At 49.5% G+C, this 143,162-nt stretch overlaps 1 protein-coding gene across 2 annotated transcripts; it reads right to left on the reverse strand.

The window, feature by feature from the left end:
- Positions 1 to 26,062: 26,062 nt before the first annotated feature.
- On the reverse strand, positions 26,063 to 103,658 carry CPLX2 (complexin 2). Of its 2 annotated transcripts, XM_006198964.4 has the most exons (5): positions 103,480 to 103,658; positions 92,545 to 92,625; positions 27,943 to 28,064; positions 27,631 to 27,806; positions 26,063 to 26,886 (listed from the first exon to the last, which is right to left on the reverse strand). In XM_006198964.4, exons 3-5 carry the CDS (start codon positions 27,971 to 27,973, stop codon positions 26,689 to 26,691), a joined length of 405 nt encoding a protein of 134 aa, XP_006199026.1. In that variant the 5' UTR covers positions 27,974 to 28,064; positions 92,545 to 92,625; positions 103,480 to 103,658; the 3' UTR covers positions 26,063 to 26,688. The 2 variants fall into 2 exon arrangements, with proteins under 2 accessions (XP_006199026.1, XP_006199025.1); XM_006198963.4 differs by lacking the exons at positions 92,545 to 92,625; positions 103,480 to 103,658 and adding an exon at positions 35,115 to 35,279.
- Positions 103,659 to 143,162: the final 39,504 nt, after the last annotated feature.

Below are 143,162 nucleotides of genomic sequence, written 5' to 3' on the forward strand. Positions count from 1 at the left end.
CTAGATCTTTCACGTTGAAGGGTATAAATTCTGAAGTTCTTATGATGGCCCCCAAGGCCCTACATCTGCTGCATCCCCCTGTACTCCCTTTCTGATCATTCTCCCCTCCCTCACTCCAGCCTCACTGGTCTTGTTATTTCTTGAACACCAGAAGTATACTCCTGCCCCAGGGCCTTTGCACTTGCTGTTTCCTTGGTCTGGAATGCTTTTCCTTTCGATATCATGATTTATCTTCATACCTTGTTTAAAATTCAGTTTCCAAGTCAACTTACTGGAGAAGCCCCTTCCATCACCAAAGACATAAGAGCCTCATTCCCCAGGACCCTTTGTTTTGTTTTCCCCTGTAACACATCTGTCTGTCTACTGTCTGTCTCCTCCACAGGCATGTCAGCTCCAAAAAGGCAGAAATGTCATCTTTTTTGTTCGTTGCTATATCTTCTAAGCCTAGAGCACATACCTTTAGGCGTTAGGAATGCTTGTTGAATGAATGAATGTGTAACATTAAGCCAAGCCACCCCAAGTCCTGTAATGATGCCTCCCTGGGCCCAGCCCTTTCCTGTTTCCAAAGCCCTCACACGGCCATTAGCTCCTTTGATCTGCACATCAGCCAGCTGGGGAGCACAGGACAGGCATGATTATCTACCTTAAAAAATGATTATCTACAGCACAAAAATATCATGATCATGTGGACAGAAACCAGAATGAAATGCCTGCGGGCTCATGAGTTCAATAAATCAATTTTTAAAATTTGATGTGCAGAAATCGTGGCAAAGAGGGAAGTGTCTGCATTTCGAGGCTGGTCTTCCTTGCATTTGACTCCCAGCTCGGCCGTGTACTTACCCTGCGACCTATCCCTTCTCTGAGGCTTGGGTACCCCTCGCACAGAGGCATTTGCATGTGGGCATTTCCTGGGCCACATCATGTCCTGTGCATCCTTTTTGGTAGCTGTGTCATATTCCACTGAGTAGAGTCCCAGGCTCTGCTTTATCAACTGACTCTTGCTGGACTGGGTGACGGTAGCTACCGGTCACTGAGCGCTGGGTCCTGCTGGGTGCCAAGCTGAGTATTGCACCTTCATGAACTCATTTAATCCTTGCAACTCAGGTCGCTGCGGTTACCTCTCCCATTCTGCAGAGGTTAAATGGCTTGCCCAAGGCCACACAGACTCTAAATTGTCAAGCCTGAGAGCTTTAAGCTAACTGGGCTCTACTGGGATCTTTGTCCCCATTTTTCAGACAGGGAAAATGAGGCTTAGGGGAGCCAACGCTTGCCCCCAGGCAACCTGGGCAGCTCTGGGATGAGGCAGAAGCCCTGTCTTCTGGTCCCTGACCTGTGTTCTCCTCCAGCCTGCTCCTTTGCACCTGGGGGCCGTGTTCACAGGTCTCATTCCTCCTGAACTGGGGACAGTAAGCAGCCAGGGAGGCAGTAGCCTTCTAGTTTCTGCCCCATAACCAGCCAAAGGCTTAAGTCCAGAGGGACTGTCACTGGTGAGCAGAGGAAACCTGTTTCTCCTCCAGAAACCACACTTCTCTCCCCTCCTCCCTTCTCCTTCCTCCAAGAACTCTGTACCAATTAATCAGCAGACATCCGAGGCTCCAGCAGGGACCAAGAGGGCTGGACTCATTAGTGCAGAATGATATTAATACCAAAAAAATTTGGAGACAAATGCAATGATTCAGGGCCGCTGCATGAGTCAGGCTGGCTCCGAAGCTGGTGGGGGCCAAGGAACCGTGGTAAGAGGCAGAAGGGAACAGTGCAGACGTGGGAGGAAAACCAGGCCAGGTCCCCTGGATGCCTGGTGGAAAGACTGGAGCAAAGCCACAGGGTCCACTCTCCGTTCTCTCATGCAGTCTGACTGGTCCTCCTCCCTGCTCAGGGGGCCCCAGTGGGCTGTGCACAAAAGCATCCAGGGAATGGAATGCCCCTTCCCTGATGGTCGTTATAACCTTGGGCTAAGTGCTTTGCGGTGACTGAGTCTCAGTCTGTCTCCTCTCATCCCTCACGGTGTGGCTTTGGGCAAACAGCTTCATCTCTTTAGGGGCTCAGTCTCTCCAGCTGGACCAGGAGGTCATAATAACTGCCTCTCAGGGCTACTGGAGGGTCATGATGTGGACTTGCTTTGTGGGATGTGACCCTTCATGCTCTTTAACTTTAGGTACGATAGGGCTCAAGCCAGCCCCTACCGAGAGCCTTAGAATAGAATTCTCTTTGTTTCCTAAGGTATTTATTTCTTCACTCACTCAAACATTCACTCCGTTCATACATTCTTCATTCACACTGAGCACCTTCCGTGCACTGGCACCGACCAGGCACTGGGGATAAAAAGGGGACCGGAACACGATTCCCACGCTAGTGGGGCTCCTAGCCTAGCAGGGATGCCCACAGAGGGGGAGATAATGGCTCTAATACAGGGTAAGGAGAGCTGTTGATTTCAGAGACTCTCTGCCTGGATTTTCTCCAGATATTCTGATTTCAAATCTACTGTCTCCTGGTCTAAGTTATCACATTGCTTATCCCTGTCACAGGATGAGGATGATTATTTTTTAATTTAGGAAATGTGGCCAACATGCCTGCAGCTCCTTGGTGCTGTGGAACGAGGATGGGTTGGATTGCGCTGCAGCAACGGGCAGCCCCAGCCCCGGGGGGGCGCAGGGGAGGGGCGGTGCTGTCTACCTGGAGCCCATGCCTGTGATCAGGAGCGCCTGACAGAGGAGAGACCCTGCATCGGTGGTCCCTGTAGTTTCAGGAGGAGTTGACAGGTGGCTTGGGGGTGGGACAGCGGGGACATCATTTATTCCAAAAAATAGTTTTTGAGGACCTACTATGTGCCAGGCACCGTTCTAAGTGTGGGGATACAGTTGTGAACAAAGCGACAAATCTCTGCTTTCAAGGAGACGATTTTCTGGTGGGAGGCGACATTGCTGTGAAGGATGGAGCCCAGCAGAGATGGTGCTTGCTACTTTGTATCGAGTGGTCAGGGCAATAGGTGCCACTTGAGCAGAGACCAGAAGAGGCAAGGGAGTCAGCCAAAAGGAGATTTAGGGGAGAGCTCTGACGGCAGAGGGAACAGTCCCAGAGGTAGAAGAATCACTTGACAGGCTGGGAAGAGCCAGGAGGGCAGAGCTGCAGGGGTGCGCGGTGGGTGATGTGGGTGGAGGGGGCGTGAGGTTGGGCCCAGATCTTCTTGGCTCTGAAATTCAAATTGAACTGTGTGTCTTGTACTTTGATTTGCTAAATGTGGCCACCTTCTTCTTTCTAAGACTTTGGGTTGACTCTGCGATGGAACCCACTGGAGGGTTTGGAGCAGAATAGGGACAAGATGTGACCAGTTTTAAAGGGATCCCCCGGGAGCTGTGTTGTGACCAGACTGCAGTGGGCAGGGGTGCAGGCCAGCGGACCCGTTGGAGGTGAGAGATGGGACAGGTGCGTCTGGACAGCAGAGCGGAAGGAAGTGGTGAGGGCGAGTCTGGATGGGTCTGGAAGACAGAGCTGGCCCACTTGCTCATGGGTTGTTGTGGGGCTAGAGAGGAAGAGAGGCATCAACAAGGACTCCAGGACTTTTGGCCTGAGCAGCTGGAAACACTGAGAGGATAGCAGGAGAAATGTGCGTGTGTGTGCAGGTGTGTGTGCACTGTGTGTGTGTGTGTTTGGACACATGGTTGAGATGCCTACTTGACAACCAAGATGAGGCATTGAGTATGTGGCTGGACACACGGGCCTGGAGTTCTGGGAGAAGATTCCATTGGTTTGTCACCAGAATAGACATCATTCAAAGCCATGCCCTTGGCCAAAAACACTTAGGCATTGAACAGATGGGAGTGGCCCTACTCCAGGCACCTGAAAAGCCCTGGAGGCCTGAGAGTTTGGGGTGTGCTCAGGGCACCGGGAGGGGTTGAGTGCAGATGGTGAGGTGAGGCCAGGCTAGGGGAAATGAGGTTGGCATGGCCTTGAGGGCCCGAAGTCAGGGAGGCTTCCAAGCAGGGGGGTGTAGGGGGCAGATCTGCTTGTTACAGGGGCCCCTCCCGGGCAGGACAGAGCGGGACAGAGGGGCGCTGGGAGCGCAGTGAGGAGACTGGGGTGCCAGCCCCGGCCAGAAGGGTGAGGCCTGACCCAGGAGAGAAGCCGGGGTGGGGGTGGGGTGGGGTGGATCAGTGCCCCAGAAGGGAGGTCGGGCTCGTGGCGATGGATGGGGCTGGGTGGCAGGCTGGATGTAGAGGGTAGGAAGGTGTATGTCCAGAGCCTTCTGGCGCTGTCGCAGGGCTGCGGGAGGTGGGGGGAGGAGTGCAGAAGCTCCCCCCTCCCCAGCGCCCCGCGGCCCCTGTGCTTGTTAGCAAGGAGCACTCCTCCGAGGGGACATATGTGCTGTTATTTTTAGGTGGTTAGCCACACGTCGTGGAGCGTTTGTTTGCCAGTCGTGGGTAAACAAAAACCATTTGTCAAAATGAGATGCTCTAGCCTCTCCTCCCCTCCGCAGGCCAGTTGCTGCTGTGAATTCCTGCTGCATCAGCGGCGAGGCTAATTATCTCCGTGGCTCCTGAGTAATAATGGCTGCATTCGCCGAGCGGGGTCTGCCTGCCAGGAGCCTGCAAAAGTGCACACCTTCAAGTCCCACAAAACTGACAGGTGCATCCTTATTGGTCCCGTTTTGGAGCTGAGGAAACTGAGGCTGGGCGTCTGCCCTCCCCAACGCCGGGAGCGGGACTCAGCAAGACCACCGGCCCCCCTGGAGCAGCTTAGGTCATCGGACTGACAAGCCTTGTCGGAGGCCCAGTCTGGCCGCTGCGAATTCCACGAAGGGGCCTGCTCTGTGTCTCCCCTTCCACACGTGCTGAGTTTTTGGGTTCCCGGTCGAGGAGGCCTGATGCTCCAGAGAAAGGAGCTTTGAGCTGGGCGGCAGTCCTGCAGCTGGTGTCTGCCACTCGGGCTCAGGGGACGACTCTGGGCTGGTGTCCGCGATGCAGCATGAAGGGGGGTGACTAGGGAATGCTGGAGATCAACATCTCTGGATGGGAGGGAACAGACACGGGACGGGCGAAAAGGATGCTGATCTGTGATGCCGTCTCGATGGAAGCGGAAACTCGGCTGGCCCTGCAGGGAGTTCTGAGGACAGGATGGCCCTTCAGGGGTCCCGAGTTGAGGCAAAAGGGCTGGGCCTTTTCACCCTATGTCTCACAATTGGTCATTGCATGTAGGCACCAGCCGCCCTCACGGGAACGGAGTGGGAGTGGCTGACAACCATCTGTCAGGGGCCACCCAGCAGGTGCGGTGGTAAGTCCTCTATCCCCGCAGAAAGCCCTGGGAGGTGCTGCACAGAACCTGCCGCAGTCCAGCCCCTGGACCGCCTCTGGGAGACGCTCCCCTGGAGGGAGTTCGAAGGGGAAGGCTGGTAGATGAACTACAGCTCCCTTGCTGAAGCTCTTGTGGTCTCGGGGCTGCAACCGACACTCCTCAGCCCCCTCCCCCACTACCCTCACTCTCGGGTGTCATCTCTGCAGGGACGGAGACCCTGGTCCCCACACCCTTTTCAGAGCAGGGTGGCTGCACTTGACAACTGACCATCGAAACGGGCAAGGAAGCACCGAGAGGCGCCCAAGGGGATCACCTAGGTGTCACCATGTTCTTCCTTGTCCCCAAGTGTGACCTCCTTCTGATGACCGGGGTCAATTGCTCTGGCTAAGCTGGTGACTCCTCTTCTTGCTCTCTGGTCCCCCTGACACAAGGAGACCAAAGCTCCAAGGAGGCAGCTGTCACTTATAGTTTAAGGGACTCCTGCCGAGTCCACAGGCAGCAGTGTCCTTCCTATGGAAACAAGGGTGTTTAAACCCACAGAACCCAGAGCTGAGGGATGGGGAGGGCAAATTCTCTAAGTGGGTCCCTGGGGCTGATGGCCGCCACCCCTTGGTTCTTAGACCCATGCATCCTCCCTGCTGGGGCTCAGTACCGTACAAGGCATTTGATTTAAAGTGATGCTGCACCCTTTAGAATGGTGCCAAAACCTGGTGAAGTCTCTGAGTTGGCTATTCAGCTGTGTCTTAGCTCCACCCCATCATGCTGCTCCACGTGGCCACAGGTTTTGGGTTGTGGGGTGTGTGAAGTTACCAGCAGAGCCCATGCCTGTGGGCCGGCCCACTCCCACACCCCTCCCCGGGTTATAACTGTAAGATGGGTTGTGTGGTGTGATGGGCTGTTAGGTGGGATCACGTGTCACTGGATCAAACCCTTCATAAACCCTTGGGGAGAGAGCCCGTGGGCAGGAAAGGCAAGTCTCTGTCTGGAAACATGTCTCTATTCCCGGTCTTTCCAGGGTGGAGGGGTCCAATGTAGTCATCTGCCATGTACCAACCCAAACCAATCTAAGGTTTTCTCCTCCTCTTCAGCTGGTGGTGCAGGATCCCTGAAGTGGCCGTTCGAGCTGAGGGTGCTGATGCGATAGTGATGGGCCTCGGGGGTCTTCTCCCTGCTGTGCAGCTTTCTGGTGAGCTCAGGTCCTGCTCTGTTCGCTTCAGGATGAGTGATGACTTTCTGACTCGGTGGGGCTGACAGACCCAGCTCACAACGTGCAGTTCTGGGTGCATGATCGCTCCACACCCCATAATTAGGCCCTCTGCTTTCTGAGAGCGCACCATGACCTGTTTTTCAAGAGGTGTGTAATGCTCTCTCCCAACGAGGGTCCTGACCGTGGGGGAGCAGACCTGCCTTGGCTGGAGTTGAACCTTCTTCAGAGCCTGGGATGAGTCTTCACTTTTCCTGCCCTTTGTTATCTTTTTCCAGATCAACTGGGTTTAACAATATCCAACCAACTGGATTGTCCTTATAGTTACTGTTTCTACCCTATTTCTCAAATGTAGCTTCCCCAGGCTGCCGTCCTAATTTATCACCCACGCCAGGGGCTATCTGTGAGAGGGGCCCCAATGCCGTCTGGGCAGCAGGTGGTTCAGCTCAAAACTCTCATCCCAGTGTCTGTTTCCTTGACCCGCTTTTGGTACTGACTGGATGTAACAGGTTGGGCTCTCGAAAAGCAGACTCTGTAACAGAATTCAGTGCGTAGGATGTTTATTAAGAATTATTCTTAGAATCAACACCTGCAGAAGGGAAGGGAAAGAAGCAGTATTGGGCAGAGAGGGAAGTCAAATTATCATACACTGCCAGTCGCAGCCTCAGCTGACCCCAGGTTGAGTTCTGTAGGTGGCATGTCCTGAGCTGGGGCAAAATGTTCTGGCCTTTATGCTCCTGTGTTGATCGGTCACTGGATGTTGGAACCTTGGGGGAGATGGCCCTCTTATAAGGCAGTCTCTGAAGGTGCTGACCGATGAGGGCTGTCTGAGGGTGGACTTTCTGCAGCTGGGGTAATAGGTCCTTTATTCCTGAAGGGGCATCTGGGAGATGTATCACCATATCCACCCCAACGAGTTCACTTCTTTATAAAATGGAGATGAAAAAGTCCTTAGCTAGTGCTTGGCTAATTGAAAAGGATTCTAGAAATGGTAGATACTACCTACTTTATATGTGGTTATTTGATGATATTTACAAATGATAAAACTTCAACTCAAAATAACTGAAGTAATGGAAGAAATTTACTTGTTCACATAATTAGGAAGCTGGTATAGACTTCAGGAATGGTTGGATCCAGGAGCTCAAAAGGGTGTCATTGAGATGGGTCTCAATCTCTCTCTCTGCACTCACTCACCTGTCTCTCCATCTGTTGAGTCCTGATTTCCTCTGCATTAGCTTCAGTCTGAGGGAGTCTGCTCTTTTGCAGCTAAAGATGGTCCCCAGCAGCTCCAGGCTCACCAGCATTGGCAGCTACCCTGCTTCGGTGATGAGTAGTTCTAGGGTAAATCACACAGATGACACTCATTGGCCAGGCCTGAGTCATATACCCATCACTAGAGCTGGGAGGATGAGGTCAGCCCCTTTTGATGGGAAGGCGGGGAGAGGAGGCTTCCCAAAGGAAAACTGACATACCATGAGCAAAATACAGGGGAGATGCTGGTAAAAAAATACCAAACACCAAAAACCCTTCAACCCCTCCCCCCGCAAAGAGGTATCCATGCCTTCTCCACCTGGGAAGACCTCTTCCATTCTATCCAGGGGATGAAGGGCATCAGACTGCTCTTGCCTATGTGAGGTCACGTGCTAAGTTCAAGAGCATGACTCCCATGTCTACATGTGAAATGTGTGTGTGGCTGCCTGACCCACCGGACATCGTTCAGGAATCAGGGACTGGGTCCAGGGACTGAGGCTGAATGTGGGTGGATTGAGAGGCCACCTCCAACTCCAATTTGTTTTTAAATCATCCTTTCTGCCAATCTTGCATCCATTCCATACACATTTTTTAACATCTGCTTTTCCCAGCCCCTGTGCTGAGCCCTGGTGGTGGTGGCTGGGGACCCTTCCCCAGTGAGGTGCCAAGGTGGCTGAGGACCCTGCCACACTGTGTTCGTGGGACAAGGCAGCACAGGGCTGGATGGCTGGGGGGTGTGTCTGGCCCCCACCATGAGCAGCCCCTGAGCCTATCTGGCCCCTGGGTATGCTCTCCTGGGCTGGCATATATTTTAAAACATTTATTTCCATTACCATTACTGCATTATTTCATCAAATGTACTATGAGACATTGCAAGGTATGCCTCCATTTTATGTACCATTAAGGAAAAAAGCTCACAAACTCTGATGTGCCAGCAATGGTAAGATGAACCCAACTTCAGTGGACTTCACATGTGAAAATATGTGCTGTGTTGATGAAACGCAGTAGTTACCAACATTTAAAAATGGGGCTATTCCACAGTGAACCCCTATATTCTGCTTTCTTCTGAATAATTGTAAATTCCAGCAACACAGGGCTCACATCTCTGCATGGCAACAGTCAGCGGGAGATGAATGGGGCTTTCCTCTTTGGCTATTTAACATTTTTAATGTGTTTATTTTAAATAGATAATGCAACCTTAGAGTTCAGAAATCAAAACAATACAGAACAGAATAGAATGAAAAGTCTAAACTCCCACATGTGGCGCCATCCACTCTGTTCTCAACCCCTCACCACAAATAAACCTCCTGTATTCGATTCTTGTGTATCCTCCTGGTTTTGTTTACAGAATACGAACGAATAAGAATAGGTATTCCTTTGACTCTCTTTCATTTATAATAGATTCTGCCCTTGCTCTGATCACTTGATGTATCTAGCACATACTTCCAAATCTGTAGAGAGACGCTGGCTGCCCAGAGGGGCCAGTTCTCTAATAACTGAAGTCTGCCTGACACCAGCTTTCCTTTTTATAAACCCATCGGGCCCCTGGGCCTCCTCAGTCTGTCCTGGGGACACTTAGTGAGTGGCAGGGCCAAGCAGGCGGGGGGAGGGGGAGCAGAGGGAGGAAGATGGCTAGGTAAATAGGAGGAGGTATTTGTAAGTTTTTCTTGGCAGTCAGCAAGTGCGTGGATGCTTCTGTCTGGTGTAAAGGTTCTCTGGTGAGTGGATAGAGATGCAGGGATGAACAAGGTCCAAGGAGTTCAGAGTCTTGTTGAGGGGTGGGGAGGGGAGAACAAAATGAAGCAAAATGGACCAGTATAAGACTAGAGTGGAGGATATGATCTTGAGTAAGTTAATTAAACTCTTTGAGTTTCTGATGTCTTGTCTGCAAAATAGAGATATTTTAGTCGCCATCTTTTAGGGTTATTGTGCAAGTTAAATGTAGCAGCATAATGCCTGGCATGTAGTAAGCACCCAAAACATATTATCTCTGTAGGGGCAGAATAGAGAGAATAAGAATGCTTGGAGGTGACACTGAGTGGGGTTTTGATGGCTAAGTAGGAGTTCAGAAGATGGAGAAGTAGAAGTACACTCTAATAAAGGAAATAGTATGTGATCTCCTGGCTTGCCTTCAGGCATTAACTCCATTTCAAAAAGGATGTAACTGAATCTCATACAGAAGATGTGGCCTGTCCAGGGTTAAGCATGCAGGAATACAGAGCTGTGACCCACACCCCATTCTGTCTGACTCTGAACCTGATGGCCAATGCTCACTTCAAAATGTGAGTGCTGTCACTCTCCAGACTCACTCATGTTGCAACTCAGAGTTTTTAAGTTTCATTGTTGTGGAATGTGGGGCAGCCTTGCCCTCTGAAGGAGGGGAGAGCTCCAGGTGCTCAAAGACTCAAACCAGTGTCTCTCGCCATGGCTCAGCTCCACACTCCTCTGTGTGAGCTGCTCTCTCAGGTGGGTGTTAAAACGTGTTTAAGTGGCTGCTGGCAGCTCAAGGCCCTTATTGGGCCAGCTCAGCTGAAGAGAGATGGAGCCTCTTTCCCAGTGGTTCCAGGAAAATTCCCAGGTAGGGTTCTTACTGGTCAGACAGGGGTCAAAGCCATTGCCAAGCCAATCATGGTGCCTGAGGAATGTGGTCCACTCACTGGTCACACCTGAGTCACATGACCATCCCTGTACCAATCAAGTGGCTAGAAGGATGTGGCCCTATCATAGGTCAGACCTGGTCACATGGCCACTCTGGAACCAATCAAATGGCTAGGGGGTGTGGCCTAGGTCACAGAGCAGACCTAGGTCACCTGATCACACCCGGAGCCAGGGTGTCCAGAACTATAGGAGCTGAGAGTGCCCGAAAGGAGTTTCCCCAAAGAGGAAGAAGGGGAGATGACTGGCTGGCAAACTTAGGGGTATTTCTCACAGAACCCCAAAGGAGCCCACAGACTGGTCTATGGGGACAGACCTGTCCATTGGTCTCCTGTGACCCAAGGCTGAGGGAAGTCGGGTGGTCAGGAAGTCCTCAAGCAGTCCTCCAGGGAAGGTCCTCTGGCCCCAGACAGCAACACACATGGGGTACCATGGCCCCTGACGGTAGAGGCGCTGTGCTAGTGTACTGGCATGGTCATGGTCAGCCTCGTGGATGGGCTGGGTAGCATCTTGTTTCCTCCCCACACTGTCCGGATTGCAGTCTGGAGTAAGGAGGTTTAAAGGAAGGATCTGGGCTTCCATGATCTATGGGCCCAACCATTGACTCCACGTGACAGGGCCCTCCAGGGATTTGCAGTGATTAAGCAAGAGGAGGAAAAGGGTTTTACGAATTAGTACCAACCCCCAGAGGGACGGAACCAGTCTATGGGAAGCCAGAGAGGGGAGCCCAGTCCCCGTGGCATCCACTGACCCTTTGTACAGACAAACCTGTGTTTCCAGGGCAACAGCCACATCCTGATTGGACACCTCACCTTGCCAAGGAGTGCAGTTTGAAACATTCTGGCATATAATTTATTGCGAACATTCTGTGCCCGAGGCTCTGTGTCAAGTGCTTTACATACATGACCTCCTTTCATCCGCCCTGTGTGAGAGGGCATCATTGTCCTGTATTTTACGTGCGAGAGAGCCAAGGCTCCAAGAAGCTGGGAAACTTCTTCCAAGTTCACACACTAGGAGGTAGAAACATCCGTTTAACGCCCAAGCCTTGGCTTTTCTAAGCTGGAACGAACCCATTTGGTGCTGGGGGCCGGAGACCCATGTGCAGCCGATGCCCCCCCAGAAAGATGGCAGTGGGCAGTGATGCCCGTCTCCTGCAGGCACTCAGCAAACATCCTGAGGCCACTCAAATATGAGGCACGGGCAAGGACTTTCTGGCCTCAGACAGTTTTCTCATCTGGCGGCCTTTCCTAGAGCCTGGAGTTTTGTTTGTCATCCAAAGCCTGGCAATTTGGGACCCAGAGGGAGGCCCCCAGTCCTGTGGGCTTCAGTGGGGAGAGTGGGAGGTCTTGGAAAGGGACAGGAGGGTTGGGGAGTAGGTGGGGATGGGCCGGGCTTAGAGCCGCAGGCCTGGGAAGAGGCAGCTTCATTAGTCTGTCCCCAGGGTACTTGGCAGCCAGTTATTAAATGCTCCCTAGGATGGTGAGCTTGGTAGGGGGAGGGAAGAAGACAATTGTGGGAGTTGTGGAAGGTGGTGTGGGGTTGGCTCTGCCTCTGTACTAGGGAACCCCTTCTCATAATATGAGGGGAAGGCTGAGGTTGGGGGTTCTCTAGGCTTTAAACCGGTCACCATGGTATCAGCACTTCCTTGGCAGCATGGAGGTGTCCTGGGCATCCTCGGATGCAGGCATGGAGATGTATCAACTCCAGAGCTGGTCCCTAGGCTCCTCCAAGGTGAACCGCCATCCCAGGGTCTCCTTGTCTGCCATGGTGGCTGGGCTGGAGGCTGTGGTGTCCGCTGGACTCTCAGTCCCTGTCCTGTTTGTCTCGAAGTGTCCTGCCAATTCTGTTTATAGTCTTGAGGCATCTTCCTGCTCGCATATTGTAGAGAAATCTGTTAAGTGACTGAGTTGCTCAGGCCCCTCTGCTTCTCCCTTCCCACCAGCTCCTTGGGCTGTCAGCTTGTGGGGCCTTGGAGCTCGCCTGTGATGACTCAAACCCCTCCCTCCAGCTCAGATTCTCTGCTGAGCAGCTGCCTCCTGGACGTCTCCTGCGGCTGCTTCCAGGTTCCACAGATCACTTGTGCTCATTACTCCCCTCAAGCCTGCTCCCCTCCCCACAGCTGTGACTTATTTCACACATCTTTCCTTCTTTCCTAAAGTCTCCACTTTGGTCTCTGAGCCACTGGTTGACCCACCTTACTAAGCATCCACATCTCTCTCCTGCTTAAAATTCTCAATGGCTCCCCATGCCTGTGGGTGAAGTCTGTACTCATCCAGGCATTCTGGGCTCTGCATGGCCTGGCCCTACTGCAGCCTCTGCTTCCATGCCATCCCCTACCCCCAACCTTTTGCATGCTCGGTTCCTACAGTGTGCCATATTCCCTCACACTCTGAGCCTTTGTTCATGCTGTTCCATCTCCCAAGAATGCCTTTCCCTGCTTTTGGTTGTTAGCTCAGCTTTTGACTCCTCCAGGAAATGCTCCCTGAACATGTCCCTTCTCCCTTCCTTTGGCAGGTTTAGGTGCCTCTACTGTGGCTCTCATATCACCTCCTGCAGTTCTGCATCACGGCACTTAGCACTGTCCATCAGAGTCCACTACAGATCTGTCCCCTGCCCTCAGCTGGCTGTGGGAGCCTGGAAGGCTGGGGTCACATGTCTGGCTGGTCTTGCTGTTCCCAGCATCCAGCTTAGAGTCAGGCATATAGTTAAATGCTCAACCAGGGCTGCAGGAAGAAATGAAACGACCAGTTTCTCTAATGCAATGTCAGAGTCCTTTGATGTGAGTGTTTAGTTTCCTCTCACTGTTGTAACAAATCACCCCAAACTTAGTGGCTTAAACAACAAACATTTATTCTCCTATAGTTCTGGAGATCAGAAGTCCAATGAGAGGACAACCTACGGAATGGGAGAAAATCTTTGCAAATGAAACCAACAAAGTCTTAATCTCCAGAATATATAAGCAGCTCATACGACTTAATAAGAAACAACCAAACAACCCAATCCAAAGATGGGCAGAAGACCTAAACAAGCAATTCTCCAAGGAAGACATACAAATTATCAATAAGCACATGAAAAAATGCTCAATATCACTAATTATCAGAGAAATGCAAATCAAAACTACAATGAGGTATCACCTCACACCAGTCAGAATGGCCATCATTCAAAATTCCACAAATGATAAATGCTGGAGAGGATGTGGAGAAAGGGGAACCCTCCTACACTGCTGGTGGGAATGCAGTTTGGTGCAGCCACTGTGGAAAACAGTGTGGAGATTCCTCAAAAGACTAGGAATAGACTTACCTTATGACCCAGGAATCCCGCTCCTGGGCCTATATCCGGAAGGAACCCTACTTCAGGATGACAGCTGCACCCCAATGTTCATAGCAGCACTATTTACAATAGCTAAGATGTGGAAACAGCGTAAATGTCCATCAATGGATGACTGGATAAAGAAGAAGTGGTATATTCATACAATGGAATACTATTCAGCCATAAAAACCGACAACATAATGCCATTTGCAGCAACATGGATGCTCCTGGAGAATGTCATTCTAAGTGAAGTAAGCCAGAAAGAGAAAGAAAAATACCATATGAGATCGCTCATATGTGGAATCTAAAAAACAAAAACAAAAAAACCAAAGCATAAATACAAAACAGAAATAGACTCATAGACATAGAATACAAACTTGTGGTTGCCAAGGGGGCAGGGGGTGGGAAGGGATAGATGGGATTTTAAAATTATAGAATAGATAAACAAGATTATACTGTATAGCACAGGGAAATATACACAAGATCTTATGGTAGCTCACAGAGAAAAAATGTGACAATGAATATATATATGTTCATGTATAACTGAAAAATTGTGCTCTATACTGGAATCTGACACAACATTGTAAAATGATTATAAATCAATAAAAAATGTTAAAAAAATAAAGAAGTCCAATGAGGCTCAGACTCACTGGGCTAACATCAAAGTGTGGACAGGACAAGCTGCCTTCCTGAGGCTCTAGGGGAGAATCCATTTCTTTGCCTTTTCCAGCTTCTGGGACCTTTTCCACTCTCCTTGGCTTATGGGTACTTTCTCCATCTTCAAAGCCAGGAACGTTGGGCTAAGTCTTTCTCATGCCGCCATCTCTCTGGTTCTCCCCTTCTGCTTCCCTCTTCTCTAAAGACCCTGGTGATTACACTGAGCCCAGCTGGATAATCTGGGATAATCTCTCATTTTAAGATCAGGTGATTAGCAAGCTTAATTTCATCTGCAGGCTTAATTCTTCTTCGCTGTATAAAGTAAAAACACATTCACAGGTTTTAGAGGTTAGGACACAGACATCTTTGTGGAGGGACATTGTTCTGCCCATCGCAGTGTGGAGGAAGCTGGAGGAACTACCACGTGCATTTAGGGACACGCTCTTTGAAACTCTAAGCGTGGGGGAGGCCGAGAGCCGAAGGTGAGTGGGAATCAGAGAGCAGGTGATTTGAAGCAGGTAGGAGAGCTTCTGGGAGAGCCAGAAGGGGACTCTTGTCTGTAGTGGTCAGGCTTGCAAGTGACAGAAAACCAACCCAAACCGGCTTAAGCACAAAGGGGATTTATTGACTCATGAAGCTTTAAAAACTCACAGGGAGAAATTTCTCTAGGGACGACAGGGTCAAGGGTCAGAGGATTTCCCAGCAAATCCATTTCCGTTCATTTCTCAGATCTCCTCTCCACCCCAGGTTGGCTTAGTCCTCAACTCTTATGAGATGACAACATGGCAGTAGCCACTCCTGTCCTGTAGTCCCCAAGTTCAAGTGCACCAGAGCAGCTGCCGGGTCTCAGCAAGTCTCACTGCCTTGCCCTGCCCGGCCTCACCTGCGTGCTGAGTCTAGTCCCCAGCTGATCACAGGACCAGGGAATACTTGGCGCTGAGTGCAGTGGATTTCGCCCAGATCCTGGGTGGAGAACAGGGTAAGAATGGGTTCCCAAAGGAACTTCTGGGTGCTGTTTTACCAGAAGGGTGACTCTCCCCATGCTCTCTTAGGAAGGCAGGACAGGGTAGCAGAGAGAGCACTGGACTAGAGGAGACCTGGGTCCCCATTCTGGCTCCCCTGCTGACTCACGGTGTGACCTTGAGCGAGTTACTTACTAACTTCTCTGGGCCTGCCTGTAAAACGAGGGGGTGAGGTGGGACGCTCTCTAAGGGACCTTCCAGCATCAACAACCTTACCACTCGGGGACCTTTCCCATATGTTTAGTCCATCTGTTTTCTTGTGCCTCTACATACTTGTAGTAAGAATCCTCAGAAAACCCGGTGGCTTTTCTGTAGGGAAAGTTTCAGAGAGGAGAGCTAAGTCTGGGATCTGCAGCAGGGCTAGAGAGGCTTAACTTCCCACATGTTGTGCTGGGTTCATGGGAGAATCTGGGGCTGTGTAAATGGCCAGGGACTACCAAGACTTAGGGCTTGTCAGTCACGGGGGTTAGACCTCACCCTGTGCCTGGTGCCAGGGCTTAGCATGTGGCCAGGGCTGGGATCATCGTGAGGCTGGGGTCACCTTGTGGCTGCGGTGAAGACTCAGTTTGGGTCCGGCTGAGGATCAGAAGCTGGTCAGCAGGAAACAGGGCAGATGCTATAAGCTGGTGTGTGGGTGACCCAGGTGTCATACAAAAGTGACTTCTTAAGCACTTATTCTCAGCTAATATGTTACGTGTTTTCCTTATTCTTTTGTTTCTCGTCTGCCTCCTTTGACTAGATTGTCAACTCCACGAGGGCAATGACTTTGCTCTTAGTGATATTTCCAGCTCCTAGAACAGTGCCTGGCACATTGTAGGGGCTCCATAAACAACCATCGAGTGACTAAGTGAATGTGGAGGTACGTGCATGCAGGTGAAGTCACTGCTGTGTGCATTAGGCTAGAGGGTGCCCAACTCTGCTGTGCATTAGAAACACCAGGAGAACTTAGAAGAACCTCAGCGCCCAGGTGTACCCCTTACCAATTGGATCAGAATGTCTGGAGGCCTGAGCCAGGCATCGGTGCTTTTTAAGGATCCCAGCTAGCTCCACTTTCTGCGAAGTCTGAGAGTCACTGTCTGCGTTGGACCACATGCAGCGCGGGTGTGTGTGTCAGGGAGTGGGGTGGGGCACAGGCTGCCTGGCCAGGACACACAGAGCTGGCCCCAACACAGGCAGGAGTGGGGAGGGGGCCTGGAGATGAGCGGCAGTGAGGCTCGGGTCCTGGGTGGCAGGATGGAGACTTTTTGTCCTAGATCTCTATCACTTTCTCCGGACACCTGCCACGGAGGTGATTACTTTGCTATCACAGAATGGATTTTGGCTGCGAGTCAAGAAGAGCTCTCACTTCCCAGCTAAACGATGGCAAATCAATTTGAAGTCTCGGCTGCAGCTACTGAATAGGGCTGGCAGCCAGGGCGCCTCGGGCTGTCAGAGCCACCTCAGGGATCAGCTAGGCCTTTGGGAGGAGGTGACAGGCAGGACCCAGGGGGCAGCCTTAGGGTCCAAGAGCCCAGTCTTCTCTTGGGGGGCAGGGGAAACCTAGATGGGGCTGCCTGCTGTCCAGATTTGAGAATGTCACCTCCATTTATTTTTAGTAATAATATTGATCATGTTAGCTGTCATTTACTGAGAGCTTGTTATGTGCTGGGCACAAAAAGATAATTATCTTTTTGTACGGAAGCCCTGAGAGGTGAAACAATGTGCTCAAGGTCAAATGGCTTCAATGTTACAAGCCAGGGTTGGAAACAGGACTGATGGGAAAAATCCAACTGTTTGCTCACGGTGCTTCCCTGTGTGTTGGTGTGCGTGTCTGGACGCTCAGGTTGAAAAGGCAGAGCCTAGCCCAGTGTTTTGCCATGGGAAGGTCCTTGGGAAGACCTTGATGAGTGGATGGGTGTATGAAGCAGTGGTTTTGACTAGGAGAGGCAGGTGGGCTGAGGTACGCATTGTGAAATAGGCAGCCTCCAGGATGCTCCCCAGCCTCCAATGACATTTCCTCCTGGTACTTGTATCCCGTGTAGCATCCTCCCACATTGAATCAGTGCTAGTGTGGGTGAGCAACAGAATACTGCAGAAGGGATGGTGGGTGACTTCTGAGGCCGGGTCATGAAGATGTTGCAATTTCCACCTTGCTTTCCTGGATCCCTCACTCTGTGGGAAGCTACCTGCCATATTGTGAGGACACTCAGAAAGCCCTCAGGAGAGGCCTTCCTGGAAAGGGAGCCTTCTGCCAGCAGCCGGCACCTGCTTGCCGGCAATGTGCCTGAGCCATCTTGGAGGTGGAGCCCCTGTCAAACCTTCCGATGAGACCACAGCCCCAGTTGCCAATTTGATTGCAACTTCACAAGAGACCTCAATCCAGAACTACCCAGTCAAGCTACTCCGGAATTCCTGACCCACAGAAACTGAGAGAAAATAAATGTTCATTGTTTTAAGCCACTAAGTTTAGGAGCAATTTGTTACGCAGTGATGAGTAACTAATACACATTGCTAAGTCTCTTTTGAGTTGAAGAGAGCTTCCTGGCTTACTCCATTCTGCCACCTTTCTCACCTGTGACCCTTGCCTCTCAGCTTGTATTGTGTTACAGTGAAAAGACATGAGACAGATTTGGTTTTAAGTCCAGGGTTCCCCATTTACTGTTTGGATGACTTGAGGCTTTTTACGGAAACTAATTCTTTTCCTTATACTTTTCACATCTTCTTCCCCTTTTGCTCTCCTCCTCTTCTTATTTGTCTCCATCAGTCTGTGACAGTGGTGTTTTGTAGCAATGGCTGTCACTTTCAAAGAACCTGCTATGTGCCAGGCACTGTGCTATGGGATTTAGAGACAATCAATTCCCTCAGAAACCCTGGTGGTGGTAGTGAGGTTAAGCATTATTATACTCATTATTTTTTTTAAATATAAGGAAACCAAGGTTCCGAGAAATTGAGTCATCTGCCTAAGATCAGACAGAGGGAAACAGGATTCAAAGCCAGGTCTTTATTCCCATTATACACCTCTATTTCTGGGCCTCAGTGTTTTCATAAGTAAAGTGGGCATAATCCTGACTTCAGAGATTCTCATCAGGATGAGCAGAGGTGGTGCCTTTAAAGCAACTGGCCCTGTGGATGGCACGTAGCAGGGGCTCCCTCCCCCTGCCTCATGTACCTTAAGATGGGCTGTCTTGACCCTCTTATAGACAGGGTCATGGCAAGTGCTACTTACTATGAGAGCACTGGGAAGTTAATGTGGCCCAGAGCTGGAGACTACTGGGCCTGCGCCAGGACGGGGTGGATGCCCTAGGCCTGGAGTCCAAGGAGATGATAATACCAGCCCTGGCCCCACCCACTCAGCCTGTACCAAGTCCTGTCCCACTCAGCTCTGTGCCCAGTGTTGGGTAGTGCCTTGCCCGAGCTCACGCAGAGAGGAAGGAAGGGCAGGAGTCTGCATTTGTAGCCAAGGCAGTACCCAGGGAGAGGCCAGTGTGTAGGGACAGCTCCAGCTGGAGGATCCCAGCTGAGAAAACATTGTCCTTGGGGGGTATCGAATCATCTCTCAGATCAGGCAAGAAGCCCCAATTAATTACAAGTGCTAAGTGAGTGGTCTGGAAGCAGGATTTTGCAGTCAATTAAAGGGATGCTGGTAGAAGCTTCATTAACCCCCTGCCTCCTGGCAGCTTTTGGTTTAGGAGAAAGAAGGGAACTGTCCAATGGTAAGAAGCTCTCCCACACCGCGGGGAAGGCAAGCAGAGGGCCCTCTACCAAAGATGGCGCAGGGGGACCCCTGAGTTGCATGGAAGGATAGATTCGACTTTAAATCCTCTTCTCATTCCAAGTTTCATGATTTCATGTACTTTGATCTCTATGGTGAAGTAAATGGTCAAGACATCACTCCACTTGAGGGCGAGCCCACTAAACAGGTGGTTTGTGCTCCTCCTGCCTTCCAGACTCCCTGCTGGATTCTCCCTAAGCACCTCAGGCCCAGAGGCCCCAAACCAAACTCATATTTGTCTCCTACCAATGTTCCAGATCTTGGAGAATGGAATCATCCAAGATGGAGACACTGGCATTGGCCTACACGCCTCCCTCCTCCATGCCCCTCACATCCAATCCTCAAGTCCTGCCAATTTGTCCTCCTCTATGGCCTTCGGATCTACCTACCCCCCCGTCACTCCTTCACCACTGCCTGAGGTCGGTTCTCACCATCTCTAAACCTGATGTTGCCTCAGTCTTCCTTGGGCTCCCAGTTCACCCTCCTCACAGCCCTAATGATCTTCCTCAGTCTGCATACTTGATCATGTCACAGCTCTGCTCAGCATCCTTCAGTGGCTCTCCATTGCCTGCAGGCAGAGCCCACGTTCCATTGCACGGCGTCCCACCCTGGTTGATGTCCCCAGGCTCTCAGCTTTTCTCATTCCCCTACTTCCTCCTCCCTCATTCCCACCACCCATGTTAAACTCTGCCAGCGCCTCTGCCTGGAGTGTCCTCTTTCTCCACCAAGCTGACTCCTCTGCATTTACGACTCATCTCAGATGTCACCTCCTCCAGGGAGCCTTCCTCAAGTGCCCAGCTTTGCCTATATCGCTGCTCATGATGCAGTGGGTCATTGGTCTGTTTTGCTGCCTGTCTCTTCTATTATCCGGCAGATTCCTGGATGGTAAGGGCTGTTGACTGGTGTTCATACACTTAGTAGAGTGCCTAGTGAGTGGTAGCAGCTCAGAAAGTACCATTTAACTGAGTGCATTAAGACTCTTAAGACATTCGGGACCAGAAGTGAGAGGATGCTGGCATTTCCCCACCAGCGATTCACTGACTTTGGGGGAGCCACTGAGTGTGAAGGAGAGGAGAGTGGGGAGAGGAGAAACATCTGAGTGCCTGGGGGTGGGCTGTTTGCTGAGAAGGGCCGTGGGCTGTGGGAGGACGGTAGCTGGCATGCTGGTGGAGCACACAGATGGTCTCCCAGGGAAGCCCAACGCCCTGTGTTCTCCTTAATTCGGAAGGTCCTTGGAGCTCAGCCTCCAGCTCTGGGAATGGCCTCAGTCTTGCAGAAGCACTTAGGGAGCCTGCTGTTGGCCCCTGACCTGCTCTGAGACACTCCCCTCCAACCTGTGACTGAAGAGGTTTGGGGTCTGGCTCCTCTGAAGCTCTGCTCAACTCCTGCTTCCTTGTAGGGAAGGGGGAATTGCCTCAGCCTCTGTGGGGGCAGACACTAAGATGTCCCCAGTGATCCCTGTCCTGGTGTTTGCACATTTGTGTCATCCTCTCCCTGTAAGTGTGGTTGGGGTCTGTGACTTCTAACTAATAGGATATGGCAAAAGTGACGGGATGTCACTTCCAGGGTCAGGTTACATAACATCGTGGCTTCTATCTTACTAGCCAGTGCTCTCTATTGCTCTCTTGGCTTACATGCTTTGATGAAGCAAGGTGCCGTGCTGTGAGCTGCCCTAGTGGAGGGACCCACAGGAATGGAGAGCAGTCTCCAGACAACAGCCAGCCAGGAGCTGAGGCCCTCAGTCCTACAGGAACCAAATCTTGCCAGCAAGCACGTGAGTTTGGCCTGCCCCTCTGAACATTCAGGTGAGACCCAGCCCTGGCCTGAGCCTTGACTGCAGCCTGGTGAGAGATCTTGAAGCAGAAAACTCAGCCCAGCTATTCCTGGACAAAACCCACGAAACTGAGGTAATAATCACGCGTTGCTTTAAGCCATTCAGTTTGTGGTCCTTTGTGATGCAGCAATAGATAACTAATCCAGCCCCCCATTGCACGGAGCTCCCCCAGCTCCAAGAGTCCAGGGGGCCTGCTGCCCATCGTGCACTAGCCAAGGCTCCTGGGGGAGAACAGGCAGGCGGGGTCAGGATTTCCTCTCCCTGCACTTCTAGTAAGAGCAGAGAGTTAAGGGAAAAGTGACTGTGGCCACCAGGTAGAGGAGATGGAGACTGATCCCTTGGCTGAGTCAGCACTAGGGCTCCTGCGCACCCTTCGTAGGCTAGATTCTGTGGTGGGTGCGGGCACTGGGGCACCAGCCAGCCCTGTCCTTACAAAGCTTGCGAGTTAATGAGACAGATGTGCAGTGGCCTCAATGAGAGAGTTTGCACAGTGCCATTCATTGGATGCCTGGTACACGGTGCTAAGAGCGTGTGGGCAGCACCTCATTCACTTCCGACGACAACTGCTGAGGTCAGAGCAATTCTTATTATCCTGACTTGCAATTCCTGACTTGCGAGCAAACACTCTCAAGGGTTAAGTGGATTCCTCAGGCTCACTCTGCTGGGTGACAGAACCCACCAGCAAAGCCAGTGCTGTCTGAGCACTCAGCCGTGATGCTCTGCGTTGTGTGAACACAGCGACAAACTCTGCTGTGGCCGTGGGGATGGGGCTGCATCAGAGGGGGCTTCACACAGGAGGAGACGTCAGAGCTAGATCTTGAGAAGTTAGGAGTTCACCAGGGAGGCAAAGGGAACCATTCATTCCAGGCAGAGGGGTCAGAATAGGCACATGTGAAACAGCACACAGCATGTGTGGGGAGCTTGGAGTGGAGTTGGGTGTGGGTCTGACCCAGCCAGCTGGGGTCATATCACAGAGACTGTTTTGGCAATTTTGATGTTGTCCTGTAGGCCATTGAAGGGTGCTGGGCAGGGGAGTGACAAGGCTAAGTTTGAGTTTTAGGTGAGTCTTTTAGGTGGGGCAGGGTGGTGGGGAGAGGATGGGTGGAAGGGAAGAGGTAGAGGCTAGGGGACCAGTGGGTGGGGGATGGGAGGTGCCTATACAAGCGGAGAGAAGGGGCCTAGCTTAAGGCAGGGAAATGGTGGGGGGGCAACTGAGTGTGGTCTGGTCCTGACTCCTCAGTAAGTCCTGGGATGTATCTGCTTCCAGGAGCAATGCTGAGCGGCACCGTCTCTGTATCCCCAACCTCCTGCACACGCCTGGCTGAGGGAGGAACTCCATCAATGTTGGTAGGATGACCAGTGACAGACTTTGCACTGCCATGTGACTTGATTCTGTGCCAAGATGCCACACCCAAGGAGACCTGGGGGAAGGGTGGCCAGAGGTAGGGTGTGGGGTGTTGCAATCAGGTTGGACCACCAGCTCTTGGGGTTGTCAGTGGGTTTAGAAGGAAGGGCAGGAGGTGAGTGGCCCTGAAACTCTGGGGCCAGTCACCACTCTAGCCTGGGTTGGTTTCTGGGGCACTGATGGTGTCCTGGCCAGAAGACAGGGTAAAACTGAGCCTCTTGAGCGCTGTGGGTTGGCCCCCGTCATTTCAGCTGGTGCCCCATGTAGCCCTGGCGGTGCCGATGGACAGAAGACGACAGACCGAGAGCTGCTGTACAAGGTCTTCTTTGTTGTCATGATTGGTTTGGTACATCTTAGCATCTGCGTCATACAAAGGGGGAGCAACAGCCATGGCTTTTGGTCAGGTTCAGGGGGGCTTGGGAGGGCGCCCCTCCCCTCCCCCCAGGCACTGACACATTTAAAGGAGGCAGAGCAACAAGGACACAGCACAGATGTGGGAAAGGGATTCCCCCGTGCGAGCAGGATGGTCGTCCTCACCTGGGTCTCGCTAGGGCCCTTACCCCAACCCGAAGGCCAGAAGGAGCACCTCCCATTCTCTCCCCAGTGAAGAGGGTGGGACATAGGAGTGGGAAGGGAGCAGGGGACATGTGTGGGGAGCTTGTCCTCGGGCCTGAGAGACATCCCGCCATCTGAGTCAGTCTGACCCCCAGCCCCCTGTGCCGTCAAGGCCCTGAGGGATCAGGATGGAGCAGTTGGATGGTGGGCCTGCACCACCCTGCCTGCTGGGTGCCAGGGGCTCTTTGGGCTAGTAGTCTGCTTCATATTACTCTAGCCATGAGCCTTTGGGGTGGCTGCTTTGCCCACCAGCTGTCCCACCTGAGAGGGGTCTGGGCTGAAGTGCTTTTGTTCTGCCTCCCTTTCCCCTTCTCTCTCTCTCACACACCCCTGGGAGGGTCTCTTGACCTCCTGTTTGCCTTTGGAAGAGACCCCTTTGTAGTTAAGGACACCTCCCAGGACCTTCTGGATCTGGAGCAGAGGATATCCAGGCATGGAAATTCTGGCCATTACCAGTGCCCAGCACAGGAGATCCAGGGAGGCCCTTCCCTTCTCTCTGGCGCTCAGCTCCCAGGCACACAGCCTGGCAGGGGCCTTCCCTGGCAAGCGGGTATTTTGTTCTGTCTTTACTCATGTGCGATGAGTGCTCCTTCCTACTTCTCTAGCTGGGGGATGTCTCTCTTGTATGTTGTACATGTGTGCGCTGAATTCTGGGACCTCTCCCTCCCTGTCCCCGCCTCCTAAGTGTGTCACATGCACACTGCCCCTCGTGTGTGACACACTTCCCCTTCCCATCCATGGGCACAGATATCTCCTGCTCCAGGTGCTTCACGTGAACATCCCTTCCCTGCTAGAGCACCCCACAAATATTTTGTGCCTGCCCCAGTGTGTTGCATGTGACATCCTCTCTGGGCTACTTAGCCTCTCTCTGCAGTGAGGTCTGTGTCAGGAATGATGGTCTTCGTGTTTCCCTGGACCCAAGAGTGATCACCTGACAGTGGTTGGAGCCAGGTATGTCCCAGACAGAAATTCTCCCCCTAACCCTACCTCCAGGAAGAACTCTATCCTGCTGCTCCAAAGCAGGCTGGAGGAGTCTGGGGGAGTCCAGGATGTGCACCAGACTAAGCCAGCCAGTCTGGAAGGCATTCTCATATGGGAAAAGCTCTGAGCCTGCTCTGGGGGTGCAGAAGAGCTGTGGAGACCTTGAGAGATGCCCTCTGAGGGTCTGGGGTTTCTCAGGTCTGCCTGGAATGTCTTGCATGGCCGGGGTCCCCTACTCATCTGAAGCTCCCCCAGCTTCATTCTCTGCTGCCCATCTGGCACTCTCTGTGCCCTGGCACCACCTTTGATGTCTGGGGGCCCCTGTCAAGATGAACTTTCTGAACACATGGGGTCCACCCCTGTGTCCAGGTGGGGCCCTCACAGGGTCTGGGGAGGTCAGGGGTCCCTGGACTAGACTCTGCCTGTCTCTGCCCTAGGACCCTGGGGCTCCTGAGAATGACCATCCTGCCCAGGATAATAGACACAAACAGACAAGCAGATGACAGGGGTGCGAGGTGGCTCCCCATCACAGGCACAGACACAGACACAGGCCCCCTGGGGGGCAGAACACAGGGGCACGGGGGAGGGGGCAGGGGATGGGGAGAAGGGCAAGTCCAGGGAGCTGGAGCTGCTGAGGCCCTGCTCCCCGGAGAAGGGACAGACCAGGGGATTTTTCTGGTTCCCTAAACATATGGATTGTTTTCTCTCGTCTTTAAAGTATTGCAGTCTAACTGATATGGCTTTAACTATTGGAAACAGACAGAGAAGACACATGTCTCTCTCTGAAATAAAAGCATAAATTCACTAAAATGGAAAACCTGCAGAATGCAAATGGGGGTCAATGGGGCAGGGGCTTTGGGGCAGGCAAGTCGCCCCCTCCCTGGCCCCTGCTTTTGGGGTAGGCCCTGGTAGGGGCCCAGCATGGCTTCTTGAGGCTCTGCCTGTGTCCATCCCAGTGGACTTCTGAGAACTTCAGGCAGGAACCCCCCAAGGGTGGGACAACTCTAGGCCAAGGACAAAGCCTCCTGTTGGATGTGGCCACTTGTCACTAAAGATTTGTGGGCCAAGAGAGGGCGTCTTACCTATGTTCCTTCTCCCCAAGCACATGTCCTGCTCACAACTGCCTTTTCAGAGCCACTCACATGCACACAACATTCTCATCATTCTCACACAACTCTCTTAAAGACACACTTCTTCAACACCTAACACATACCCATCACTCCTGACATACATGCTCTTTTTGAAAACCAGTGCAGATACAACCTAGCATATGCAAGCTCTAACACACATATGAGATGGCTAGCACACACACAAGACACAATGTCAACTCACACACACCACCTTAAACAAGCATACACACACAAGGCTACTTAACGTACATGGTCTCTAACATGGGGATGATGACTAACACACACACGCACAGTCTCAAGACGTGCAAACACTCTAGCCATAGACTTACATGTACAATGTCTGGACACACAACTGCTGATGCAGTCTCTGCCATGCACACTCATGCAGGCCTTGGACACACACTTTCCTCTCTCATTTGCTCCGTGGCTCCCCAGTTCTCATGCAACTGCCTGAGCAGGAGGCCTTGACAATTTGGGATGGGGGAAACCAGTGCCAGTCTCACACATCCCAGAGGAGAGTCTGTTCTTGGCCAATGAGACGAATGGACAGATGTCTTCTGTCAAGTGGGGACTGGCTTCTTCCCCAAAACTTGGGGCTTTGACCAGGAAGGGTCCACCTGGGGACCACACGGCCCTGGAAGCACATGAATAGGACAGGGTGGGGAAGAGAGGTGGATAGGAATGGGGGCAGCTTGGCTGCACCAATGGAGGGTTCCCGTGGCACACACCATCACTGCCCGATGGCTCCGAGTGTTTTCTGTGGGTCCTGGGCAGCCCCTTGGCTGGGTAAGTTGGGGCCAGCCTGGCAGTGGGGCCCCAGGACCTAAGTAGAGTTGGGGGAGGAAAAAGGGGCTGCCCTACCCTGGGGCCCCTCCACAGATGAGTTAAAGTCCACAGAGGATCCATTTGGAGGGACTGGCTTGGCAGGGGTTATGCCTTTGTGGGTAGGGACTGAGGGAGGGTGCTTCTGGACTGGGTGTCATCGGAGGGAGGGAAGAAGGAGAGCCCCAGCCTCCTGCCCAGACCCAGGCCTGGCCAGACCGGGATTGGCCAGCCTCAGGCTGGGCCCTCTCAGGGCAGGCTTACCCTGACTCCCTTCCTCAGAGCCAGGCCACTTGACGTCCCTGCCGTGACCTGGAGGTCCACTGGGGATTAGAGGCCAAAGGTCAGCATGCTGGGCAGGGCTGGAATGTGTCATTACTTTGGCTGGCTGGGGACAGTGGTCCTCCTGGCAGTGGGGTGCATGAAGGAATGTATGGGGATTAACACAGTAAGCATAGACCTTAGGATTCCAGAGGGGGTGGGGGGCCAGTGCCTTCTGCACTGGGGTCAGTGCCCCCTGCTGGAGAAACGATGTCCTTTCTTTTTTGAGCAACTTGGGGATGAGGTGGAGGCTGGATCCCCTGGGATGAAGGAGGTGTGAGGGAGTGCCGAGGGGGAGGAGCCCCTGGCCAAGGAAGGAGGGCAGAGGCCAGCTGAGGTTTTCCCCTTCAGAACTGAGACTTAACTGAATAAAAAGAAAAGAAAGAACCAAAAAAAAAAAAAAAAAAGGTAACAAGTGGAGTGGGGGCGGGGTGGGGGGTGGTTACTTCTTGAACATGTCCTGCAGGGGCCCGGGCAGGTATTTGAGCACCGTGTCCAGGATGCTCTCCTCCTCCTCCTCCTCCTCGTCCCCGCAGCCCGCCGGGATGGCCTTCTTGGGCCGGGTCAGGCTCCCCTCGCAGGGCTGCTCCAGGGCTGCCTTCTCCTCAGCCTCCTTCTCCTCCTTCTTCTTCAGCCCGTACTGGAGAGGGGAAGGATGGAGAGCAGCATGAGCGCAGGGCAAAGAGAGAGCTGGGTCTCAAGGTCATGCACACGTGGCCGGGGCAGCTTGTGAAAACCCCTCAGCCTTGGTCCTCTCATCTATAAAATGAGGGTAAGGACACCTTCCTCAGCGGATGCTCAGTAAGAGGAAGAGAGATGGTGCCTAGGGTTTCCTCTAAAATCAAGTCCTGCCCACCCACATAATTCCTCTATTCTTCCTAAATCCTCCAAGATCTGAAAACTGAACGTTCTCCCATACACTTGGAGCCAAATTTTGGTGACAAAACTGGACTGGAACTGATGGAAGGCTACATATAGCCTTGATTTACTGCAGTGTGAGCAGACAAGTATCGAACTGCTGGCATAGGGTGGCAGCTACAGACTCGCTGGGAGTGACAAGTAACAGTGCTCACTATGGCATTTCCCAAATATCCCCACATTCTGGGTTCCAAACTTGTTTCGTCTCCAGGATTTCGGGGACACGGTCGTGGACCTGGAGCAGCACACATTAGGGGGCACTTACCATGGGCATCATCTTATTTAATCCCCATAACGGCCCTTGAGGGAGGTGTTCCTGCGACATGCATTTTCCCAATGAGTCAGGTTCAGAGAGAGCTAGGTGTAAGGCGAGGGCTGGAATTCAGGGAAGCCCGGAGCTGAAGCCGGGGGTTGGGGGGACCCTTTAACCCCTACGCTCCGAGGTGGGCAGGAGGGCGGCGCTGACCTTGTCCCGGATCTGCTGCCGGACCTTCTCGCGCTCCGCCTCCATGCGCGCGTGCTTGGCCTTGCGCTCCTCCTCCTGCTGCCGAAGTGCCTCCTGCCGCTCCTCCTCCTTCTTCTGCGCGTCGGGGTCCTTCTCCTCCTCTCCCCCCAGCATCTTCCCCATGTCCTTGGTGGCCCCTGCGGGGAGTGGGTTGGAGAGGAAGAGGGCGGGGTCATGGGGGTAAGGATGGGAATGGGGATGGGGGCCGTGATGCGCTGTGGCCCCTCCCCCCTGGCTCTGGACTGGGTGAGGGGTGCAGGGCCGGGACCTCACCTCCGAGGGCCTGCTTCATGACGAAGTCCATGCCTACGACTGCTGCGGTTAGTGTGCCCTAGCCAGCAGCCGAATTTGCATGCAGCGCTCCAGGCAGGCCTGGCTCTGGGAGACGTGGCAACCTGCAAAAGAGGATTTGGGGGTCAGATGGGAGAGCCTTCTGCACAGGCAGGGCGGTGGAGTGAGACGAGGGCCTCACCCTGGTTCAGGCATCTGGCACCATCAGTCTGAGGCCAAGAACCAGTGCCGGGTACCGTGGGGATAGGAGATGGAAAGGGGCTATTTCCTGAGCACTTGCTATGTTCCAGGCACATATGTGCTGCCAATGGCTTCTGATCCATATTTTAAAACTTTCATCTTGACCTTATTGCTTTAATTTGGTAGAAGCCAGGAGCGTTGGAAAGAATCTGGAATTTGGATTCAGGCAGAGCTGGGTTCTAATGCCACTCTAACTCTTGTCATGTGAATTTCATGTGACTTTCATGCAGGTTATCCAACCTCCTGGAGCCCCGGTTTCCTCCTCTGAGAGATGGCAGTGCCTCCTTGCTCAGGGCTATTGTGGAGACTGGAGAGAATTCCAGCCTGGGCCACTGGATCAACCCCTAGGGGGCGTGAGCTTGCCCTCAGGGCTCCAGCAAATCAGAGGTGGATGGAAAAATGAGACCAGCTAGCTTGGCTGAACATATCCAGACTTCTGAAATTAGGTAAGTGGAGAAATAAGTTATTTTTATTGCAGCATACACGTAAGTTTTGTGTTTTATAGCTTAATATCGATTTTGATTTTGAACTACACATAGGGAGTTGGAGACATGATAATCTTCTTGGGGCTTAGGGCCTTTCAAGTACCAAGCACTGGACCTCATAAGCACTCAGCTTATGTTAGCCCCCCTTTCCCTCTCCTTAAATCACCGACTTTCAGTTTTTATTATATTTTTATTGTTTTTTTTTTAGCCTCAGAAGATTTTCTCCAAATAAAATCTTCATGGGAATCTCATTATGAAAAATACATAAAAATGCAACTATTCCAATGGTGGTGGGGGGAGGGGGAAAGGGTCTGGAGCCTCCCTCTACCCTTGGCCTCCTTCTTACCCTGTTTTTCGAACCTCCCTGAGAATTTGAACCTGGATGTTTTAACTCTTAGAGATTTCTTTCTTTTTTTCTTTTTAACTTAAAATTTTTTTTTCTGAAGAGAGGTATTTAGGTTTTTATATATATATTTTTTATTATTATTTTTATTTAATGGAGGTACTGGGAATCGAGCCTATGATCTCATGTGTGCTAAGCATGCACTCTAACACTGAGCTATTCCCTCCCCCGGAGATTTCCTTTTTGTTTTGACCATTCAGTGTCACTGGTGCTTTCACAGGCAAAGCCACCACAAACCCTTTTTCAGGTGTGGAGGGGCACATCTGTGAGCTCTCCAAGGTGTCGTGTGTCCTGATGGTCAGCTGAAGCCAGGCCTACCCCCCAAAACCTTGGGGTCTTTATGATTTGCTTGGAAGAAAAAGGGGTCCTGGGAGATGGTGGCAGGGAAGTCAGACCAAATATTGCAGCCAGGTTGAGTTCAAGGTCACCAGCTGTTTGTTGATGATGGATTTTCCTCATTTCTTTCAAGATGAGAAAACATATCACTAGACTGAGATCTTTTCATAAAATGGGCCCTGAGAGTTTATTTGAGAACTTCTGCCTGATCAGATCACCTGATAGGTTGTTTTGAGAAAGGAAAGTCATGATGGTGTAGAAAACCATCCCCAGGGACTTTGGTATCAGACACATCTAGTTTGAAATCTGGTCCCAAAACTCACTGGCTGTGGCTCCCTGGGAGAGTTTTGGCTTTTTCCCTGCAAATCCGGGGAGTATTAAGTCCCCCTTGTACTGATGTTTGAAAGGGAAGAGAAGCTACTGATCAGTTGCCTGGCGTGTAGCAGGCACTACATGCGTGATGTCAGCCACTGCTGACTGCATGTTTATGAGGACACGTCAAAAAAGAACAGGATTCCCAGGAAATGCAGGAGAACCCACCCTGACCCAGAATTCTGAGTTTAAAGGCAGCTTGGCTCAGTCAATCAAGGTGTTTTCATTTGACTCAAAACATTGTAAAGAGACTGCATTTCTAAGAACAGGAAATGAACAATTTAATAATCAAACGATTTCAGGAACCCTTGGGTTCCTCCTCAGTGTTTACATGCAGCTCAAGGAATTGCCAGGTGGTGGTGGAGGATGCAGGACTCTAATTTGAGATGTTTCAAATTGGTCCACAGGGCACCTGTGCTTTAGTTCCAGCCTCATCCTTAACTTGCTGCCTGGCAAGTCTCTCTCCTGGACCAGATGATCTTCTGGGCCCTTTTCCCAGTGCTTCTGTTGAAGCAGTTCTGCAGCAGTTGAACTGCTGGCCATCCCACTGTATCCTTAAACCCTTCTTTTCTCTTGTTTCTGTGACTCAGTTCTTTCCTCTCCCCCAACTTCACTACTCTCCCTCCCTTCCTACTGCTCTTTCTCCCCTCCCTTCCTTTGTGGCTCCTCTTCTTCCTCTTGTCTCTTCAGAAGTGTGTTCTCCAGGACTCTGACCTCAGCCCCTGTCTTTTTTTCATCTCTAACCTTTCCCCGGGGGAACTCATCCTTCCCAGGGACTTTTAATGACCGCTAACGCTGATGACACCTAGACATCTTACCTGGGCACTAGACCTCTATCTTCATTTGTCCATTAAGTGTTAGTTGAGCATCTACTATGTGTCCAGCACTGTGTTAGGCACTAGGGATGTAACAGTGAATGAGACAAAGTCCTGTCCTTGTGTAGACTACATTCTGGGGTATGTATTGTGTGTGTGCGTGTGTATGTGTGTGTGCGTATGTGTGTGTGTGTGTGTGTGAGAGAGAGAGATATGGAAATAGGCAAAAAATAAGTCAAGAAATACACTTGCCTCCCGTTTGCCCACCTCCCCTTGGATGTGCCAGGGCACCACTCAAACTCAACATGTTACCTCTCTATCACCAAACCATCTCCTTCTCCAGACTCCTCTGTTTCCTGCATTCACTCAGAAAACATCGATTACCAGCCCCACTCGCAACAAGCAAAGTACATCTACTCAAGGGCTGAGCCCTCTCTGTGCTTACATCACTGTCACTCTAGGTGACTCCCAGCGTGGTCCTTTCAGCTGTTAAGCAATTTTTTCGTCACCCTGTCGAGACTCCCCTAACCAGTTTCTCCAGGTCCAACCTACTCCCATCCATCCATCTCAGCAGGTGATTTCCTTCCCATTCCTTGTGGTGTGGTTCACTTGAAGGCTCACAAATGCTGCGGTCAGGCACATCTGACTCGGATCCCGAATCTGCTACTTTTTAGCTACGTGATAGTGAGTAATTGACTTAACCTCTCTGAGTCTCCATTTTCTTTATAGAGCGAACATTATAATACCACTTTGAAGGGTTAGAAATAATCTATGGAATGTGTTTTGTATATGATGGGGGCTCAGTCAATAGTGGCTACTATCATTACCAAAATAATGCCAGCTGGTGTGAGCTCCTGCAACCTCCCCTCGTAGCTCCTAAGGAAGAGATTCCCTCTGTCCCACTGAAGCCAGTCCATCTGTCTGAGCTCCAGTTTTTCTCTTTAGACCTCCTCCTTTATCCATTCATCACTCCCTCTTCCTCACATCTCCAGTCTTTACTCCTTAGGTGTCTTTTATCCCTGTCCTTCTCCAGCTCCTGCTGTGAACCCACCTTTCTCTGAATCTCTGCCCTCTTACTTCATGATCAAGTGGTCTCCACTTGGTGCCACCCAGTCAAACCCTACAGCTCTGTGAGATCAGAAGTCTGCAGCGCCTGCACTGCTGCCAAGAAACTGCCAGAGGCCTCTTAATCCGCAGACCCAGGGGTGTTTCCACAGCCCTCCTCTCCCTCTGTAACATCAGATGCTGATAAAGACCTCTTACCCCTCTTCCACCTGCCCTGGTTTTTTTTCAGCTTTCTTCTAGAATCTCCTGAATCCGTGACACAGCACTCCTGTGGTCATCACCCTGCTTCTCAGACGGTCTTCTCTCTGTCTTTTGCTGACTCCCCCTCCCACTGCCCTTCCATCCCCTACTCTGTCTCCCTGGGAAATCTCACCTATCCCTGTTGGTTTATGCCCTTCTTCAGCTACAGATCTCTCTCTCTCTCTCCCAGACCTGCACATTTAACTCTGTACTGAATAGTCTCAAGTTCAATCTGTCCAAAGATCAATCTCATCCTTGCCTCCCCCACCCAACTATCTTTTCCTCCAGCATGCCTTGTTCCAACTGCCTCAATAGAAAACTCCAGAGTCAGAGAATTCTTCATTCATTCATTCATTCATTCATTCACTCACACACTACTTGCACAATATTCTTTGGACATCTACTCTCTGCCAGGCAATGTCCTGGCTGCTAGGGTTATGGCAAGAAACAAGGGAGTCCGAGCATTTATTCTCCTAGCAGTCAGTCCACTAGGGAGGTAGACATTGGACAAGAAACCACACAAGGAATTGGCAAGTTATAATTGGGAGAGGGTGCTGAGGGAAAAGTCTGGAGACTATAGCTTCACAGTGTTTCCTGCATCCACACGCCCCCTCTTCTACAGCTGCTAATGCCTTGGTTCAGGGCCTTGAGGTTCTGAATTTGTGTATAACCTCTAACTGGATCCCTCCTCTTATCCATCCTCCGCAAGGCTGTCCGATTAATCTTCCTAAAGGGCAGATCTGCCCATGCAAACACACCCTGCAACGGCTCCCCATGGCCTCGTTAAACCAACTAGAGTCCTTGTGCTGACCTTCACGTCCTGCACGGTCTAGCACCTGCCTACCTCGCCATTCACTTCTCGTCCGTTGCGTGTGGCTCTCTGTCAGCTAAACCTCCGCACACATTCTTTCCAAAAACTCTGCACACATACTTTCCAAAAACTCCAAAAGCATCTGTTTATGCTATTTCCACAGTCTTGGAATCTCTTAACCTCATCTCTGCCAGTTCAAATCCTGGCTCCACTACTTACTAAGTGACCTTGAACAAATGACTTCATCTTTTCTCATCTGTAAAGTGGAGACAATAACACCTATGCCCAAGGCATGTTGTGAGCATTAAGTGAAATAATGCAAATAAAGTGCTCAGCCCAGTGTTTGGCACGTAGTAGATGCTCAGTATATATTAGCTATCACCATCATCTCCACCATTACCAGCAGCAGCAGCATTAATTTTCAAAGACCCTGTCATACATAACATAAAATTTCCCAGATCTTCTGGGTGAGATGTGATGGTATCATTCTCTTTTGAGACCCGTGGCACTTTCTAAGGGCAGCCTTACCTGTCTCCAGCTCATACACCCTGCCCAACTATGTGTCTTTCCCTTCCCAGTCACTCTGAACTCCTCCCAAGCCAGGACCTGTATCTTGCACATTTCTCCTGTCCTAGAATCTGCAGCATCTCCTGGTTCTTGGTATATCCTCAGGACATGTTTGCTGGATTGAATTTAATGTGTGCCAGCGAAGTGTGTGAGAGTGTACTCGTTCAAGGTATGATCCTGCGTGTCTGACTCTGAACTTGGGCAGCATTGTGATTCTGCGTGAGCGTGTGTGCAGGCGTGTGTGTGTGGAGATATTTTGTCATATGCCTGTAGGAGTGCTGAAGTCCAGCAGGTTGTGTGCAGTTGAGGATTTTGGCCAGACCGCCAGGAGGCGCTCCTCAGCGGGTCTGCGGGAAGCCTCGGTCTATCCCTGCGCGGGAAGGGTGACGGTGGTGGTGGTAGTGGGGATGCTAGGCTAGGGGGAGGGGAAAAGAGGAGGGGGTGGGGCAGGTTTCCGTGCCTTTAGCGCGCCCGGGATCCAGGGCGCGTCTTCAGCTTCCCCTCCCCGGCTCCTTCCCAAACCACCCCGGCCCGAAGGCAGCTGAGGCACTTCCTCAGGTTCGGCCCTCTGAGCCCCAGGCGGTTTTCGCGACTGGGCCCGCCATCTGATAAGCAGACTGGGGCACCTGCAGTGTTTGTCCTTGTGGCTGTTTTTCTGTGTGTGTGTGTGTGTGTGTGTGTGTGTGTGTTTAAATGGCTCAAGTCCGGGCCATATTCACCGCAACTGAGTTCAACACTCATTTGCTTTTTTGCGGGGGACTCTACGCTAATGGCGGTGGCAGAGACTGGGGATGTCCCTCTATCCCCTACCCCACGCCCCTAGAAGCACGGGGGGAGGGGAAGGAGCAGTGGAGGATGGGAGGCGGCAGGGAACTGGCTCCTGCAGAAAAGCGGAAGTGGCGGGGGCTTCGCATCCCCTCCGAAGAAGAGGGGACAGGAATTCTGGCGCCCCTATCGGGTCCCCCGCATAGATCGATGTAGCCAGGAGCTCTGCCCCGAGCTCACGGTTGGCCCCTGAGAGCGCCCCTCCTCCAACACTCAGGGCTCCAACCCCAAGACCCCGCCGGGTCTCAAACTTTGCTGAGGGAGGGGGCAGAGTGGGACCGGCGAAGGCGTAGAACAGACCGTCCCTAATGACCCCAGGCAGCGGACAATTGCTCTCCAAACCTCGCCTCCTCCTCCTCCCATGACAAATAATCCTCTTGGTCCCCCCACCCCCAATCGACGTTTAGGTTCTCCTCCACTCCACCTTCGGTCTGTCCGCCCCACTCCCGCCGCCCTCTGACTCACTTCGGGACCCCGAACTGAACCCCCTCGGGGGCGGCTCCCTCCTCCCAGGCGAAGGAAGACCCTGGCCGGCTCCTGGTTAACCGGAGCCTGAAGTAGCTTAGATCGACGTCCCCCACCCCTACCCCAAGAGCTCGAAGTTGTTCTCTAGGTTCACACTTGAGTCTCCCGCCGTCCTCGGGGCGGTCTTGGCTCCCCGGGAGCTGGGCAGTTTCAGGCTTCTGCCCGGGGGTCTCTGGCTCGGGGGCCCACCCCACCCTCCCAGTTTGCGCCTGTTTCCCTCCCTTCCCTCCGCCTGCTCGCTTCGCCCTCGCAGGGAGCTGTCCTTTCAGCACCACGGCGAGCGCGCCCGGGAGGGTCCCCGCTGCCGCCGCGCAGCCTCCCATCCTGGCGCCGGGGCGGACTTGGGGAGCTATTCCCCCCGAAAGCCGAACTCCGCAGCTTCCGTGGCTGCGCTGCGGCTTCGAGACCACAGCCCGGACCCTGTTGCCCACAGCCCGGCTCCGCCCTCCCGGCCTGTGGCCAGCACCGACCTGGCGGTCCCCGCAACCGTCTGAGCCGCTGCAGGGCTCCGGCCCGAACTCAGCGAGGCGGTTCCTTATGCTGTTTCAGCTCCCGCCGCCGCCTCGTGCAACTCCGCCCGGCGAGCTGGGGCCGTGGCTACTGCCGCGGGCGGCTGCCGGAGGCGCCCTCCAATCACACCCGTCAGCCCGGCCCTGACGTGCTACCGCTCCCCTTCCAGATGGGAAATTCAAATCTCTCTCTCTCTCTCTCTCCCCCCCCTTTCCCCTTTTCTCCCCTCCCTCCCCCTCGCTCTTTTTGTCCCTCTCCCCCCCCCATTCCCTTTCCCCCAGCTTTCCCTCTTCCTCCCCCCCTCCGTCTCCCTTTCCCATTCTCCCTCCTTTCCCTCCACCTCTCTTTTTAAAAATCTCCATTCGGTCCTTCCTCCTCCACTTTTCCTTCCACCTTCTCCTCCAGACACCCAGCGATCCTCCCTGCAGCCACCTATGCTGGCCACAGCTCTTAGGAACGCAAGCTTGCTGCTTCAATATTATTAGGGGGCAGTGCGGGTCAGGGGAGGGCTTTTTAAGGCAGAACTCCAAGGTCGCCTGCCCAGGAAAACCCTCCTTGATTCCTCCAGGCGGAACTGGTTACACTCTCTTCAGATCTCCCACCAGCCCTAGGCACACCCCTGTTTCAGAGGCCTCTGTTGCTCCTCTGTTTGCAAACCTCTGGCCTGTGAGCTCCTACGACAGGACCACTGTCGGGTCATCTTTGCAGCCCCTCAGCGTGCTGTCCTGCCACACGAGCACTCAGAAAACACTGATGGATCATGTGGGTAAGGCCCCCATAAAGGGTAAAGAATCTTCCCCGCGGACCCAGAGGGAGAAGACTTGCAAAATTGCAGTGGACCTTGGGCAGGTCACTTGCCAGTCCATTCTAGATCTGATATGCTGTGAAGAATTAGGAATTTTTTGCAAACTTTATCCTAGAAGGCCATTTTCTAGAATGCTCTCCTTTGCCCAGGGAAGAAAAGGCATGACCAAGAGACAGGACAACATATGTCCCCATCCCCATCCTTTCCCCCTTTCCTCACACTCAGTTTTCCTTTTATTACTCACTCCTAATGAGCCTCTCCATTCTGCTTGCCATCTTTTGGCCCTAAAATGCTTCCTTTAATCCATCTTGATGTGTAGGAAAATGGCTTCAGAGAGGAGGGGCCTTGCACCAAGCCTCTGAAAGATTTGCAGGAGTTTATGCATCAATCAGGGTTATGTCAGAGTGGAGATGACTCCTGCTTCTGTAAGGGGATGGCTTCCTTCCAAGAAGGGAGCAGCAAGAGCTGCAGAAGGACAGAATCTGGGAGAGGAAGGAGGCGTGATTTCATTCTAAAAAGGGGGGACTATTCCTTTACACATGTTCACAGCAGAGGCCTTAAAATGGGGACCCCCCCATATCAGAAGCTATTGGTGGACCCACCTTCCTCACCTGGAGAGTCATCTTCTGAAGCTTATCTCTGGTTTCCCCTTACAGGCTGTGGGGCTGCGTATAGTGAAGTCCCTTCCTTTACGGCTGAGTTTTCTGTTTCATTCTGGGTTGACCCATTAGCAGGCTCACTTTCAATTTTTCTTCCCTTTCCAGAGGCAGACACTAATGGAGGGGGCGCAGGGTTGGGGGAGGTGCTTTTGAGTAGAGTGACTTAGACCTACCCCTAATGCTGGAGGGAAGATCTGGGAAGGGAGATCTGACAGGCTGTCATTTCAAGACTCCTAGTCCTCCTGTCTCCTCCTCCCTCCTTTCCTGTTCTCCTAGAACAGAAGCTTAGTGAATGGGACCTGGCTGGCAGGACTCTCATTACCACTGGGGTTTTTCCACAATGGGCATTGCCTTTGACGTGGACTTTGACTAAGCTGGGCTAAAAATCCAACTTAGCCTTTAGAATAGTACTCAGCTTAGTTCCGGACACAGCACTCTAAGATGGGCTGTAGTAGGTTTGAGTATGGTTGGAAAAGAAGGGAGTGGTTCGGTGGTGGGGGTCTGGAAATCCAGTCAAATGAGGGAAGGTTGCAGGATTTGAGCATGTTTTACCTGGAGGAGAGAATGCTGAAGAATGATTAGCCCTTGAAAGATGGACAAGTCTTGCTCAATTTGTAATTCCAGCACTTAGCACAGTGCCTAGCAAAGCAGGGGCTAAAGAATGCTTGTTGAATGAATAAATGACCATTGCAGGGAAAGAGGAATACTATCGTTTTTGCTGGTGCTCAAGACAGAACTGGGGCAATGGGGGAAAGGTAAAGGAAGGCAGACAGAGCTCTAAGAGGAAAACATTTCTATCAACTGCAGCTGCCCAGCCATAGTATGGACTGCTCATGTGAGGGGGTTAGTTCCCCATCCCTGGAAGATGGCAATTGGGTGGCAGGTGACAGATAAAGTCCCCTTAGATCTTCAGCTCCTATGAGCCTATTAAAAACTGCATGAGCTGACATAGGTCATATCAAGCTGCAGAAAATTTTACTGGTGAATTAAAGGACAGCTCAGCCAAGTTTTGGTGGCTTCATCCTTTGAAAGATTGGGGGCAAATCATGCCACTTTAGCCACTGATGCTTCCTGTCAAAAGAAGATGGTAGAGAGAGGAGTACTTGATCCTGTTCAGTGTTACCAGCCTGGACATGGTTTCCAAATACTCTTTTATAACTGTGGAAATGCCACTAAATATTGTAAGCTTTTCTTAATGATCATAATATAACTAATCATACAACCATCGGACCCCCATTATGTTTCAGGAGCTCACTTTGGTGCTTTGCATAAATCCCATTTTCTCCTGTAATTCACATAAACCCCTATTCTCAAGATGAGGAGGGCAAGGCCCATGGAGATACAGTGAGTCTTTGGAGCCAGGATTCCAGCCCATGCCTGCCTGACACTGAGCTCCGGGGTCTTTCCACCAGGCTGGGCTGCTTCTCTTCTGACACATCCCACAGCCTATGGAAATGTAACTTTTGCTCTGCCGATATATATATATTTTACATTGACATTTATCATCTTCCCTGTTCTCCAGCTTCGCACTTTAAAAAAAAACCTGCCATGAATTCACACTCAGATTGGGGTCTTCATGTCATGTGGTTTGTCAGCATTTCCTTCATCTCCTGCATCTCTAATCCATTCTGCTGCAAGTCCCTGCCCCCCACTCCAGCCTCGGTCCTTGCAGAGCCTGCTCTGTAGACAGCTTCTAAGAGTCACCTGGAGAAATACAAATGTGGCTCAGCTTAAGGTGTCTTAGCCTGGCTGGTACTGAATTTCCACTTTTATTTATGAGCCCTGTGGGCTGGGGCAGGGGGCCAGATTTGAACAGATTTTTAAAATGATGTGTACATGCCTTGAATGCTCACTGAGAAGCCAATCAAGAGAGCTAATGTCAGTACTCTGTGTGAGGACTGAGGAACAGTGTGTGAGGGATGACAACTGTCGCAGACTATAAATGTGATCAGTGAGAATGGCGCTCGTCCAAAGGTCAGCTCATTTCTTCCCCGCCGCTGCCTCAGTCCAAAGGGCACTCTGGATGCCATGCGAGAGATGAGGAAGAGCTTGCTGGCTGGGGCTGATCTCACCTAGGAGGTAAGCTGGTTGCTGCAGGGAGACATCTGAATGCCCCTGATGCTGACTTCACAACCTGTCATTCTAACTTGAGCCTGGAGGGGCAGAGTTGGTCTTGCTTTGAGGGGCTGGCCATGTGGCAGAGGCAGAAACAGAACGATGAGGTTGGTGAACAGGGAATGGCTAATGGCTAGGGTGCCATCACTGTCAGGTTGTGAGGTCAGGATCCCAGTCTGCCTCCTTCAACACGGAGTGACGTGGTGTGAAGGTAAACCCATTGGTGTGCAAAGGTGCACTTGTGTGTGTGCCCACCTCCGGGGACCGTGCAGGTGAGAGTGGGCAGCCTCCGTGTGGAGGGATACAGATGCTAGTAGGGCAGGTGTGGGTCTGTGACTATGAGACTTTCAGAGTATGGTGGTGTATCCATCCTGATTTGAAGTGACTCTGGTGTGACAGTGTTATCAGGTGTAGAGCTAAGTAAGTGGTTTTACAGTGGAATATGTCAACAGCATAGTGTGATGGTGTGGGTGAAGGCACGGGCACCACACACAGCTATTTAGCTTGTGCAGTGCACAGCCACAGTGGTTGTGCATAGACCGTGCCAGATGCGAAGGTTCTGGGGACATGTCACCATTTCTGTGTAATGGTTTATGTCCTGAACGTTGCTGTCTGTGGGAGATGACACAGGTGATAGTGTGTCGCCATTAGTATGAGATGGTGCCACCATTGGTGGCAAGGGTGCAGGTGTAAGTGGGTCACAATGAGCTGGCACATGTGTCACTGTCATTGTGTGGGCCAGGAGGCGTTTGTATGTGCATCCAGGAGGGTGTCATCATCACTGTACAGACATATAGGCACTGTACAGACAGTCACCGAGAGTGACTGATCCTTTCTCTTCCGTTCTCCCTGCCAGCAGAGAAGCCCTTGGTAACCCAACCTGGCAGCTCCTGCCCCACCTGGGAAGCTGCAGAAACCTTTGGATCCTCCATTCTCCACTTTTGTTTCTCAGAAAGAGGGTCCCAGGTTTCCCTTCTGAATCCTGACTCACTGGTGGTGCAGGGGGTATGTGTGGGAACCCCTTGAGGAGCCCCTCTCTATTCCAGAGCCTGCCCCCAACTCAGAGCCCCTTCCCACAGCCCAGCATTTGCCCACCAGCTCCTGAGACGTCCTCTGCTCCCCTTCAGCCCATTTCCACCCTCCCAGATCCAGGCTCTCATTAGCATGTCAAGGCAGTCCTCTTTCAGCCCACACGTTGTACCCTGGGATATCCCCACACAGTCAGCTCCCTCTCATCCTGAGGTTCCCTGAAACCTCACATTTTCATGTCTGCCGCACCAGTCTGCAGCTCCCCCACCATCCGGCACAGGCACAGGGAGGATATTTTGGTGATAAATCCTTCCTCCCTTGCCACTGGTTCTTTTTCAAGTTCTCTGCCATGGCTTTTGCCTCCCCTCCTCCAACCTCAGCCCTTCCAGCACTCTGGGACATGGTTGGACCTCCCGGTTCATCAGGGATTCCTCCTGACGACCCCAGATACTTGTGTCACCATAGAGCCAGCCAGTGCACCCTGTCACGCCTCTTCATTTGAGTCCTAGCATTGGGCTTGCTCAGACACAATCAGTTCAGCATCACCGTTTGCTCTGTGCCTTCAGGAGTTCCCCCTTCCAGAACGTCCCTCCACCCTCATGACACTTGGTCCCTTTTTCCTTCCCCCATGTGAAATCCGTGCTCAGAAAGACAGTCTTTACACCTTAGAATCTCGTCCTTAGGCACACAGAAACAGAACAAGAGTTCCAGAATACTAGACTCATATGCAAAAGGTCATTTTAGAATCACATTTGGAATCACAGAATCTAGAATGACAGGCTCTCTAAACACTGTTGTCCAAGAGTGGCCCCCTCCTACTGAGATCCCCTGGGGTGAGGGGACCTGTTAAAAACACTGCAGATTCTTGGGGAACATTTCTCACGTGGGCTGAACCAAAAATCTTGGAGCTGGGAGCCCAAGGATTTGCACAGGTCACCGAGACCCCAGGTGTTTTGGGTACACCCACTAGTTGAAAAACCCTTGCCTTGGGTCAAGAGAATCTGAGAATCATATGATCCTGAGTCCTAGTCTTATAGGAAAAAAATATTGAATCATGGAACCATAGGCTATTTTAGGATTAATAGAGGCTTAGATTCAACAAAGTACACACATTCATGCACAGCTTTAAAATCTTAAATCTATGAATCTTAACGTCTAGAATTGTGGAGCTGGAAGTGATCCTGCAGTGTGATTTTGTTCCTGTTCCAGGAGGAATTTTTCCTTTTCAGCCTTGCCGCTCCTTTTCCCCCTGTCTCTTGCAGAGCTGCCTCCTCAGTCTTGCCTGTATTTGTGAAGATAAATGTTCTCTCCATCCTGGTGCAAAGGCCACTGGTGGAACCCCTTCATTTATAGAGCGAGTGAGCTGGAGATGACTTCTGCTTTCCATTTAGGACTGGCACACCCTGGCCCATAAGGCAGATTTTCCTCTTTGATAAAATGAATCTGAGGGGACATTATTGCTGTTGTAATAAAACAGGCATAGCCGAGGAACAGGGACAACATTAATAAGCTCATGGAGCTTTATGTCCAGGAGATGAATCACGCATAAAAACTCAGCACTGAAAAGGTACTTTTCTGGTCATCTGACCCAGTGTCTTCAGTTTACAGTTGGAGAAACAGAGGTCCAGAAAGGGAAGGAACTTTCTCAATGCCACACAGCAAGTTAATGAAACTCTTAATTCCTAAAGTATTGAGTCCCAGCTGTGACTCAGTATTACAGCTCTACACTTCTTAAAACCCTCCAGCAAGCGAAGCACCATTCTAGGGGTGATACAGACGTCAGCCCTTTCAGCTCATGACAACCCTATGTGGTAAGTTTTTTTTCACTCACTTATTCATTTATCAAACATGTATGGAGGCTCTGAGACTCACCAGGTACTCTCCTAGGCAATAATGTATAAGAACTTTTGGCATTTCTCTTTCCTCTCCTTATTCCACGGCGAGAGATGCAAATACTCCACAGAGAGAAAACACACGGACCAATTCACACGCTCAAGATCCTTTCAGATCAGAGCCTCTGATGTGAAGCACTCAGGAGCGAGCCCACTGACAGTCAACGATAATACAGCACGCTAAGTGCTGTCCTAGTGAAGAGGCAGCTCCGAGGAGGAGAACCAAAAACACACAGCTTTCAGGGCAGATGGGATTGGAAGCCCAACGCAGTGGGGGTGGACAGGGTGGCTGGCTCCGGGGCTGTCCGAGTCAGCTCAGAGGCACCATGGAGGACAGAGTGATGGACTCTGGTCACGTAGAGACACGAGTGAAATCTCAGCAGCTCTCGGCCCCTTCCAGATAGTGTGGCGTCTCTCTGAGACTCAGTTTCCTCCTCAGTGAAATGGGGGAATGATCCCCACCTCCGAGGGCGATTGTGAGGCAGAATTAAAACAGTGTTTGGGAAACAGCTGCACAGTTTAAGCAAGTGTTAATCCTCTTTCTTTTTGACAGCCGAGCAAGGCAGGATTTCTGGAGTTTGGGGCAATGCAACCATTAAACAAAGCCTCCTTTTATGATCTCTTGGTCAGAGAACTCTGCCTCATGAGTCCCCTGAGTTTAAGTTGGAGTGGGAAGAAAGACTTTGAAGCTTAGAGGAAAATGAGAGAGATGTTTCCTCTACTTCTTTACCTCCTCCGTTCTTTTCCAACTCATAACGACCAGGAGTATCATGTCCCTAAATGGGAATTCCCTGAATGACGTCCAGAGGGGGCTTAGAGTTCAAGCTCAAGGACAGGAGGAATTTTCCACCCGCAAATCTAAAAATGGCTGCTCTGGGCCACTCCATCTCCAGTTGTTTTTTTCTGGCAGAAGAACAGAATGAAATAAAACCACCTGTCATTTGGCAAACAAACAAGAGGTTGGAGAGGTCTTGGGAAGACGAAGCCAGCAAAAAGCTGAAAGGGTTGACAAGGAAGGAATTTTCATGTACTGAGTCTCTCACTGTGGTATGTGATTGAATCCCCACCCCAGTGCCTCTGTTACCTCAAATGTCCTCACCTTTACTTTATATTCAGATCACGATACTCATACTCAGAGAGGTTAAGCACCTTGTTCAGAGTAACACAGCTGAGAGGTGGCGGCATCAGCAGTACTGGAACTTGGTATGTCTCTCCAGGGGGCCACATTTTCAGAGGGGAACTAGGTGGCTTTCTGGCAGCCAAGCCGGGGTCTGCAGGGCAACTGGTCCAAAGTGTGAGTGACCCTGTCAGGGCACCTCTATGGGGACCTTGTCATAAGCTGGTCCTTAATGGGGCTGAGTGTTCCAAGTCTGAAGGTGATCAAAAGTGATGGGGGCTGTAGGTCAGGGCCCTGGAATTCTGCCCTAAGAATTTAAAGTTAAAAAAAAAAACAAACAAAAACCCTCTGTGGCTGTCCTTTGCTCACTTCTGCTCAGTTCAGCTCAGCCTGGCTCTTAACACCAGCCATCTAACCATTGCTCCTGCCTCTGCTCTTGCCTTCAGATTGACTTTCTAACTGGCTTCCAGATCCGTAGGAGAATCATAGCTTTCTAAAACATGGGCCTGATTGCATCATCCCCCTCCTTAAAACACATGGTGGTCACAGCTTATTTTGCCACCTAGCACCCACTCCTCCCTCGCGTGGCATCAGCTTTGGAGGAGCCAACCTGTGTATTTCACTTGGAGCCACGGATGGATCACGTGACCTGGGCTAAGCCAATCAGCGCGTAGGTCTCCCCGGCCCCTCCAGATCAGTGCAGGGATAGTCACACGACCGAAATCGGACCAGTCCGGGCCAGAGACACTCACCTCTGGGACTTCTGCTTGAGCTAAGGGAAATGGACACTCTTTTAAGCTTTACTGAGGTATGAATTGGGCTTCTCGGGAGTTAACCACATGGAGCCTCAGAATGGGGATCAGCTCAGAGCAGGTAGAGCCAAGAAAAGGAGAGGGAGAAACTCTAGCCTGGTAACATTGTTTCCACCTTGGATCAAGCTGTGCCTACAGCTCCCCCGGGTCTTGTCGTTTTTTATGAGCCAATAACCGCCCCTTCCTTTTCGTTCTCCTTAAAGCCGCTTTAAGTGGCTTTAGTTTTTTTTTTTTTTTCCTTGCAACCAAAAGATTCCTAACTGACACAAAAATCCTTTAGTGTCTTCTGGTTGCCTTCAGGAGAAGGTACAAATCCTTTAAATTGGCCCTTAAGGCCGTGCATGATCTGAACCACGCTCTCCTATTCCATTAATAGCCACCTATGCTCCCTGGATACGCTGCCACCTGGCGTGTCTGTGCCTTTGCCCACGCCGTTTGCTCCCAGAGGGGCCTTGTCTGCTCCGTTCAGTTGGCACACTTTTATTTTGACCATCATGGCTCAGCTGGAGCAGAGAGGAGCCCCCCTGGGAAGCAAGGCTGAGTCAGGGCTGTCCTGTGTACTGCCACATGGACCGCTTCATTGCAGCATCCCCGAAACGAAACTTTGCACTTGGAGTTGGTTTTCTCGTCTGACTTTCTCCCTAGATTTTGCACTCTTTGGGGAGGAGGGGGTCATTGAGCCTGAGGGATTCATTCACTCAGCAAATATGGACTGAGTGTCTACTACAGGCTGGGGCCTCCTCTAGGTCCTGGGGACACAACAGAGAGAAAAATAACTCTACAAATTCCCATCTTGTCTGATGGGGAAGCAGATGCTGCTCGAGTAAACACACACGTGGGCCCAATCATTTCAGAAGGTGGTGGGGCTGTGGTGTAGTAAGACCTGGGGAAGCTTGCTCCTGCCTCTGGGCTGAGCCTAGAGAAGGTCCAGGCTCAAGGCAGACCCTCAGGAAGTGTCTTTTCCATGAATGAACAGGGAACATCCCCAGACACCCTGGTGCCCCTCAGCCTTCCTTTGTGACTATCACTCAAAACGCTACCAGAACCTCTTTGTTAGTGATTTAGTCCCCATTTCCAACCTGCACCCCCTCCTGGGGAGGCAGAGTCACAGTTACGTAAATGATATTTGTATATGTGTGAGACGCTTACCTTTCCCGATGGAAGCTGAACAAAGCAAGACTCTCTTTGACTTCCCGGTGCGGCTCCATCCCTGTCTCGGTCCAGCCTCAAGAAGCGGTGTGCTCCTCTGCCCGACTTTGATCCAGGCTCTGCCTGGCCTTCATCTTCCCAGTCCTCACTCTTCCATCTCCCTCCCCGGGCCTGTCGCCAGCCCTTTGATCATCTCTGTGACTCTCCTCTGGGCTTTATCTGGCTCCATTAAGACGATGACACTTCTTCCTGCTTGTGTCACTCCCATGCTCAAAGGCCTTCAATGACTCACTATGGCCGACAGCGTCAAGTCCATACCTGCGAGGGCCCCCCTTGCTCTGCCTTCTGCCTCCTTTGCCAGCCTGTTTACCATGATTCGTCTCCTATGCGGTGCTCCCCGCTGTAGCGCCCTCAACATCGCTGATCTTCATTTTCTTCCTCTATTAATTTAGGCATCCTTGGCTGTCTCCTCCCACTGGGATTGTAAGCTGTTTGAGAGCAAGGACTGTGTCTTCCTCATTCCTGAATCCCCAGCATCAAACCCGAGGACTTCCTCATTGTGAACGTCCAACAACTATTTCCAGAGGTAAAATCTGTGCATGGCATTGCCCTGCCCCCTGGGGGTTGAAATGGCTTGTCCTTGGCACTTGGGCTGTCAGGGCCCCATCGCAGGTGAGGGGACTTGCAGACCTCAGCTCCTTGCTGGGCCACAGGTGACAATAATAGTGCGGGCAGTCTCATTTTAATCTTGTGCTTGCCCCCTTTTTGCATTTCTTAGTTCAAACCCCAAACCCCAAGAGTCCCTTCCACACTTCGGCCCCATCACTATGGTATTTTGTCATGGGGATGTTTTTGGTGTTGTTTGCTATGGTGACACACATTTTGGCCTGTTCGGTGTCTCTTTGGCATCTTGTTTCCCCCCAGTTCAGGCCTTATGGTCTGGGTGGGGCTGACTCCATGCCCCACTTCCATGGGTGGGTGGGCATTAGACTCCCAGCCAGCCAATCAGCACACTGTTAGCTCTGGCCGCTGTGATTGGCTGAGGGTTGGCAAGGGATACAAACTAAGCCAATGAGAGCCAGCTCTGGGACTTTAGCTGGAACCAGTGAGAAAGAGGCTTTTTATTTCTATGGGATTTGCAAGGCTGGCAGAATGTGGACCTGAGCAGCTGGACCTTTTTGCCACCACCTAGAGAGAGCCTGCCTGAGAGTGATGCCAACACAGAGGAGAGCAGAGCCAAGAGAAGGGAGGGAGGCAAATTCCTGATGACAGCGTTTGAGTGTCCAGATCCCGATGTGCCTTTAAGCATCATCGGCTCGTGTACTTTTCCATTATGTGACCAGTAAATGCTGTATTTCTATTTAAGTGGCTTTAATGAGGTTTCTGCCTTTGCCACCTGTGAGGGACCTGCTGACATCTGTGACATTGGGGCTGTATGGCTCCCCTTCAGTCAACTTCTAACCACACAGGCTCTGGGCTGAAAGGACCCTCTGCTTAATACTGTCACATTCCAAGAAGGAGCTGATCATCCTGGTCCCAGTTTTCTGTCTTGATGTCTCTTCCTGTCTCTTCTCATCTGTGCAACGTGGTCCCCGTGGTCATGTTGACTTAAGTGAGAGAAAGAGCTCACATCGTGGGTCCTTGCTCAAAGCTTTGCCAAAGCTCAAACTTCATAGCCACAGATCCCAGTTCATATATCCATACCCCCTCAAAAATGTACATATTTTTGGCCAGGAGCTCTGCAGTCTCACCCTTGAGTGGCATCCGCATTCTTGGGCCGGTGCCATTCCTTTCTGGCGATTTGTCTGCAGCTCGTTTGTCAATTGGAGTTGGAACATTTGCCCGTCAGAGCGGTGCCTCTGGCTCCCCTAATTCTAAAGAACGATTTGGGAGCAAGACTTTCCCTGCGGTCCTCCTCAGTCAAGGCTGAGGCTGAGGCTGCCTCAGACGTTCCGGGCACCTCCTTTTCATCTCTGAGCTCTCTCCCAGAGTGGTGCTCGTCGAGCGTCTTGCCGGTCCTTTGTCTGACCTCGTTGCATTTGATGGGTTTGAAAGACCTCTGGCTCTTGGCCCCACAGTGCTTCTCAAGGTGACCTTTGGGATGTCTTTGGACTGTATCATTTCAAGGCCTCACTGCCCCGAGTAAACTTCCTGATTCTAAGTCACCAGTTTTCAAGGGTTTTCTGAAAGATGATCTTTTCCTTGCAACAGCCCCCAGGACATCCCTCTTCAGCTTGCTGTTTGATTTTGTCTTGTTTTGTTTCTCATCATCATGGTCAGACCACACTGGGCTATGGTTGGAGGAGGGAGGTTCTGTGCAAGGTTGATGGGGCTCATAGAAGGCTCCACCATCTCGATGCCAACACCTCAACACGTGGCTTCCAGGATGACTGTGGCGGAAAGGGAGACCTGGAATGTCACAGAGGTCCCCATGGCCCCAGCTGGGAGGTGATCTCGTGGGCTAGCTTCTGTTTGCTTCTCCAGATCCACTCCCCCCACTCCCCACCCAGCTCTGGGCCCAGGAGGCCCATCCATATGGACCAACTGACAGGCTCTCTTTGCCCCTGGGCTTCTGGTTGGGTTTTATCATTGGGAGTTACTGGCAAGAACTGGAGGATTGGAGGCAGGTGAAGAGCAAGATGAGAGTGTCCCTCGGCTGAAAGCCACTGCTCCTGTCAAGTGGTCCTTCCCATCTATGTACCCTCTCCAGGCTTGGCGACCACTCCCTCCTTGCCCTTTGGGCTTAGAGGTGGTGGTGGCTCCCCACCAATCCTGGCCCTGGGGAGCTGCACTGTCCCTGTGGGACCTGCCTGTTCTGCCTGCGCCTTCATGAAGCTCTCCTCCAATGGCCCACAGGAAGGGTTCCATGTGTCCTGCCAGATTCTCACTGATAATCGACACGGCTGCTCACCACTCACTGGCCAGACCTAGTACACTTGGACTCACTGATTACTTGCCCTTGAGGAGAAAGGTAAGCAGGATGTGGGTGTGCTCTGGCCATCCCCCCCCTCAGGCACATGGCTCCCAGTCCTTGGCACGAGCACCCTGGGATCCTGGTAAGGTCTTTCCAAATGAGTTCCCGCACGTCTTAGGGTGTACCACCTTTCTCAGCTCTTTCAAATCTTCTCTCCCAGGGCATAGCAGAATGGAAGGAGCTGTCCTGACCGTGGACTTCGGGCAAGTCAGCCTCCCTCTCGGATCCTACGTTTCCTCATTTGTAAGGTGGGGTAGTGCCTCTTTCTGCGGACATACTGCAGAGCTGAGATAGTGCATACATGGCCCTGGCCCAGGGAGGGATGCAGGAAATGACAGCGAGAATTCACCATCACACCCCTGCCTTGGAAAGATCAGCATCTATGCACTCATTTAACACCGTTTCTTGAGCACCTGCTCAGGGCTGGGCACATCTCGGTGCTGGAATAGGGGTGGACAAACAGAAGAAGGTCCCTGCTTCGTGGGTTTCTGGTGGGAGTGGACAGGCAATTAACAAGTACATGGAAAAACAGATAATTCAGAGAGTGGTGAGTGCTCTGAAGAAACAAAACTGGGTGATGTGAGGAAAAAAAGATGGGGTGGGGGGTGTCTGGGAAAGCCTTCTGGGGATGACACTGGAGCTTGACCTGAGCGTGTAAAGATCTGGGGCAGAAGATAGAGCCCGAGATGGTGTGAAAGTGGTCTGTTCCTCGGACAGAATGGAGCCCATGTGGAGGGGAGAGTAGGGAGCGAGGGGCAGAGCAGTAGGACCCGAGGTCAGAGAGATGGGCTGTCCCAGTCTTGTGGGCCCTTGTCAGCCACACTGAGGGGCCTGGATGATACTGAACTGGGACGGCTCCACTCACTGGGAGGTTTCAAACAGCAGATCAAATCCACAGTGAGTCTTTGGTGGGTCTTTTTCTGTCCCCAGTACCAAGTTTTCTGATCTCATTAGCCCGGGCAATTTCTTTAACAAACTGAGGGCCTCTGTTAAGGATCTAAGCACATGCCTCCCTCACTCCTAGGGAAACTGAAGGCCCTGGTCCCCCAGAGGGAGGTCACCGCTGCCTGACTCCGGCCCCACGAGCCTGCTGTGCACCGGCGCGGTACGGCCTCGCGCGAGCATGATTCCCTTTCCTGGCTCCATCTCCCAGAGAGCCTGCTGTGATCATCTCTGATCTGTAGATGAGGAAACTGAGGGCCCAGCATCTCCCGCTCCCTCCTCACCTCAGGATGTCTCCCGCTCTCCTGCAACAACCCACACGACATCCTGTAAATAACTGCATGTTCCCGACACCTCTCCTCCTTCTCCTTGGAAACCTGCTCTCTCTTTGGACTCCGGTTGTTAGATTCCCAGCGTGGCTCACTGCTGAGCGTGGAGGGAGCTACAGTGTTGCCTCTGAAAGCCTGGGACGGGCCCTGGCTCCTTCCTTCACCGGCTGGGTGACCTTGGGCAGGTTGCTCCACCTCTCTGAGCCTCAGTTTCCCCACCTGAAGCTGGGGCAGGGATGGTGACTAATGTCGTGATGGAGATTAAATGAGGACCTGTAAACAAGGGCCCATCTGAGTGTGGGACACGCTCAGGGTGCTTCATGAAAGTGAGTTTCCTCTTTTCTTTCTTCTTTCATCAGTTCTCCTCCTAGATGCTTTGGGGTTGGGGTGGGGGGAGGGGCAGTGTCCATACACTGGGACGCCTGCAGGGCCAGGCAGGTGACAGACAGGGGGCGCTGCTGGGCTCCTTGGGAATGGTCTGGAAAGAAGCCGGCCTCCTGATCAAACCCACACAGAGCCTTTCCCCTGGGGGGAGCTGGTCACTGGGAGGACGTGACCTGGCTGGTCCAGGGGTCTCTAATGCCCTCTCCTAAGAGCTCCCTTCAACTCAGCTGACCACACGTCCCCTAGATTGTAGGATCTACTTACTTAGATTTCCTGCCACCCCAAATTTGCAAATTTATGTCTAATTTCACCAAGTGGAAGGGCTAAGTCAAACGTGACCTTACACTGGCTTTTGGTGGATGTTTGGAAGGAAGCAGGAAGGGACTTTACCTGTGGGAAGGGAGGAATCAACATGACCCCTGAGGTTCGGAGTCTGTGGGATGATGGTACTAACAGACACTGAATTTGCTGAGCTACTGTGTGCCAGCTGCTGTTCTGTGAGATTTATACGTATGACCTTGTTCAAGCTGCACAGCCACCTTATGGGATGTTACCGTTATGCCCATCTCACAGATGAGGAAAGAGGCAGAGAGAGGACAGGAGATTTGTCAAGGTCACACAGCAAGAAGATGCCATTAAGGATTTGCATCCAGGCTGTCTGGTCCTGGAGTCTGCACTCATCCCTCTGCTCTTTTGACACAAGGATGTCTGCACAGGAGATGGGGCTCACTCCAGGGCTGGGTGCCGGCTGAGGAGACACTTAGGGATTATTCACACGGCCAGCGTGTCACTGACTGCTGCGGCTCAGTCGCCCCGTGTCTCTGTGTAGTTGCTACGGTAGACAGAAGCTGTCTTGTTTTGTCCTGTACAGCATCCGAGTATTCCTTTGAGGACCCACCACCCTTCCATTGTTCTCTGGCAGTGTGGTTTGAGTGGAGTCCTCCAGTCTTCTTTCCCTCAAGCTCTAGGGATTGGTACGTAACCCAGGCCTGGGATTTAGGGATGGATTTGCGACTCAAGATGGTCTGGGGACACTCAGTCCTGCAGCTTGTTTTGGAAATATTAAGAAAATGCTCCTTCCGTTGGAGTTACTGGGCTGAAAAAGAGTGAGCCTGGAGCTGCAGGGTCATGCTGCAGAAAGAGCTTGCCTAAGGGGGAAGCCAAGCCAGAGAAAAACAGAACTGATAGACAGAGAGAGAGAGAGAGAGAGAGAGGGAGAGACGGAGCCTCATGACTGAGTGCCTGATTCCTAGATCAAGCCCTTCCTGAAATCTGAAATCTGCCCTTGAATTTTTCAGTTACACAAACTCATACAGCCCTTTTTGGTCCTTAAGCCATTCTGATGAATTTTTCTATCACTTGCATCTAAAATAGGATTGACTGGCCCTGTGCCAACTACTCCATGTATGTCATTGCATCTAATCCATGAGGTAGCTGACATGGTGCCCATCATGCAGATGAGGGAACCGAGGCGCAAAGAGATTTATTATATTGGCTGAGGTGTTAGCTGGTACGTGGGATTAGACCTCAGGCATTTCGACTCTAACTGCACCCTGATCCCTCTGCCGTATGGTGGAAGACTGGTTTTTCCCCCTAAATATCTCCTGTAATCTCTGCTCCCCAGATCTCATCCAACTGCTCTCCCGGCTTCTTCTCTGATTCCCTTTAATCCCCACTTCCTCCGGGAAAGAAGCCTTCCCGGCTACACCCTCAGACTAAGCTCTGTTTCCTGGTGGGCATTTTTATGGCACGATGTACTTTTTCTTCTTAGCTCCACCGAACTTCAGTAATGATTTGTTCCTGGTTTATCTCCTCCACTGGGTGGGAGTCCCACGGGGGCAGCAATGACGTCTGCTTGGCCATTGCTGCAGCGCCGATGCCTGGCACGGTGCCTGGCCCGTGGTGGGCCCCTGGTGAATGTTTGCTGAAGACATGAATCGTGCAGTTTTTCACTCCCACTGTGACCAGGGATCGCTGTGCACCTGTTTGACTCCAGTGTTGTATCACTGCGACCCTGCAAAGTTTGCTTGTGCTCTGCTCTGCTGAGGGGCACCTGTGATCTCAGATGTTTATGTACCTTTGTGTACATACTAGACAGTGATTTCCTTGAATTCTGCAGTAGGGTCTCCAACCATCATCCCTTGAATAGTAGTAATAACAACAACAACAGCATAAGGAATAATAATGAGCACTTACTATCTGCTAGGCACAGCGCTGAGGTTCACACATGCATTGCCCCATTTCATCCTTACGTCGACTGTATGCGTGTGAACTGTTATGATCCCATTATACTTAAGGGCAAACTAAGGCTTAGAGAGGTTGTGTGGCCTCTTTTGCTTCTCCAGTTTGAGCTGAGGTTCTGTCTCACGCAGTCAAAAGAGAATTTGCTCTTGACTTTAACGGGGGAATGCGGGCTGGGTTGCAAGGCGGCAGGAGGAGCAGAGGCTGAAGAGGCACTAAGGTCGACCCAGCAGACAGAGGCCTGGCTGTGCTCTGCTGCAAGGAAAAGAGTCTTCACTGTGAAGGTCAGAGGAGCAGGGCTTGGTGGGAAGAGCTTAGCGATGTTGGAGAAAGGGCGCCAGGCATGACGCTGGAGAGCCTGGGTTCCTCCCCGCCGGCCCCAGCACCTCCTGGCTGCGTGGCCTGGGGCAAGGCACTGCCCCTTTCTGAGCCCACATTGCAGGGCTGATGCCAACCTTGACGTAACACCTGGAACTTGCCTAGCGAGGGCCTGACGTGGAGTAACAGGCACCGGGTATGGGGGTGCCAGCCACGCGCCGGGGCTGCTGTAAGTTCTTCATCTGTGTCAATTCAGTGACCCACCCACGAGCCCCGGGAAGTGTGCCCAGGGTGGCCTCGCTCTGCAGAGGAGGGGCCTGGGTGGGCAGGGCAGCCACGTGCTCGGGGTCACCCAGCACGTGTGATGCAGCTGGATCTGAGCTCTGGCCGTGTGGTCCCAGACACCACCCCGCTCTTCTCAAGAAGTTTGAGCTTAGGTGTCAGTGGGAGGTGGGAGTTGGGTCAGGTGGGTAGTTGTTTGCTTTGTAGCGTAGCCTCCTTTGGGTTCTGAGTTTCCGTTTTTGTGGTTTTACCCTCAAGATTCCAACTCCCCTTCTCCCTGGCGCATCTCAGGGGCAGTAGACAGACATCCGTCTGCAAAACTGCGGTGGCCTGTGCTGCTGCTGGGGCCCAGAGACAAGCAGGACCCCGTGCCCAGCCCACTCAGCAGGAGGAGGGGTGCTGGGCCCGGTTTCTCAGCGGTGCCACCAGTGACTTCCGGTGACACCACGTGGGGCTGGTGCCAGGTATAGCCCAGAGGTGAGGAGCCCGCCTGTGCCAGCCTTGCTCGCTGGAGTAGCACCTCCATGGGCTTGTCTCAGCTACATACCACCTCTGCTGTTTACGTAAAATCACCCTCTAATTCCACTCACTTGCAAACATAAAACCCTTCATTGCATTTATTTAAAAAGGAAACCTCATCTTGCCACTTCACAAGGGAATCCCAGTGTCACTGGCTGTAATGGAGGGTAAAGGTGCCCATGCACGTGATGGAAAGGAAATGCGTGCAGATGTCCAGCTCCGTCCAGCTCCGTGCTCTGGGGCTCTGGCGCTGCCCTGAGTCTGGGGCTTGAATCTCTCATCAATGAAAGGGAGGGAGCTACTGTTAGACACCCAGCCTGAGACTTACTCATAGACGCAACTGAAACATTGAAAGAGAACCGAAAAGGAGGAGTAAACTCCTCAGCGGACAACTTGCTCTTTTTTAATTCTTTTGGATTTTTTTGAAGTTTTAATTTTTATCTCAAAGATCATAAAACCAGTCAAGTTCATTTTGAACTTGTTTTCTAGGAAATAATAAAATTGAGAAAATATAGCATTCATTTATGAAAACTATGACAGATTTAAATGTACACAAAATTAGAGAGAACAGTATCATGAACTCCCATATGCGCATGATTTGCTCTTTAAGGTGGTACCCACCACACCACCTGCAGTCACCATGGGCCGCAGGCTTCCATGCCCAGGAAGATGCCAGCAGACACCTTAACTGCCCACACTGTCTTCTCTGGGGCCACTCTCACTTCCCCTCCATCCTCAGCTCCCCTTGGCCTCAGCGCCTCCAGACCAAGGATACAAAGACCTTGCAGCATGGTTGCAGGACGCAAGACCCCAGGTCATAATGGCTTTCTTTGTAGCCAAGTGGGAAGGCACTTTGTCTCTTTGACCCTCAGTGTCCCTATCTAGAAAATGGGGATAACATTTCCTATTTCTGGGGCTGTTTGGGAGATTAAAATGAGATGCTCTGTGTCAGGATGACTTTGCATTGTGCCCGGCACAATGAGCAGGGACGCAGCCAACATCCCTTCCTGCCCTTGGATCCGGATCCAATCAAAATTAGGAACTCTGCCTCAATTTTGCCTCAATTTCATTTCCTCTCTCGCAGGCTCTTTCTTTTCACCTAGAAACCCCGACAACCTTGGACTCAGATCTTCTCTCCTTCATCCCCTCCAGGGTCAGATCGCCTCTCTGAGCCTCAGTTTGCTGGTCTTTAAAATGGCAACAGTAGCGGCCACCTCATCAAATTTCTGAATGGGCAAGAAAACACTGTCTCTGGTAAAGTTTTGTCCACGTGCAAAGATTGAGTTTTGTGACTTGTAACCCTCTGGGATGGGAGGGTTATTGGCGTGTTCCTGGGATTGAACTGCCCACACCCTCAGGGGAAATGATCTGAGTTGAGCTCACATGAAAGACTTCCTAAGTTCACCACAGGCTGTGAGCTGATGCCTCTGTTGAGGGGAATGTCGTGGGCTCCAGCTGAAGCGGCTTCTGTTTTTAGCTGGAACTGTTGCCTCTGAGTCCCCACCCCCCACCCCATGTGGAAAAAAGAAACGTGGGGCAGAAATAGCCCGTCCCAGGGGCTGCCCATGAGAAGGGCTTATTTTGACTCAGGATGCTGTAGAAGCTGTGGCAGGCTTGTCAAAATACATCTGCCTCTTCCCGAGCGGCCCACAGATCCCCAGACTCGCGCCAGGACCAGAGCGTGGTTGCCAGACGTGTACATCTGGGACCAGGCCCCTGGGAGCTGGGGACAGGCCTGGTTTGTTTCCAACAATAACCACCTCCTAAGCACTGGAGGACAAAAAATAGATCTCTTCTGCCAGCGGCGTGAAGGAACCCACCTGGGTCTCGAGGTTTATTTATCTCAGTGGTCCCTGGGGCTGGGAAAGGACCTGGCAGGGCCTGGGAATTGGATGAGGGAGTGTCCACAGCCCTTCTTCTGTGGACCTTACAGAGGAGGCGGCAATGGGGGTTGATATACCCATTTCGCAGGTGGGAAGGCTGAGGCCCCAGCCACGAAATGACTTCTGGTGATGAGATCTCACTCCAGCCCCCTGTATCCTCATCTCTAAAACTTCCCCTGCACCTCCAGATGCTGCTGGCTCTGCCTGGGGTGCCCTTCCCCCTCTTACAATGGTTCACGACCCAGGACACGCATCTCCTTCTCTGGACAAAGTTGGTCCCTGCCTCATTGGGACTTTCTGTGGGCTTTGAGGTGGCCTGCCTGGTGACTTGAAACAGCTGCTTGTCTCAGAGAGGGCAGAGGTATCTCCATAGCACTATTTACTGAATGAATAAATGGCATGGAGAGTTTCATCGAGGGCTCCCCAACTCAAACCACAGGGGCAAACTGAGTGCCCCGTTAGGGAAGAGAGGATAGAGGCCCCCTAACCTGAGGATGGCTTCGGGGAGACAAGAAAACTGGCTCATGGCTCCAGAGTGGTACAGCCACCTGTCCACAGGCTCTTTCCATGCAAGATGCCCCAAACTGGACTCGTTCATCTCCCACCAGATCTGCCATAGGTGTCGGCTCTGCCCTGGTCAGGGTGGATGTCCAGATTGGAGTCCAGACTATTCAACCTGTGCCATCTCTTGCCTCCCTCCCTCCCTCCCTGCTGCCTGTGGATTCCTTAAGCCTCACCAGCTCCCCCTGCACCACAGCCCAGCTTCCTAATATGTTCCCCCACCCCCACCTGGCTCCCTGGGCACCATCCTCATTCACACCCCTTGATTGGGGCTGACTCACAGATCCTCTGTGAGCTCAGCTCTGACCACGCAGCGGTGACCCTGCTCCAAACAGTTAGCAACTCACTCCTTTCACCGCTGGCATTTTTCAAGTGGTTTGTGCAGGTATTCACGGGGGTTCTATCAGTAAGGGAGCTCCCGGTCAAGTAAGTGAGGGTTGCTGGGCTAATTGAAGTCAAACAGATCTTTCCCCACAGGAACGTTCGGGGCCTTTTATGTGCTATTTGGAATATGACTCTCAGAGAGGCGACATCACGTGTGGCACCTCTAGAGCTTATTCGATCGTGGAACCTGTGGATGTGGCACATCCAGGGAAGGGGTGTTCTGAGGGATGTGCTTCGGGAAAGGCCAGTCTGTTGACCACAGCTGAAGCGCCTTGCCTTGGCTGTCAAGGTCCTTCACAGTGTGGCCCAAGTGTACCTTTCCAACTGCTGCTCTGGCCAGTCCACTAACACCCAGAAAGTCCCGGCCAAAGAGAACCCTCAGATGCTCCCCGTGCCTGCTGCAGTTTTCCTGCCTCTGCCTGCCACCCACGCATCCTCCTGCCAGCTCACTCTTTCCGTCCGTCCAGAGCTGCCTCTTCTTCAAGGCCCAGCCCGAATGTCAGCTCTCCGCAAGCCTTCCTGAGTACCTGGAGCATGAAGACCTCCGGCCCTCCTCTCACCCCATGGCCCAGAAATCTCACTGCCCTTGGGTCATTCTGAGTGTGACGTGATTATAAGAGAATCTTTGAAGCCACTCTAATTTTGCTGAAAAATCATTTGCAAACTCAAGTATTTGGATCAGCAGTAGTGCACGTCCCTCACTCAGGATGCACGTCTGACACAGCTTGCTGTGGTGGTTGTGGCCGCCATGCAGACAGCGCGTCCCCCAAGGGCGACATGGCGTGTACATGGGGCACTGGGAGCCCTTGATTCATGCGGCAGATGGAAGGCAGGCAGAGCCTCGCTTCTGATGCTCAGTCACATATCCATTCTCCCTAAAGGGATGAATTTAACACTCCAGGAGGGGACTCCTGTTTACTGAGAGCCACTGGGTGCAGGGCACTGTCTTTGGTGTTTTACACATGTCATGTCACCTGATGGCCAGAATGGTGCCAGGAGGGAGCTCCCCGGAGGAGCGGAGGCGTGGAGTGTTTGAGGGACCAGCCGGAGCTCACACAGGCAGAAAGTGACAACTTGGAGACGTGAACCCAGCCGAGGGCAGTGCCAAAGCCTGTCTTCTCTGATGAGGTCCCTAATCAGGATTCACATCAATGGGCTTCTCTTCCGGGAGCCTCCCTTCATCTCTCGGAGGAGGCTTCCCACACTCAGCCAGACCCCCCCACCCCAGACAGGGAGCCCCTCCAGGTCAAGCTTTATTTGTCTTCGCACTAGCATAGGGTTTGGCTGCATGCAGCGGGTCATGTGCATGAGGTGAGGGATAAATATTTTGAGCGCTAAGGAAGATTCTGGGCTTTTGCGGGAATATCCTAGGAAGATGCAGGCTGAGGTCCAGTGCTCTGATACCCACCCACCATCGTGCATTACTATGGAATGAGCAAGTCCAGCAATCTCTTCCTGGTTCAAGGGTGGCTGGCCGGCCAGATGACTAAGGGCACCACTTTGAGCCGCAAGCAGCCAACTGGAGGTGGCTGGTGACAACGGACAGGTCAGCCCTACGGAAACAAGCACACTGACTAACTGCCGTTCTCTGTTGCTACCTGCGGAAAGGTGAGTGTGCTTACACTCTGCACAGCAGCATCAGTTGGCGTGAAAACACACCAGCATGGTCTCCCTGGCATGTGGAGGAATCCCGAGAAAATGCAGATGAGATCATTGCACGGCTCTGTTTAAAACCTCCCAGTAGCTTGGAATAGAACCGCCTCACTTAAGATACAGTGCACAATCGTTTCCTGGCTCCCAGGCCCCACTTGAACCGGGCCCCCCTCCCTCTGCCCTCTTGCCCACCACTCTCCCCTCACTCGCTCCTCTCTGGCCATGTGGACTCTTTGTCCTTGAGCTGCCAAGTCTGTTGCTGCCCCAGGACTTTTGCATTTGCCATTCCCTCTGCCTGAAACACCTCCCCCACCCCCCCCACGTCCTTACCTGACCAGCTCCTTCCTGGTGTTCATGTCTACCTCAAACATCCCCTCCTCGAGGAGACCGCCCCTCTTCCCCCCTATCTCAGTTCTGTTTAAATGAGGATGTCAGAGGGGAGGGACTATCTCAGTGGTACCGTGCGTGCTTAGCATGCACAAGGTCCCAGGTTCAATCCCCAGTACCTCCTCTAAAAAAAAGAAAAATAAATAAAAAATTAATTAAATGAGGATGTCATTTCCTATCTCATTTAATGAGACATTTTGGTTTAATGGTCATCATAGCACCCGCCACGATCTGAAATGATTTTATCTTTTTTCTGTTTATATATGTTTGTTCACGGGTGTATGGCTTGTCTCTCCAACTAGAATAAAATCTCCGTGAGGGCAGGAACCTCCTTGGTTCTGTTTAGTGCTGTGTCCTGTCATTGTAACAGCCATAGCCAGCAGAAGGAGACCAGTCAGAGGGTGGTTTAGAATGCAGGCTCTGGAGGTGACAGCCAGGATTCAAATCCCAGCCCTGCCACTTACTGGAATGTTACACCCCCACTTTACAGATGAGGAAACTGAGGCACGAGAAGGTTAAGTAACTGCTCAGGGGCACACAAAGCACTCAGGTGGCCCTGGGGTCTCGGGCCCCATTAGCTGGGGGGCCTGGACAGCATTGGGGTAGAAGCTGGTGACCTGGGGAGTTTGAAGCCCATGTCCTCACCCTGCTGCCTGCAGCCCCCTTGAGTCACTGCCTCCTTTACTCACCATCGGACATGTCACCGGCCCGCCCCAGGGGACCAGAATCTGCACCACGCGGTCCCAGCTCCCTAACCGGACTTTGGTCCCTCTGGTACCTCCTCCACCCTCTGCCAGCCTCGGCTCTGATCTGTGTCACCTCACTGCACAGAAGCTCTCAAAAGCTCCTCCCTGCTTTCCAGGTGAGGTCCCACCTCCTCCCCACGAGGGCAAGGATCCCTGCAAGTCCAGTGCCTGCGGCCCTCTAGAGTCTCACTCCCCAAAGCCCCCGCCCCGGCCAGCCTGTGGGCTGTTTGAGGGTGGGCCCTGCCTGAATGTCTCTTTGGTCCCAGGACCTGGCACTAAGCAAGCACTGATGATGGTTGTTGAATGAATAAGCGGTAATCATAAACCCTGCGAGGCAGTTGCCAGGTAGAGATTGGGAGCAGCGCTGCTGGCACCAGTGGCCAGAAAGCTCACTGACCGTGAGATGGCCCAGCCTTGTGGGGCACTGCCAGCCAGGGGGCTGGGGGTCCCAGGCAGGGCTGGCGGCACCCCATCCTCCACGGCGGTTGTCCGCGACCCTCTCTTTCCCCTACTGACTAGCTGGGCTTTGGGAAGCTGACATTAGCTCTGCAGTGATTGGTACTAAGTAATGGAGCCTGTCTGCATCTGGGTAAGTTCTGCAGCCCCCGGCTCATGCCCCTCCTGGGGTGGAGGGTCTCAGGCTGAGCATGGCTTCCCACTCTCTCTAATCCTGCCCTGGACTGAGGTGAGGGCAGAGGACGCCTCTCTGAGGCTCAGGCAGGGCGCTGGGGACTAGCCTCCTGGAGTCTCTGTGACTCTAAGGGGAAGATCACTGGACTTGGTGTCTTATAGACCTGGGTTCAAATCCTGGCTCCCCAGCTGCAGCTGCAGCGCTGAGCTGGATGTGTATGGCGAGAGGTGGGGTGCAAGAAAGTGCTTTATCATTGCAAAGGGGCTAATGCAGCTCAGAAGAGGTGCAGCCACTATAGAAAACAGTATGGAGATTCCTTAAAGGCTAAAATAGAGTTGCCATATGATCCAGCAATCCCATTCCTGGGCATCTATCCAGAGAACACTCTGATTTGAAAAGACACATGCACCCCAGTGTTCACAGCAGCACTATTTACAAGAGCCAAGACATGGAAGTAACCTAAATGTCCATCAACAGAGGACTGGATAAAGAAGTTTTGATGTATTTATACAATAGAATACTACTCAGCCACAGAAAAGAATAAATTAATGCCACCTGCAGCAACACGGATAGACCTAGGGATTCTCATAAGACAAATGTCATATGATATCACTTATATGTGGACCCTAAAAAATAATGCAAATGAACTTATTTACAAACCAGAAACAGACTCACATAGAAAGCAAACCCATGGTTACCAAAGGGGAAAGGGAAAAGGGGTGGGGAGGGATAAATTAGGAGTTTGGGATTTGCAGATACAAACTACTATATATGAAATAGATAAAGAACAAGATCCTACTGTACAGCACAGGGAACTTTACCAAATATCTTGGAATAGCCTATAATGGAAAAGAAAATGAAAAAGAATATATATGCACATGTATGACTGAATCACTGTGCTGTACACCTGAAATTGACACAATGTTGTAAATTCAACTGTGCTTTAATTAAAAAAAAACAAAGAAAGAAAAGGAGCCAGTTGAAGTTTCCCTGGAGCATGCCTTCAGCCCTGGGTCATGGGCACAATCTGGGTGCGGGAAGAGGAAGCCCCCCGCCCCAAACCCTGCTTCTCAAATTGCCTCAGATGCCGGAGGGCTGGGGAGAGAGAGGGGCCTCATTTCCAAGCGTTTTCCAGGCATAAATGCGGCTCTCACTCCTCCACACAGCTCTTCCAATCCAACCTGTGCTGGGTTGCCAGAAGAATCTTCCTAAAATACTTCTCACATCACATCCCTCCCCTGCTCAGAAGCTTCCTACAGTGGCCCCACGTCGCCTGGGATGAGCCCACCTCCTCCGCCGCAGCCAAATCCCCCTGCAGCCTGCATCCCTCTGTTTATATTCTCATGGGTCTGGAGTCTCCCTTCTGTGTCCTTGGCATCACTGCCGCCTTGATTCATCTCGATGTCCCCCTAGAGGAGACGTCTCCTCCCGAGCCAGGGCTCAGAGAAGTGAACCCTCTTCATTTGCCCTTTCTTTCCCTTTGGAGCAGATCCCTCAGAGATCACTAAATCCACCCTGCTCTCCTTCTGCAGGTGAGGGAGTTGAGCTTCAGAGGTGGGAATGACCCGCCCAAGGTCACGCAGCTGGAGGGGTCAGAGAAGCCTGGAGCCTGGCTCCCTGGGCTCCTGACCCAGCCCCGGGGCCTCGTTACCCACTGCGCTGCTGACCAGGTGTGCCCTGGGGCTCCGGAGCCCACAGGCCTGCAGAATTGGCATGTTGTGCTTGTGGAGTCGTGGATTGGGATTCTGGGGACATGGAATGGCTAGTGCTGGGCCCTGTGCCCGGCCCTGGGGAGGACTGGCCAGGCACCAGGCAAGGCAAGTCTCAAAGCAAAGGCAGGAGAGAGCCACAGGAGCCGCGTGGCAGGAGGATTGCTCGTCCCCGTCCCTGGCTAAGGTCTGGTCCCTCTGCTTCCAGGAGGGGCAGGGGTGGATAGGGAGGCAGGGTGCTGGGTCACTCCTGACTGTTGAGGATGAAGTGACAAGGACTCCCCTCTCCTGTGATGGGGACAACTCATCCCAAGGGCTCTTACAGTCCAGGAGCCCTGAGAAGATCTCTGGCCTTAGAAGATCAAAGACTTGGGTGTAAGGCATGTCCTACATAATCTGGTCCCTTCCCCAACTCTGCAAATGCACTTTCTAGTCTCCCCTTTTATATTCATATTTCAGCCTCATAGGGTTTCAATCTGTTCCTCCAGGACTAACAAGTTCATTCCTGCCTCAGGGCCTTTGCATTCACTATTTTCCCTGCCTGGGCTGTTCTTCTCCTTTTTCTTCACCTGGCTGGTGGCTTCTCCTTGAGCCAGCAAGACAATTCCAGGCCACCTCCTCAAAGAGGCCTTTTCTGATTTTCCCACCCCCCTGGTCGTGGGTGACAATTTCTCTATTTTATTATTTCTGAGCACTTATTTTCCATGGGGTCATCATCTGCCTGCTTGTGGATGGTCCTCTCCTACCAGACAGAAGCCCCCAGGCTAGCCCTTATTTGGCCCTGTAACTCCACTGCCTAGTACACAATAGCAGCTCAATAAAGTTTTGTTGAATGAATAAATGACTGATTCTGCAAGCTGGACACTCACTTTCCTGCTGAAGAAACAGAAACTTCTTGGCTGTCTGTGAATGCGTGCATGTGTGTGACATTACACAGCAAGCACACGTATGTGTGTGCGTGTGAGAGAGAGAGAGAAGGAGGGAGGGAGAGAGAACACAGTGTGTGTTCCTGGGGGCCGCTGTTCACAGCTTGGGGCTCTCTGCCTGGTATTCTGAGGCCTCATCAGGAGCTGAGGAAGGTCAGGTCGTCATAGTGATGCACCCAAGCCTGGCAAGTTCTCCTGAGGCTCCCGGGAAGGTGGAGACGGAGAGGGAGACTTGGAGGGGGGTGACAGCCAGGGCAGGCTTGTAATCTGACCAGCTGCCCCTGCCCCCGCTGACTCAGAGACTGCCTGCCAGACAGCGGGTCACTGATGCCGCCTGCCCAGCCCACTGGCTCTCCGGGTCGCTGGCTGGCTGACCCTGCTGGGCTGGGAGGTCCGCCTCTCTCAGCAGCCTGTTCTCTGGAAAGCCTGCCTCAGCCCTAGTTTAGCATGTGGGCTATTCACTGTTTAGAGCTCTGACTGCTGGTTCCCTGGTTGCGGTAAAGAGAAGGGTCTTTAAAACCCTCAGACTCGCTGTTCTCCCAGGGCCTCTGGCTCTCATCTCTGGGGCCTCTGGTCCTACTTTCCTCAGTTTCCTCCTCTGTGAAATGGTTGTCACAAGTCAGATGTGCAGGGAGAGAGTCTAAGAAGGGCAGAGCCAGCAGATGCCCTGACTCGGAAAGGCTGTCTCAGCCCTCGGAAGGCCAGGCCCGTGCTGGGGACACTGAAGAGCCATCTCGCAATTGCAAGTGGGCCACCGAGGCAGAGGCCAGGCGGGGCTGGAGGAGCAGGGCCGGGGAGCCGGGAAGCACCCACCCCATCCATGGCCATCCTTCCACATGCGCTGAGCACCTGGGGAGATGTTGGGGCGGCAGGATGCTGTGTGGCTTCCCGTGAACTCAGAGAGGAAGACAGTCAGGTTGTAGGCGGCCCTTTGTGACAGCAGCTGAGAGAGGGGAACGTAGGGGAAGGGCATGGCGTTTGGAATCAGGCTTGGCCCAGGTCTCTGTGACCTTGAGAAGGTCATTCCCCTTCTCTTGGTTTCCTTTTCTGTAAGATGAGATAATAATAGCTCCCTGGGGAGGGGCAGGGTGTGCAGCTCAGTGGTAGAGTGCTTGCTTGGCGCCCAGGAGGTCCTGGGTTCAATCCCTAGTGCCTTCATTAAGGGGGAAAATTTTTTTTAATGCTAAAAAAAAAGCTTCTTGGCTATATTGTTGGGAGCATTGATTCATTGAACAGGAACATGTATTCAAAGTGTCCAGCACACAGTAGGTGCTCAGTAAGCATACACATTGGGTGGAGCCAAGGAAAGGATTCTGAGGGGCACTGGGAAGTCTTGATTATAATATGGCCCCATGGCCCCATCCTGCAAGGCAGCCCCAGCCTCCCCTTCTCTGGGCACTTCCTCCTCCAGGCACCCAAGGGCCCTCTGTCCCCTCGTTCCCAGCACCTCCTGTTAGACAATCGCCATCAGTTTGCACGTCTGCCTTCCCCACAGTTCTCAGAGCTCCTGGAGGAGGGGGATGGGGAGGAGAGCTGGTGGAGGGGTGTTAGTCTGCTGCACCGGCCGTGAGCACAGGAAGGGCAAGGTCAAGAGGAAGGTAATCCACATGTGTTCAGTTTCTACCAGGTATTCTGCGTACTTCATCTCATTTCTCACCAAAGCCTTGCAAGGCAGGTATCATGCCCCCATTTTGCTGATGAGAAAGTTGAGGCTGAGACAGAAGAGAGATGAGTCCGGAGTCACACGCAGCTGAACAGGAGGGGATCTGGACTCATACTCTCTGTTTGTAATCACTGAGCCATTCTAGTCTAAGGCAAAGAAGGAAGACCCCCCTTGCCCTCCTCCTTCCCTATCCCCGGAGGCAACTGAGCCCTCGGACCTGATGGAGAGCCATCTCTGCAGTTGAAGTGCCCGTGTGTCCCTGCTGAGCCGGGACCTCAATCCTCTGGTGCTGCAGGGGACTGGTGGGGTGGGTGGGGAGGAGGAGGCTTGGGGACCCTGGAATCTGCAGATCAGAAGTCGAGGTGTTGCCTGCAGCACGAGCAGACACGCAGTGGTTCCCTTCTTGGGTGGTCTCCACCTGTAGGTTCAGGCTGTGTGTTCTTGGCATGTGTCTCTGGTGTGGATGTGCCATCTGCAGGCAGGTTACTGCTCCCTGGGGGGGCCTCTGGGCATCACTGTGTTTGTACCCACATAAGCACGTGTGAGTGTTTGCACAAAGCGCACCTGTGCCGTTGTGGGTTCTGACCGAGCATCTGAGTGTTTGTATCCATGTATCATTTTGCATTTTGTGTGTGTGTGGGTTGTTCGGCCATGTGGGGGGCGGGATGTAGGGGAGGAGGCTGCCAGAGGGACAGGGACTCCCAGCAGCCACTGTGTGAGCACCCCCACCTTCTCCCTCAAGTGCCCTGCTTCTTAAATCATTGACTTAATGAAATGCAATACATTCCTCGTCTCTGCCTTCAAACAGTCCTGGCACCGCCTCTCTAGTTAGAGAGTTCTTGGGTTCGAATCCTTGCTCCACCATCTGCTGTGCAGGAGGCTGGTGAGTTACCTACTTTCTCAGGCCCCGGCTTCCTCTGTCAAACTGTGGTGATGTGACGACCGGAGATGACACCTGTGTGCCCAGTGCAGAGGCGGCTCTTTGAACTGAACGTGCTATAGAAAGAAGTCTTGTCACACCACATGTAATCCCTCTTGCTTCCCCACGTGTGTGGAAGTAGGGAATATTTCCGCCACATCTTTGCAAGGCAGTCTCCTTGCTTCCTGGCCATGCTCATCCTTTTCTCTGGCACCAACTAATGCAGAAGAGGCAAGACCGCCTCAGACCTGCTCTGTCTCAGAATAACTGCTCCCCCTTGGCTTTGGGACAGTGCGGCTTGTGTGGCCTTTCTTGACTTAGCCCTGCCACGAATTGTGCCAGTTTTTCACCCTCCATGGAAGGCCAGACATGATGCTCTTAAACTGGACAGAGGCATCTCCTGTTTTAAAATAAACGGGACACACGGAATTGTTGAAGCGACAGGTTCGATAAATTAAGGTCTGGGTTTGTTTTGCAGATCTTATGACCATCTCAGGCAGGGGCCACCTGGTGGTGAAGTTGGGCATTGCAACCCAGCTCTAGTGGAGCCTGTTAAATCCCCAGGGAAAAAGATTTAGATTAAACTATGACTTTCGAAAACACAAAACAAAACACCATAAGCCTCCTAGAAGAAAGCATAGGCAAAACCTTTTCTGAAATAAATCTTAGCAATGTTCTCCTAGGGCAGTCTACCCAGACAATAGAAACAAAAGCAAAAATAAACAAATGGGACCTAATTAAACTTACAAGCTTTTGCACAGCAAAGGAAACCATAAACAAAACAAAAAGACAATCTACGGAATGGGAGAAAATATTTGCAAATGGTGCAACTGACAAGGGCTTGATTTCCAGAATATATAAACAGCTCATACAACTTAATAACAACAACAAAAACGAACCCAATCCAAAAACAGGCAGGAGACCTAGATGAGCAGTTCTCCAATGAAGACATACAAGTGGCCAACAGGCACATGAAAAACTGCTCAATGTCACTAATTATCAGAGAAATGCATATAAAAACTACAATGAGGTACCACCTCACACCAGTCAGAATGGCTATCATTAAAAAGTCCACAAATGATAAATGCTGGAGAGGCTGTGGAGAAAAGGGAACCCTCCTACACTGTTGGTGGAAATGCACTTTGGTGCAGCCACTATGGAAAACAGTATGGAGATTCCTCAAGAAACTAAAAATAGACTTAACATATGATCCAACAATCCCACTTCCCAGCATATATCCAGAGGGAACTCTAATTCGAAAAGACACATGCACCCCAATGTTCATAGCAGCACTTTACAATAGCCAAGACATGGAAACAACCTAAATGTCCATTGACAGATGACTAGATAAAGAAGTGATGGTATATTTATACAATGGAAAACTACACAGCCATAAAAAGGAATGAAATAATACCACTTGCAGCAACATGGATAGACCCAGAGACTGTCATTCTATGTGAAGTAAGTCAGAAAGAGAAAGAAAAATACCATATGAGATCACTCATATGTGGAATCTAAAAATAAAAAGACAAACTTATTTACAAAAGACATAAATGAACTTACTTACAAAACAGAAACAGACTCACAGACATAGAAAACAAACATTGGTATTGGGGGGAAAGAGGGTTGGGAGGGGTAAATTGTTGAGTTTGAGATTTGCAGATACTAACTATGATATATAAAATAGATAAACAACAAGTTTCTACTGTAAAGCATAGGGAACTATATCCAGTATCTTGTGACCTATAATGGGAATAAATATGAAAAGAAATATATGTATGTGTATGTATGATTGATACATGATGTACACTAGAAATTGACACATTGTAAACTATACTTTAATTTAAAAAAATGGAAAAAAAATGTGCTTTTCGAGAGCTGCCACTGAGCCAAGCATTGCATTGGATTTGTCTCCATTGGTCTCATCCCTCTGGTCAGATAACAACCCTATTTTATAGGTGAAGCATCCAGCCTGCTCTGGGTCACTTCCTATTAACTGATTGCATCCAGACTTAAGTTGCAGTCTCCTGACTTCCTCTTTTAAAGAAATGGAATCCTATTTTCAGATGAATTTGATGTGGAAGGCAAATGGATACAGAGGTTAGAATGGAGCCATACTGGCTGGGGAAGTGGTGGCCCTGGAGAGCCCTGCACCCCTGAGGTGGCCCCAAGGTGTCTTGTGGAATATTGCGGTTTCAAAGAACAGAGCTGGAAAACCATGTGACCCCAGCCACTGCCTCCAGAAGAAAGGCCTGGCTTTGCAGCCTGGAGACCGGCCTCGAAGGCCTGGGAAGTGTGAAGGTGGGTGACAAAAGAGGGGAGATGTGGAAAACGGATTTGCCAGGAGATGTCAGGGTGTCCCCAATCCCAGCAAAATTCCTGGGCCCGTGATTCAGTCCACTGTGGTCTCGTCCTCCGGTTTGAGATCATTGTTCTGATTTCTAGATGAATGAAAAGTAGGAGAAGCAAGAGAAACAGGAGTCACTTTATCACCTGGAAGAATTCTGAGGTGTGTCTAAAAAGCAAGTTTACAAATTGCTTCCCAGCAAGTTCGCTGTCACTGGCTGTAATTATTTTGCTTGCTCTGTCCCCGTTCCCAGACCGTGAGGCATAAGGGATCAGGAAACTTTTCTGTCATGGTCAGTGTGGGCTCGCAGGGCCTGGTCCCGTGGCTGGCGCATAGTGGATGCTCTATGTAAACACTGGTGAGTGACCGAAACAAAAGTGAACATTATTCCCATTTTATAGAGAAAGGAACCAAGGCTCAGAGGGGTTAAGGGGCTGCCCATGATTAACTGGCTGGTAGACAGCCAAGCCAATTTGGATCCAGCTTTATTGTTAGCTGTGGAGCAGCAATGAATTGGATGAATTTATCCACCCACTCTCGTCCTGCTGAGTCGATATGGAGGTAGACCAGTAAGCCACAAATCCACCTTCCAGCCTCCTGGTCTAGGTCCCATCAGTCTGTCTGCTGAATGGGGACACAAAGACACAATCTCTCTGGGGCCTGGGGAGGATTAATCAGCAATTAGTGTGCAAAACATTTTCCAGACAAATGTTAAGTATTATTAGTATTTAAATTTAGTTTCATCTTCCCTTGCATCCCGACAAAAGGGAACAGATGGCCCTGGCTCCAGGTGGAGAGGGGGAGGGCGGGGCTGCTCTGCGCCAAGCTGGAAGTTTTCAGCGCTCTGCCTTCCAATTAGCCCCTGCCTGATGCAGGAGCCCCAGGCCATGCACTGCGGGTGGCGGGGAGGTCTTTCTTGTAAAAGCCAAGTGAAGGTCAGGAGAAAGCAGGGTTTGGGGTCTGAATTCCCCTTCCTAGCTGTGTGACGTTGACCAGATCAACGCCCCTCTCAAAACGTCAGATCAGGTTTGGAGTGGGGAGTAAATGAGACCCCATATGAGAAAGCGCTGGCCCCAGTACCCGGGGCCATGTAGGCACTCAATGAACCATGGGCCTCTTCCCCTTGACTCCTTTAGGACCCTAAGCTTCAGCCTGGTGTCCCCTGGAGAGGTTTTCTGAGAATTGAAAAACCCAGGGACATGGAATCTTGTAAACCTGAACACAAGCCATTGTTCCACCACTTATGTGATCTCCTCCAGCCTGGACTTTATGTTCCTTATCTGTGAAATGGGCATGATGCTGGCACCCGCTCTACTGCCTTGCAGGGTGGAGATCAGCTGAGATGATGGCTTTGTAAACTCTAAAAGGTAGTATAGATGGGAATGATTGCTACCATTTGCTTCCTGTTTTCTACCCCAGATCTCTGTCTTTTGGGCTCTGGAGGACAGTAGTAGGAGGTAAGATGCTTGGACAAAATCTGTGTGTCACCACTCTGGCTGAACTCCAATTCTGGGCTCCATCTTTGCCTCTCCACCTGCCCCTATTCAGTTAAAAGACCAGAACCCAGAACATAAGTGATCACAAGTGGGCTCTGGATTCCTAGTTGCAGAGGCGTGACCTGAACAAGAAAACCAGTGTAGCCAAGAAAGCTGTGTCAGTCAAGCTGTCCTTGGGGCTGGTGAGCGGAGGGACCAACGGGGCAGCCTGGTGATGAGAATGGACTTTGGAGTCAAGCAGACCAGGGTTCAAATCTAGAATCTGCATCTTCTTAACTCTGGGGCCCTGGGGCCGGGCTTTTACCTGTCTAAGCCTCCATTTCCTGATCTGTAAAATGGGGATGACAATACCCTCCTAGAGGGGGAGGGTATAGATCAAGTGGTAGAGCGCATGCTTAGCATACATAAGGTCCTGGGTTCAATCCCCAGTACCTCCATAAATTTTTTTAAATAAATAAACCTAATTACCTCCCCTCTCTTCCAGATAGAAGGGTCACAGCAAGGATCAAATTAAATGAGAGAAAATATGGAACCCAAAGCCAGAATGCCTCCTAGGATGACTGTGAGCTTTCTCAAAGCAGTATAGAAAGGGAAAGAACTTCCAATTTGGTACCTTGTCTTGACCTACCACCGTTTTTACCTCCCTATTTTCCATGCCTCTTCGGATAACAACCCCTTACTATATTGTCTGGAGAACTACCATAGCCCTGCTGTCCACCTGAGTCTAGCCCATCGAACCACTGCATTTCCTTCTGGTTTAGGAAGGCCATGTGACCTAAACCAAGCCTATCCCAGTGAAGCCTAGGATTTTTGTGGGTGCTAAGAGGAGGGAGGTCCTGCCTTTCCAGCTGACTTGGAGCTGATGGACAAACACTTGGTGTTAATGGCTACATCTTGGGACCTGAATTCTTGTTTTGGCTGCACCAGGCTCTGACAACTGTAGTACAATTTAAATTTATGTGCTACGGTTTTGTGTTTCCACTTTAAAAAAAACCCAACAAATTGTCTGCAATCTGCTTGGAAGACATTAACATAATACAGTTAACTTTGAGTTTCCCTTAAAGTTGATACGCCCTGCTTAATTTTCAACTGCTCTCCGTCCACGGTGTCCCAAATCGACCCCAAGGTCCTGCCTCCTGGTCTTTGCCCGTGTTGTTGACCCTCCTTGGAACTCTCTCCCCTGACCTTGCCCTAGCTCACTCCACTGGGATCTCACTTCTGCAAATCTTTTTTTGACTTCCCAGGCTGAGCTAGCTGACCGTCCTGGCTACCCTCAACCCCTGTGCTTCCCCTGACCCAGGCACGAATCATATTATGTTGAACTTGCCTATGTCTGTCCCTGTCCCAGACTGTGAAGTCCTTGAGGGCAGACCCCACGTCTCCTCAGTTCATTGTCAGATTCTATCTCTGAGCACAGAGCTTGGCATGTGAGCCCTTGATAAACACTTGATGAGTGAATGAACATTTATTGCTATTCATGACCACAACCACGGCAAAAAAAAAAAAAAAAAACAAAACCCACCTCTGTGTGTCAGCCTCTGAACAATTTATAAGCAGTGTTAATGTGCATTGTCGCATCTGTGTCTTCCCAGTATTTCTCTGTAGTCAATGTCATTGCTGGATTTTATATTTGTGTGGACACTGAGGCTCAGAGAACTTGCCAAGATACGGGAGTGACAAAGCTGGCATTCAAAAGCAGGGCTTCCTGACTCCAGGTCCACCGAGTCCCCTCCATCTCAATTACATGCCAAGATGCTGTTGGTTTGGAAAGTGTTTTAGGATTTACCCCTAAGCGAAATCTCGTGCTGAAACTGTGGCCAACAAGGGTACTCCAGGGAGAAGTGGTCCATGATGGAAACTGGAGCCAAGTGCCCTGCAGATGTCTGGGCTTCCAGGTGTGATGAGTCCACAACTTACCAGGAAGGGGAACCAGCTGCAGGAAAACAGGAGCAGGCAGCAGAGGGCACGCAGCAGCCCAGCCCGGGGTCTGGGGGGGGGGGCTTCCCTAGAAGGGGCTGGCTATGACGGGGCACGGTAGAGACAGTCCCCGCCAGTCTGGGGACCAGCTGGCTTTAGGTGTGGGATCAGCTATCCTCTTCTCAGCCTCCCATTCCCACCCTAGATCCCTGTTGCCAAACCTTTCCAGACCAACCCATGTAATGAATGTTAAACCAAGTCTTCTAGGGACCACGGGGTAGAATTTGGGCTTTGGGCTAGAAGCCTTATTCTATCACTTACCATCCCTTCCTGTTCCCCTTGGTCTGCCTAACTTTGACTCATCTTCATGTCTCAGCTGAGATGTCCCCTCCACCAGGAAGCCTTCCTTCATTCTCCATGTTTTTTCCAACATGGCATCTCTCATGTGTCTCTACCACTTCCCACCTCCATGCTACTTTTCTTACAGAATTGAGCACCTTAGAGGCTCACAGTGTGTTTGTGTTTCTTGTCTATGATTCTTCGAGGGTGAGGACTGTGTGCTGTTCATCTCCACATCCTTAGTAGTCAATGTCTCTCATCGGTAAAATGAAAGTGGCAGTTCCTAATCACAGGGAGGATTGCGAGGATTCAGTCATAAATGAGATTTTTGAAAGCCTCCAAAATGCCTATGGGTGACATGCAATGTGGACTAGTCATTTTTTTCTTAGCTAATGTGATGGAGGGCTTACTGCAGGCAAGCAGATGCTGAGGGTTTCATGTGTGTGGCCTCACTGGGTCCTCCCATGTTTCCTTCTTTTGGTCTGAGCAGATGTGATTTCTGGGCAGAGATGCTTTCTTGGAAGGCATGGAAGACTAGAGGGTGCAGCTGTGTCCCTGAGTCCTCCCTCACAGCTCTGACCTCAAACCTGCTGGGTCCACATTGGCTCCTTAGAGGGGGGATGTTCTCTCCCACTTTCTTTAAGCCCAAAGGTAAATAAGCCCCCGACTGCCTAGGGCCCTACTGCCCACTTAGCTGGCATTTCCAAAAGGAGCATAACTGAAAGCCAGTAAAGAGATGAGCTGTAGGCAAAAGACCAGCAGAAACAGCAGTTCCCAAACCCATGTTCCTGGTCGTGCAGGCCATCAGCGGGGCCTGGCAGAAAGAACCCAGACTCCAGAGTCCCACACACCTGGCGTAACTCCACGCTGTGTGCAACTTCAAATAAGTCAGTTCATCTCTCTGAGGCTCAAGTGTCTTGTCCAGAAATGGGGCCATCTGGACCTAACATTCTGTGTGGTTGTGGGACCTCACACCACACATAGCAAGGCCCTCAATGAGCTTTCTTCCTCTTCCCGTATTTTCTCTTCCTTTACTACACTGAGCACAGGACCAGGCAGGTAGAAGATAAAGAGCTGTGGTTGGCTGAGTGCTAACTACTCCCATCTCCTGCTCTTAGAGATGGAAACTATGCTCAATTCCCATCTGTATCTCCTGTACTACTTTCGGGGCCAGGTGCCTTTTTGGTGCTGAGGACACATTTGCTGAAGGCATGAGTAAATTCCATTTGGTAATACAACAGGAGCACAGATAAGAGACACAGAAGGAAGACTAAGCAGAGGGTTAGGGTAGACCAAGAAGGAGCTGGATCTTGCTAGAACGAAGAATCAGGAAGTAGATAAAATGCTTTTGCATAATCTGTGCATCCAGTTGGCATGCCCTTTCTCTTCAGTGTATGACATACTTACTGACACACCACATTGCCTCTCTTAAATCCCAACTTAAATGTCACTCCTCACTAGCTTTGTTCAGCCCTCTGGGCTGAATCAGTTGCTGTTCTTTCTGTGCAGAATCCTTCGGAAATCTGTTCATACCTCAAGTAGGCACATCTACCCTTAGGTCATAGCTTTTGGTTTACCTGCCTCCTCTAGACCCTTTGAGGGCAGGCACCATCCATTCTCTCTCTCTGGATCTCTGTGAGTCCAGGGGTCAGGAGCCAGCAGGCTCAGCTTACGCTTTCCCCACCAGCAAAGGTGTGTTGTGCTGGTGAGTGTTCTACTCAGAGCCTAGAACAGATGCACTTATGCCTGGACCCCTCCTCCTTCTCGGCGGCCAACTCAACGCCTAGCGGGGATGATGGGCTGATCCGGCCATTACTTGCAGGGAAGCAGCGAGGGAGCAGCTGTTGACCTTGGAAATGGAGCTTGTATAGGGTGACTGGCACCAAGAAGCAGACCAGGTTCTAATCTTCTCTGCTGCTGCCTAACCTTAGGCAAAGTCCTGTCCCCTTTCTGGGCTTCAATCTTTCCTTCTGTGACATGAGGAATGGAAAGTGAAGGGCCTGAGCTCTAGAGACAACTAATGTTCTTCCTGCATCTAAAACTGTGTACATTTATCTCCTGGGCTTCCTGGAGACTGACACACATAAACACTCATGTGTATACACACCTACACACAGAAACAGACACAGCCTACCCAGACACACACACACACAGATTCACTTCAACATACTGACTTTCAGAATCACAAAGAAACCCACGTACCGAAACATCACACTTGCACGGGATATGGAGCCACTTGCGTTGCTGCAGACACGTATCGCTCCCAGGTACACAAGGCTCGACTTTACAATACTCAGCAGATACACGGCCTCACTGACACCCACAAGAGTGAGTATGAGCGCACACATTCCCTCTGGGGATCTGGTGGGGGGGATGCTTTGAATTCGACACACATCTCCCTTCTGTCAGGGGACATGTGCCCCTGCCCTCTCTCCCAGGTCGGGGGGCTGCTGGCCTCTTGGCTGAGCGGTGAGCAGAGTGAACGCCGCCCTCCACCCAAGGGGTGAGGATGGGGCTGGGGACGCATCTCCTGGGTTACTGCCTGCGGATGCAGTTTTTAAAAATAGCTGCCTGCTGTTTCCAGGAAAACTCGGGGGAATGAGGACTCTAGAGATTGGATGTGGCTTGTTCTCCGCCTGCCTGTGGTGCTGTGTGCAAGGGTGCCCCCAAGAGACCACCCACCAGCATGCCGCCCAGTCTCCCTGGTCATGCACGGCGGCCTTGGCAAAGGGGCCTAGGCTGAGGGTGTCTGGCTGGCAGGGGTGGGGTGTGCTTCAGCGCTAAACCGTCCCCTCCTGGAGGAAGGCTGCTGACTCAGCGAACCTGGATGGGGACATCATGCACCTGCTGCAGGCAGCGTGATGTTGCTGTCTGTACCCGGGCTCTGCCCGCTCCCTGGCTTTGTAACCTGGGGCAAATTGCTTTATGTTCCCTGAGTGGCAGTGTTTTCAACAGGAAAATGGGGCGAATCACCTGTCTCAAAATTAAGCCACAGAACGTAGGTCCAGTCATCTCTCCCCTGCTTGGCTGCTCCCCTCCCGGGGTTGGGGGATAGGTCTGGCTCATGTGGGCATCCCCAGGCCTGCTCCCACTTCTTGTCCCTCTTCCCAGTCTCCTCTGCTCACGTTGCTTCTCTCCAGATAACAGGGCATCACATATTCTGCCTGCAGAACCCCAGAGAGCACGGCGGGGGATACGGCCATGTCAGGGGGTCACAGGCACCACTAGGCAGTGACCTGGGACTGGCTCAGTAGTTAGATGGTGCAGAAATCAGGCTTCACTGTGTCCCGGGGGAAGGGAAGCTGGTGGCTGGTGGTGCCCAGGGCTGATAAGCTGGTCACCTGCTGAACCTGGAAACCTGGTAGTGGCTGGCCCTGGGCTAAGTCTCTGTGAGAGCTGGGTGGTCTCCATCAGAGTGTTAAGGGTCTCGGCCTCATCCCCGGCTCTGTGCCTTCCTGACTGTGTGCCCCTGGGTATGAGGTACAGCCTCTGGTTTACAGGAAGACCCCTATTGTCCACGTCTTAGGCTGTGGAAAATGCTTGTCAGCCTGTATAAGGCCAGAAGGTATCATCCCCACCCAGATGGAGACCCGGGAGTGAGGAGACTTTGGGCAGTGGAGTCCTAGAATGTTAGTGCTGGAGGGACTGAGTTGGCCCAGAGAAGGCAAGTGGCTTCTCCAAAAGGCCCAGCAGAATTCAGAAGGCAGGTGTTGCTCCAGGCCCACTTAATGGCCAACACTGACAGAGGGATTTGAGGCTCTGGTCTGGCTCTGGCCAACTCTCCTGGCAAAGGGGCATCCTTCTAGGAGGGGCTGAGGCTTCCTTCCAGAAGGTGAGCTTATGAGCACCCCTGGGGAGGCAGCGTGGTGTGGGGCAGCTGGGCCTCATCCCGTGCCGTCTCCACTGCTTCTCCGCTGGCCTCTGATAATCACCAGCTTCTCTAAGTCTCAGATCCCCAACAAGCTAGGAATGGTAATGCCTCCCTTGCGGAGCTGTTGTGAACATCAAATGAAGCCTTAAGGCCACTCTTGAAGAGGTGGAATGAACTTCTCACCTCCCTGGTGCTGGTTTCTGCATCAGCTTCTGCTGCCCTTCACCACCCTCATAGGGCGAGGCCAATTCCCAAGACTCTATGGATTGACAGCCAGTCCTGGGGCAGAGAGACGACGTGGTGCAGAGGCCAAGTCAGGCGTGTAGGGGACGCATCCCGCCCCAGTGGCTGGTTCGCTCCCCAAGACCTGCTGGTCCCCATGACTGTGAACCACAGCATCTCTAGGAACAGGAGGGGCCTCACACCTGTAGGGTTGCTGGGCTGCTTTTCGCAGGCACTAGGGGCCTTGGAATATGCATTGGACAGAAATCACGTGAGTCTGCAGAGGCAGGTGTGAATACCTGAGATGAGACATTTAGAAGAGGAAGAAGCTGTTGGGTTATCTAAGTCACTGAGGCTCAGAGAGGGGCTAGGCCTCACCCAAGGCCACACAGCAAGACAATGACTGAGGCAGAACTCAACCCATGGTCAGGAATCTCCTGGCCGGAAGAGGCTGAGATCACTCTGTCCAGCTTCCCATTCGAGAGTCCTACTTACAAGTCTCCAGGGACGAGGAGCTCACTGCCTTATAAGGGAGCTTATTCATTTTGTAATAGCTCTGGTCCTTAGATATTTTCTCATTCACATTGAGCTAAAAATTTATTCCCAGTCACTCCAACCTCTTCCCTCAGGATCAACATGCATTGCTTGTCAATAGAGACCACAGGCCACCGGTCTTCTGTGGTCTGGACTCCAGTTTTGCTCCTTTCCTGATAGAACAGGCTGTGATGGGACCACCACACCTTCCCAGGGCTCAGGTCCAGATTTTCAAAGAATAAATCATGGAAACACCAAAGGCTGCCTCAGTAAGGATGTTCAATAAATCCAAGAACAATTAGATGTTTTTATTAGTGAAGACAAAATTGACTCAGAAGTAGAAGGGGAATTTTAAAGGCCTTTTCAATTTGTGATTTCCAGGTGAGGCAGTTAATCCAAAAGCAAATAAAAGCATCCAAGTGCCAGAAAAAAATATGCAGTGAAATGCAATTTTTGGAGGGTAAATCTGACTCCACTAAGTGATCAGAGACTTATACCTAAAATAGACTGGGAGCTCCTTGGGGAAGAGTCTGGGTCTTTCCATCATGCATGGCAGCCGGAGCTGGCCAGGGCACAAAGGTGGGCAATGATTACATGAATGAATGGTTTCAGTTTGTTGTTATTTCGAATGTGAAAAGGTCAAGTGCATCTCCCCGCTCATTCATCTCCTGGACCTTAGAGATGTGTTGAACAGCCCTGGGAGGAAGACCACAACATGGATGCCAAACTCTGGAAGGTATGGGTGCCCTTCTGGATAGCTCCAGGCTGCTGGGGCAAGGAAATCAAGAGCATAACTGGTGGTTTTGCATTCTAAGCATTCATTTCCCTTTCTTTCGGTGAGGCACCCCCCACTTCCTTTGGGGAAACTGCTCTTCCCCCAAGCTCCTCGCCTGTGGTTTAGGTGGGCTGAGCCCCCAGCCTGAGGCTCCAGGAGACAGCACGTGACCAGGGTTTGGCTAATCAGTGCAGCCCATCCCTCTGGGCTATGGTGATTGGTTCAGGGATGGGCATGTGACCCATGAGAGGCCAATGAGACCCAGTTCTGCTGCTTTTGCTGGGGCTGTTGCAGAGCCCCCATTGGTGGTGGGTTGCTAAGCTAGTGGGATCGGAGTCTGGAGCTGCAGGGGCCAGAGTTTGCCTGAACATGAAGCGAACACAGAGGAAAGCAGAGCCAAGACGTGGAGAACTGAGATCTGCTCTCATCATTTAAGTTGCCTGATCCAGCTGTGGTGCGAACCGGTCATCCCTTGAACTTCTCATCACCTGTGCCAATAAACTGTCCCTTTTGCTGAAGTCACTTTGAACTGAGTTTCTTCCACTTGCAACTGGAAGTGTGTTGACCAGGAGGAGAGTACAAGAGATAAACTTCCGCTTCAGTTTTGAGGAAATGGGTGAGAAGCCATCCCTCTCCTAGCTTTCCTGGGATTCCGAGTTGGCCTAAACGTCGGTTGGCCAAACAGAACAGAGGGTAGGGTAAGGCCCAAAAGCCAGGGAGCCACCCTGCCTCTCATCCCCACATCCAATCAGCCACCAAGTTCAATCCATTCATTCTTCACAAAATCTCTCCAGCCCAGTTCAGGGCCCCTCTGGTTTTCACATGAACTGTCACTCATGCTTTGGAACATCTGCCTCCAGTTATGTCCTTGTGACTCTTTTTTCTACAAGCAGAGAGATCTTTCTTAAATGCCAGTCCGACCAGGGACACTCTTGTGCCACAGCTCTCCAAAGCCTGGAGTCCATTACCATTGGCAATGGCATTCAAGTCCTTTCACCATGTGACCCAACCTAGCCTTTCCTTTAGTCCATTCCCTTCCTTTCGGACAACATAGAATCCTCCTTTAAATGCTCGCACGTGGTCCTGTCTTTCCAACTGTCCCTCTGTCTGAAATTGCCTTCCACACCAGGTTCAGCATACAGGTTGATCTTTTGTGAAGCTTCCCCATGTTTCTCTCCCGACTCAGTCAGCCCCACCATCCTCGGGCTCCCATAGCATCGTACCCATTCTTTTATCTCAGTCCCTAAGCTGCCCTGTGGTCCTAGCTTATCTTTCTGTCTGTCTCTCCCCCCAGGCTGGGAGCTCCTTTGGGGCAGAGCCAGGCTTCATTCATCCACAAATCTTCAACACCCAGCTCATACCTGGCACAGAGAGGAGCCTTACCGACCTCTGATACATTGCATAATGTCCAAGGAATTGTTAGTGCTTCATCCCACTTACTATGTTTATTGAACTTAATCATTTAAACCATTTCTGAGGGAGTGGGGGACCAGAGAGTCAATGATTCAACCTCCACCTTGCTCAGGGGAGCAACTGTGGCAGGCTCAGGAGGTCGCCCTCTCCAGCTGCTGGGATCTGAGATTTCCAGTTCACACTCATTAGGCTGCCTTGGGGAAATAAATGGGGTTTCCAGGAGGGTGGGGGGAATTTTCAAACCATCCTGACCCAATGCCAACAAAACCAGACGTGGAAGCAGATGGTGATGACCGGGAGGGCATTCACACTGGAGGGAGAGAACCTCAACCCACCCTTGGCTCGTCTGAGAATTATTGGACCAGAGGAGGACAGTGCGTTGAATTGATAACAGAGGGAGAACAGGGTAATGCTTTGCTAATCTCCAGCCCAGGAGGTCCCCAAAGACATAGGCAGTCAGATTACTCACCCCAGCTTCAACAAGGAAAGAGAAGGGAGGGAGGGGATCCCACCTCCAAGTTCTGTGCCCCAAGCTCCGTGCTGGGGGCTTGAACCCCCATTGTCTCTGCTTACCTTCCACCATCACTCAAGGAGCAAGATGCTGAAGGTGAAGGAATGGAGGCTCAGAGAGGTAAGAGCATTAGTCAAATTCACCCAGCTGGTAAGTGGTGAACAGAACTTCCGATCTAGTTGGAATGGCTGCCTCGCCTTCATCCCAGCTAGGCCAGTGAGGTGGAGAGAGCGTGAGTTTCACAGTCAGTGGGCGAACCTGCTGGAATCCTGATCTTGCTCTTTGCAGCCAAGCGGATTATGTAACCCACAGAGCCTCTTCGAGGCTTGATTTCCTCACATGCACAACGGGGCATGGTAAGCTCTTCTCTCGGGGCCACTGTGTGAGGTCTAGGTGGGAGAATACATCTCCTGGGCAGGCGCATAGTAGGGGTGCAGTGAAGGTGCTGGCTACATTCTCTTTATTTTCAGATCCTTTGGACAATCTATCTCATTGCCAACTTCTAAGTCAGCTGAAACTGGAGAGGTCAGGCCTCAGCCTTCAGTCCCCACCGATCCTCTGACCTTAGGCAAGTCCGTTCACCTTTTCGGGTCTCAGTTTTCTCCTCTGTGAAATAGGAGTGCTTGGCAGGTTCCCTGTACCCCAACCCGGGGTTTTCCAAAGACAGGAATGAATGGGGGATGGGGAGGGAGGGCAGTTCCAAGCATTAGGGTAGGCTGGGCTAACAACGTTGGCATATTTCTCAGCTTTGGGTTGGAGTGATAACATCCAGTGACTTACCTCTTGCTGAACAAAGCTCTGACTGGCAGTTAAGTGTCTTTGATTAATAAAAAATAGGGGAAATGAATTAATCATGGCTTAAATGCAGTGTGCTTGGGAAACAGAATCTTTTAAAAACTCAAATCTACTGGGGACAGGAGGGGAGCAAGTGTCCTTGACAGTGAAAGGTTGAGAAGCCCCGGGGTGGACGTCCATGGAACCCTCTAGCTTTGGACAGAGGACCTGCATGGCTGGGATCTGTGGGCGCTGCCGCTTAGGGACCAGAGGCTTGGTCCCTTTAAGGCTCTTCTCCCCTCCACTAAGCCCCAGGCCTCTGCGGAGGAGGACATGCATTATTGAAAACGCATTTCAATACCTATTCACTCTCCTCCTCCTCCTGTGGGTGGCAATCACAGTTTACATAATCTGTCTCTCTGTCCTCCCAGGCAGCTGCTCCCTTCTGGCTGAGTGGTTTGAGGAGGGGGAGGGAGGGGAGAAGGGAGAGATGTTAACTGTGTGCTGCCACTTCAACTAGGGGCCAAGCTGCCGTGGACAGAAGGAATAAGAGCAGACATATCACACAGCCCCAGGTTCAAGTGTCACTTATGTGACGTGTGACCTTGAGTGCACCACTTGCCTACTCCTTCGTAATGTTGATCCTCTCCCATGGCCTCCATGATAATAGCTCTCAAATACTTGTTTCCAGCCCAGACTTCTCTCCTGAATTCCAAGTTCGTCTGTTACCAGCTTGAGGGACATCTCATTGTGCTCACAGGCAGTGTAGGCTTAGCACATATCCAACTAGTCTCACCAGTTTTCTCCCAAACCATTCATCTATCCATCTAACCACTCATCCATCCACCCATCCATCCAACCATCCATTCATCCGACCACTCATTCATTCATTTCAACCACCCATCCATTACCCATTCATGTAACCACCTAATCATCCATCCGTCATCTCTACATTCAACCATCCATCCATCCATCCATCATCCACCCATCCACCCACCATTTACTAAGTGTCTAGCATTTGTCACCATGAGGACTACAGCAAAACACAAGACAGTCATCATGTTTTTCCTCCCAATACTTAGATTACTGTGAAGGAGACAGACAAGTAAACAGGAAGTTCTAATAAATGTGATGAGTGTGACAATAAGGGCAGTGTAAGGTGCTAAAGGAACATGGGGGTGAGTGGTATCCAATACAGCCTTGGGGGATTAGAGAGGACTTTTTGGAGGAGATGACAGCGAGGCTGAGACCTGAATGAACCTCCTTTTCCTCTGTGTTCCTTGTCTCCATTATCCAAGTGGATTAGCACCCAGCATCCATTAGCCTTCCTTCTTACAACAGTGTAACAGCACCTCTTTGGGAGGACTTACCTCCCTTCCCACTGGTGGTCCTTCTGAACTGGGTGGGAAGATCATGTCATCACTAGCTCCAGAGGTAAGTGTGTGACCCAGCCCTGGCTATAGGGATGGGTTTGGAGTCAGTTCATTGAGCTCCAATCCTGGAGCTTTGCTGGAACCACCAGGAATGGGATATCCTATTTCTACTGGAGTCACTCAGCTGGTGGTGGGTGGTTGTCACTCCGAGGGGGAATGCCTGCTTGAGAGTGAGGCCAACGTATGGGAGAGCAGAACTGAAAGACGTTGAAAGAGAGTCTCAGGGTCATCACTTGAACCCCTGGATCCAGGTGTGCCTGACGCTAGCCATGTCAGATTTTTCTTTTTTTTCGCTTTGAGCCATTTTGAGTTGGGTTTCCATCACTTGCAGTCAAAAGGGCCCTCATTAACAGTAAAGAGTCTCGTTAACAGCAGGAAAGCATTTTCACATCTTCTGTCTTGTTTGTTTTTCACAACAGCCCTAGGAGGCTGTTTACAGATGATGAAATGAAGCTCAGGATGTTGAGTCAGTGCAACTCAGACCCAGGTCTTTCGAACATGAAGTCCATGCTTTATTCAGGACATCTTAGAGATTAAATAAGGAGGATGCTGGAGACTAGGACTTAGATCTGAGAGGAGAGGGAGCTAAGCAACTAGCCCACAGGAGATGACCTTCCTCCCCACAGTCAGCCCACATTCCACAACATGACCATGTTTCAAAATCTGACTAAAAAGTCACCTCCTCCAAGAAATCACCTGGAGCCCCCCTCCTTGATGCTCTTCAGCCCCCATCAGTGTCTCCTGTATAACATCAGTCACTTTCAGCACCTCCCATTTTACTTTTTTAAGTCCATGACTCAGCTCCCTTCCAAGGAAGTCCAGGATTTACTCATCTTTGATTAGATTCAAACTCCTAGCCCCACGCCTGGCACCCAGTAGGGGCTCAATGCATTAAAAAAAAAAATCAGTATTTGAAGCAAATGAATGTCCAGGTAAGAAGTACATTTAGGAAGTGAATTAGAGTGACAGGGAGATAGAGGGCAAAATCGAAATGAGACACAGAGACAGACACACAGAGAAAGAATGAGTCAGCAGGAGGGTAAAAGACGGGGGCGGGGGTGCTGAGAAGAAAAGACAGAGAGAGTCCTGGGTGTGGTGGTTCAGGAGGCTCTGCTGGCCTCGGCTGGGGCTCAGTTGGCCTTGCTCCTGGAGCTTTGCTGGGGGAACCACCCAGAAAGGGCTCAGGTTGCTCTGAATGCAGTGGAGTGGGAGGGATAAAGCTGTGTGATGGATGGAGGGGAAGCTGGCGGATCAAGGAAGAGCCCCTGCGACCCCCTCCCTGTCCCTAGGGGCAGGAGAGCCAGGTTATCTTGAGGAACAGACAGACCTTAGAGGGGATGGTCGGACTTGTCAATGAGGGAGGGAAGGAGGCAAAGTAGTGGAGGTCAGCAGCAGCCAGGACCTTCCGGTGCCACGTCCTAGGTCGCCCACCAAGTGGTGGCTGCTGCGTGACTCCCCCCTCCAGGAGCTGAGTTTGGAGCCCAAACCAGAGAAGGCCATGACATGCCCTCGCGGGCAGCGGGCCTGTGACTTGCCCCGCTCTGCTCTGAGACCCAGTGGTTGCCCAGCTGCCCCTCTGCGTCACAGTTTTCCCCCTCCCCATCTCCATGGCCCTGAGCACCGTCTGAAGTGAGCCTGTTTACTGTGCCAACCTACTTGTTTATTAGCCATTTCTCCCCCTGCAGGGGAAAGTCCATGGAGACAGAGACCATGGGGGTGTCCTGGTGCCTAAAATGGTGTCTTGAATGCTCACTAAATTGCTGAGTGGATTAATGAATGGAAGGACAGGTAGGATGGCACTGTGCGGGTGTGTCTCTGTGCGTGCGTGCGTGCGTGTGTGTGTGTGTGTGTGTGTGTGTGTGATGGGGGTGGGAGAGTTGTTTGGCGGTGGCATTGACAAAGCACTTTACCAAGCAAGGCTCCTAAAATAAAGGTGTCTGGGCTCTGAGATGAGAGCCCTTGAGAAGAGAACGGCCCTTCTGAGGCTAATTGTGTGGCTGTCAGCCTGAGTGTGGGCTGCTGAGGGGAGAGGGTGCCCCGGGGGGACGGATGCTCCTCCTGCCCCAGCCACACCTGCTCTCCAGTAGTGAGGAAACCCGCCAGGGACCTGTTATAGCTGCAAGAGACAAAAGGATGCTACTTAGGGTGGTGGAAGCCAGAGGGCTGGGCCCTGGGCAAGATGGGGAGCCCCTCCAGTCCTGGGCCAGTTGAGGGAAGGAATGAGCGTGTGTCACCTAAGCCAGGGGCCGCCTTGTTCCAGGCATAGAGCTGGCTCCTCTTCACCAGGCTCTGCGGAAGGGATCATTGAACCAGATGAAGAGCCTAAGGCTCAGGGAGGTAAAGTGACTGATCCAGGGCCATGCAGTGAGTGTTGGCAGGCCAGGATCCAGCTCGGGTTGGCCTGATTCTTCTGTTCACATCACTGGCCATCCAACAAAATATTGGGGTTGTCAGGCACTGGGTTTCTGATGCCTGCTCACGTCTGCTGGACTTTTGGGGAGATGCTAGACTTTTGGGGAGGGAGGAGGAAGGAAGAGGAGAAAGGGAGAGAGAATTTTCTCTTGTGTGAAATAAGGAGTGAGAGAGATGTCTTGGTAAATGTTTATTCACTTTTCTTTCTGTTTCTTTCTGTTCTGTCCCTTCTTACATCTTCCCACTGTGGTTTGAGATTGATGAGGAAATGAACTCAGGGTCTGTGGCCCCCTCCCTTGGGCTCCACTCCCAGCTCCAACCATGAGACCTTGGGCAAGTCATTCCCCTCTGTAGGTCCAGATACTTCCTCCGTGAGATGCTGGTAACAATTCTGACCTCTCAGGGAGGCTGTGAGCACTTAAAGAGACAGAGGAAGTAGAGGAAGCCCAGCACCTAAGTGAGATGCCACTGTATTAGCCAGAGGATCCAGAGAGCCTATTTCCACAATCCCAGTCACCCCCCTTGGCCACCCAAGATGACTTTCTGAAATGAAAGGTAGACCTTGTCCCTCCCCTTCCAGGGACTTGAACAAGCACTTTAGGAAAGATGATGTCCAAATGGCCAGTAAGCATACAAAAAGGTATTCAACCTCACTAGTCATCAGGGAAGTGCAAATTACAACTACCGCGTGCTCACTAGAGTGGTTAAAATGGAAAAGCCAGAAAATGTCAAATACTGGTCAGGATATGGAGCTACTGGAACTTTCATGCAGTACAATGGGGAGTATAAATTGGGACTCCCATTTTGGAAAAGCATTGGTACTCCATGGGGAACCTGCATCCCCTGATACATTGATTCTACTCCTTGGCATAAACCTGACAGAAATGTAGATAAATATTCATCCAAAGACACATGCAAGAATCTACATGGCAGCACTTTTCATAAGAGGTCCAAGCTGAGCACAAATCAAGTGTTTATCAGCACTAGAATGATGGATAGATTTTGGTACAATCGCACAATGGAATACAATTTAGCAATGAGATCAAACTCTGTGAATGTGAATGAATGCAACATGATAACAATATGAAAGAACCTCAGACACAATGTTGAGTGAAAGGAGTCAGATACGAACCACTACATGATTTCATTTACATGAAGTTCAGAAACAAACCAGCTAATCAGTGGGGTTAGAAGTCAAGACAGTGGTTCCTTTGGGAGGATGGTGACTGGGGAGGAGAGCAAAGGGGACTTTGTGTGATGCTGGTAAATTTCTGGTTCTTGGTTGGTTACAGGGGTATGTTTGCTTTGTGAAAATTTACTGAGCTGTAAACATATGATACAACCACTTTTATGAATGCAGATTGCATTTCAATAAAAATTTTCTGCAAAGCCCCCCCCCCCCACTCTTCCATGGCACCCTCCTAGCCTGGGACAAGGTCCTAGCTCTGTGGCTGTCATTCAAGGTCCTCTGCTGCCTGCTCTGGTCCCCTTCTCATCACTCCCTACCTTAAGCCACAGAGGACGGTGGGTAGGTCTTTCCACAGGCCAGGCTGTTTTTCATCTTTGTGTCTTTGCCCTTGTGGTTCCTCCATCTGTCATCTTTTCTCCCCATTTTTGTCCACCTCCTCATCCTTTCCTGAACACCACATGCCCAGCGGGGCCAGGTACCCCTCCTCTGAGCTCTCACCATCCCCATCCCACACTTCCTTTCATCTCAGCAATTCCCATATGGTTTTTAATATTTTTATCATATGCTTGTCCCACTCCCCCAAGATCAGGACCTGCAGTGGATTCATATCTCTGACCCTAGTCCTCAGCATGAAGCCTGGCACGGTGGACAAACAGTGAATGTTTGCAAAATGGATGAAGGCATGCTCCTTCTTATTTTGAGCTCCTATTCACTCCTCTGTAGCTTCTCTCATTTCATCCCAAGCTGGGTCCCCATCATTGTCCTGCAACAGTCTTCCAGAGATTTCTCTTCTCTGGGATCCTATCTCCCATGTGATGGGTTTCTCTGCCTCCTCTCTGTCAACTGGAAATGGACGCAGATTCCCCTACTCTGGACCCCTCCCCTCCTTCATTCTCACCACACTCAGTTCCCCTAGATGGCTCCTGGGAGCCAAGGTATGGATTAGTTGTCCAGAGAGGGGAGTTTGGCCAGGCACCTTTCCCTCAAACTCTAGTCCCTGAGGACATCAGATCCTCCCATCACAGACACCATGGGAGTGGTTCAAAAATGGAACAGGATGCTTGGGGGTTTGTGGGGAGCTTTTTGTCACCAGAGGCATGCAAGCAGGAACTGGCTGACGCAGTCAGGAGTGCTATTGGTGGCAGGTTCAATTTAGTCCCTCCAATTCAGTGGAATAAAGGAAGAAAAATGATGTCAATTGAGGTAGTGCTGTGCACCAAGCCCCTTCCATGCGTCACCTCGTAGACTTTGCGCCATTGTTCTGGGAGGAAAGTGTTATCATTGTCCCCATTTTAAAGATGATGAAACTGAGGCTCAGAGAAGTGAAGAGTCTTGATAGGAATTTGACATATTAAGAAAGACCTAGAATTTGAACCCAGGTCTTTCTGATTCCCAGGGTTGCCCTCTTTCTACAGCATGTCTGAGACCTTTTGATTCCATTCCAAGGAAACACCTGCTGTTGCATTGTACCCAGCCTGTCGAAGGCATGGTGTGTGCCTCTGAGTCCCTGGGGGTGCCCACTGACCCACCATCAGCCATGTTTTGGGCCAAGGGTGATGGCGAGGACCAGGAAGCCTGAACGCATCAGCATTTGATCACGGAAGAGAGCCCCTCTGAGCAGCTGCAGTCACTCCCAGTACATCGTGGACCGCAAACGAAAGGCCAAGGGGCTAAGTGTGATTTCACTATAAACAGTTTACTCATTGGCATTTGCCCTCTATTTTCCATCAATTTGATTTTCATTTCTTGGTGTGTACTGATTGGACAAATGAGGAAAGGTGGAAAGCTCAAGCTAATGAAATTCTCTCCCTCCCCTACCTTTCTGAATGTCTTGAGTTAAGGACTCACAAATTAGGAGGCACCTCCATGCACTGACCTTAAGATTTCCATTGCTTCCTGTGAATGACAGGCCCTGGCAGCCCCACTGGCAACCTGAGTCCACCTCTTAGACCCCGAGTCTTTCCAACACCATGAGCTGCAGCCCAGGGTCTGTACGACAGAGACAAGGACTCTGAATCCCCATGCATTCCACCTGTATTTCCAAGCCCTTATAGTGAGACAGGTCACGGGACTAGTTCTGGCCAAGAGCCAGTGGGTGTCACTTGTATTTAAGAGTGGGTGTGAGCTCTCCACTGGCCCTCTTGTCCTGCTTCCTAGTGATGGGGCTACCCTGAATCCCTGAGCCACTTCTTGGAAGGAAGCTGCCTGAAGAGTGGCTGGCCCCACAGCAGACTTCACGTGAGAGAGAAGCAAACCTTTGCTATATTAAGAGATTTCAGGATTACTTAATTTAATTAAATTTGCAGAGATTTCAGGATTAATTTGTTACCATTGAAAAACCTGACAAATACAGTCCCTTAGCTCCCCTGCCCTTTTTGCAATGCCGCAGCTCCTCATATGTGTCAGGTATTGTGTTGGGCATAGACATACGATGTGGTGGGTACCCTGACTCTCAAGGAGACGGTGGATGAAAATGAAAGAGTTTCTATAATGCAGAGCATCAGTGCTGTGATAGAAGGACATCCAGGGTCTGTGGGAGTCCAAAGAAAGGGTGACAAGGTAGAAAGAGGGGCAAGTCACAGAAGGCTTCCTGGAGGAGGTGATTTCTCAGTTGGGTTGTAGTGGATGAATAGAAGTTAGTCCAATGGCCACAAACTGATGGCTTGTACTGTTTGGTCAGCACAATATTTAATTTTTTTCCTGGTAATTCACAATATTTAAAAATGAGGAGTCTCGCAAAGATCTGAATTTGAGGCTTCACTTAAAAAATCAGGATATTAACACTGGGTGGGTCCATGGGCTTGTATGGTAAGAGTTGGCCGGGGCTGGCAGGGGTGGCCCCTTTCAACAGGCATGCCACTGCTGTTAATCTTTATGCATTTGCTCCCTGCCAGCCAGCAAACAGTTGGGTTTGCAACCCCTGAGTGAGTAATTCTTGTTAGACTTCCTCAGCTCAGTGGATCCGTTTCAGCCATGGGGCCCAGGGCCAGGCTTGTCCAGCCACCTCCCTCTCCAGACCATCAGAGGATCCAGGAGCCCTTCATGGTAAGCATGCGAGACCCCTGCCTGGCCAACTACTGGCCCCAGATGGGGTGGACCCTGGCCCAGCCATGGTGGGAGAAAGGAAGCCCCAGTGATGGTCCCACATAGCCTGGCCTCCCTTGAATCCTTGTAGTAGACATTTGCTGCCCAGAACCCATTCCTCCTTGATTTTCTTTTGGGGAACCGTCCCCTCCTTAGTGTTCAGACTTGGAGGGAGTCTAACCAAGCCTCCAAGCTCTCTGCTGGCCAAGAGGAGGACAAAGGACACACGCCAGACCAGCTGGTGCCCCTCCGGGGGCTGGGAATCACGAGCAGACTGATGAAAGGAAGTAAAAACACTTGTGGCTGATGCGTCCCAAAAGGGAACTTCAGAAAAATAAGGCCTCAGCTCCTGCTCCCAGGCCCCTTGTCTGCGCTGGTCCCTGTCCTTTCCTGACCCAGACCACCAGCCTGCCCTTTCGTTCTGGGTGCTCTCTGGTCATCTCCTAAGGACCCCTGCTTCTGTTTGAGTGAGGCAGATTTGGTTTCTGTTGCTTGCTACCAACACACCGTAACTCATAAACAGCCCCCTTCAAAGGCTGGCTTGAATGGTTTGGGGTCACCAGACTCCCCTGAGTGCCTAGCTGCAGAGATCCCTTCCAGACCACTCTCTGGGGGCAGCCCTGACTGTACTGACTGCTGGCTGCCGCTGCCCTGGTCCCTGGACCCCTGGCTCTGTCTGGGGGCTCCTTTGCCCTCCCCAGGACAAAGCTTGCCCCAAAGTTTGTGGCTGGGTTGGGAGACACCCACCTTGTGGGCTCATTATGGCCTCTGGAGTTGAGGGACTCCTTGCAGGACCTCTGGGTTTTCTCTTGGTCAAGGACCACCTTTATCTTACTTCTGTGCATACATCCTGCTTGACCCGCTCTGCACTGCACACTGAACAAAAGTAACACACTCACTTTTTAATCTTTAATTCATATATGTGAAAAGGGAACACGAGTTCATTCTCAGAAACAGGACACCGCATTGTGTTCTGTAAATGGAAGGTAATGGTAAAAAATAAATACATCGGAAATACAATACTGTTATTCATTTTCAGCTGGATACTGTTACCAGCTGAAGGCTGAGCCTCTGTGTTGAAAAGGAAGATCAACAAGTGTGAGAGAGGCGGGTGGAAGGGGACAGACTGGGAGTTCAAAATTTGCAGATACTGACAGGCATATGCAGAATAGATATACAAGATTATACTGTGTAGCACAGAGAAATATATACAAGATCTTGTGGTGGCTCACAGTGAAAAAAATGTGACAATGAATATATGTATGTCCATGTATAACTGAAAAATTGTGCTCTACCCTGGAAATTGACACAACACTATAAAATGACTATAATTCAATAAAAAATGTTAAAAAAAGAGAAAGAAAATGAAAAAAAAACCCCAAAAAACAATTGTGAGAGAGGCCTGAAGGAGATGCTGATCTCCAATGGATCAATCGGAAAGGAGGTAACTCCCGCCGGTGGTATTTAACTGTGCCTGAACGACACTTCACGTGATCTCATGGGCCACTGATGGTTGGCGCCCACTTTGTGGACACTGCCTCAGGAGCCTGCCTGCCTCAGGAGCCTGTGGCCAGCTGGCTGCCGGGACCTGATCTCTGCCGCTTGCCTGGACTTCGTCACTACTGTCTGCCTGAAACAGATTTCTGCTGCCCGCCTGCCGCATGCCCAGCATGTGCTGTATTCCAGACGGAGCCCTTCCTAAATGACAGATACGGTGATGGGTGTTTTCCATAGGTTATCTCAATGTTCCCTAGGTTTCAGTCATTCGTGTGCCACCTTCATGATTTCTGCTGTGTTGCGACTGTTCATTCATTTGGTATTTTCCTTTAAATCGATTTGCCTTTCAAAAAGCACAGCATTTTATTTTAAAAGGAAATGCTACATTCTTTCCATAAATCATGGAGTCTAGCGGGCTGCTTATGTTTTGCTAACGCGCATCAATTGTGAGCTATTAAAATAATAAATGTTCATCCATATCCCACCTGAAACCACTGTGCACACCATCAATCACACGCGTGCCAGCCTCTGGGAAATACTGCAGCATCTCAGTTCATGCTCACACATCCCTGGAAGGAGGGTTTACACATAAGAATGTGGAGGTTCAAGTCCTGAACCTGAAGTCCTGCAGGTGGGAAGGCTTGGGGCTGAGATCTGAATCCAGACCACCTCACTTAAAATGCCTAGGCTATTTCAACACTAGTGCTTTATAAATGCATTTTTTTTTTACATCCAAAGAATCTTTTAAACATGAAAATGTGTGTGGACATCCAATGTATAAAGCAGATAATATTGGAGCTTTTTAAAATTTAAATGGGATTTTGGGGGAAGTTTTGGGGGAACTTCTCTTTCTCAAACTCATCTTACAGTGCCCCATGAGAGCCTGTCCCAGAAGTCCAGGACTCTGAGGAATATTATTTTTAACTTATGCTGTACCACCGTGTCTCTTAATTCCATTTAGTCCAATTTTTCCTGTAAGCCATACTCCTGAGGGGCAACTTGGAGTCTATGCTGCCCTTTCTGGCTGGACGTCTCTACCCTGAACTTTTGCCATCTTGAAATCCTGAAAATTTCCATCTTTCCCTCTTGAAATCTTCCACTGGCACCGTAAGTCTCACTCTGGCCTAATTACTCATGCATTGAACACTGATGTCTAACCTGCACCCAGAGTTTTAGATGGCACAAGGCAGGGACTGAGCAGAATTGATGTAGTATTTCTGATGGCTCCTCAAGCCAGTATGGGAGACGGATACGCACAGACACAGCTGAATACGATAAGGTTTTGGGAAGCCACAACTCACAGGAATCTATTTTGTTGTCTCAGCGCCTCCCTCCCTCAGAGGACTGGTTGCAGCCTGTGATGGGTAGTGCCTGAGATGGGGCCAGCAAAAGGGAACCCCCGCAGCGCTGGCTGACCTCCATATTGCGATGCCAGAGGTCTTGTCTGATTCCGCACTATGATTCCTGGGTCACTGTTCGCTTTAGCAACCACTGCCTGATGGAAGTCTAGAGTTAGACTCATACCTCACTCAGGCCCCTAAACCCTCATCCCAACAGGAGGACCAGTTTACAGCTGTGCCAGCATCTGCTATATGGGGCCCTGCCTAACTCCTGGCCTTTGCCTGCCTTCTCCCCTCATGGGGAAGTCTGTTTGACCCACTGAAGTGCATGCCACCAAAGGGCCTTTCTCTGTCAGGAAGAAAGGAATCTGTTCACGTAAAAATATGGAAAAATTCTGGCAGAGTTCCAGTTAGTTTTAAAGACTCCTAAAGGACATCCAGCCTGTGGTGCTCCCTAACCAAGCCAATAGGCCACCCTTTTCCTTCCTATGGCCCTGGTCCTCTCTGAGATGACTCCATTTTCGGAAGGCTCTGAATGTCCCCAGTACATCACGCTTGGAGTCACCCCTGTGCTGTGCGACCAGGTCTAAGCTAAGCTTGGGTTCTGGAAATCTCCTCCCTTGCCAGGCCCTAGAGTCAGGTCCACCCGCAAACTCAAAACAACACAAGGTGACACAAGCCAAGTCGACTCAGGCCAGTTCTACTCAACTCAACTCGATGTACGCTTACTGCCTGTCTTTCTGTCTACTCCTTGCCACCCCCAGCCAGGCTCTGGCTGGGGGAAAGTTGGAATCTGACAGTTAGCAAGACGCACCCTTTGCTCTCAAGGTGTTTTCTACTTTGAGCCTAGATTCAACACTCAAAATTTCCTTGAGCTGAGGGAATCCCTTCCACAGGGGCCACAGGAAGAGCTTCTCTTTCTGGCCCGGAGACAGCCCAACCAGCCCTTCATTTCCAAGCCCTTAACCCCACAAGGCTTCTCAAATGACCCTCCTGGATTTGCATGACTTCAAAACTTCAGAATGTAGAGTCAGTTGGTCCCTCACCCTTTAGGATCTGGTTCATGTGGGGCCTGAGCATCTTCATTCATTTTTTCATTCACAAACCTCATTGAGCGCTCATATGGGAAAGACACCTTACAGACATTATATCATCTAATTCTCAGCAATCAGTGTGGGTGGAGAACCATTAAGAGGTCAGCTAGGTTGTAACCCAGTCCGAATCCCACAGCTCATGCTCTTCCCACCTCATCCCACCGTCTCTTAGAACAATTGAATGGAATCCATAATGAAGGACAGAGATCACTGAATGCTTAAACAAACACATGCTGTATGGAGGGAAGGAGTGGATTCATGAATATTTTATGAAAGGCGAAATCCCACTTGACCAGCTTAGTAGACTGCTTCGAGAAATGGACTATATACGGAGATAAAGGGCGACTTTCACAAAAAGCCTTTGTCGAGTTTCCATCCCAAAGCCTATTAATAAAATTGATTCATTATAGAATTGGGCAGAGGTGGGTGGGGAGTGGGAGGGAGTCTATTTTTGCATGGATAGACAACTGGCTTAGAGACAAGAAAGGGAGGGTGGAGATAACTGGGTGCTTTTTCAAACGGAGAACTGGGGTTCCCCAGGAACTGGCACTGAGTTTGGCCTTACGTAACACTCAGTGCACGTGCGTGAGCACCCAGTGTGTGCGCGTCCTGCAGCAAACGTGAGGGATGCCCAAACAAGCCAGAGTCAGCCCCCCCCCCCCCACTGGAGGATCCCAGGGAAGGGAGTGCTCAGTGACAACTTCAAGTTTACAGAGGACAGGACGCTCCTGAGGGCTGAAATGGCAGGACACTGGAGAGAAACTGAAGAAGGTTGCTGCAGGATGGCAGAGTGCCCCAGACAGCAATCAGAAAATTTGAGTTCTGGGACCTGCACTGTCGCTGACTTGCTGTGTGACACTAGGCAAGACCCTTCCCTCTCTGGGTCTCAGTTTTTGTTCCTATACAATGAAGAAATTGGACAGGATGATTTTTAAGGGTGTGGTGTTCTGGATGGAGGACAATGACTTGATATAGGATTGGTTATGGTTATGAGAAAGTCTCCATACATTGTGGCCACCATGTCTCCTTCCGCCCCTGTGCTGTGTGAGGAGACCACTCTCTTTGTCTCTCTCACTTGTGAACAGTGAGGATGAGGCAAAGAGCCATGAGGTCTGTGATGCTGGGGCTGGGAGCCCAGCCTGGAATCCCTCTGTGGCATTCTCTGCGAGTGACTCAGCGTCGTAAATAGCTCCCATCTGGATGAGCAGCGATATCTATAGCGATCGAGCGATCTCTGTATCCACACACTCTCTCTCTGTGCAAATATGTGGCTCACTGTATGCTAAATACGTGGTGGCCTGGAGACGTTCCTCCTCTTAAAAGACTCTTTGGTATGAAACTCAAGACTGTTTATTTAAAGAAACAAGTTTACAACTATGCACGTTGGATTACTGGTAGTGGGTGGTGGGGAAGAGGCGATGTGGATGAAAGGATGCTGGGTATGACCCAAGCTTGGGGGCCACCTGGAAGAGGAACCAAGGCTGACTGGTCCACCTTTCATCTTTTTGTCTGCCACAGGGGAAAGCATAACTGACATCACGCACGAGATGCTTGGATCCCGGGGTAGGGGTGCAAGGGGAGTGCTGTACTGGTTCCTCAGTGCAGAAAACCACAGATCAGCAGAAAAGCACAGGAGCTGGGAGTGAGAGGAGAGCCAGCTTCCAGCCCTGCTCTGCCCAGCCATCGATCTTGGGCAATTCAAAAATTCACTCATTCATTCATCAAACAAGTACCAACTGCCTATAAGGTGCAGAGACCACGTGGGGATACAGACAAGAATAAGTGGGTTGGAGTTCAGGTTTAGCTGTAGGACTTCAGGCAAGCCCTTTTCCCTCTCTGTTCTTCAGTTGTCTCCTCTGTAAACTGGGGATAATACCGCCCTAAGGATTTGGGGAGCATCATTGAATACGGTAGCGCACGCGAGGAAGTGCTTCTCTGTTGTAACACGAGCTAAAACCATTCTAACACGCTGCCAGATCGATCCATCTCATGCCCGGTTAGGAGTGCTCTCGGCGACTGCACAGGGGAAGTGACATCATGGCTCCCTTCAGCAGCAGGGGGGTGGGGCACTCTGAACGCTGCCCATGGGTGTGACCCTGGGCAGCATCCTTACCTTTGCTTCCTGGCCAAGCTGTGATGCAGAAGCTTTCAGTCACCGAGCAGAGCAGGTAGCATCCCAGGGGTGCACAACTTCCTGGAGGAAGAGAGAGGGTATTAAGAGCTGAGGGGAGAGAGCTTCATGGGGAGTTGGCTTCCTGAACGGGCATCGGACCTCGGACACCTCCGAGGGCACGCCTTTGCCTCTGCTGAGGCCACACTAATCCTCTGGGTTCCAGCAAAGCGCAGGGCGGGATGGGGCCCTGCCCGGCAACAGATCCCCCCTGACCCCATGTCACCTACCCATGATGGCAATTGCCCATCTCGATCATGGGGTCAGGCAGCACTTGTATGGCACCACTGACTGCACTGCTTTCTGGCTTAGCTGTGATTTCTGACCGATGTCAGTGGGCGGGATTTATTGCCAGTCACACCTGGGTTTGAATTTTGGCTTTAGGGAAATCCATTATATCTCCCTGAGCCTCAGTTTCTTCATGTATAAAATGGGGCTACTAATAGCACCAGCCTTACACACCAAGCGCTGATAAGTGCTTGTCGTTAGATTCGGTGGTGGTGTTAAATAAGATAACGGATGTCATCTACTACATGGCAGTCTCTCCAGTCCTAGTTACAGTCCTCTGCTTTCTCCTAGGAGAAACCAAGCACTTCTGAAAAGGCCAAGGATACCCCATAATTGTTCACTGACTGAGCATCGCTCAACACATTTGCTAGACTTGCTTTCTCATAGTCAGGAGCAATGAGGTCGCTGTCCCACTCGCATCTTATAGATCAGGACACAGGTGCCCAGAGAGGAAATGATCTGCTCCGTTCACACAGCGAGTCTGGAGCCCGGTGAGAGCGCATAAGCCTCGCTCCCTCCACCCTGCTGCAGTCCGCTCCTCCCCCGGCTGGGCGCCAAGGCCTCCCAACGGCGGCGGCGGCGGGGACCTGCAATGTTCCCTCTGGGGGCATGAGCACCTCCTCCTGGAATGTCTTCTCTTTCTCCCCTAACCATGGTCCTGCTCACTGTGATCCAGGAAGCGGGGATTCCGGTCTCACCCACAGAGGTGAGGACGGGGATTTGCCCCGGATCACAGAGATGGTATGCGGCAATGCAGAGCGGGCATTCCAGCAGATCAGCTGACTCGAGGCCCTTTGCGTGACTGGGGGTCTCCGGGACCACCCTGGGTACCACAGCACCTAACCTTGCTGCCCCGCCCCCGCCACCTCCGAACTCAGTCTCCTCCCAATCTTGATCCCTCTACTGGGCTAGGAGCTCAGAGGGGCAGGCCCCTGCCGCTGCTTCCCCAGAGCCTGGCACTTAGCAGGGCTTGATAAATAACTGCAGAGCGAGCGAGTGAATGAACAAGTAAATAAGAGGCCGAATGGCTGCGCCTGGCCATGTTCTAAATGCTGGTGACACGACAGTGAAAGGGCAGGCCTGCTCCCTGCTCTCAGGGCGCTGACAGTATTTGAATTTTAAACTAGCAGCTGGGTTGGAAACAGGGCAGAGTTTTCTGGCTGATGAGGTGGGGAAATGGGGAGGGAGGGGATGCAGGTGGAGCCTGCTGACATCTCTGAGCAAATGACAGCCTCGCTGGCCTCAGGCAGGGTCACCTGTGTGCTGGGTTGGAAGCTGACCTTTAAGCAGACCGGGAAAGACAGGTAGGTGGTGCAACTAAGTGTTCCCTGTCTACCAACTGCTGAGTCCCAAAGACCTAGCATGTTGCCTGGCACGTACTTGGTACTTAATAAGTTTTGTTCAGTGGATGAACGGTGGGCAGGGTATGTTGAGATGACACAAGTCTAAGGGCTTGTGGGCATACGGAGTGTTAACCATCAGAATTATTATGACTTACACTCAAATGGGGCTTCGCTGTCTACAGAAGCCCCTTCACATCGTGGTGGTTACTCTCACTGAGCACGTGAGAGACCTGTTCAGGACACATTGACCAGTGAGCCCTCGGTGCTGGGCGCCAGTGGTGTGGATGGAAACAGCAGGGCGACACCAGCAGTTTCAGTACCTGTGTTGTGTCAAGCCCTTCACATCCACAATCCCTGGTACTCTCAATAGCCTGGCAAGGCCAAGGCCATCCTCCCCATCACCCACACGGAGGCTCAGAGAAGTCTTGCTCTTGCATGGTGGGAACCCGTGTTTATTCTAGAAGTGAGATGTAAAAAGCTCACAGCCTAACAGGGAAAGCTGATCGTTAAAACACGATGTGACATCCACCCAAAGGCAGGTTTGTCAGAGGTGACTCCACTGCCAGGAGGCAGCAGGGAGGGCTTCTCTGAGAGGGTGAGTTGGGTGCTGAGGCTTAGAGGACAGTGGAGCAGGAAGGGCTTTCCAGGCAGGAGGAACAGCATCTGCAAAGGCGTGGAGGGAGCATTGGTCCACCCAGGCACCTGGAGGAATTTGGTTCGGTCAAAGCCTTGGGGAGAAGGATGAGGCGGGGAGGTGGCTGAGGCCAGTTAGGAGGGGCGAAATTGAGTCCGCGTCACCCCGAGAGTGAGGGAGGGCACTGCAGGGCTTGGCTTGGTGCTCCAGAGAGCTCCTTCTGGCAGCAAGGTTGGCTGGGTGAGGGGGGTGGGAGGAGTCAGTGGCAGGACTTGTGCTTGATGAGGTGGGGGGTCGAGGGAAAATCGACAGCCTCCTGGCTTGGGTGATATATGGAGGGTGGAGATGGTCGGGGGCGGGGGTCTGTGACAGTGAACCTCCCTGTTTGCTGACCCCCACTATGGAGTTAGAGCTCCTCCCCCAGCTCCCAAGAAGCTCACAGTGGCAGGTCCTGGTCTCTGTTCCCGCTCCAGCCCCAGCCTAGCCCTCCTCTGCCACCTGACTGTGTCCTAGCAGCCTCGCAGGCCTCACCTTGGCAACTCCAGCCTCTGAGCTCCTTAGATCGGTCTGGAATGGAAAGAGGAACTGGAGTGCCTGCTGCCCACTGGACCCGCCCGGAGAACTGGCCCCGGCCGCCAGCAGCCTGCGCCTCTGGGCCCATCAGGTGGAGGCTGGTCTGTCAGATGAAGGATGTGGGTCTGGACACTGGACATGACATTCCACTGGGGACCTCGTGAGCTGGGTTCTGACCTCAGGGCTGGTGCTCTGTCTGAGTGACCTCGGACAAGTCTCTTCCCCTCCGCAGGGCTCAGTTTTCCCTTCTGTAAACCCAAGAGGCTGGACAACACCATCTCCAGAGTCTAATATTGTCTGATTCCATTTTTTTCCCCCATCTTTTCCATGGTGTTTGGTCAGAGGCTCTTTTGCTGGCATGGATTTTACTGTCAGGCTCCAGGGATTTAAATCCTGGCTTGCTTGGCCAAGTCATTCCACGTTTCTGAGCCTAGATCATTTTCCTCTGTAAAGCAAACAAATCCTGTGCTATCTCACCCAGAAGGCTGAGAGTCAGATGAACTGGTCTGAACAAAGGTGCTTTATGAGTGGCAGAGAGCTACCCAAATGTCCCCTATATGATCACATGTGCTGTGCTGCAACCCAGCACGTTAATTATAAATTAATTAATGATGTATTACATCACACCCTCCTCCACCAGCAAGAACAACAAAATAGATAAATAAACCCAATTGCCCCCATCCCACCACAAAAAAAACTTGACCATTTAAAACTTAACGAGATGGCCACCGGAGTCTCTTTTCTCCATCCTGAGTTTTTCCTCTTGTCTGAGGTCAGGATGGAACTCAGGGTTTGGTGAGCATCTTCAGTATCCCGAGAGTTGACCAGCTTCTCTGACTTTCAAGAATATGCCCATCCCCCGGGGCCTTGTTAAAATGCAGATTCTGATTCAGTGGGTCTGGGAAGCAACGGAGAGTCTCCATTTCTAGCAAGCTCCCAGGAGATGCTGGTATGACTGGTCTGGGGGTCACATTTTGCTAGAGGGCTTTACATATTATCTTCTTGAAACCTGGGGACCAGATCTTACTAGCCGCAGGGTTACGGATGGGGAAACAGAGGCTTGAGAAGCAACATGCCCCACCACATACAAGGGGTGTGACTGAACCGCCTGACATTACGCAGGGCCCCGGGTGCAGCCCAAGCGTCGCCTCCTGGCGGCGTGGTCCTTGCTTGGACTTGTGTGCCTCCGCAATTGAGGTGGCCAGAGATCTCTGAAGCCCTTGCTAAGAACTGTTTCTTTCAGTTTGTCACGCGCAGACTACCCCTGGATGCTGGCTCCCAGTGGGAACAGGGTCCTGGCCCAGGCAGTGTCCCTGCAGCTGAGTGAACATCTCAGGGTCAGGATTGAATGCTGCACACATATGACTCATCCTTCAACCTGACTCTTTTGGAATCCTGTCTTTATTTGAGAAATGTTGTATTTTATCATCATGGATTTTTTTGCATTAATCTTATTTGTTAGACAAAACATTATTTGTCTTGATGACTGAAGTTTTCAGCATCTCCTTGCATTTTGCACCTGGGGTAGGTGCCTCTCTTCCCTGCCTCACCCCAGTCCAGGCTGGCCCTGTGTCTTCTCTGTCCCTCTCCCGCCTCATGGCATTAGGATGCTGCCTGTGAGGCACCGCAGGGCCCACCCGGCAGCCAGCCAGCTGATGGATTTATTTCCCAGCAGGGGAATCCATCACTTTGCTTGCCCTTTGGCTGACCTGTTATACAGATGGCAGCAGGGACTGTGAGCCTGAAGGGGCTCCAGAGGATCACTCTGACGTGGGCTTTGCCACATCAGGCCCCTTATCTGTGGGGTGGTGGAGGGAAATGACTCTGATTTGAGATTTTGCCACCACTCTGCCTCAACCAGTCTTCAGAGCACTGCCTGCTCTGGCCCCGGTCAACCTCTCTGCCCTCTTCTCTACCACCCTCCCCCTCGCTCACTAGGTTTCTGTCCTGTAACCTTGTCAGGCTTATTCCTACCCCAGGACCTTTGCACTTTCTGCCTGGACACTTGTTTCATGGCCAGCTGCTTCTCTCCATCCAGATGTCAGCTTCAATGCCTCTTTCTTCCATGTCTCCCCTGCCTGCCTCATGTAAACAGCTCCCACCTCCTTGGCACACCTCCTCTTTTATTTCCTTCCTAGCACTTACGTAACTTGGAATTATATTTGTTTACTTGCTCGCTGCCTGTCTTCCCACCAGAATGTGAACTCTAAAAGAGCTTGCACTGTCTTGTCTGTCTTATTTCTCATCATCTCTCCAGCGCCTGCGATAGTTTCTGGCCCATCATGTGTGCTCAGTGAGCACTGAGGACTCAACAAGCCATATTCTGGGTTTCAGTTGCCACATTTGTGAAATGAGGTAACAACCCGAATCCCACATTGTCAGAATCAAAAGCAAAATGACCCAGGTGGGCCAGCAGTGTTATCTTCATTTTATAGCCGATGAATTTGAAGCTCAGAGAAACGACAGGACTTGCCCAAGATGACCTGGCTGGGAAGCCCTGGGGCTGGGGTTCCCTCCCATTTGGAGAAGCGCCCAGTGCCATGCCCGGCTTGGAGTAGGGGGTCAGCAATGTGAAAGCTGGATCCGAGTTCCTCTGAGTCTCTTACCATCTGCTCCTTGAACTGCGAGACCCTGCTTGCCCGCCCGGCTGTCACAGCTTCCTGACGAGTCAGAGACAGGAATTCTAATGGCTGGTTTTTGTGGAACACAAAGACCTGCCTCTTGCCAATGGAGAGATGCATTTTCTCCGCATTGGCAATTACCACGCTGAATGCCTGGGGAACGGTTTTCATCTTCCAGGCACTTTACCAAGATTAACTTCTGAACCCTGGGCAGCATCTCCTGTAGATACTTGAGGGGGCGTCTGGGGGAGGGTGGGTGGCAGTGTCTCTGTCACAGGAGAAGCTGGGGTTCGGAAGGGCTTGAAGCCCCCAAGTCAACATCTCTAGGAGTCTGATCTATTTTTCTGAGAGCAGTTTCGCCACTTCCCAAAATGCACTAACCTTCTTGAGGATTCAAGATTTTTCACTTTCTCTGCCCTACTTGGTCATTGCTTCAGCAACATCTCCACAAATATTTATTGAGAATCTCCTACGCATTCTTCTAACCCTGAGGCTGAATAGGGGAAAAAAATTATATATGTACTCCCTTGCTCCCCTACAATATTGGATCAGTGGGGGAGACAGATGACAGGTCCAGGAACTGGCTGTGTGACTGTGGGTAAGACCCTTTCCCTCTCTGGGCCTTTGGGTTCTAGCTTATACTCTACCCCTAGACCCCCTGCTTAAAAGCCTTTGATGGTCTGTTGTTGCATATAGAGCAAGATGGGCAGCGCTGGCCTGATATTCAAGGTCCCTCAGAGTTGGACTCAAGCCCACCTTTTTCAGCCCATGTTCCCTGTCCTCCCACCCCCATTTTGCTCCATTTTTATTTAACCAACACTCATTTGTCACTTTATAAGTGCCAGGCACTGTCTAAATGCTTCACAAATTTTAACTTGTTTGATCCTCACAGAACCCCCTTGAAATAAGTATGGTGATTCGCATCAACTCCATTTTAAAAATGAGGGCACTGAGACACAGAGAGGTAGGTGACTTGCTTAAGTGCATACAGCTGCTAAATGGTATGGCTGGGATTTGGACCCAGGCAGCCCAGCTTCTGCTTCCCGCACTCCTCTGCTGCTGCATTGCCTGTCTCTCTGTCCTGGACACCGGCCCTACTACACTCTCCTTTTCTAGATATAACTCAAAAGCCATTGCCCACTTCCAGGAAGCCTTCCCTGATGCCTCCCAGGCTGAATGAATTCTTGTCTTTTTGTTCCCACAATGCCTTGCATACCCTGCCGCACGGCAGCCCTTCCCATGGAATACTGTTGTCCTGGTTTGTGTATTATCTCCTCTGCTGGATGTGGAGCTTGTCAGCCTGGGAGTCTGTGTTTCACCCTCTCTGCCCTGTCTTGCCTTGGCCAGCGTCCCTATATCATCCATTCTCCATACAGCAACCAGAGGCAGCTTTTAAAAACAAAACCAGTCTTCATCAAGCCCCTGCTTAAACCATGTAGTGACAATGCATTGTATTTAGAAGGCTCCGCGTGGTCTGGTCCCGGCCCTCCTCCCCACCCTCGTCCCCTGCCCCTCTCTCCCTTGCTTACTCTGCTCCCTCCACACTGGTCCCCTGCCTGTCCCCAAACAGTCCAGGCTCACAGTGGGGCCTCCCTGGCAGAGCTATTTCCTCTGCCTGGAATGTTCTGTCCTTCATCCTCACATAACTGACTTATTATTTGGGCCTCAGTTCCACATCACCATTGCAGACAGACCTCCCTTATCGTTTGTTTGTACGCTTAAATGTTTTCATATTTACCTTTTAATTGTTATTAATGTCTGCGTCTACTACAAGTCTGTAAGCCCCACGAGAGCAGGGATCTGGGATGTCTTTTTCAGTACCTGGAAGAGTGCCTGACACATAATAGCCACTCAATGAGTACATGTTGAAGCTAGAGTAGATGCTCACCAAGGTCTCTGTGGGATGCTACAGTTCAACTAAGCCCAGATAATATAATATAATATATCTAAATTGGTCTCATCTCAGGCTAAAAGCTGGGTTAATTTCACAGGCTGAATTCACTATCTTTTTCACCTCCCTACGTCTTACCTGCAATCATACTCCCAGAAGTAAGGCAATTTTATTGACTATTCTCTGCTGACTTCCCTTCACCAGGGGTGCTTAGAATTTCTTACATGTGTTTTAGTTTGTCCACCTAAGACTCAAGGAAACTCGTGAGAGATTGCCCTCACCATTTTGAAGGGAGGGACATCCCTAAAAAGCGAAAATGCTGATTTGAGAAGTGCCCAGGGCCCAGTGAGAGTGCACACACCCATCACGGCCATCATATTTCATCAGTCATGGGAGAGACATCATGCTCCAGGAAAGGGAAAGAGCTCTGAGTCCTGCTGGGGCCTGGGCCAAACACTACTCACTTAACACCTCAAAAGAGTGGCGGTCTGTAGCCGAGAGGGGTGTGCAGCCAAATTCAGGGCAAACGGGAGAAGAGAGGCTTAAGTAAGCAGGATGGGCAAAAATGTACAGAAATAAGGTCTGGATGTCTGACTGCAGGGCCATTGCTGGTGTGCAGCAGCCAAAATATAGGTACCACCATCCTCAACTTTCTTCAGAAGGATATAGAAGGGAAATATGTCAAGACATCTCAGAGACCGACTGCCATACACTGTCATCCTCTTGAAAACCAGAAAGGACCTTTCTTGCCTCACTTCTGCCTCTTCCTTCTGGCTTCTTTGAGTTGGGGAAGGAAATGGCACCCCAAAGTTAGGGGCTGAGAAAATCTAAGGCCTGATCTTCCGGGTGAACTGAATAGAACTCTTAATTATGAGTTCAGAGGTCTTGGGTCTGGTCTCAGTTCTTTGGAAATTTGCATAAATTCCTCCCCATCTCTGACCCTTGCCTTCCTCAGGTGTAAAATGTGGTTGGTGGGTGTGATGATTTCCAAATCAATGATTTCCCTGACCTCAAGCCTTCTATTTTGATGAGCTTACAGTTCAGATTACTTTGAAAGGGAAGCTCTCACTCTTTTCTTTTTCTTTAGGGGTTCAACTTGTCTTTTGGTCAGCCAGCCTTGCCAGTGGTCACTGGCCTCTAGCCACAGTGTAGGTAGTGGAGATCATTCCGGCTTGGTGAAATCTGTTGAGGGTTGATGTACCCCCTTGCTTTTTCTGAAATAGTTTCTCTAATGCATGTGTCTTTTCACTATAGTGTGGCCTCTCTCATAACTTTCTGCTAAGGACAGGAATGTTCAGAACACCCAGAGGACAGAGTGTCATGATTTGAGTTAGTGACTTCCAAGGTGAAACGACATTCAAATGATGGAAGTTGTCATTAATCTTAAAATCCTTCTGCATGAAATGATATGATGTCTTGGATTTGCTTCAAAATAAGTCTGTGTGTGTGTGTGTGTGTGTGTGTGTGTGTACTATGTATTGTGATAAGAGTGGGTGTGGGTATAGATGAAACAAAATTGGCCAACTGTTGAATTTGGATAATGGGTATGTGGGGGGTTATTATAATTTCCTTTCTATTTAAAAAAATATGTTTGAAATAGTTCATCATAAGGGGCCCTTTGAAGACTGATTCCAGCGTTTCTCTCCACTCTTATTTCACAATCTCCATCCCGAGGACCCGCTGGCACAGTGACATCACTCTAGTGGCTGGGACTTCACACTTCAAAGCCTTTACACACAGTTCCATCTGCCCAGGGTACTTTCCCACAGCTCACTACTCTTGTCTCTGTGGTCCCACAGCCCTGTATACCCACCTTGGTTACAGCACGTATCAAATCATATTGCACTTGCGTTCCTTTCTGGTTCCCGTCCTGGTCTGTGTCTTCCTCAGAACACTTCTCTACCCACCCCACTTTACTGTCAGTGCACATAAGAGTCCTCAGCACATGTTTACAGAGGGAAAAATAACAGGGATGGTACCTGCCATTTTTTGAGCACTTATTATGTGCCAGGCACTGCCCTAATCTCACTGTATAGGTATTTCACTAAATCCTCATTACAAGTGGTTACTACTGACCTGTCTTCTCAGAAGGTCACTCTCCCAAGGTCACGTGCCACTGAATGACAGACCTGAGATTTAAACTTAGAACTGAAACTACTCTTCCCTTCTCCCTGCGTCTGGGACTTTAAGACTTCTCTATGAATCTTAAACAACAGACCTAGGATTTGGGGAGGCTGGGCTGTAGGCTCAATTCTGCTACAAAATTGCTGTGACCTTGGGCAAATCACCTCTGTCCCCTAAGCCAAGTCTCCCCATCTCCCGGTGAGACTATCAGTGAGCGAAAGGATCACGTGATTCAAGGGCCCTCCCAGCTTCAGCTAACAGAGAAAAGGTTTCCTCTTCCACATTTGGTCTCCTGCCGATGAACTGGCTTCCCTGCATAGGAACCTCCCAGTTTCTCAACCTCTTTTCTTGCTAATTGCAACCTCTCAGAGCCAGGACGGGTTCCCAACCTGCGGCCCAGACCCCCCTCTTTCCTCATCCTTCCTTGCAGGCTTCACTCTGGAGGTGGGGGCGGAACCCTAGGCAGGAGGGTGCGGGAACATGCAGCCGCCAGCTTCTTGAGGCTTCCCCGCTGTTTCTCGGCCCCCTCCCCCCACGGAAACTCAGCCTCACACTTTCTAGGGATGTTCCGGGGACAGCCAGAGTCAGTGATTGCAGCTGCCAGCCTCAGGCATCTGTGTTAGGCTCTCCGAAGGAAGTCCGAGGTTCTGAGCTAGGGCGGAGGTAGGGGATTTGGAGGAAAGAGGGGGCGGCGCACTCCTTCCTCCTAGCCTAGGCCCGGCCTGCCCAGCTGCAGCCCGGGACTCTTCAGTACCCGTCTCCCCTCCCACTCTCTTTCTGACTTCCAGCTGGGACCCGCCATTGCACAGCCAGGCCTTGGCGAACTGCAGACCCAAGCCAGATACGCGCGACTGTGACTAGGCCCCCCTCCCCAGCTCGCCCCTGGCACTGCTCTGGGGGAAGCCGAGATCCCCCATCGATGCAACCACCCACTCCCAAGGAACGCGGGAGGCCCCAGCCCCTCGTCTTTGTTCGCTGCTGGTTAAGTAGCGGGCGCCCGGCAAGAGCTGTCCGCCGCCACGGTGCTGACGCGGGGAGCGGAGCCCGCGGGCGCGAGGGACTGTCCTCCGCGGCCGTGGTGCTGAACCCGAGCCGAACGAGGAGAGGAGCCGACCGGGCGCCCACTGGCCCCTGTGCTAGTGCTGACCCGGGGAGAGGACCCTGCCGGGCGCGGGAGCTGTCCCTGAGGTGGTGCTGAAGCGAGATGGAGCCCGTGGCGCCCTCCGCCTCGCCCCGGAAGAGCCGGCGGCAGCTGAGAGCTACCGGGAGAAGGAAGGAGGGCGGAGGAAGCCGCCCTCAGGGAGCTCCGCGGCGCGGGGCCTATAGCTAGGGTCTCTCCGGCGAACCTGCTCCAGCGGAGGAGGTGGCGGCTCAGCAGCAGAGACGAGCGCGCGTTCTACGAACCTGTTGGAGGCTGCAGCTCCTCCGCGGCCGACCAGGGCGCCCGGGATCGAGATTCTGGCGCGCCTCTCCCTCCCCCTCGTCCTGGACTCCTCCGCCGAGGCTCTCCCTCCTGCCCAGGCTAGCACATGTGCACGCGGGGGGCGCCGAGCCCCTCTCCGGTCCGCCCCGAATGTCAGCCGAGCTGCAGGGCACAGAGCCGAGAGGCCTCCCCCAAGGGCAGACCCGCTCCCAGGGAGACCCGAGCTTCCTGAGAAAGGAGGCGGGGGCTGGCGATGGGGACGAGAGAGGGCGCCAGCAGAGGTGTCTGAAACCGAGAGGGAGACATGGGGGGGTTCCCTAAATAGTCATTTCTGCCCTGAAGTTGGGAACTAACAGGGTCCTGTTGCTTAGGGGACAAAGGGTATCCTGCTTTGAAAATCGCTCTCCTTCCCTCTCCATTTCTCTGGGCAGTGCTCTGTTGCAAACTCCACTCACAGGTCCAACTGCCTCTAATACCTCACTTTAGTCCATCATCCACCATTCCCTAGAGAGAGCTTTCTAAACCTGCCATATACATAGTGCATCTATAATAAACGCACGCTTTTTGGTATGGCATTTAAGATCCTTTATCAGGAAGACCCAGGGCCTACTCTCCAGCTGTGTTCCCACCAGGACAGATGACCACCCCTTCTGATCTGGTTAACCCCAGTGCCTTAGCACCCACTGCTCCCTTTGGCTGGAACGTTCTTCCCCCTCGCTACTTAATGCTTTATCTGCAAGTTAAAGTGTCCTCATTCTCAATGAAAATTTCCCCGATCCCTACGGCACAATCACTCTCTTCTCTAACCTCCCTCAGCCCTTACTTCCCTCTTGCAGACTCCCTGTCCCACTGCATTGTAGTTGCTTATGTATTTATATCCCCTGCTACCAGGTTCATAAGAACTGGTTCCCTGTTTTATTTTTCTCTGTGTCTCCATCTCCTAGCCTGGTAACTGACATACAAGAGACTTGTTGAACTACATCTGCTGCATGAATGTACATGTGAGAAACAGAGGTCAAAGTACCTTCCTTTCCTTCATGTGATTGCTCATTTGAATACATATGTTCAATATATATTCAATGTATCATTCTTTCAACATATATATTCAAATGAGCAATCACATTAAGGATAAAGTAAAGGAAGATCTATATCTATACTTAACAAAAAAGCCCAACATGGCAGCATCCCCATCTAACCTTCCTGCCTCATCACCACCAGCTCTCCCTTGGCTCAGTAATTGCACCTACAGTGACTTTCATTTTGCACCAAGCTGCTTTAAAAAAAAAAAAGTGTTTCTGTTTTCTCTGCTTGGGACCCTCATAACCTTGATCTTCACATGTCTGAATCCGTCTTGTCCTTTGGGTTTCTGCTCAAACGTCACCTCCTAAAGAGGCCTTTTCTGACCACGCTAGTGCTTGCTTCCTGAATTACTCTCTACCAGTGTCTACTTCATATTTCTCAGTAATTATTACTCTTTGAAATTATTTATTTATATGTTTTCTTGCTTCTCATTGGCTTTCCCTTAACTGGAACTGAGACTCTGCTAGGGCAAAGATCATGTCTGTCTTATGCCGTGCAGCATTCTCAGTGGCCAGCATTCTGATGGGTTCTTACCTCACACCAGTGTAGGTCATTCCCTGGAAAGGTTTGAGCTACTGTGCAGGTCGTTGAGCAATCTTCCATTAGGTGTAAATTAACTGAGAATGTTTAAGGAAAGGGGGTCACGTTGATATTCCATGGGGTGGGGAAGAAGAGGAAGTGGAGGGAAGTGGATGGGATATGTGGCTGTGAGATGACATAACCCCCTTTCACCATAGCAACTCACTTCTCCACACCATAGAAAGCACTTCCACATCCAGAGTCTCACTCGATATTCATAACAACCTTATCTGGTAGGTATTGCTCTCCCCAACATCAAAAAGATCTGAGGCCAGAAGGGCAAGACTGACTTGACCAAGATCACAGAGCTTGTAAGCGAAGATGCTATTCCTGGTACTGGGCTATGTGCTAGGGATCTAGAACTAAGACACGGCTCCTGCCTCCCGGGATTTCACATTAGTAAGAGACATGGTACAGGAACAATGGACCATAATGCAATTTTACAAATACTCAGCAGTGGTTCTCAGCCTGGGCAGGGAAGGGCTGGAAAAGAAAAGGATAGTCTGCCAGGGTCAGAATAAACTGAAATTCTTTTAAATAACAATTTCAATTTGTTCAACCCTTTTCAGGTGTCAGACACTGTACTAAATGCTTTATAACATGTTGTCTCAACCAGTCATTCCTGCCTATTTCCATCTTTCAGAGTGAACAGAACCTTAGGGAGGTTAAGTAATTGGCCAAGGTCACGAGGCTTGTGAACAGCTGAGCTGGGATTTAACCTGAGATTTTTTTGACTCAAAGCCTGAGTTCACCCAGTTCATTATGTTCACCCAGACCTACTGAATCTGAATGTCTGGTGAGCAGGGATGGGCCTGGGATTTGAAGATGATTCTTAGGTCATTCTATTATATCCTAACCTCTTTGAGAAACTCTCATGTAGAGAGTGCTGCAGAAGAAAAGGAAGGAGGGATGAACGCTATCTGTGGGGAGGAGTTACAGGAGGTGGAAATTGGATCTTGAAAGGTTCAGTGGGAGTTTCTAGGCAGACAGAAGGTAAGAGAATTTCAGGCAGAGGAAACAAATATTCAACAGCCTTGGGGTATGGAAATTAAGCGACTGTTAGTGGTTTGGTGTGGATGGAGAGTAAGGCTGGGGTAAGGGATGAGGTGTAGGGAATGAGACTGGAATTCAGTTTGGACTTGGCTGTACGCCTTTATCACGCAGGCAGGGGAGAGCCATTGAAAGTCAAGATCCCTGCTTTAACACTTGCCATCATCTCACAGTAGCAACATTGGATCAGTCCTTTACAACGTGCAAAGATCTTTCTACTAACAGAAATATTGCTCTAGAGTGATGTGGACCTGAAGCTCCATGAGGACACCATAACTTTGGACTATTTCTTTTTGTTCCCTGGCACCTAGCAGAGAACCTGGTACAATGTAGGAGCTCATTGTTTGCTGAAGAAGAAGAAATTGGAGGAATCTGGTTTAGAGGCTTCTGCAATAATTCAAGTAAGAGAGAAGTGATGAGAAGTATCACTTAATCCAAGAGTGCAGAATTTTTTGAGTTGCTGATTCTGGAAAGTAAAATCTATGGCCTCCTGCCTCCAAACAACTTGAAGAGGCTGGAATGTAGTTGTCCAAAATAATTGCAACAAGTTTCCTCTCTAACATGCAGAAAAGCATATTGGCACCTAGGCGGCCAACACCTAGCCAAACCAGGATTTTCTCTGTTGTATGCATTTTATGTCTTTTGGCTCCTGAATTTTGGTCCTGATGGTCTCTATTATGTGGCAGTAAAATTACATGCCATCATTTGTTTCAGTGTTTTAAAAGGGCAATCACCATGCTAATGAAACTCAGTTTTGGCTCAATAACTAAAATCTACCTTCTGTTTCTCCACACCTCCGGGAAGTCCATATGGACCCTAATAATGGCTAACTTACAGATGACCAACTTGTAACAGGTCCCTTTAAAGCCCTTGACATATCTTAACCCTGTGAGGTAGATATGACATCCTCACTTTACAGATGAAGAAACAAGAAGTCGAGAGGCTTGCCCAACGTTGCATCCTGACAGAGGCAAACTTGAGTCTGTAGGCTCCAGCACTTTGTCCGACTCCCTCCCAGATACAAATTTTCTCATTCTGTTTCTCCCAGACCTGTGTATCTCTGAGAGCCTCAGCTTCATCTTCTGTAAAATGGGGATAAAGGTAACTACTAAGGAAATTTTCTGGAGGAAATAAATGAAGTAACATATCAAGGCATCAAAATGGTGCTCATTCCCTTCCTGGTCTTCCTCGTCTGGACAAGTGGTTCCGTATTTTTCCAGCTGCTAGGGTTACAAACCTAGGGGCCACTGTCCTTTCTCTTAGTACTCAATCCATCAGCAAATCATTTAAGCTTTTCCACCAAAATGCATCCTAAGTTAGTCTCCTTCTCTCCCTCTCGACTGCACACTGTCTCATCCACACCATCATAATCTTCTGCCTGGACTACTATGGCAACTTCTTAACTGGTCTCTCTGGATCCACTCTTGCTCCCCAAAGTGATTTTAAAGCATACTTAAAACATAAGTCATGAAAACAGTTTGATTAATTATCCCAAAGTGAGTGCAACTGTGCAACTAGCACCCAGAGAGTTAAACGGATCACGTTCCCTTCGTGGCACCCAAGTTATTATCCCCTCACTCCTCCTCAAAAGTCACCACAGTTCTGACTTCTGACACTATGGAGGAGTGTTACTGACTTACGAAAACATGCAGCATGGGTCTTGTGTTTGGCATCTTCTGCTCAATATCACGTTTGTGAGATTCACTCATGTTGTTGCCTTTGTCAGCAATGTGTTGCTTTTCATTACTGTGGAGTATTCCACTGTAGAACTGTATCTCAATTTGTTGATGGATTTTGGGATTGTTTCCAAATTTTGTATAGATCTTTTCATACATACACATAAATTTTTTTTGGTATATTCCCATGAATGAAGTAAATGGGTAAGCTGAGCATATATTCAACTTTAGCAGATATTTCCAAACAATTCTTTAAAGTGGGAATACCAATTGACACTCTCATAAGCTGTATATGACAGTTCTGGTTGCTCCACATCCCCACCAATGCTCGGCATTGTCAATCTACTTTTACTTTCAGCCATTCTGTGTATGTAGTGAGCATGTAGTGGTCTTATTTTGAATTCACCTGATGGTCAACGACGTACTTATCCACAGGTTTAATAGCTATTTAGCAAACATCTTTTGGGAAGTGCTTGTTTGTATATTTTGTCAAATTTTCTACTGTAATATCTGTCATTTTATTATTGATTTGTAGGAATTCTTTATATATTCTGGATAAGAATCCTTGCAAAATGTATTGTAAATATCTTCTTCCAGCCTGTGGCTTGCCCTTTTTCCTCTGTTGATGGTGTCTTTCGATGAACAAAATTTGCTAATATTATCATAGTTCAATGTATCAAATTTTTCCCTTTATAGTTGGTGCTTTTTGTGTTCTGTTCAAGAAATTTTTGTCCACGCAAGTTCATGAAAACATTCTCCTTGTTATCTTTCAGAATCTTTATTGGTTTACCTTTTACATTTAGATTTACAATCCACATGGAATTGATTTTAATGTGTGGTATGAAGCAGGGGTAAAGATTAATTTTTCTTGACTATATGGCTACCCTATTGATACGGCACCATTTATTGATGTCTGCTTCTTTGTCATAAATCAAGTGTTCATATTTGTTTGGGTCCAATGTGGCTTTCAAAAGTATGAAACAGACCAAGTTACTAGCCTCCTACACCTCTAATGCATATTTCCTACTGAACTCAGAATAAAACCCAAACTTCCCGTCGTGACCTTTAAGTTTTCACATGATCTGGCCTCACCTGACTTTCAAATCCTATTGTTCCACCACCTACCCCGTTGCCCACTCCACACCAGCTACACAGTTTCTTTACATTCCTTGAATACATATCTTTCATTCAGAGCTTAGGGCCTCAGCTCTTTTCATGGCTGACTATTTCTCAATATTCAGGCCTTTGTACAAATGTCTTCTCTGACATGGTTTACCTGCCTGCGTTCTCATGGGATGAGAAACAGCCCCTTCTCATCCCAAGTTACCCCCTATACAATCATCTTGTTTTGTTTTTGGTAACACTTGTTACTCTTCAAAACATTCCCCCCCCCCCCGTTTTTCTCACCAGAAGGTAATCTTCATGAGAGCAAGGACTATGTCCATTGTGTTTATATCTGAACCCACAATACTGGGAAAAGTGGATCAATGAATGTTTGTTGACTCAGTGGGAGTGACACATTCTCTCCTCTATTTCTATGTCATCTAGCTCTTGTTTTGGTGCAATGTACAGCATCTCAAAAGCTGTAGCATTGTGTGACACTCTGAATAGGTAGGTTGAAAATTTCCAACATTATCCATTTCACATCCAACTTTTATTCCTATTTTTACTGATGTTCTTAAAATCCCAGCCATCATTATTTCAGCAAATCAATTTATACTAATTTTTGAGGGGAAAAGAGGAAAAATGATATTTATTGAACATTCATTATATCTCATTCAATCCCAAATAGCCACCTGAATGGAAGTGTTATCACCTCCAGTTTACAGATGAGGAAACAGGGATTCAGAGAGGCAAGTGGAGTGAGTGCTCATAACAACAGTTCAACCAGACTGCATAAGGATTATTCTAATGAAGCTAGTTCAAGCTCAGATCAGAATATTCCACAGGACTCATGGAAAACACAAATGAGGCATTTAGTAGAGGGTTTAAATATCAGTTTAGGGGAATCAAACTTGGGTTCTAGGCCTAGTCTTACCCCTCATCAAATCTGTGACAGTGGGCAAGTCACATGAAACCAAATCTCCTCATATGTAAAGTGAGAACAGAATAGAATCTATTTTTTTGGGTATTGAGAGGATTAAATGGCTGGTATTATTATGGTTGCTGCTTTGAATACTAATTCAGTTTGCTCTTTCAGGATGCTGTTGAGGAGTTGCAATAGGAGATAAGATATTTAGAGGTAATTAATTTAGAACTTTACAGTTGAATATAAACTCCTTCAAACCAGAACTTTGAGAGCGATCCTCTTCTGATGCGGAAGAACATTCTGAGCATGTCTCCACTTCCTTGTACAGAGAAATGTAAGAGGCTCAGAGAGGTGAAGTGACTTGTCCAAGGTCATAGAGCTTGGATCCAAATCAAACCCATTTGACTCTCAAACTTTGGTACAATTCAAGTCACAAAGGTACTTGGTCCCCTCCCCTGGCTTCTGAAATCACAGCCCCTCCCCTCTCCATTGTGTCTGCCACGAGGATAGAGAAAATCCAGAGATAATCCCTAAGCCTCATTTGAGGCTAATAATCACATCCATTTATCTTCCCACCAAGCTGCTTATTGCAGCAGTGGACAAACGGTCCAGCTGATCAGGGTCAGCAACTCTTTTGGCACTGCCTGATTGGAGGTAGAGAATGTTCTAATGACTATGTGGGAGGCAGAGTCCTACAGAGAAAACAGCAGATAATTAGATCCTGACTCACTGTGTAGGGGTGGCTTCCAGGAGCTGAGGACAGCCTTATCCACCGCTTTGTGGGGCAACTGAGAGACAAGAACCTGATGAGCATTTATCCAGTCTCAGAGATCAGAGAGATCAGAGAAGATTGAGATAATGACATTTGTTTTGACGGTCCTTGTGGAAATTCAATGGTATGTTGTGTATGTGACGAGGTGTTAAAATAGCCCATTTCTAGCTCAGTATCAGCTGAAGCCACAAAGACCAGAAATAAAAAACAGGTGCCAAGCAATCCTAGGCAAAGTGAAGTGCCAGTCCACCCACAAAGGATAAGCGAATCGATTTCGAAGCCAGTTTGGCCAACCTTAAGGGCATAAAAGAAGAGAGAGGGTTTCTTTGGAGTTAGTGGTGTTCTGGGTACCACCTCATCCTCCCACTGTCATGAGGGAGAGAGAGGAGCACCTTCACAGTGAGAAGGGCTCTACAGAGATTCCCCTGGAGAGCCTCATCTGGGTCTTCTGATGTTGGGAGGCACTTAGGCTGGTATCACCCATGTCTGGAAAATCCTAAAGGCAAAAAAAAAAAAAAAGGCTAGATGGCTGTGTCGATAACATTCATTATTTCAACAAATATTTGCTGAACACCTACTATGTGCCAAGAACAGTTCCAAATATTCAGAATTCATCCAAGAACAAAACAGATACAATTCTTGCCTTTGAGGTGCTCACCTCCTCATGGGCAGGGAGATACACAATAAACCTATAAGTGAGTAAGACACTTGTGACAATTGTTATGGAAAAATTTTAAACAGAGGTGGAACTGAGGAATGCTGGGGATATCGACATTTTTTTTTTCTGATGGATCAGGGAAGGCCTTGCTGATAAGATGATATTTAAACAAAAGCTTGAAGAAAGCAAGGGAACACGCCATGTGGACAGAGAACAAAGGAGTGTGCCTGGCATATCTGAAGAATTGAGAAGAGGCCAGCTGGCTGGATTGGGGTGAGCAAGGGGAAAGTCGCTGGAAGGGATGTCAGAGAAATAGAGGTGGGGAAGCTTGATTGCTATGGTGCAGACTTTGCGTTTTAGTAGATATTTGATAGACCTGGGATGAAGAAAAGCAAGGACAGAAGAAGGGACTTGGAGTCTGATGGAGCTGGTTTGGACACAAGCAGGGAATCTGCCCAATGGGAAACAACAGTGCTGTCAGGGGGCCTCGGGGTGGGCCACACCATCCCCTGGAGTCACAGTTGGTGGAATTCAGGGTTTCCAGAATCATGAACATAAAAGTGGCTGTCCTGGTGGGTATATTTGTGTACTGAGTGGGGGACCAAGAACTTAGGCTCCGACCATGTTTTACTATTTGAGGGCAGGTTTGAATTTGGTTTTCTAGAAACTCACCTCATAAAAAGTCAGTGGCATTGTCATGAAGAAATATGTAGAATTCAGAAGTTCAAGTCTTATCTCGACTCCACTGCTGACCAGTTGTGTTCTTGACATGAATACAAGTTTGCTCGTCTGGACAATGGGGTTACTGGTACTTACCTTTCAGAGAAAGTTTGAAGCTCCAAGGAAGCAATAGATGAAAAGGAACTTGGTAAAATGTGAAAAGGTGTGCAGGACACAGATTGTTATTGCTCTCTTGGGGATTGTTAAGTACCTCGACGTGGGAAGTATGTGGGACTTGTGGTCTGGAGTCAATTTCTAGCCTTCCAACATCCATTTCCCCCTTCCTAAGAGTAGGTTTCATTTCTCCTCTTATCTCTCATCAGTGTCTCTCATCTCCCTGGTCACAGAGATTACATGAGGATCAGCCAATGAAATAATCAAAGTCAGCCAACCAGGCCAGTAAGACTCAACTTTTTTTCCTCTTGTCCAGCAACCTCCACCCTTCCCCCACCCCCACTTTTATTTATACCTGGAATATTTTAAAACAAGTCCCAAATCTTATCATTTGACTTAGTATGAACCTTTTACCAATAAGAACTTTTTCTTCCTTTTAAAAATAACCATAATGTCATTATCACAACTAACAAAATTAACAATAATCTTATAAAAGTTTTTCTAATAATAGCAAGCTGAAACATTGGCTCGGGATTCCAAATAAAAACACTGGTGGTTAGGAAGCCTGCAAAGAAACACTGATACTGGGGACAGATGCCACCATTAGAAATCATATTGTAAAAAAATATTAATTAACATGGGGAAAAGTTCAGGATGAGTGTATATAGTACACTCATCTTGTTTTGTAAAGCATAAACTGTGTGTAACATTTTTGTTACGTACAAACATATATATATATGTATACATGAAATCTCTCTCTGTATCTAGCATATGTAGATATAAATATATAGATATTTTAAAAAGCTGAATAAACATATACTACTATGTCCAGGATTATCTGAGTGTTTATTTTTTGCTTTACATCCTTTTATGCTTTTCAGTGTGTGTGTGTGTATGTGTGTGTCGAGGATTAGGGGGACAGGGAGAGTGTTGGAGGAAGGATTACAGTCTCTCTGATGGAGCTGAATTAATATAACGATAAAGACTTATTTCTGAGACTTGGTGGCATCATGCGAGAGTCTGGACCAAGCCTCACCTGAAGCTAGTCCTATCTCTGCCTTTTCAGTTATATGAGGCAAAAATTTTGCTTCATTGTTTAAACCAGTTTCAGTTGAGTGTTTTGATACTTTCAACATAAAGATTTCTAATCAAGATATAGTGGGTTCTGAGGCCCCAAAGTTTGAGGAAAAAAGGTTGGATTTGGAATTTCCTCATGTGAATCCCCATCCACAAGCTTTCTGCCTCAAGACCCAGCCCCAAGGCAGTGTGAAGTTTGTCAATTTCAGTTTTTCTTGAAAATACATGGTTAATTGCTACTTCTTTCTCTTGGTGACAGTTGTGGACAATCTGGCAGTAATGTCAGCATTGTGAACTGGCGTTGGGGACTAGATAGAGTTAGTCTGGGTTATTTCCTGGAAGAGGCTGGTATTATCCAAGTATACATCTGGAATGAAGAGGAGAGCCAAGGACAGCACAGGGAAGAGGGTGAAGAAAGATGAAGAACCAAGGAGATGGAGACAAGTGGAAAAGCAGAGTGGGAGGTAGGGTATGAGATAGTGCAGGGCATGGTGGGGCCGTGGAAGGAGGCAGCTGTCTCTGATGCTCTTTCTCAATGGATGTGAGGAGGGGCTGGGCATATGCTGAAGGGTGGGCAGGCTGGCGGTGGAAGATATCCTGGAAGACTGGGGAACAGCCTCTTCTTACAGTGCTAAGGAAAAAGCAAGTCTGGCAGCCAAAGGACACAACAATAACATGGTATGGTCAAAGCAATGAGAAGAGGATCTTGGTTTCCCAAAACCTGAGGACCAGAAAAAAATATCCCATTCAATATGAACCACTTCAAGTAGGGACAATTATTTTGTAGTAAATGTAGGCTAATAGAATTGACTTGGACTTTGTCAAGAATCAAAAAATTAAATAGAATAATGATAGCCTATACTTAACAAAACATAGGTCATAACTGAAGCTGTGTGTTGATTTTAAGGACAAACAAGGATTGAATCAGCTGTTGAATTTAAAGGTGTTTGGTTTTTTTTTTTTTTCAGTAAAACCGGACAGCTTGTTACAACATACTCTATTTTCCATTTGACTTTTGCAGTACATGTATCAAGAGGCTCATTTTTGAACAAATATTCATGGATTAAAAAGAAATTTTCCCAAGGGTGTCTCTTAATACTTTGATATCAAAATTATTCTCTTTGGAAGTGGCTTCGCATTCATTTGCGTGGTGTTCCAGTTATGTTTGCTACGTAATAAGCCCCTGCAGAACTTAGCGGCTTGATAAGACAACAGGCATCCACTTAGGTCCCTAATCTGCAGTTTGGACAGGGTTTGTGGGGAAGGCTGGTCTCTGTTTCATGTGACATCAGCGGGGGCTTCTTGACCGGGGCTGGAGGCTTCACCCCCGAGATTGCTCACTCACATGGCTAGCGAGTTGGTGCTGACAGTCAGCTGGGAGCTCAGCTTGGACTGAGAACTGAGGGTGTCTCAGGCTCTCTCCACTTGACCTTGCCACGGGCGGACCAGCCCTCCTCTTGTCTGAATTCCAAAAGCAAGAACCCCAAGAGAACCAGGCGGAAGCTGTGTGGCGTTTTCTAGACACAAGAAGTCAAATAGTGTCACTTTTGCCATACTCTGTTGGTTAACCAGCCCCTAAGTCTGGCCCTGATTCAAGGGAAAGGGACCTCCTGATGGGAGGAATGCCAAAGAATTTGGGGGTCATGTTTTAAAACCACCATGGTCCCTTCCTCTGATCAGAAATTATTTATGTTTTCCCCACATGCAAAATACACTCACTCCTACTGGAACTTCCCCCAGACCTCATCTACTGTGATGTCAGGTGCAGGCTCAAGGTTTAGGATCGTGTCATCGTGAGGAGAAGGTCCTCAGCGGCGGGGTCTCGGCACAGCTCCTGGAGTGCCATCCTTCTTGACCTAAAGACAGATAAACTAAACAGACACATTTCATGTCTCCTCTTCCCAACCTGGACGATGAGGCACCACAGCGTAATTGCTATAAACACTTCCACTGGGAAAGCGAGAGAGCAAGCCAGTCCCTTTTCATCAACTCACATCCCACGTGACGTGATGGGGTGATTGAGACAGGAGATGTGATCCTGAAAAAGTAATATTTGGATCCATTTTGGAGGTGTTTAATATTGAGGTCCCATGCTTTAATCTTTGTTTGGAAGGCTGTTGTTTTTTTTTTTTTTTTGGTTATTTTATGCACATCCAGCCAATCAAATCTCAGAAGTTCTTTCCAGACCAGTGCTCTCAACATTCTGAACAATTTTGTTGAATTCTCCCCTTTTTCTAACATCCCTGCAGCAATGATACGGCAAATATAAAAATTACATGAGTCTTACCTATGGGGGCAAAGAATAGGAGTCATACGCTATTGGTTATTTAAAGTTTTATTTGGAAATCATTTCAAGCTTATAGAAAAATACAAGAGGAGTACAAAGGAACCCAATATACTCCTTTTCAATCTTGTGGGTGATTTCTCTCTTTTTATATATAATATACATTTTTACTGAAGTATAGTCAGTTTACAATGTTGTGTCAATTTCTGGCGTACAGCACAATGCTTCAGTCATACATGAACATACATATATTCATTTTCACCTTCTTTTTCACCGTAAGTTACTACAAGATATTGAATATAGCTTCCTGTGCTCTACAGTATAAACTTGTTTATCTGTTTACTCAAACTCAAGATGAAGAATTGTCTCCCAACTCCAAAAGAGAGTTTAAGTGACAAGAGAAGGCTGCCTATCTTTGAGAATATAGGCAAGACTTGGGCTCACCTCCAGATACAGTCTGAGCATGACTCTTTAAAATATCCAATAATGGACATCTTTTGACGGTTGGCCAGAAATCTTACCCCTCCTTAGTGGTAATAGAATAGCCAGTTAGGGACTCAGGATGTGGGGCCAAGTATAAATTCCAGTGATGAAAACAGGCCCTAATGTCAGGAGCAGAAGTGTGGTACTGGGTTCGATGTGCTTTAGGGAGTGGGGCTGGGATTCTTTCAAACTTCCTGGTTTTGTTCAGAATTGGAGCAGAGCTGGGTCCGTAGAGAGGTGGTCAGTGGGCTTCAGCGATGAGAATGTATGGACAGCACAGGCTGGGGTCTGATGCTGGGTGAGAGCAGAGACCACGTCTAGAGCAGATCCATCTCAGTCCACAGAGAAAGGATGAAGGCAGGGGCTGGACAGTTTCAGGGGCCAGGCAAGCGGGGGAGTCTCAGGCTCTCAGGAGTCCTTTCCGAGTGCCAAGAGCCCTCTTCTAGGTACAGAATAGCTGCAGAAGAGCTACACGGGGAGCAGCGGCTCACAGGAACACACAGGAATGACATATTACTTGCCCGTGAGGATGACGGTGATGACAATGATGTTAATAATGGTGGCAATGATAATAGTAATGACAATGATGTTGATGAGGATGGTAGCATTTATTGAAAATTAACCCCTACACATGTTTGTCAATGTCTGTTGTTTTGATATGCCCAGTATTGTCCCACCTTTATCTATAATAGCATCCTGGTTTTCCTTTGGATATGTCTTTCTCCATTCTCAGTCCTTGTTAACTGAGTGGGGTTGGCCAACCTGGGATTCAAGGTATCCAACGGGACATGTGACCTGAGCTTGGCCAATGGGAATATAGCATCTCCCTGGAGATGGTGATTGGCTGAGAAGTGAACATTTAACCTAAGGAGAGCCAAGAAAAGCCCAATGAGGGTCGATTTTAAGACCATTGATAAAGAAACCCTCTCTTTCTGCTGGTAGAATATAGGGCTGCTTCAAGGGAAAGTTTATCTGAAAATAAAGCAACTTCGGAGGACAGTAGGGGAGAGAGAGAGAGAGAGAGACAAAGATTTCTGTTGATGGTTGTTGAGAATCTTGTTTTCTGAAGTTAAATGTACTCTTAAACTTTTCAGTTACACCTTGAGCCAATAAATACCACCTAAATTTTCCCCTTAAGTTGGAATTCAGTGAATGTCTGTTGTTTCCAAACAAGAGTCCTGACAGTGTATCTCTTACACAATCCTCACAACAACCCTGTGAGGGAGCCATTTATCATGTCTCTTTTACAGATAAGGAAAGTGAAGCTCAGAGTGAAAGGTGCCTGCCTCAGCCCACAGAGCTGGTAAAGGGCCGGGTTCACTGAAAATCAAGCCTTTTTCTGGCTCCAGGCTCAGTGAGATGCACATTCCATGCCCTGGATGAGTTCCACATTCCTTCCCTGCTCTCAGAGTCTATTTCTCTATCCTTGCTGCCTCCAAGTTGGACGGGTGCCGGGTCGGGGGCAGCAGGTAGTGGACCAGCTGCTGCCTGGGTCAGGAGCCCAGCATGTTCTCAAGGACACAGATGGGCTGGCAGCCTTGTGCCTGGGCAGGGAGCCTGAGGCGGGGGTGGACACTGGTTCCTGGAGAAAAAGCTCATTCAAGACTCACCGATGCCCAGCACGGGGCTCTAAGCCCCCAGGGTGTAGGTTTGGCGCGACTCTTCTCCATGTGCCCAGTGCCCAGCGTGCAATGTCTGTTTAACTCAGCCCTTGAGAGCTCTTACCCAGTTGGGGGGAACCCCCCTTGGGGATCGTGACTGCCTCCTTGGATGTGTGTGTGTAGTGGGAAGAAACATGGCAAACTCTGGAAGCTCACCTTAAATTCCCAGCACCTGCCGTAGGTCTGGGCACTCAGGGGAGGCCAGGAAAATCTCATTGAGATGAAATGAATGAATATCTGTTTCTTAAATCCCTTGGAGTCACCAGGCCCACCACTCTAGAATTACACTAGACTCACCAGCATTACAGCTCTTTGATTTTTGCAGGATTAATGAAAATAGTAGATGACATTTTCTAGATTACAAATAAAATACCACCATTAATTGATAGTTAGCACCATTTCTTCAACACCTACTATGTGCTAGGCACTAGCTGGGAGCTCTACATTTACGATCTCATTTGATTCTCAATGTAGTCCCTGAAGATGTATTTTTATGTGTTTCCACTTGACAAATGAAGAACCAGGGGCTCAGAGACATAAAATCACATATCCAAAGGCTTATGAATGCTCAGAATGGCTGTCCTCAGAATTTCTACCCAAACCAGGATGATCTCACAACCGTGGCTTTTCCCACTGTACCTGTCCCACTGCCAGTTATCGACTCGAGCAAGAGCAATCAAATATCCTCAAGGCAGATGATGGCTTTCACTTGGTTTAAGCAGCCAGAATGGCTCTGTTTCTAAGACACCATCTCCTCAGTAGGTCTGAATGTCTCTGGAATTCTGGCTGCCTCTTAAGATTATTAAATGGCCAACACAGAAGGCTTCATCTTCCTGACCCCAAACCTGCCCGTCCTCCTGTCTTCCCCATTTTATGGGAGGCACAATGGGCACAGCTGGTCAAGACAGAGACCAAGACATCATCAGAAACTTTTTCGTTCCTCGTGTCTAATCCATTGCTAGGTCCGATGTGGTCTCCCCCATCCCCACTTGACTCCCCTTATTAGTTTAAACCTCATTATCTCTTGCCCAGGTGACTGCAGCAGCCTCTCCAATGGCCTCCCTGCCTCCAGTCCATTCTCCAGTCCATGTCAACTGCTCAAGTGACCTTTCTTTGGCACAGATCCAACCTCAATCACTCCTCACTTCCTGGGGGATAAAGTCCAAATGCCTTAGCCTGGTATCCGCGATCTTCACAGCGATACTCGCCCACCTCCCAGCCTCATCTTCCACCAGGTCCTCCTCTCTTGCCATCCTCTCATGACATATGCTTTTACGACTTCCTGTCATCAAGTGTGAGACAGGAGACTAGAGCTGGGAGACAGGAAGTGAGAGAAGAGGAGATGGCGATGACAACGAGCGGTCCCTTTCTGGCACCGTGACCCTGCCCACTAGGCTGTCCAGTGTTGCAGGACCTGGCTACTTAGTTCATTCCTCCCTTTAGGGAGGAGCAGAAGAGGGATGATGGACCTGTCCAGGTCAGGTCCCCACCCCACATGGACACTGTGGGCAGGGGACTCAGAAATATAAAATAGGCCCCATCTGGCTTCCACTTAACTGTCTGCCTCGATAAATGACTCTTCCCTGATCCCTGAAGCCAGTGGCCAAAAACCAAGGCCAGTGCATGGCGTGTCTTTACGCTCTGCCAGGTGAGTTGCAGTGAAGCAGGAATCAGCTGTACTTGTTACCTTGAAATAACTCATTTTTATGGAGTGTTCCCGAAGCGTTCAATTTAGCTTTTATCGGAACAACCACCTTCTCCTTTCTTTCCTTTCTCCTTTTGCGCTCAGATTTTATCAGTTCCCATCATATTTAACCACATGATTACCATAATGGGTTCAATACAAGTAAAATAGAGGAAAGAAAGTTCTATTTCTCTGAGAACTAAGTTGAATGCTTTGGAAACACTCTGTAAAGGTCAGCTGCTAAAAAAAAAAAAAATTCTGTCCAATTATGTGTGGGTGAGAGACCGGTAAAGTACTAGGAAAATAAGCGTGAAAATCCAGAAGGATTCTGCGCCCCGCCTGCTTTTCCTTGTTTCATTTTGAGGCTGCCTGAAGTGTAAATGTTAGGCATGTTATGGCTATGGTTTATGGAGAAAAGAGATGCAGAAATCCATCAACAGTGCTGCTCTTAAAGGCCACAGAGGCCGCCATCTATATATTGTTCAGATACATGTACATTTATATGCTTTAAATTAATATAAGATATTTAGGTAGTACTGTGGTCTGAATGTCTGTTTCCCCCTCCCTCGCCTAATTCATATGTTGAAATCTAAATGCCCAATGTGACAGTATTAGGAGGTGGGGCCGTGGGGCAGTGATGAGGTCATGAGTGTGGAGTCTTTATAAATGGGATTAGTGTTCTTATAAAAGCGACCCCAGAGAGCTCCCCAGCCCCTTCCGCCAGGTAAGGACACAGTGAGAAGGCGCCGCTGTGATCTAGGAGGGGAGTCTTCACCAGAACATGACCATGCTGACACCATGATCTTGGACTTCCCAGCCTCCAGAACTGTGAGAAATAAGTTTTCGTTGTTCATAAGCTGCCCGATTTGGGGTGTTTTGCTATACCAACCTGAACAGACTGAGATAGGCAGCATACATTTTGTTATGGAATTACTTTCTGCTTTAATAGACCTTTCTGATGAACCAGTCAGCTCCCAGCCCCGGCTGCGTGAATTCGGTTATAGTCACCATACATAGAGGAGAGTCAGGTCACAATTTTGTTCAGGGAGCCTAGCAGTTGGGAGATCAGATTATAGATACAGGCATAGATAAAGAGATAGCAAAGTGGAATTAGAGACATTGGTATAGAGAAATTCACACGCAATCACCATCCTTCCATAGCCAGCTCGTGAGAAATCTCTGTGAAGTGTTTCCTGCCCCCTCCCCAGGCAAAGTCGCTCACTCTGTCATCGGTGTTCCATTTCACGTTCCACATTGTGTCTGGGACATTCAGAGATAAACTTGACGAAGTAGAAGGAGCCCAAGTTTTGAGACCAGGCAAACCTGGGTTTGAATATCAGTGCTATCCCTTCCTGGCTGTGTGACTTGGAGCAATACTCACAACCCCTCTGAACCTGAGCCGTGACCTTCAACGGGAACACATATGACGTGCTGAATAAATACATAGCCTTTGTTACAATTCTTATTTCTTATGGGACATCCTCTTGTTTTGTACATTTCGGCTGGATCATCTGTTTTCTCTGGAGATCCCATAGGGCAGGATGGTGTCCTATTCAACCTTGTGTTCTCAGTGCTCCTCGATCCGCGTGAGAATGCACTGAGTTTGTAGAATTCAATCATCTAGTACTTCTTTGATGCTAATAATTTTGGGGTCATCATCAGAGGCCTTGGGGCTGCTTCCTTGAAAGTTTCAAAGGGGCTGAGGGGAAGGAGAGAGGAATCAGAGTTGGGAGGAGGACAGGGGGAGAGAGAGAGGCAGGACCTGGCGGGTCTGAGCTGGCTGGCCCCACCCTCCTCGTAGCCATATTAGTTCCTGGGGTCCAGGTGGAAAACACTGCTGTGGCAGATGCCTGGGATGCTGGGGCAGGCTGATGGAGATGAAGCTGCTCCGTCAGCCAGAATGTCAGATTCCTTCAGTCACTCAGGTCCCTCTGGCAGAAGATGAAGCTGGTGCCAGGAGCCCCAGGGGAGGCAATGACAGATGCACTGATGGGGGCAGGGGAGAGAAGGATGGCATATTCTGAGACCTCACTGTGTCTTTGGCACAGTGCTGGGCACTTTTACACCCATCCTCACTTCTCATGGCTCATGTCAGCCCCAAGGAGTAAGGCAATAATTATATTGCCAAGTTAAATACGAGAAACTGAAGCCTGGAGAGTCTCAGTGTACCAGCCAAGGTCACACAGCTAGGAAGAGGATTCGAAACCAGATCCGCCTGAAGCTGGGGACTACGGTTTTTTTTTTTTTTACAAGGTGTCTTCCAGTCCATTCTGTTCAGCAGAGCTGACCATGAACACAGGGTGGGTGAAGTAAACCACCTTAGGAGTCTTGTCACAGAACGAACAATGACTTAAGAGTCAGGGGCCCCGTGCAGAGGTCCCTGCTGCTTCCTGGCTTTGTGACCTGGTAGAGCCATCTCACCTCCCTGAGCCTCATTTCCATCGCCTGCAAAAAGGGACAATGAGACGTAGCCTGAGTACCAAGCAGGCATGTTGGGAAGATGGAAAATATTAATAACAGTTACGGAGTGCTTGTCCTGTGTCAGGCACTGTGACAAGTCCCTGCCTGCATTATCCCATTTAAACAGCACACAAACCTAGAGGTAGAAGTTACTGTTAATTCCACCTGAAAAACGTGGAAAACGAGGCTTTGGAATGTTATGTAACCTTCTCCCCAGTCCCAGGGGAGGAGGTTGGAGCCAGGCCGCATCGCAGACTGCCTGCTGCAGAACCTGCACCCCCACCCTTCCCTAAAATGTACGTGAAAGAGCTTTTTTTGAATGGAAAAAAACAGAAACTTATGACTTATTAAGGCTATGACGTAGCAGGTCTTGTGCTTCCGGTGTCACCTGCATCCTTTCACATTCTCCCCAACTGCCCTGGGAGTCAGGGCCCAGCATGCTGTGGCTCAGAGAGGCCAGTTCACCTGTCCAAGGTCACACAGCCAGATCTGGCAGAGCTGGGATGTAAAGCAGGTGCGTCTGACCCCGGAACTCCAGGGATGATGTTACTGTTGTAGGCGGTGCTGGTGGTTGACCTGGTCCTGGGAAGCCTGGAATCCGGAAGGGGGAACCAAGGTGAAGCCCCTCCTGGGCGCCTGGGGTGAGGTCATGTCCTCGGCGGCACTCCTGCACTTCTGCCTGGAGACATCCCTGTTGATGCGACATGTTTTTGTTTTCCTTTTAATATTTTCACTCATGTTTCAGCTCGGCTCTTCTGTCCCGAGGCTCCGTAATCACCAAGGGCCCTGTTCCAAACGTGCCGTGCATGAATAATGAAGGGAATAAACAATTCCTGCTGCTTCCACCACAGAGCTGAGCCCCAGGCCGGGCGCGGTGGGGGACGCCGGGTGCTGGAAGGTCTCAGAGATTCCCTGGGGTTTGAGCCCCGCTCTGCCTCCGTCCAGCTGCGTGACCTCTGACAGTTCTCTTAAGCTCTCTGCGCTTCAAGTTCCTAATTTGCCAAATGAGGAGGAAAGGCTTCTCGGCAATCCTCACAGAGATGGCCGAGTCAAACAGCCCTGCAGGAATGTTTGGGAAAATGTGAGCAGGTGAAGCGGCTGATGGCTGCTCACTACCTGCGCAGTTTTGTTACATGAACTTCCATCCGCTCCTCTCCGCGGTCCAGCCAGGGAGCACTGGGAGTCCCGGTTTTCCGAGGCTCAGGGGGAAGGGTCCAGTGCAACGTCCCAGAACTGGGGTCGCAGGCCACACCTCGTGCCTCCAAAGCTGGTGCTCCAAACCCATGGGGAGCAGGTGTTCTGGTCCCGGAGGTTGGGCGAATGTTCATACAAGACTTGGTGCCATGCCTGATGAGCAGTGAGCGCTCGAGGAATTTCAGCTGTTATTAAGGTTTGCAAACGTAGAGTCCATCTGCTGGCTTGTCTGTCCATCCACCCATCATTCTTTCCATCCATCGGTAATTCCTATCCATCTATTCATTCTTTCATCCATTTATTCAGTGAGCTTTCATTGAGCCCTGCCCATGTTCTAGGTCTTAGCAATGCTGACCACTGGGGTTCTGAGATTAAAAACAAAAACAAAAACAAAAACAAAAACAAAAACAGAATAAAAACACACAGGTTTTGTGGCCCAGGAGCTCTTATTTGAGTTGTGGAGGATGGATGGGTGTATCAGATCAGGACCCTTCAGGAACAATTCGAGAAGGACATCTGAAGAGGGCTCAGTGAAGGGAGCATTTACAGGGTGGGGACCTGGTCAAGGTGCTAACAAGGGATGGGGTGGCACCAGGGAAGTCATTACCACCCTCAGGGGACTGAGGACAAGAGGAAGGAGCGGGTATTGGAGCCCTGGCAGAACTGTGGCCCTAAGAAGAGAAACTGAGGCACTGCCGAAGGGGCGCCCAGCAGGGAGGAGGCTGCAGACTCAACATCCTCCTCACTCACCTCCCCGACTCCACCTCTTGCTGGTGCCTGACGTTCGCTGAGCCAAGCAGATTCAGGGGGCGAAGGAGCCCAGCTGAAAGCAAGCTGGAAAGGGGTGGATGGGGAGGGGCAGTCAATGTGGAATATCCCCCAGGCTCTGTAAACAGCCAGGTGAGGGGTGTGTGTCTTGCACGGAGGGATGATTCTGTAGGATCACAGGAGGGAGCCCCTTAAATGCTGGTGGGAGGTGATGAGGGCTTCCTGGAGGATGGACGCGGGGTTCTAGGGATGAGTAACAGTCTTCTAGGCAGAAGAGAGGCAGACAGCGTTCCTGACGGAGTGCTGCCTGAGCATGGAGGTTTGGGTGCAAATCATGGAGAACGGAGGGCATGGTGGGGTGTGTCAGAATGGGGGTGTGTGTGCAATAGGAGGGGGAAAAAACAGAGGCCCCCAGGGGGTGGGGGACACTTGCTGGTGGTCCTAGAGTGGGGAGGGGAAGGGCTGGAATGAGATCCAAGTCCCAGGGGCCGCCCAGGTCTCTTCCCCCCTCCAGGCCTGCATTCCCCAGCCAGAGAAATTATTGAAAAATTAATTTTTAATGACACAAGGAAGCCCTGAATATAGTCTCCTTGTCAAAAATGAAAGCACTGGATCTGTCACTCCGGCAGTACTGCCTGCCCCACGGCTGGGGTTTGGTGTGTGACTTCCAGCCCTTTGTCTAGCAGGGCTCAACCGGGGGCAACTTCACCTTCCAGGGACATGTGGCAACGTCTGGAGACATTTTTGATTGTCACAACTGGGCGTTGGAGCTCCGGGCATCTGGCGGGTAGAGGATGCCGCTAAACATCCTGCAAGGACAGGACAGCCCTGCGCAGTGAAGAGTTATCTGGCACAAAATGTCACTAGGGCTGAGGCTGAGAAATTCTGGTCCAGGCTAGGAGCTGTTAACTTGTTCTTTCACGACTCCTCTCCTAAAGAGTCTCTTTCTCTCTCTCTCTCTCTCTTTTTTCCTAAGCATTTTTATTTTGTGCTAGAAACATCTCTCCTCCCCCATGAAGTATTTTAATACGGTAGAGATACTGTTTATCCGCAACGTACCCTTTGTGTATCTGTGCTTTATACACAAGAAGGGTAAGAGTTCTTAGCCTCCCCAAAGTTAACTTCCCACCCTTCGGTGGTACTGTTGCCATCACTGAGAACGCAGGGTGTGGGCATTCACACAGCAGCTACAGTGTCCGCGTGTGTATGCATTTTAATACGAATGGTACCACGCTATATAAAAAGTTCTGCAACACAGCTTTTCAGGTCAGACGTACTTTTTTCCCTTTTTCCTTTTGGTTCTGTACAATATTCTACTTTATGGAGCTGATGTTATACAACAACCATTCCCCCTCTATAAGAACATGTAGGCTGTTTCCAATTCTCCCCCCTGAATACAGGCAGTGCTGCCAACAATTATTTTTAAATTAAACTGTTGATTTTGAGATAATTGTAGCTTGACATACACTTGTAAGAAACAATACGAAGAGATCCTGTGTACCCTTTACCCAGTTTCCCCCATGGTAACATTCTGCAAAATTATAGCTCCAAAGGCTAGGATGTTAATATTGATACAATTGAGATACAAAACATTCCATCACCATAGGGTGATGTGTATATATGTTGTATAATATTATAATGGTATATATAATGGTATTATATGTAATATACACACTCTCAGAACTTCTCAGTATATAATACATATATTATGTATATATATATATATATATATATATATATATATATATATATTTAGATACTAGTTCTTGTTGGATACACAGTTTGCAATATTTTCTCCTATTGCGCATCTTGTCTTTTCATCCTATTAACAGGGTCTTTCATAAACACTTTTAAAATTTTAACGCTATCCATCCAATTTACCAATTTTTCTTTTATGGATTTGACTTTTTTTTTTTTTTTTGGATTTGACTTTTGACATCAAATCTAAGAACTTTTTGCTTGGCTCTAGACCCTGAAGATTTTCTCCTATTTTTTTTTTTCAAAAAGTTATATTGTTCTACAGTGAAGATTGAAATCCATGATCCACACTGAGTTAATTTTTATGTAAGATGTGAGGTCTAATTAAGGGTCCCTCCCCACCCCCATGGATGTCCCATTTCTTCAGGACCATTTGTTGAAATCCATTGAATTGCTTTTGCACCTTTGTCAAAAATCAGGTGGGTGTACTTGTGTGGGTTTATTCCGGGTTCTGTATTTTGCTCCATTGTCTGTACCTCCACCAATACCACACAGTCTTGATTACTGTAGTTCTAAATCTTCGAATCAGGTAGACTAATTTCTCCTACTTTATTCTTCTTTTTAAAAATTACATTAGCTATTTCAGTTCCTCTGCCTTTCCACATAAATTTTAGATTAATCTAATCTGTAGCCACAAAAAAAAAAATCGCTTAGATTTTAGTAATTTTGTTAAACCTGTAATTAATTTGGGAAAAAAACTAAGCTCTTTATTATGTTGAGTCTTCCTGTTCATGAACAGAATATGTCTTTCCATTTATTTAGACCTACTCCAATTTCTTTCATCAGCATTACAAGTCCCATACATGTTTTGTAAGATTTATACCTAAGTATTTCTCTTTTTTTGAGTGTTTCTAAATGGTATTGTGTTTTTAATTTTTGCATCCAGGTGTGCATTGCTAGTAGATAGAAATACAATTGATTTTTGTTTATTTATCTTGTATCCTATGATCTTGCTGAACTCATCTATACTTGATAAGTTATAGGGTTTTTTTTGGGGGGGGTGTGTGTTTTTTGTTTGTTTTAGATTCCTTGGAATTTTTTACATATAAAATTATAATCATGTCCTCTGCAAGTACGGACAGTTTTATTTATTACTTTTTGGCCCGTATGCCTTTTATTCCCTTATCTTGCCTTATTGCGCTGTCTAGAACTCACAGCACTGTGCTGAATACGAAGAGTGTTGAGATCAGACATCCTTGCCTTGTTCCTGATCTTGGGGAGAAGACATAACCTGGCCTTTCATCATCAAGTATAATGTTGGCTGCAGATTTTGTGTAGACACTTTTATCAAGTTGAGGAAGTTCCCCCCACCTTCCTATTTTTCTGGGAGATCTGATCATGAATGGGTGTTGAATTTTGTCAAATATCTTTTATGCCTCGATTGATGTGACCTGTGATTTTTTTTCGTTAGCCTGTTAGTATGCATTCATTAATTGTTTTTCAAGTATTGGCCAGTATTTGGTTATGGTGTACAATTCTTTTCAGATACTGCAACTTCTATTTGCTAATATTTTGTTAAGTTTTCTGTGTCTACATTCATGAAGAATATTGGTAAGCAGGTTCTTTTTTTTTTCCTTTTTTAAAATATGGTTGTTATCTTATTTTGGTATAAGGGTACTAGTAGTTTCATAAAATGAATTAAAATGTCTTTCCTCTTTTTCTATTTTCTGGAAGGGATTGCGAAGATTAATGTTAATTCTTTAAAAGTTTGGTCGAATTTCTCCAGCGATCCAGACCCGGAGATTCCTTTTTCAGAAGTTCTAAAATTGAAGCATATAGTTAATAACCCGAATAGTTTTAGGGCTATTCAAATGCTCTTTTTAATATTTGGTGAGTTGGGGGTAGTGTGTCTTTTTCAAGGAATTGATCCATTCTGTCTGTGTTGTCAATTTCTGTGTGCAGAGTTGCTGTCCTGTTCTTTTATTGTCTTTCCAGCGTCTGCAGGGTCTGCAGTGACATCCCTGGTTTCCTTCCTCACTCGCTCTTCTTTCCTTTTCAGCCGTGCCCGAGGTTTGTCAGGTTCATTGGTCTTTTCAAGGACCCAGCTCTTTGTTTCACTGATTCTTCTCTATTGTTCTGCTGCTTTCAATTTCATTTATTTCCCCTCTTCATGATTTCCCTTTCTCTGCTTCCTTTTTCTAAGTCCTTGAGGTGGAAGCTTGGATGACTGATTCGAGACTTTTCTTCCTTCCTGATGTTCGCACTGAGTGCTACACCTTCCTCTCTTAGCACCGCCTTGGTTCTGCCACAGATTTTGACATACCCTATTCCCTCTTCACTCAGCTCAGTGCACGTTTTGATATCCCCCGTGACTGCCTCTTTGACTCATGAGTTATTTGGAAGCATGTTGTTTAGTTTCCAAATGTTTAGAAATTCTTCTGTTACCTTCCTGTTACGGATTCCTAGTTTCACTCCATTGCGTTTGAAGAGCATGCTCTGTGATTTCAACTGTTTTATATCTGTTGAGATTCGTTTCTGCTTGTTTGCTTGCTTTGTTTCGCTTTTAACGGCCCAGGATATGGTCTACCTTAGCCTACGTCCTGTGGGCCTTTGCACAGAACGTGTGCTCTGCTGCTGTGGGGAAGAGAGTTCTGTAAACGCCAGTGAGATCCTGTGTGTTGTTTTTGGTAAGCTCATCCGTACCCTTGCTGGTTTTCTGTCTAATTGTTACGTCCGATAGTTTTCTCAGGTATTGAGAGAGGATGTTGAAGCCTCTAAATATATATTTGGATTTGTCTTTTTTTGCTTCCCCTTTCAGTGCTGTCAGGGTTTGCTTCATGTATTTTGCAGCTGTGTGGGTTTTCTTTCTTTCTTTTTCTTTTTTTCTTTTTTTTTTTGTGCATGCACATTTAAAATTGCTGTCTTCTGGGTGGACAGACTCCTTTATCATTATATAATGTCCCTTTCTATCTCTGGTAGTTTTCTTTGTTTGGAAGTCACTTTATCTGATATTACCATCACCAGTCCTGATTAATTTTGAAAACTCAAGAGGAGAGGAAAATACGTTGTATTTACCCACGTTTTTGCTTTACCACGTTCTCCCTTCCTGACTTTTCAAGATTTTTTCCTTTTATCATTTTCTGTCTGTTTAGAAAAGCTGTCAGCCTTTATTTTTAAGGGTAGCTGTGCTGGTAGTGGTTTCTCCTAGTTCCCCTTAATCTGAGAGCATTGATTTCCTTCTCATGCCTGAAGGAGGTAACGTGATATCCTCGGTTTTGTTCCGGTGCTTGGGGTCGGCTCATCTTCTTGAATCTGTGGGCTCATGTCTCTTGCCAACTTTAGGCAGCTTCACGCCATTATTTCTTCTAGTACCTTTTCAGCCCTACCCTCTTTTTCGTCTTTTTCTGGTGCTCCAATGATGGGAATGTTAGGTCTTTGTTATATTCCCATATGTCCCCAAGGTTCCTTTAATTATTTTTCATATTTCCTGTCTGTCATTCAGATTGGTAATTTCTATTGTTTTATTCTCAGGTTCTCTTCTGGTCCTTCTTCTTCTTTTTTTTTTTAAATGGAGGTACTGGGGATTGAACCCAGGACCTTGTGCACGCTAAGCACATGCTCTACCGCTGAGATATACCTTCCCCCCTCATCAGGTTCTCTGATTCTTTGTTCTGTTCTCTGATTCTACTGCAGAGCCCATTCCCTGAGTTTTTTTTTTTTTTTTGATTTCAGTTGTTGTATTTTTCAGTTATGAAATTTCCCTTTGATTCTTTTTTATACTTATCTACCTCTTTGCTGAGGCTTCCTATTTCTTTGCTCACCTTTTTATATATTTTTTTTACTTGCTTCAAGCTTACTCATGATTGCTTTTGGAAGCAATTTTAGGATGAATATTTTAAGGTCCTTGTCATGTATCTCTAACATCTGTATCATGTTAGTGTTGGCATGTCTGTTGATGGCTTTTCTCATTGAGTTTGAGATCTTTCTGGTTCTTGGCTTTGACAAATGATTTGGTTGAAACCTAGACATTTTGGGTATTATGTTAGGAGACCTTATTTGTTCTCTATTTGAGCTGGCTTCTTTTGAAACTTCTCTGGCAAGGGAAGGTAGGTGCTACTGTGTTGTTGCCAGATGGGGATGCAAGTCCATATTTCCCATCTGACCCCCTTTGATGCCCAAGGTAGTGGGGAGCTCCTCATTACCACTGGCTGGATATGGGAGCCCCTGCTCCTCACGTGGCCTCCATGACACCGTGGGTGGAAGAGGGGCTCATTTCTGCTCCCTGCTTGGTTTTCTTTGACATCAGCTGGGGTTGGTGAGGTGCGGCTTGGGGCATCTTCTCATAGCCTGGTGAGGATGGAGCTCTGGGCTCCCCACTTTGCCTTTGCTCTTATGGGTGAGGGTGGGACTATGGTTTTTCTAGAGTAGAGTGGTTATCACCTAAAAGATTTGTTTCTAGGTTGCCCCTTGCCTTGTCCTTTGGTCAGAGAAAGCAGGGTTTTGCTTGACATTTCTTGGTTGCTGGCATCTTCAGCTCTAAGTCTAGGATGTATGAGACCAAAAAAAAAAAAAACCCCAAAACAAACAAACAAAAAAACCCAAAACACACAAACAAACACACACAACAGGGAGCTCATCATTGGATTCTGAGGTTTCTAGCTAATTCACCTTTTTTCTCTCACCTTTCAGGTCTTTTAATGTTTGCTTTACATATAACGCCTAGGGTTTTTAGTTGTCCTCAGCAGGAGGAATAGGGAAATTACATCTGCTCCATCTTTCTGGAAATGCAAGTCCTCTTTTATTGATTTATTTCTTAGCATTCTTCCTTACGCAGACTTAAGGATTTTTTTTAAGGGTAGCTACCTACTGAGAAGTGGGATTCCTTGGTCAGAGCTGTGTGGGTTTTAAGTTTCCATGCTGTGCTCATTTGCACTCCCACTGGCAGTGTAGGCAGCTGCCCTTTTCCCCCCATATTCTTGCAATATGCACCGTTGTCAAACTTTAGAAGTTTTACCAACTCAGGTGAAAAAAATAACACCTCATGACTTTACTCTGCGATTTATTTGATGACTAGTGAGGACAAATCTCCTTTTCATAGACTTATTGACCGATTACATGGATTTTTACATCCTAATAAGCAAGCAGCGTAACCAAGTAATTTCAGAGAGTGAAAAGTATTATAAAGAAAATAAAACACTGTAGTGGATGAGAGTTCAGGGGGTTCAAGAAATTTGGGCCTCATCGAGGAAAAAGAGAGACCGTGAGAGCTGGTAACACGGGTGGTACTTGGACAGGATTGCATGAAGAGGGGGAATTCCCCATTGTAGGAGTCTGTCCAGAGGCTTGTGGCGAGGGGGCCACATCCAGAAGGGGACTCCTGGGGGGCCAGAGATGAGGTTTGCATGTCTAGGTGGTGTCACTCACGGTGATGGCAGGACGCTGGGGAGACCCTGGGTCAGAGAACTCTGAAGAGAAATAGTATCTTGGGGTCTTATAACCACAGGCTCGAACTTATCAATGGCCAGCAAATGTTGGGTGCAGCTTTGTGGAGTATGCAAAGCAGGAAGGCCCTAAATAACTAGACATCTGCTGGTTGGTTTTTTAAAAACAAGTAGATGTGTAAAACTTTGAGTCTGATGGGCTTTTGAGTCAACAGGTCTCAGCCCACTGTGAAGAAGTAACCCAGGGGCCACTACACAGTGCCACCTTTGGCTCATTTGTATAACAAAGAGTTATAGAGGTGGGGGGACTGCTTCAGATGGGGCAGTCAGGGAAAGCTCGGAAGAGGTGACATTTGAGCTGACACCTGTGAAATGAAAAGAAGGCAGCTGTGAGAGGATACGAAGGCCTTGGAAGCGGGAAACCGCTTAGCATGTGGTTCAAGAGACAGAACAAGGCCAGAGGGGCTGGACTTGAGTGAGAAAAGATGGGCCATGATCAATGACATTTAAGGTGGGAAGACAGGCAGGGGCTAGGAGACACCGATCTGCCGAGATAAGGAGTGGATTTCTATTTCAAGCCCAGGACAAAGCCATTGGAGGGTTTTGATTAATATTTTAAATACTCTGATTTATATTCGGAAAAATTCGGGCTGTCACGTGGAGGGAGGAACAGGGGAGGGCAACGGAGGCAGGGAGACCAGTGAGGAGGCTCTGGACCATAGGAGATGGTGCTTGCCGTGGGAGGTGGCGTGGAAATGCAGCGAAGTGAGCAGGCGGTGGGGGTGGGGGTACGAAGCCAGCAGCCTTGGTGGTGGGTAGGATGGGGACATGTGAGGAATGGAGATGATCAAGGATGATTCAGGGTTGGAGGGGATGGGGTTCCATTTCCTGAGATGGAGTAGTCCAGGAGAGGATCGAGTTTGGAGGAAATCAAGGGTTGTCAGTGTGAGTTTCACCCTCCTTGCTGCATGGGTACAGGAGGGCAAGATGATTCTAAACTGAGCTGTCAGCTCTAGACATGAACTGTTACTGGGTGTGGGTTTCACTGGGTTCTCCTCACCGTGTGCAGAAGGCTCCAGAGGACTCTGCGTAGCCAACCGAGAAAATGAGATACTAGACTTTAAAACATCATTTAATCCAGGAGTAAAAATAAATTCCAAATTAGCCTCTGCTGACTGCATATGGATTACACTTCCATTTTAAACGGTTTCTTCCTAATGGCAGGGGGAGGGGTGGGATAGGGGAGAGAGAAGGCATGGAAAGTGTCTTGCACTGTTCAGAGCATCCCCTCATCTTCCTTTTCCCAGCAAGTGCACGGTGTCCAGTCTGCCATCGTCAGCTTGTTACAGGTGGAGAATCTGAGTATCGGGAGGGGAAATGACTTGTCCAGAGTCTCATAGCCTGTAAGCAGTAGAACCAGGATCAGGATCCTACTCTCTGCTCTTCAGAGCCTCTTGCTTTATTTTGCCGTTCTTGGCATGTGCCCACCGTTCCATATTCCTCTATTTTCTTTAAATTGGCTTAAATTAAAACCCAACCCCTCAACCCATTAGACAGACCAGAAGGTCAGTGTCAGCCGTTCAGGGAGCAGCCTGACCCCTGGCTCAAGGTGAAGGCCACACATTCTTCGACCTTGCCAGCACTTCCCAGGGGTCCCCTCTGTCAATGGGCATTGGCAGCGCCCACTGGTCACCGTTGGTGGTTCTGTGTTTTCTATGCTGCTCTTGGGACTCAAAGAGCTTTGTCAAGGTGGGACCTTGTCCGGGCTGGGGAAGCCTTGCCCACTCCTCTCTTGCCAACTTCAGGAAAATTCTCCCTGCCCTTCACTGAAGACCCAAACAGCCTTGACTTTCTGCCTTGGCCTCCCTGTGAGTCTGGGAGCACAAAGTCACCAACTTGTTTTAGATGCAGGAAGAGAAGAACCACAAGAAGCAAAAAGCTCAAATGATTATCTCCATCAAAGACCCTGGAACACTTTCTTTCACCTCCCTTGGGCTGGGCCTGTCCCAGGTTCTGGGTGGAGCATGCTGAAACATGTCAGAGCAGCCCACACTGATAGATGGTCAGGGAGCTTGCTTTTATTTTTATTTTTATCTTTATTTTTTAACATTTTATAATGGCCATTTCAAACTTATACAGAAGTAGAGACATAGCATAGTAAATCCTCATGTATTCATCATCCCAGCTTCAGTAGCTCCTGGTCGTTCTTGGTTAATCTCTACCTCTGCCTGCATTCTCTCCTCCAGGTGATCTTGGAGCAAGTCCTAGACAGTGTATCATTTCATCCGTAAGTATTTCAGTTTGTTACTTTAGGAGGTAACAGTCCACGTACACATTTTTAATTGAAGTATAGTTGATTTACAATATTATATTAGTTTTAGATATATAAAATAAATAAGCAACAGGGGAGATACATTTTTAAAGGAAGAAAAACTTCCCAGCTGAAAATCTTTGCTTATTTGAAACTGGAAGACTGTGATCCCCAGTAAGTGATGAGAGATTCTCAACCCTTCCACAAGTCCTGTCTCCTCACTGCTTCCCCTCCCCCATCAGCACGATGCAAATGAGAGTCCCCACTTTACAGATGAAAAAACTGAGGGAGGGAACAGCAGTTTTCCAAGGTTACCAAATGTTATGGCATTTGGGCGAGCTGGAGACAAGCGGGTCATGTAAGCAGCTTTATACTTTGGGTTCCTTCAAATCAATATTTTCTAAATACTTGGTCAATGTTTATTTAGAGGTGAGGCTGGGTGCTTTACAGAGAAGGGTGAGGACAGGAGTCGCTGGTGGCTGCCTCAGCCTGTCATTCACTCTAGCAATCCCATTCTGGTCCCAACTTGCACAGCCCACCCAGCAGAACCAAATCCTGTGGTTACCCTGCTCGTTCTCCTTTGAAGGCAATTTAGTGACCAGCTGTTACTGTTTCCCCTCGGGCCTCACTCTTCCCGCAGCCTTTTCCATGATTCCCCCCAACCCCACAGGGTTCTGTTGCTGAGATGAGTAGGGGTGAGGCAAGTGACAGAAAACCCAGCTCAGTTATCTCAGCCAAAGAGGAAATGTATCAGTTGATGTAAATCCAACAGATTCTCCTTCAGGATTGGTTGGATCCAGGGGAAATCTGTCATCCTCTCCTTTCTGGCCTTGCTTTACCTGATGGTGGCTGTGTTCTCAGGTAGTCTCCACCCTCTGGTGCAAGGTGGTGACCCAGTTCTGTCCTACACCATCTCCTGTTATCAGCCCAGGAGAAGGGAGAGATTCTCTTTCCTGGCTCTCATTGGCCTGTACCTGAGCCAATCACCATGGCCTGGAGTTGAGATATACCCGCTAGGTTAGATCAGGGTGGTCTGGAGGTGGCTCAGCCTCCCCAAGCCCCAGTAGAGCGAGACTAGAGGAGCTTTGGTTCCCAGGGGAGAATCAGAAAGCTGTTACTGAGGAAGAGGGGTGGGTGGTGAGCAGCAAGTAATGGATTTCCACTCTCAAGTTATATTTCCAGGGATACTGAATGTGTCTTAATTGAGCCCTGGGCAACCACCAGCTGCTCTGTCCCTGACTGCAGCATCGGCTGCGTCAGAGCTGTAATCAGAGCCTGGGACTCCCGGCTCCCAGCCCACGCTCTTCGCGTCCGTTCCCTCCCACTTTCTGCAGGTGTGGTCAACAGACAAACCACCCTGTGCGTCCCTGGGCAGGGCCACTGCCTCTCTTCTTGGCCAGAAGCAACTCCTAGCCTCTGAGTCCGAGGATCAGCGAGCTGTTTCCTCCTGGACCTGCCATGCGGTTTGCTATGACCTTGAGCAGGCTGTTCACTGAGTCTCTGAGTCTCAGCTGTGTATTTCGGAACATCTGTGAAATGGAGCTCATGGTGATGCTCACCTCCCGGGGCTGTGAGAGGCTGACATGAGCTTGCGATTTGTAAACTAGTATAAAAATGGAAAGAATAATACTCACCATTACTAGCGGTACTGCTTCTTCCTCTCGGGAACATTTTTTTCTCTGCCTAACCCCTTCTCCTCTCTTCCCCCCTGGGGAGCAGCAACTTGCCCATGGCTTTGATCGAGATGAGTGTTGATGGCTTGGAAGCTCTCAGAGCCGCCCACTCTTCCTCCTCCCATCCTGCTGAGCTGACAATTTCATATGACATCAATTCCTCTGACAGCCGTGTAAACAGATGGTGGTCCCTGCTGCCCGGGGTGCTGGGGAGCGATACCATGGTAACCTGCTAAACTGTGACAGGTGCCAGGACTGTGGGAAATCCGGGACCTTCAGACACACAGGCACATGGCTCCTGCAGCAGGCACCTGGTTGTGGGTTTATCTCAGACACAGGGAGTCAGGGCTGGCCCTTGTGACAGCGAGGTCATGGTTTCGAGTTCGGACCCTGCCCCTTCTAGTCACATGACCATGGCTGAATTGCTTCCTGGCCCATGGGGATAATTAGCCTCACCTCAGAGCAGCAAAGGTATGGGTCTGAACATGCCTGGCTCTGGAATGGGTACATTGATGGTGCCCAGTAAACGTTTGTTGAGTGAATAAACAAATTGATAAGAGAGACCCAGAGGATCAACTCCCTAGAAGATGGTTGGAAATGGTGCCCCTTGCAGGTCCTGATTGGAAAAAGGCAAAGTGTATGAACATCCAGGATCTGAGAGTATGGGAAGCTGAGATGGCATCTTCCAAGGGCCACCCCAGCTCCTTCTCTGAATATCTGGGACCCAGTGCTTTGCAAGTGGTGGGGTCTCCATTCCCAAGCGCCCCCAGGATGGGGAGAGTAAGTGAGCACTCCTGGCTGGGGAGCTGGCAAGGGGACCTGGGAGGCTCTGGGCTTGTGGACATCTAGCTTTTTGTAACTCTGCCTAATTGCTTCAGTTTCCTAAATTGTCTTCTTACCCCTGCTGGGCTTGGAGCTCTGCTTTAAACCATGGGACCATCCCAAGCCCAGAGAGGGGCAGTGACTTGACTAAGGCTGCACAGCTGACCGCATTAGCCACTGGAGCCTGGGCAGCCTCCCTCATCCTGCAGCCAGGTGCCTGTGTGGAAGGTCCTCCCCAGCCTCCTATGAGCCCTGCTCTTTCACACGGCGGCCCCAGACCATCCTTGTTTCCTCCTCTTTCTCAGTGCCCTCTTCTTGTTTCACACGCCTTGCAGCTGAGTCTGCCCTCTGCCTGAACAGTAAGTATCAAAACAAAGCAGAGCCCAAGCTCACAGTCAGGCTCGCTCTGCCACTGACTAGCTGGCTGTAGCCTTGGACAAGTGACTTCAACTTGGGAAGTCAGTTCCTTCATATATCAAAGGAGAAAGAAGATTTAGCGGATGGAGTAAGTTACATAATATCTGCGTTGTGCATGGAAGTGTGCCTGGCCCGGAGCAGGCTTTCAATAAATAGTAGTGGTTTTCAATATTATGAGGACAAGATCTCTCTCCCCTATAGAATGGTTGCTTTCTGCTAATGGGACTGGCCTCATGCAGGATGCAGAGAGGCCAAAGCACAGGTGAGGGAGACAGGAGGATGTGGGTTGAACTGTGTGACCTTGGACAAGCTATTTATGTTCTGTAAAATGGGGCCAATGATCCCCACCTGTGGAGTCGTGGGGATGGGCTGCGCCCTGGAGCAGAGCCTGGCAGAGCAGGGGCTCGGTACACGCTAGCGTGATGCTGATTGTCATAAGTTCTCCTGGAACAAGCGTTATTTTGATGTCATTGAGTGCCAAGATCACCCAAGGCCGGGATTCCTCCTGCTGCATTCCTGGAAGGTGGCAGCATGGCCCTGCTTGCATACCTCTAGTGACGGGAAGCTCCATCCTGTCTGGCTGGACAGCTCTGCTGGAAGCTGGCAGTCCACTGCCTCTGTGTGGGCCTCCTCTCTGGGCTCTCTAGCTCTGCCCTTGGGGATACCAAGACCGGCTCTCCCTCCACTCTCTTGGGGAGCTGGCATTCTGCTTCTCCGAGCCAACGAGAGTGGAGGAGGAGGGTCCAAACAGATGCTACAGGGCATCCCCTTCCCTTGCCTCCCTCGTCCCCGAAGGGCTTTCTGACCTTGTTGGCCAGGCTAGAAGGTCTGAGAGCTGGCAGGCAAATACGAGAGCTTGTCCTTGGGCAGGCTAAGTGGCCATCTGTCCTGGCTGAATCCCAGGGTGGACTGGTCACCGGTGGAGGACCAGAACAGGGGCACAGCCCAGGGTGGAGACCAGAATGTGGGCCCAGGAGTGAGTCCAACTCCCTTAGTTATGACTGAGTTGGGTGGGGGGGGGGGTACTGTGAGAACAGTTCCCTGCCTCATCGGGTTCTTCTAAGAATTAAATGGTTGTAGATGTTTTAATGTTGAACACGGTTTTTGAAATCTGCTAATAATCATTTTGGGGGGAACTCGTAATCAATGAATGGGTTAATCTGCTCCAGAGAGATGCTTTCAATGCGCCAAGCTTTTAAACATTCATTGCTCTTTCAGCTTCAAGGTTTTTTTCTTTTTTTCAAAAAAATTATTTTATGCTTCTTTTAAAATTCATCAGCTCGGGGCAAGCTGCCTGCCTTAATAACAGCACGAAGGAAATGTTGATAAAGTTCTGCCAATAACAGCTACTCCTCTGGCAGGGAGACAGCATCAAAACAGCCTCCGGAGCTTTCCAGGCTTCTCTTTAGGTCTACGAGTGGGATCAGACAGCTCTAGACCCTCTTCCATGGTTGAGTTAGCCACCCCGATGTCATGTGGGTCCCACCTTCCCTACAGAAGTCAGGGCAATTGAGAAGAAGGCAAGCAAAGACCCCAAAGAAAGAAGAAAGTTGGCCGTAAACCCACCCCAGGTTTGGATACAATTTGAGGTTTAGACTATTTACTTTCCCCACTTTGTTCTCATTTCCATAGTATGTTGTTATACTCGCTCGCAGGCATTATGGAAACAGAGAGAGGGGAGCACACGGATGGGAGCGGAAAGGACTCTCCATCCTTCCCTTTCATTCTGGTCCTCAACAAGTTGTGGAATCCTGTACTTGGAAGAAAACTAAGAAACCACGCAACCGAGCTGGCGGCCTAAGAGGGGGATGCTGTGGTTTGAGTGTGTTTCCCTCTTAACTTCTTCTGTTTAAATCCTAATCCCTAAGGTGATGGTATTGGAGATGGGGTCTTTGGGAGGTGATTAGGTCACGAGGGTGGAGCCCTGATGATTGAGACTAGTGCCCTTATAAAAGAGGCCCCAGAGAGCTCCCTTCCCTTCTGCCATGTGAGGACACAATGAGAAGTCTATGACCTGGAAGAGGCCCTTCACCTGACCATGCAGGCACCCTGATCTCAGACTTCCAGCCGCAAGTACCGTGGGAAATACATTTCTGCTGTTCATAAGCCACTCAGTCTGTGGCATTTTGTTATAGCAGCTTTCATGGACTAAGATCACTACAAGAAGGGTCCCTGGAGGGATGTGGGCCTGCAGGTCCCCTTGCATACTTCTTTGGTGGTGGAGCTCATTGCCTTGCAAAAGTGCTCAGCAGAGGGGAAAGACCTCTGAAGGAAGAGTGAAGGAATACGAGTCCTAGTCTTGCCTGCACTGCTGAGTGGTTACATGATTTGGACAAGATGCTTCCTCTTTCTGGGCGTCCATTGCCTCACATGTCAAATCAGATGGTTGGACTAGCTGACAACCATAATAATCTAGAAGTCGTCTTTGCTTGGGTGGTTTGTGTGCACTGAACTCTGAGTTAAGTGCATTATATAAATGATTCGTTCTCACTCTCCCAACAACTCTTAAGTTTATTTGGAGACTCTGAGTGTCAATAAGGATCATATTAAATCTTTGATCTTTTGTGTATCTGAAAATTATTCCAGCCACACTTCTACATATTTGCAGACATCAGCACCTAAAAAAGAACAAGGAATTTCCAATTAGATATGTATCAGTTAGGATTAGGTGCTGCTGTGTGTAACAGAAATCCCAAAGTAACAGGGGTTTGAACAGACAAGGGTTTACTTTACTACATAAAATAGAAAGTTACAGTGTAACGTTGTTATGGAAGCTCCAGAAATTCATCAAGGACCCAGTTCCTTCCATCTTTGCACTCTGATGCACAAAACTTCCATCCTCAAGGTCACCACATGCTCCAAGAAGGCTCTGGAGCTCCAACCATCACAGCTTCACTGGAGGCAGAAGAAAGTGCAGGAGAGGGTGGGCAGAAAGGTATACTTCTAGCTGAATCAGCTCCTTTTAGGCAGTCTTCCTGGACTGCCCATAATTCACTTCTATTTGCATGCCATTGGCTAGAACTCAGCCATGTGGTCATACCTACCTGCATGGGGAGGGTGGGAAATGTAGTCTTTTAACTGGGCACATTGCCACCCTGAGCAAAATGTGGATTCTATTTGTAAGGAACACTGGCTGGAAAACAGGAGTTTCTGCTACAAATGCCCTCGTAAAAGGACTATCTGTATAATTACAGACCAAGTAGACCATTTGGAGGATGTGTGAATGTAGCAATTTGAACCTGGAATATAAAACACCAATGTTTGTGTCAGTTAGGATTCCTTTGGTTGTAAGAGAAACCCCAATCCAGCTTAAACAATGAGGACATTTATAAGCCCACATCTTTGACTTCCAGAGGTAGGATTAGCTTCAGGATTGGCTGATGCAGCAACTTAACGGTATCAGCAAGCCTGGGGTCTGTCCACCCATCTGTTCTCTTGTGCTGGTGTTGGCTTCATCAGAGGCAACTGGCTACACTGGCTCCAGGAATCACATCCAGACCCAATAATATCCAGGCAAAGACAAGAGAACTTTATTTCCAGTGACTCTCTCTTAGGAGCTGTGAGACGCTCTCAAAAGTCTTCCATGCCTCAGTGCCAGCATTGGAGCATAACCTACCTCTGGGCAAACCACTGGCAAAGGAGAAGGGCAATCAGGCCCCACGTGGAGCTGGGCTCAGCTTCCCTGAAGCGTGTGGTTGCTGGAGGGGCACCTGAACAAAACTGGGGCTCTGCTCGCAGAGTCCAAAACAAGAAGCATGCTGGGAGGCAGCCACCAGTGTTCACTACAGCTCGGAGGCAAGAGCTTCATCTCCTTGCGGCAGCAGTGGGATAGAGGCTCAGAGAGGTGCAGTAACTTGTTTGAGGTTAAACAGCCAATGAGCAGCAGAGATAGAGCCTGAACCAGGGAGAGTGGTCCCAGATTTAAGATGCTTAGCATCACGCTCTGCAACCAGAGAAGAAAGGGGACCTCAGAAGCCATCTCTATCCGTGCTTCCCAAGCTTCAACCATGTGTCCATCACCATCACTCTGCGATGTTTTTCTGCTATTTTCTATCTGCACCCTGATTTACTTAGTAGTTTTATTTAAATAGTATCACCTTTATAATTCTTGTTCAAGTAAACTCACAATTTTTACACCAACAACTGCATTTAAAAAGGAAGCTAACGTACCGACATAAATAGAAGGCGAGTACTGCTTGCCAGAAATAGAAGGTAAATCCTAGAAGGAAATACAGTGAAAACAGCAGTCTTGTCTGTGCTAGAGATGCCTTACCTGATCGAGGGACTGAGCTCAAGGTCTGCTGGATCCCTGCTCTGAAGAACGATCAGGAGTGAGGACAGCATTAAAGACTTAGCTTCACCAAGCTGAGGCTCCCTCCTTGAGGAAATAAGGATGTAAAGAGAATGGGAAACAGCAGTGCTTTCTTATGAAGCAACTCAATGCTATGTAAGGCTCCTCCACGTACTTGTGAAATCATCCCACATACCATCCTTTTAGAAACCTTAGATTGAAGCCTGATGGTTTAGCGACGGCTGCATTACATGGGACGACAAGCTCTCAGGGGGCATACAGCAACAGCGCCCATTCTCAGAGATCTGTGGTCCAGCTGGCACTCAGCCGATCCAAGCAGGCAGTGAGGAGGTGACTCTTCTGTCTAGTTGGGAGCAGGATAGGCAAAACTTTTTTTAATTTTTATAACAAGTCAGATCCTACTCCTGGGTATATATCTGGAGGGAACTCTTTTCTTTTTTTTTTTTTTAACTTTTTTTTATTGAGTTATAGTCATTTTACAATGTTGTGTCAAATTCCAGTGTAGAGCACAATTTTTCAGTTACACATGAACATACATATATTCATTGTCACATTTTTTTCTCTGTGAGCTACCACAAGATCTTGTATGTATTTCCCTGTGCTATACAGCATAATCTTGTTTATCTATTCTACATTTTGAAATCCCAGTCTGTTGCTTCCCAGTGCCCACTCCCTTGGCAACCACAAGTTTGTATTCTATGTCTGTGAGTCTGTTTCTGTTTTGTGTTTAAGTTCCTTTTTTTTTTTCAGATTCCACATATGAGCGATCTCATATGGTATTTTTCTTTCTCTTTCTGGCTTACTTCACTTAGAATGACATTCTTCAGGAACATCCATGTTGCTGCAAATGACGTTATGTTGTCGGGTTTTAAGGCTGAATAGGATTCCATCATATAAATATACCACATCTTTATCCAGTCATCTGTTGATGGACATTTAGGCTGTTTCCATGTCTTGGATATTGTAAATAGTGCTGCTATGAACATTGGGGTGCAGGTGTCATTTTGAAGTAGGGTTCCTTCTGGATATATGCCCAGGAGTGGGATGACTGGGTCATATGGTAAGTCTAGTCCTAGTCTTTTGAGGAATCTCTAGAGGTAACTCTTTATTCAAAAAGATACATGCACCTCAATGTTCATAGCAGCACTATTTACAATAGCCAAGACATGGAAGCAACCTAAGTGTCCATTGACAGATGACTGAATAAAGAAATTGTGGTATATTTATACAATGGAATACTATTCAGTGATAAAAAAGAAAAGAATAAAATAATGCCATTTGCAGCAACATGGATGGAACTGGAGATCGTCATTCTAAGTGAAGTAAGCCAGAGAGAGAAAGAAAAATACCATATGATGTCACTTATATGTGGGATCTTAAAAAAAAAAGAAAAGAAAAGAAAGAAAGAAAGAAAAAGAAAAAAAGAAAGAAAAAAGAGGACATATGAACTCATCTACAAAACAGAAACAAACTCACAGACATAGTAAACAGCCTTGGCCACTGGGGGAAAGCGGGTGGGAAGGGATACATATGGGAGTTTGAGATTTGCAAATGTTAACCACTATATAAAAAAATAGATAAAAAACAAATTTCTTCTGTATAACCCAGGGAACTATATTCAATGTCTTGTAATAACATTTAAAGGAAAAGAATATGAAAATGAATGTATGTATGTATATGCATGACTGGGACATTATGTTGTACACCAGAAATTGACACATTGTAACTGACTGTACGACAATAAAAAGTTAATTACTTATTTTAAAAAGTAAACATTCTAGATTTTGTGGACCACACAATTTCTGTTGCCATGACTCAGCACTGCCATCATGGCATGAAAGCAACACAGACTCAACGTAAATGAATGTCTGGGGGTATGTTTCAATAAAACTTTATTTATGAACACTGACATTTGAATTTCATATAATTTTCACATGTCACAAAATAGTATTCTTCTTTTGATTTTTTCAACTGTTTAAAAATGTAAAAACATTCTTTTTTTAATCAGTTATTTAAAACTTTTTTTTTTTTTAATGAATAAGGTATTGGGGATTGAACCATGGACCTTGTGTGGGCTAAGCACCTGCTCTACCACTGAGCTCCAGGGTCAAATCAGAACAAATGATGGACTGAATTTGACCTGCAGACCAGAGTTTGTTCGCCCCTGGTCTAAAACAAAAACTATCACTGCATCTGCCAGGGCTGGCTTCCTGGGTGTGTGACCTGTGAAATTGCACAGGGCCATGCACATAAAGTTACAGATCTTGAAATTATCAATACTTTTTAAATAAAAGACCCTGCATTTCCATTTTGCAGTGAGACCTGCAAATTATGTAGACAGTCGTGACTCTGCTCGCAAGATGTGTAGAGACATGAAGAATTATTCCCCAACCATGGCCTCACTGGTGCACACTCTCTTCATGGTGATGGCAGCATTACAAGAAGCTAAGTGGAAATGTCTAGGTCTGTTCATGTCTAAGCCTGGAACAAGCTCATTATCACTTCTGTTCACCTATTTTTGGCCAAAGCAAGTCATACGGTGAAGCCCAAAGTCAAAGAAGGGGAAATACACCCTGTTCTTTTAATGAGAGGGACTCATCACATGACAAAGGGCTTGCATGCAGGGAGAATTGAAGAACTGGGGCCAATAATGCCACCTACCACCAACCCTAGACGAGTGCGTTGATCATTCTGGCTGTTT

This window comes from Vicugna pacos, chromosome 22, assembly GCF_048564905.1.
Source record: "Vicugna pacos chromosome 22, VicPac4, whole genome shotgun sequence".
In the NCBI taxonomy this organism is placed as follows: domain Eukaryota; kingdom Metazoa; phylum Chordata; class Mammalia; order Artiodactyla; family Camelidae; genus Vicugna; species Vicugna pacos.

What these genes read in the sequence shown, in the direction of transcription:
- CPLX2 (XM_006198964.4), bottom strand. Translation starts at nt 27,973, where the DNA reads ATGGACTTCGTCATGAAGCAGGCCCTCGGAG. An exon ending in CATGAAGCAGGCCCTCGGAG is followed by an intron (nt 27,807 to 27,942) that starts GTGAGGTCCCGG and finishes CACTCCCCGCAG; the next exon opens with GGGCCACCAAGGACATGGGG. An exon ending in GGCAGCAGATCCGGGACAAG is followed by an intron (nt 26,887 to 27,630) that starts GTCAGCGCCGCC and finishes TCCCCTCTCCAG; the next exon opens with TACGGGCTGAAGAAGAAGGA.